Below are 120792 nucleotides of genomic sequence, written 5' to 3'. Positions count from 1 at the left end.
GTGAGGATTCATAAGTGGTCAACAGTATGGGCAGCCTAAGAAAAGGATGCTGAAAGAAAAATCATAATCCCTGGATGAATTTTGGAAGAAGCTTTCACGTGTTCTCTAGTTTATGTCTACTTATGCTTTCGGGCGGGTTACGGGGTTGAGACGGCCATGGTCGCCTTGGTCGATGACCTCCGTCTGGGCATCGACAGGGGAAGCGTGTCCCTGTTGGTGCTCTTGGACATCTCAGCGGCTTTCGATACCATAGACCATGGTATCCTTCTGGGGCGCCTGGCAGAGGTGGAAATCGGGGGCACTGCGCTCCAGTGGTTCCGGTCCTACCTCTCTGGGAGGTCCCAGATGGTGCAGCTGGGAGACGTGTGCTCCGATGAGAGGGCCCTTAAAACTGGGGTCCCTCAAGGAGCCATTCTGTCTCCCATGCTATTTAACATTTACATGAAACCGCTGGGAGAGATCATCCGGGACATGGGGCGCGGGGTTATCAGTACGCTGATGACACCCAAATAATTTTCTCTATGTCTCCGACTGATGCAGTGACTGAGGATGGCGTCTCTCCTCTCGTGGCTTGTCTGGAGTCAGTAATGGGCTGGATGAGGGAAAACCGACTCAAGCTGAATCCAGAGAAAACGGAGGTACTCGTGATAGGTTCCCCTGGTCCAGGAATGGCGGTGATTCCACCTGTCCTGAACGGGGTCACACTCCCTGTGAAGGACTCCGTGCGCAGTCTGGGGGTGCTTCTTGACTCGTCCCTTCACCTGACTGCTCAGGTGAATGCGACGGTCAAGAACACCTGTCATCAGCTTCGGCTTATTCGTCAGCTGCGTCCATACCTGGCCCAGAGGGACCTTGAAACTGTGGTACATGCTCTGATAACCTCGAGACTGGATTTCTGCAACGCACTCTACATGGGGCAACCCTTATACCAAACCCGGAAGCTACAAATGGTACAAAACATGGCAGCCAGGCTGGTCACTGGTACCTCCAGGGCCAGCCACATTACACCGGTGTTAAAAGATCTGCATTGGCTGCCGATTCGCTTCCGGGCGCAATATAAGGTGTTGGTGATGACCTATAAAGCCCTAAATGGCTTGGGCCCAGGATACCTGAAGGACCGCCTCTCCCCATACATTCCATCCCGCACCCTCAGAACATCTGGGCAGCAACTACTTAGGGCCCCCGGGGCTAGGCTTGTCTCCACCACTAGGAAGACATTTTCCATCGCCGCCCCGGCCCTTTGGAATACGCTGCCCATAGAGCCCCGCTCGGCCACCTCCCTGGCCCAATTCAGGAGGGAGTTAAAGACCTTCCTTTTTAGAGTTGCATTCCCCGATTAAAGTCCAACGGGCCTCCCTCCTCTTCACTGGCAAGGGGATTGGCTAACTCGGGGCTTTTCTGTTTTTATTGAATTTGTATTGTACTGATGTTTTTATTGTATTGTTTTAATATGTTGTTAACCGCCCTGATCTGTTGGAAGGGCGGTATATAAATAAAAATTTTATTTATTATTTATTATTATTTTGCATGTGCATAATGTTAGTTTTGAATAAAAAAAAATATTGCTGAAATATGTTGACCTGCTCTTCTTTTCTGTGGTATAGGAGCCTATCCTTCTTTGTTCAATGATATATCTGCCTTTGGTACCAAAGTTCCTATTAAAGAAGGAATGCACAGGAACATTGTTAACTGAGGTATACCTGCAGTACTCACTCCTTGAAAGAATGCGACAGAAATGATTTACTGTATATACTTGACTATAAGTCAACTCCATGTATAAGTCGAGGACAGGTTGTGGGGCTAAAATTAAGGATTTTGACGAGGGTAAAACTTAGGAGCATGCATCAAAGGATCTAAAGCAGGGGTCGGCAATCCCCGGCCCGCGGGCCGCATGCGGCCCGCCAAGGCCAGAGGATTGGCCCGCGCCCGGTGCTGCCGCCGCCGCAGCATCAACAGCAGCACCAGGCCCTTTGGGGGGCCGCCGGCCTCCTCCCTCTCGTGCGAGAGGCCAAAGGCGCCGCTCGCTTGTGCGAGAGGCCAAAGGTCTTTCACACGAGCGGGCGGGGCCTTTGGGGGGGGCCACCGGCCTTCTCCCTCTCGCGCGAGAGGCCAAAGGCGCTGCTTGCTCGTGCGAGAAGCCAAAGGTCTCTCGCGTGAGCGGGTGGGGCCTTTGGGGGGGCGCCGGCCTCCTCCCTGTCGCGCAAGCGGGCGGGGCTTTTGGGGGGGCCGCCGGCCTCCTCCTTCCTGGACCTCTGCCTCCAGCAGGTGAGGGAAGGGACGATAGGAAGGAAGGAGAGAGAGTGGAAGGGAGAGAAAGAAAGAAAGAAAGAAAGGGAGAAAGGGAGAAAGATAGGGAAAGAAGAAGAGATGGAAGGAAGGAAGGAGAGTGGAAAGGAGGGAAGGAAAGAAAGAGGTGTGGAGGGAGAGATGGGGAGAAGGGAGAATGAGAATGAGAAAGGAAGGGTGGGAGGAAAAGGAAGAGAGAGATGGGTGGAAAGAAGGAAAGAGATGAAAGGAAGGAGAGAGAGTGGAAGGGATGGAAAGAAAGAAAGAAAGAAAGAAAGAAAGAAAGAAAGAAAGAAAGTGCTGTGTGGAGGTAGAGATGAAGAGAAGAGAGCCAGGAAGAAAGAAGAAAGGAAGGGGGAAATGAAGGCGAGAGGGATTGAAAGATGTGTGGAGGGAGAGATGGGGGAGGGAGGGAGGAAGACAGACATGAGGGAAAGGGGGATGTGAAGGGAGACATAGGGAAGGAAGGAAGGAGAAAGAGAAGGGGAGATGGGAAGGAAGAAGGGATGGACCTCTGCCTCCAGCAGGAAGGGAAAGAAGGAAGGAAGGAAAGAGGTGTGGAGGGAGAGATGGGGAGAAGGGAAGGGAGCTAGGAAGACAGGAGGGAGGGAAGGAAGAAGGAAAGGGGAAGAGAAAGGGAGAGGGAAATAAAGGAAGAGGTGGAAGGGAGGGAAAGAAGAAAGGGGAAATAAAGGAAAGGGAGGAAGAAAGAGATGAATGGAAGGAAAGAAAGAAAGAGTAAAAGGGAGAGTGAGAGAGGGGGAATAAAGGAAATGGAGGAAGAAAGGCATGGAAGGGTAGTAAGAAGGTGAAAGGGAAATAGAAAGGGAAGAATAAGGAAAAGGGAGGAAGAGAGAGATGGATGGAAGGAAAAAGAGGGAGTGAGGGAAGGAAGTGGGAAAATGAGAAAAGGAGATGGAAGAAGGAAAAGGGAGGATGAAAAGAGAATGAATGTGAGATGGGGGGTGGCAGGTCTGGCAAAGAGGGCCAGGCCTCTAGCGCTGGTGCCCGCCGTTGGCTTTTTTGCGGGCCCCTGACGGGGCCTGGGACCCAGAAAGAGGGAGAGGCCTCCAGCGCTGGCCCCACCCCTGGAGGGTGGAAGCTCCACCCCCAGTGTGTGGCACCACCCCCAGAGGGTGGAAGCTCCACCCCCCGGCTTCAGCCCCCCAGTTGTCTGAGGGACAGAAACCCGCCCCCCGGCTCAAAAAGGTTGTCTACCCCTGATCTAAAGGGTGAAGCAAAGCAAAATAATGCCAAAGAACTTACAAAATTCCAGCAGGCGTGTTTGTGCTCACAGTAAAGGCTGGATGGATGAGAGAATAGAGGGGGGGTCCGTGATTCCATGAGAGATTGTGCTTCTGCCTTTTTCCAGGTGGTGTTTTCTTTTTAGAATAAGAATTAAAGTAGAGTACATACACTGACCCATGGATAAGGCGACTCAGTTTTTTGGGGTCAATTTTTTGACCAAATTTTTTAGACTTATACATGAGTATATAGAGTACATTCATATTCTGTGAAAAGGGTCCACCTCTATTCCAAGCAGGGAAAGGTTAGCTACCTAAATAACTATTGGGGTGGATTACGATCTGAGAATAAGAATTATTTGCAACAAATGGATTAAACTGGGGAGAAGAGATCAAATAATTTCATGAATTTAAGACTGGGATAAAGAAATGGTGGTGTCAATAGCAGTGTTTTACAGTACAATTGGGTCTCCTTATCCCCAGATTCTTTATCCACGGGTTCAACTGTGATCAAGATCTGCCAAAAACTGACCATAGAATTATGATGGAGGACCTACAAATGCTTAAAGAAGTGTTTTCTCTAGGAGCTTCTAGGTCCTCCAGCACAACTCTATGGTCAGCTTCCAGCAGAGTTGCGTTGGAGGACCTAGGGATTCCTAGAGAGAACTTATTAATGAAATCCGCAAATAATAAAACCTGCAAAAGCCAAAGCCGCAAATGTGGAGGGCCAACTGTGTATGGGAGATGAGATAATGGTGTGGCGTATCAAAAAGTTAAGAAAGTACACATTAGGTTAAACTCATGAATATGAGCATGCCATAACTAAGAAAGCTAACAAAGAAAGTACTTTTTACAAAATCGCTATAGGTACACTCTTTTTCTCCTTGCCCTTTGTCTATCTGGACATTTTTTAGCAGCATCAGCATTAGGTTAGTGGAAGAGGGCTAGAGAAACAAAAGTTTTCAGTGCTAAGTTGTAGCACTGTGTCTGGAGGAAACAATTAAGTAAAGTTTGTGCTGGGAAAGAATGGGATTCCACTCCAGCAGATCCTACTGTAGCTCTGATGTGAAGCCAAAGGCTTTCAGGGCCAGCATCCAGAGGTTTTTGTAGGTTTTTTGGGCTATGAGACTGTGTTCCAGAAGTTTATTTCTGACATTTCGCCAGCATCTGTGGCTGGCATCTTCAGAGAATGCTGGCATGGAAGAGAGTGGTGTGTGTGTGTGTGTACAGTGCGCCTGCGTTATACATGGCTTTGAGCTTACGCACAAAGTCATGTAGAGATGCGTGGGAACGTGTGGGGTGCAAGGGTCTGTGCATCCCATTCAAATGAATGAGGTGTGTGCCTGTGGCGCGTGCACACTGCCGCACACACGAGACCCATTCACTTGAATGGGGCTCAAGCAATGTGATATTTGTCTTACATGGGGGGTCTGGAACAGATCCTCCATGTAAGCCAAGGGCACACTGTGTGCGTGTGCGCGTGTTCGTGTGTGTGTGTGTGTGTGTGTGTGTATATATATATATATAGTGTGTGTGTGTGTAAAAATAGCTTCTCTTTGGGTGGTTGTTTGTCTTCCCTCTTCTGGGTTTTTCTGGGTCTGGCAGACTTTCTCATGCCTGAGCTGGAATAACCATTAGCCTGTATAGCCCAGTCTAGGTGCTTCAATTCATTTCCCAAGAAGTGGGGTTCACAGATCCTTTTTGCCTGGTCTATTGGTGTTTTCATTGTGCTTCTTTTTTGTCCTGGGTGACGGTTGGAGTTCTTGTGTAGGTATCTTGCCTGTGTGTAAGTTTTCTGTATACTGTGTGGCCCAAACATTGGTTCCGCATGCGGATGACCAAGACATCCAAGAATGGCAATGCTCGCTCCTTTTCTTTTTCCATCATGAATTGGATGTTTGGGTGGATGTTGTTCAGATGTTTCAGAAACATCTATTCACACAAACGTCAGGAATAAACTCTTCTAGAGCATGTAGCTCTGTCTGCCTGCCTGCAACAGGGGAGATAAACAGCAGCTGCCTCCAGAGGCCCCTTTGCAGCCCATGTGAACAAGAGGAAAGGGGAGCCCAGGTAACCCTTTACTAGCTGTCTCTAACACATCAAAAGGAAAAAAGCATCAGTTTGGTCACCGTGGGCCAAAACACACTGCAGAAATAATCCAGTTTGAGACCGCTTTCGCTGCCCTGGCTCAGTGATAGGGAATCCTGGGATTTGTAGTTTGTTGTGGCACCAGAGCTCTCTGTCAGAGAAGGCAAAATGTCTCATGAGCTACAGTTCCCAGAATTCCCTGGCATTGAGCCAAGGCAGTTAAAGCGCTGTCAAACTGGATTATTTCTGCAGTGGGTTTTCGACCCATGTAGGAATCCTAAGAGAAGCGGAGGCTGGTAAAAGAAAGAATAATAATAATAATAATAATATGTTTTATTTTTATACCGCTTTTCCGAGGTGATCAAAGCGGTTCACAGAATCAATAAAAATTAACACATCATAAAAACAACATGCAATAAGACAAGCAAGATGGTGGTCAGGAGGAGGGCTTGTCTTCTTAGCAGGCCGAGGCCCGTTGTTGCTGGCCTGCTTCTCTCCCCCTCAAGATGGTGGTCGGGAGGAGGGCTTGGAAGAAAGAAAGAAAGAATCAGCCCTGGGTGCATTTTAGAAGTCTTCAAGTGGTCTCTGTCTAGAAGGTCCAGAATAGACCTTTGCTTCCTGGGGCAGGGCTTGTTGTGTGATCTGGGGGCGTTGCATTCCAGAAGCGCATGGTTTTAGTTTTGGGGTCAAAACTTTGCATAAATATCCTGAACTGTTCTTTACTTGTTTGTATTTATTTCTGAGGCGCAGGAACCTGGCTCTAATCATCTTTCCATATTCTTTCCTGCCATGTTCTCTGACAGAGAAGGCTAAGTATCCCACCAGACTACAAATCCCAGGATTCCATAGGATGGAGGCATGGCAGTTAAAGGGGTGTCCAACTGCATTAATCCTGCAGTGCAGATGCAGCCTCAATCTCTGCTTCCCAGAGAGACAGGGATTCTGCCTCCACTCCCAGCTGAGCTCCTCCCGCAGAGTCCTCCAGGAAGGAAGGAGGAGAAGGAGGAGGAGCCAGTTCAGCCTAGAGCGCCCCTCCTGCTTCCTAGGAAGAACATCTGTCTGCACACATGGCCGGAAGGGGCGGGGCCGACGCCTCTGACGATAGAGAATTGGCTTTCTGTTTCCTAGAGCGGCCCTCCTGCCCCAATCCCCCTGAACCCCTGTTTTGTGGAGGGAGAGGAAGGGGGGCTTCTTCTCTTCCTGCCTCTTGAGTTAAAGAAGAGGATCCCCTCCCCAGAACTACAAGACCCCCAGAACCACCCCCAGGATCAAGAGAGAGGCCTCCAAAACTGCAAGACCCCCCCCCCCAGGACCAAGGAGGCTGCCAGACCTCTCCCAAGGACCAAAGGGAGACCTCCCAGAGCTGGAAGACCCTCAGATCCAAGGTGACTACAAGACCCCCCCAGAACCAAGAGAGAGACACCCCCCAAACTGCAAGACCCCCAGGACCAAAGGGCAGACCCTGCCAGGAGACTACAAGACCCCCAGGACTAAGAGAGAGACACCTCTCAAAACTGCAAGACCCCCCCCCCCCCCAGTATCAAAACTGAAATACACTCCCCAGGACCAAGGAGGTTGCAAGTCTCCTAGGACCAAGAGGGAGATCTCCCCCAGAGTTGGAAGATCCTCAGAAGCAAGGAGACTACAAGACCCCCAGGACTGTAACACCACCAAAACCAAAGGGAGACGCCTAAGAGCAAGGAGACTGCAAGACCCTCAGGACCAAGGGGGAGAACCCTCCAGGTCAGAACTGGAAGACCCTCAGAACCAAGGACACTACAAGAACCCAGGATCAACAGGGAGACCCCCCCCCAAAAAAAAAAAAAACCCTGCAAGACCCTCGGAACCAAGGAGACTCCCTTGGCTGCTTTGGAAACTACATGAGAAAACAGATCAAAGATGGAAGAGCAGGACTCAGCCTACCCTGATGGCTTTCACACTGTTCAAGCTAAGTACAGAGGAGATTTCTTTGGGAAAACCATGGAGAAAAGCCTGCGGGAGGATGGCCTTGCTCCAGATGCACAGCGTCAGCATTTCAGAGAGTTTGGCTACCAAGAGTCTGTGGGGCCTCGAGATGTTTGTAACCAGCTCCACGCACTCTGCCGTCTGTGGCTGAAACCAGAGAGACACACCAAGGCACAGATCCTAGACCTGGTGATCCTGGAGCAGTTCCTGGTCGTCCTTCCCCCAGAGATAGAGAGCTGGGTGCGAGAGTGTGGAGCGGAGTCCACCTGCCAAGCAGTGGCCCTGGCAGAGGGTTTCCTTTTGAGTCACACGGAGGAGATGAAACAGGAAAAGCAGCAGGTGAGAGTGTTTCAGTGTGGTCATTTCAAGGCAGGCTGGATGGCCACCTCTGAGGAGTGCTTTGATGGTGTCTTCCTGCATGGCAGAATGGGGTTGGACTGGATTGCCCTTGGGGTCTCTTCCAGCTCTATGATTCTCTGACCAGGGATGGATGAGTAGATAGATATTGCAGGATAATGAACATTCTTGAACAATTTGAGCATTGATACAGACAAGAAAGAGGGACACCTGATTAGCGAAAAGACTGATGAGAAAAATAGGGTTTCGGTCTGTGCTGGGTAGGATGATACTCCGCCTAAAGACAAAGGGGCTATGCACACCGACCATAAAGGCCGGTCTTGGGGTGAAGTCGGGGTGTAGTGTCCACATGATGCACACCCCAACTCTGCCCCCAGGGTGGTGTGCTGCACGCTGCTCCACACGGCGTGCAGCATCACGCTGCTTCTCTGGCACTGCGTCTATACAACGCAGCACCATAGAAGTGCCTTAAAGCCACAGCTATTGCGCCCTGGAAAGGCCAGATCAGAGCTGTGGCATTGTGGTTGCCTCGGCCCCAATCTTGTGCAGCTGGGGGCAGCCTGCACACTCTCTATGTCTTCGTGAACTCCTGCATTTGGCCCTGAGCCTGGATACTCTGGTTTCAATGGTGGCCAGGAGTGCTCTTTTGCAGCTAATAGAGCAGTGACTAAAGTTGCGATCTTACCATCATAATGCATGCCTGAGTCTGCATCTGAACTGCAGAACTGATCCAGTTTGACACCACTTTAACTGCCATGCCTCCTTACTATGGAATTCTGGGAACTGTAGTTAAGTGACATTTAGCCTTCACTGTCAGATTGCCCTGGTGTCACAACGAATTACGATTCCCAGAATTCCATATCATTAAGCCATGGCAGTTAAAGTGGTGTCAAGCTGCTTTTATTACTACAGTGCGGATGCAGCTTAAGTTATATGCTGTTTGGATATCCATGATATGCTGCTGTGCATGGGGCTGCCTTTGAATAATATTCAGAAACTTCAGCAGGTCTGAAAAGCTGCAGCCAGATTGTCAACTATGGGTGGTTGCAGGAATGATTACGCTGCCTTGGTGCTACAGCTAAACTGGTTGCCAGTGCAATTCCAGGCATATCTCAGCTGGTTATGACATACAGTATAAAGCCAGGGGTCGGCAATGTACGGCCCACGGGCCGGATACGGCCCACGGAGATGGTGGGACCCGGCCCTGCCGCCGATTGCTGCTCCCAGGGGCCGCCGGCAATCCTCTGCCTCCTCCTTCGGCCCGGCCCCCAGGCCCGGCGCAGGGCATGGAGGAGGGGGGAGCAGGAGGAGGAGGAGGGGGGAAGAGGAGGAGGAGGTGGTGAGTGGCCAGAGGCCTCTGGCTACAAGGGGTTTTTTAAATGTTTATTTTTGGTGCTTTTAATGCTAACAAGTCTCCCTTGTTTTGACAATGATAGTGTGATGATGATGATGATGGTGATGATGATGATATGAGTCAGCTTCAGAGGCATGCAGGCACTGTTTCAGAAGCCGAGAGAGTGTGACTTTCCAAACTGCCTTTTCTGTGTTTTTGGTTCTTTAATGGTGATATTGATATCAGCAAGCCTCTGAGGCAAGGCCAATGTAAGTTGCTGTGATTTTTACAAACTCATGCGCAGTGAAGAAAAACCAAAGTCCCTTGACCAAGTACACACTTCTGAGAAGTATAGTTGGTGCAAGAAACCTGAAACAGCAAATCCACTTCTTGTGAAACCACTTGGACATGTTCAATATATGCATAGCCATGTTAAACCATGTTCAGTGTGAAACCCAAAGAGTTTGGTTCTGCAATAAGCCTCTGATTAAATATGCAAGAGATTGCCATGTTAAGTAAAGCCATGTGAAATGCCCAAATGTGCTCAGTGTGTGTTTTGGAATTGTGTGTGTGTGTATGGGGGGGGGGGGGTGTTTGGCCAGAAAGGGAAGTCCATTTCTGCCATCTGTGCCCTCATGCCTTCAAGATACAAAGGCTGGGAGGTGTGGTTGTTGTTGTGTGCCTTCAAGTCGTTTTCCTGACTTATTATGAAACGATCCTTTGCAAAGTTTTTTCAGAGGTGGTGGTGGTTTGCCATTGCCTTCCCTTGAGGCTGAGAAAGTGTGACTCCCCCCCCCCCGGGCAAAGTTTGGATTTGTTGCTGTGTGTGCCTTCCAAGTTGTTATGGCTTCTGTGGGGTTTTTCTGGGCAGTTTTCTTCAGAGGGGGTGGGGATGCCATTGCTATCCTCTGAGGCTGAGAGAGTGTGACATGCCCAAGGCAAAAAAAAAAAGGAAAGAAGGAAAGAAGTAGTAGTTAATTTTTCAAACCCTTTCCTTCCTAATAAAGTCTTGTGTGCAGAAGAGGCGGGAGGGGGTTTGCTTTTGCAGAACTGCAAGGCTGCAGAAAAGAGAAAAGAAAAAAAGAGAGAGGTTGCATAACGACTGGTTTGGTTTTTACTTCAAAATATGATGTGCGCAGTGTATGTAGGAATTGTTTTTTTATATTTTATTTATTTAAGTAATTTTTTTAAAAAAAAATTTAATTACTTATTTTTTGGCTCCCCCCCAGTTGTCTGAGGGACAGCAACCCGGCCCCCGGCTCAAAAAGGTTGCCTACCCCTGGTATAAAGCCATACAGGGCTGAAGCCTATGGTAGTCTAATGAGTCCAAATCTTTAGGCCTTCAACTGTTTTGAACTTCAACTCTGAGAAGCCTTGGCCAGCTTGGCCAGCATTCAGGTATTCTGGGAGCTGTTTGAGGGACTGGTCCCAAATGAGGAGCGGTTTAGGGAGCTGTCTGAGGGACCATATTCTCCCATATCAGCGTGTCTGGATCTAGAGATCCTGCTTCTCTCTGTGGCATATCTTCTGAGACTTCATGAGGGCCTTCTCAGTGGCTGCCTCCTGGAGCTCTTTTCCAAGGGAGGTCAGATTTTGTTCTGTCCTTGTCATCTTTCTATCAACATGTGAAAGTTTGTTTTATTCCAGCAGCATTCTGGCTATTGAGTGAAAGGGCTTTTAATAATGGCCTTTTATTTTTGCCTTTAAATCTGCAGTCAGCCCTCTGTATCCCAAGATTCTGAATCCACGGATTCGCCCATCCACAGCTTGAAAATACATATATATTTTTTAATCCAGAAAGCAAATTTTGATTTTGCCATTTTATAAAAAGTACAAAATTTTACTATGCCATTGTATATAATGAGACTTCAGCATCCATGGATTTTAGTATCCAAAGAGAGTCCTGGAACCCAACCCCAGTGGATACCAAAGGCCCACTGCGTACGTTATAAGTGGTTAATTTTAATTTTTTAAAACGTTTTATGGGTTGTTGTTTTTTTTTGGGGGGGTAATACTTTCATCTTTGTGTTTTGGTTTGTACTTGTTCTAATTGCTGTAACCCACCTGGAGTACCAGTTCTGCAGAAAAGTGAGATGTAAGTTAGGGAAATAAATAAATAAGAATATTGTTGTAGAATTCCAGACCGATCCTGTGCCTTGAATGTTGGGCTAGGACTCTGGGAGACCAGGGTCCAAATCCTGATTCAGCCATGAAAGCTCACTCACTGGGTGACCATGGGCAAATCACACTCTCTCAGCTTCAGAGGAAGACAATGGCAAACTTCAGTTGAAGAATACCTTGCTAAGAAAACCTTAGGATAGGGTTGCCATGAGTTGAAGTAGACATGAGGGCATTCAGCAACAACAAAACTCTAGACCAATTACCTCATTTTTTTCTGGGAACCATCCAAAGTAGAGATGGCACAAGTGGACAATTGTCACCTTCCTTTTTTTTTTTTTTTTTTGTCTAATTCTCCTCTTGCTTTCCTATACTTTATTCTGGTGCAGGCATGGCTTGAGGAAGAGATGGTTGAAGTGGAGAAGTCTTCTTCCGTGATCAAGTGGATCAAGCAAGATGGGGACGGAGTACACCGCTCAAAGGGTAAGGGGAAAGGGGGAGGACTTTTCATCTTGGCCTCCTCCTCTTGGGTATACCTAAAATACCTGGTCTGTGTGGTTTGCGGTGTTTTTAACAGTTTTAGGTATCCTCACCAGCACATTGAAATGGCATGTGTTTAAGGGAGAAAAGACCAATGGAAGGGTTGTTTTTGTGGATTGATATCTTGAACATCAAGAGCCAATGGGGTACACTGGTTTGTGTGTTGGACTAGGACTTTGAGAGACCAGGTTCAAATTCTTGCTCTGCCATGGAAACCCACTGGGGGACCTTGGGCAAGTTACACTCTCTCAGCTTTAGAGGAAAGCAGTGGCCAAAAACCCTTCTGATAGGTTTGCCTAAGGGTTGCCATAAGTAAGGAGCTACTTGTAGGGACACAACAAGTCCTGACCACCAGGCAGCCCCAGAATCTACCCACAGCTTCTGCCATCTCTTTGTGCAAAGAGGAGTTGGGAGCCTGTACTGGATTACCAACTGCAAGAGGCAGAAAACCTCACCTCCATCCCCTTGATTCACTGGAAGCACACAAATGGTGTTGCCTTGTGTGGTTTTCAGGAGAAAACTGCTTTGAGCATTGACCTTGGTTAAAAATTGACAATAAATATGAGAAGCTGGCAGGGACCTTCAACAAAATGTGGCAGTGCTGAATGGCTCTGTTAAAGATTCCAGCCTCTCAGAGTGCATCTGCACAGTAGAAATTGATGCAGTTTGACACCACTTTAACATTCATGGCTTCAAATCCCAGGATTCCAAAAGCTACAAATACCAGGATTCAAGAGGATGGAGCTATAGCACTTAAAATGGTGTCAAACTGCATTATTTCTACAGTGTAGATGTACTCTCTGTTTTCTTTCCCCTTTCTCTCCCCCATCCCACCTCCTGCTTCCACTCAGAAGTGTCCATCAGCATCCCCTGCCCACTGAGTACTCCCAGGGCTCAGTCATCTCTTTGAGCCATTATTTTTCTCCATTTCAGACTGAATCCAAGGTTGATATAGGTAACTCATTTCTCTCCCTGGTGACATTTAAAAATAGTTTGTCAGGTTATATAAACATATTTAAAAAAAAGCAGTTTGTCAGGTTGGAAGCAGGAAATGCCCCCAATCCAGACAACACCATGCTTTTTTCTTCCCATACAACTCTCTTCCCCAGTCTTTCTCTTACACTTCCATTCCATTCCCTTCTCACCCAGGTTTTGTTTCTTTTTCCTCAAGTTCAGTTAACTTTCCATTTAGCCATTTAGTTCTCCCTGAAATGCTTGCTTGCTTGCCATACATTGATTCAAATATATTTTGTACCTTTGTCAACCTTGGCGTGAATTTAACTCTGTTGTTGTTTCCAGAGATTTGTCTGTATGTTATGTGACTATAGAAAGACCTGAATCAAAAACAGAGAATGGGAAACAATACTCTATTTTCTGTTTCTCACAGGAGTTGATAGAAAGATATGGCCAGTATGTACAACCACATCTCTCCATTACGATGGACTCAGGGCAGCTTCTTCAAGACTGGATCAGGTAGGGGGCAGGATTCCTGGTGGGTTAAGAAGAAGGAAAGCTGGCTGCCCATGCACATTTCCCTCACCATGACAGTCTTTCTCTCGCTCGCTCGCTTCTTTCAGAGTTTACCATTAAGGAGCTTATGATAGCCATTTTTCAAAACAGTATTTTTATTGCAGGTTGAGTCCCTTGTTGAAAACGTGTGGGATAAGTGTTTTGGAGTCTGGATTTTTAAGGATTTTGAAAACCTGTATTTGCATATGCAGTTGGCCAGCCTCCCATATTTGCAGTTTTCACTTTTGCGGATTTCATTACATGCATTTTTGATTAATATGTTCTCTCTAGGAATCTCTAGGTCCTCCAGTGCAACTGTGCCAGATGTTGACCATAAAGTTGTGCTGGAGAATAGAAGTTCCTAGAGAAAACACTTCTGTGGGCATATGTAAGTCCTCCAACATGATTCTATGATCAACCTCTCGCAGATGCTGACCGTGGAATTGCACTGGAGGACCTGGAGATTCCTAGAGAGGTGTTCTCTTTGGTAAAAAGAATAGCATTTCTTTATTTGTGGTTTTCCCACATTCATTGTTGTCCTTCATCCCTAACCCCAGTGAATGTGGAGGGACCACTGTACGTACAAAATGCCATATCTTGGAGATGGGATCCAAGTCTAAGCACAAAATGCATTTATGTTTCATATACACATTACACACATAACCTGAAGGTAGTTTTATACAATATGTTTAATAATCTTGTACATGAAACAAAGTTTGTGTACACCGAACCACCAGAAAGCAAATGTCAGGAACTATCTCAGCCGCCCATGAAAAAAAGTTCTGGGTTTTGGAGTATTTCAGATTGGGAATGCTGGATAAGGGAGACGCAAACAGTATAAGTTTAAAAAGAAAAACAGTAAAACCTGTAACAATTAAAAAGAAAAAAAGAAAGGAAATACAAAAACATTGTTCAAGGAGCAGGCATGGACATTGGAGTTGATAATTATTGTAAAAATTGATTTAATGTTTGATTTGATTAGAGAAAAGTTGTTGATGACAGTTTTCTCAAGTTTTGGAGGAGAAAGGGGGAAAGTGAGTGATTTTGGATGGTGATAATTAAAGAGGATAGATTATTGGGAGAAGAAAATAGCTGTATCAGTAGTGACAAAGCTACGAATAACCATATGTACTTATAATTTCCATAGGTCTTTGGTTTGTGTGTGTGTTTTGTTCTGTTTTCTTTCACTTTTTTTCTTCATCCTTTCTTGTGATAGTAATTGTGTAAAAATTTAAATTCTTTTGCACATCCCTAGATTGTGGTGTTCTCTTTTCTGATTGGGATTGGCATTTTCTGATCAGTGATAGTATGTTTGTTTCTTTTTCTAAGGTGACCTTCAAAGAGGTGGCTGTGGACTTCACTGAGGAGGAGTGGACCCTTCTCGGTCCAGGCCAAAGAGCTCTTCATTGGAATGTGATGATGGAGAATTTGGAGGTTGTGTCCTCTCTGCGTAAGGATTCCTCTTTTCTTGTGGCTGATCAGATCAATGTGCAAAGGGATCTTCTTGTACTTTTGGGACTAACTGAAAGAAAGAAGCTGGTAGCATGAGCTTTCCTAGACTGAGGAAGTAGACTCTTCCTAAATGTGAGGAAGTAGACTTAAGTCTACGAAAGCTCATGGTGCCAACTTCTTTCTTTTGGTTAGACTAAAAGGTTCTAGAAGATCTCTTGGCGTACTGATCTTCTAGACGAACACGGCTGTGTCTTTGATTTGATCAAATTGTTGTTGTTGTTGTTGTGTGCCTTTAAGTCATTTCTGACTTTTGGCAACCCTAAGGTGACCCTATCAAGGGATTTTCTTGGTAGGTTTCTTCCAAGGAGGTTTGCCATGGCCATCCTGTTGTGGCTGAGAGAGTGTGACTTGCCCAAGGTCACCTAGGAGGTTTTATGGCTGAACTGGGAATTGAACCCTGGTCTCCAGAGTTGCAGTCCAACACTCAAACCACTACACCATGATGGCCTCTGTCAAAACTTACTGTTTGTTTTATAGTGGTTTACTCTGACTGACTGAATTGTTTGAAACTGGAAAAAGAATATTTAAGTAAAATATTTCGGTATTTTAGGTAAAAATATTAAGGTAAACTAATCAAATTAGTTTACCTTAAAAATAAGGTCAGAGCTCTCCTTAATGTATTAAAACAGTCTGGATCATCATCTTCCAGCCTAGTTGGTTGATGGATTTTTTAGGATTAGAACCTTTGTCAGATGGGTTGTTCCAATCCTTTTTATTGTCTAGGACATTTAGTATTTTGCAGGTTCTGGAGACTGTGACAAACAAAAGTGGATCTTGTCTTGTTTTTTTCCCCTGGAGCTGAGAACAAGTATATCTCATTTAACAAAGGGCCAAAACAGACTGCAGAAATAATCCAATTTGAGACCGCTTTAACGGCCCTGGGTCAGTGCTAGGGAATTCTGAGAACTGTAGTTTATTGTAGCTCTCTAACAGAGAAGGCCAAATGTCTCACAAATCTACAGTTCCCAGAATTCCCTAGCATTGAGCCAGGGTAGTTAAAGTTGTCTCAAACTGGATTATTTCTGCAGTCTGTTTTGGACCAAAGTAGCTGAACCCTTAGGCATGAAAATTTGATGCCAGAGGCAGAAATAACATGGAAAAAAGTGGGATAGGGATTTTGTGACAAGACCACCTTTAAGACTTAGGTTGATTCTACCTTCCAATCTCAGGAGGTACCTGACTACTGACACTTTGCCTTACTGTCGCCCTTTTAAGAATATCTTTAAGTGAATAAAGGCCAGATTACCAGGTGTCTCCATAAACCATTTCCAATATTTTAGGTAGTGTTATCTTTCTTTTCCAGCTTCTAACAATTAATTCAGTCAGAGTGATCCCCTATAAAACTCACAGTAACCTTTATTGAAAAACATACAGAAATAAAGTATGTTAACATGTGTTAGCTTTAACCTCAGCATGGTTACATTATAATCAAAGATTTGGGCAAGTTTTAGACACTCTTTATCCAACTCCCTTCTCCTCAGCACACAGTTCTGTGTCAGCTACTCAGCTCCCCAAACTCTTTTACTTCCATCTCTCACACTACAGTTGTCCCTGTGAATTCGTGGCTTTGGAACTCGTGGTTTTGATTATCCACAAACTTGCCCGAGCCATTTAAGATTATCACCACGACTTTGAATTCAGATCAGAAGCATATTGGTAGCCAATGCAGTTCTTTTACAACCTTTGTTATATAGTTCTTTGAAACACTGGCCATTTGTTTCTCTTCTTTTAAGGTGGAGATGGACAAGAAAATGAGAATGAAGGAGAACCATGTGGGATCTTGTTTCAAAGAGCCAGATGTGAACAGATGAAAGAACAGGAAACAAAAACTGACACCGAACAGCTAATCAGGATCAAAGCCTCAGATTTTCACTGCGCTGACATTTGTGGGCTCTCACATCAAGAAACACCACATCAAGGGATGGAAGGATGTAAATATCTTCCTTGTGGGAGTAGTTTCAGGGATACAGCAAACCTTAATCTTAACCAGAGAACTCATACAGAGGAGAAGCCTTTCAGAGGTGACTGTGCAAAGACCACCAATTTTACAAAGTGTGTGAATTCCCATGAAAAAATGCACCCAAAAGCAAAACTGTTTAAGTGCCTGGAGTGTGGAAAGAGATTCAGTTGGAAGATGTGTCTCACTCGTCATCAAGCAACACACACCGGGGAGAAACCATTTAAATGTTCAGAGTGTGGAAAAAGTTTCAGTTGCAAAATAAATCTCACTAGTCATCAAGCAATACATACGGGGGAGAAACCATTTAAATGTTTGGAGTGTGGGAAGAGTTTTAGTCGGAAGACGCACCTCACTTGTCATCAAGTCACTCACACAGGTGAGAGACCGTTTAAATGTTTGGAGTGTGGAAAGAGCTTCATTTGGAAGATAAGCCTCACTAGTCATCAAGCAACACACACAGGGGAGAAACCATTCAAATGCTTGGACTGCGGGAAAAATTTCAGGCAGAAAATAAACCTCATTCATCATCAAGTAGCGCACACAGGAAAGAAACCATTTAAATGCTTGGAGTGTGGGAAGAGCTTCAGCCGGAAGACACACCTCACTCGTCACCAAACCACTCACAGCGGGGAGAAACCGTTTAAATGCCTAGAGTGTGGCAAAAGCTTCAGTCGGAAAACACACCTCACTCGTCACCAAACCACTCACACAGGAGACAGACCTTTTAAATGCTCAGATTGTGACAAAAGCTTCATTTGTAAGATAAGCCTTACTAGTCACCAAGCAACACACACAGGGGAGAAACCGTTCCAATGCTCAGAGTGTGGGAAAAGCTTCATTTGGAAAATAAGCCTCACTAGTCATCAAGCGACACACACGGGGGAGAAGCTATTTAAATGCTTGGAGTGTGGGAAGAGCTTTAGTCGCAAGACACACCTCACTCGCCATCAAGCCATTCACACAGGAGAGAGACCGTTTAAATGTCTGGAGTGTGGAAAGTGCTTCATTTGGAAGACGCACCTCACTCGTCATCAAGCAATGCACACAGGGGGAAAACCATTTAAATGTTCAGAGTGTGACAGGAGCTTCAGTGAGAAGACACAACTCATTTCGCATCAAGCATCACACACAGGGGAGAAACCATTTAAATGCTCAGATTGTGGGAAGAGCTTCAGTTGGAAGGTAAGCCTTACTAATCATCAAGCAACGCACACAGGGGAGAAGCCATATGTATGCTCAGAGTGTGGAAGAAGTTTTATTTGGAAAGTAAGCCTGATTAATCATCAAGCGTCGCACACAGGGGAGAAACCATTTAAATGTTTGGAATGTGGGAAGGGTTTCAGTTGGAAGACGCACCTTACCCGTCATGAAATCACTCACACCGGGGAGAGGCCGTTTAAATGTTTGGAGTGTGGAAAGTGCTACATTTGGAAGACTGACCTCACTCGCCATCAAGCTACTCACACAGGCGAAAGACCATTTAAATGCCTGGAGTGTGGGAAGTGCTTCATTTGGAGGACAGACCTCACTCGCCACCAAGCCACTCACACAGGGGAGAGACCATTTACATGTCTGGAGTGTGGAAAGTCCTTCAGTCGAAAGACAGACCTTACTCGCCATCAAATAACGCACACAGAGGAGATGAGCATGGAAACTCTTCCATTTGGAGCTGACCCCTTATGTGATATCAAGGAGTTCATACACAGGACACGACATTTAAATGCTTGAAATGTGTAAAGTACTTCAGTCATTTCCAACACCTTACAACAGACACAGATGAGTAGGAAGCAGCTTCCCTGACCTCAAGAAAGTCACACAAAGAGAAAACTGTTGAAATGCTTGGGAGTGTGGGAATAGTGTACAGGTTGAGTCTCCTTTATCCAAAATGCTTGGGAGTGTTTGGATTTTGGATTTTTTTAGATTTTTGAATGTTTGCATATGCTCAATAAGATACCTTGGAGATGGGACTCAAGGCTAAACACAAAATTCACTTACGTTTCAGATACACCTTATGGACATAGTCTGAAGGTAATTTTATACATAATATTATTAATTTTTGCATGAAACAAAGTTTGTGTATACTGAAACATCAGAAAGCAAAGATATCACTATCATAGCCACATGAAAAAGTTTTTGGAGTACAGTGGCCCTTGGTATCCGCACAGGTTTGGTTCCAGGACCCCCTCTGGATACTGAAAACCATGGATGCTGAAGTCTCATTAAATACAATGGAATAATAAAATGATATACGTTATATAAAATAGCAAAAGCAACATTTGTTATTTGGAATTTATATTTATTTGGAATATTTTCAAACCATGAATAGTTGAACTGTGATAAAAAAAGTCTTTGAATAAGGAAGGCTGATTGCATTTCTGATTTTGGAATTTGAGATCAGGGAAACCTTTTCTTATTTCAAATGAAAGAATGAAAGACAGAGAGCAGAATGTGTAAATACATGTTATACGAAATAAGTTCCAATTAGTGGTGAATCCTTAGATCGCATTAAAGCATGCAGTTAAAGGAGAAACTAGAATAATGTTTTGGTATGTCTTTCACTGAGGTTTCAGTGCTGTCATCAGGCCATAGAAATTGCACAAAGTAAAATACTGTAAATACTTTGACTATATAAACACTGGTATTAGGAGAGTACCTAATAATAATAATAAAATAATAAAAGTATGGAAGAACTGAACCTAGGGTTGTCATCATCATTGTATTATTTACCACACTGTATTATTATTTTAAAAACCTGTTGTTTTCATTTTACTTGTAAGCTGCCCTTAGATCTTTTTGATATAAGGCAGGATAGAAATAGTCTAATAAAATAAACATTACAGAAGTTACTGAAGAGGACCATAGAAGGCAATGAAAGAGCTGTGAGATTCGTCTCAAGAACTTGTTCTTTGAATTTTAGCAATATTTATGTTGGAACCTAAAATGATTTTGTACTTTTAAAGGCTGCCTCTTGGTTTCTGGAGACATTATATGGTTTTTGTATAATTTTATTTATTTTATTTATATGCTGCTTTTCTCTTGGAGTGGGACCCAAGCCGGCTCACAGAAAAAAAATTGGCTAAATTGGTTACCAGTACAATTTTTAAAAATTAAAGCTAATTTCACTTGAACTTTATTTTATTATAAAATTATGATAAAAACCCAAAAGTTAAAAACAGATTAACACAGCATGGACCCCAATAGGAAGCCTCCTTGAGAGTGATCACATATCCAAAGCCTGCTTAACCCACTGAGTTAAGGGACTGTAAACTACTTTTGTCCTTTTGACTCAGTTTGCAGCAACTGAAGTAAGAAGGAGACAAAGGAAGAGCAGGAGAGAGAAACTGGGACATTTCAAAGGCAGAAGAAAGCCACAGCCCTGAATCTGCAAGACTTGAGCAGGGCTGTCAATGATAGGGTGACTTGGAGGTCTCTCATTCATGGGGAGCCCATAAATTGAAGTCAACTTGACAACAGTTAGCAACATGAAAAAAGAAAAAGCATATAATGTACCTTTTTCCTGCACGTTTCCTCCTCTTGACACGACATTCTGACACCCCAATACAGAAATAATTTTTAGTGATGGGAAGAGACCAATCTTATTCCTGTTGGTTTAAATTTTTGCTGATTTTATAGAAACTGCTGAGTTCAGTCAACTTTGGGATCCATGAGCCTGAGAGGGTTAATATAGGTCCAAAACACACTGCAGAAATAATTCAATTTGATAGTTTTTTGTGGGTTTTTTGGGCTATGTGGCCATGTTCTAGAAGAGTTTATTCCTAAAGTTTTGCCAGCATCTGTGGCTGGCATCTTCAGAGAAATCCAATTTGAGATGGCTTTAACTGCCCTGGCTCAGTGCTAGGGAAACCTGGGAATTGTACTTTTGTGAGACATTTAGCCTCCTCTCTCAGAGAACTCTGGAGCCAGAATAAACTACAGTACAGTTCCCAGGATTCCCTAGCCCTGAGCCAGGACAGTTAAAGCGGTCTCAAAGTGGATTATTTGTTCAGTGTGTTGGACCATAAATCCCTTTCATAGGAAAATCTTGCAGAGATTGGATAGTCAGGACACCCCTGAGCAGTCCAGGAAAAACCTCTTGGAGACTTAAAATTGAAAGAATGATTTATTTCAGGAATACAGCATAACAGGCACACACAACTAGCATACGAGACAATAAGCATCAACATTTAGCACTGCCCTTGGTTGTTACCAGCCAGAGGTGGCAGGGTGTTGGATCTTTTAAGTATAGTTACCCACTTCAAGTCAGAAAACACAGGCAGGCTGCCTGTTGTGCATGCATTTCACAGACAAACCAAACGAAGAATGCTAAGCATTCCTCTAAAATCATTTACTTTTAAGCTGAAGGTATGTCCCTGTGGTGTCACAACTCATGTGGCCTTTGGCCAATTCCAGTTACTTCCCCACCCTCATTAGTTCAATGGCTTTATTAAACATACGAATGAGAGAAAATCTCTTCCAAGAGGAAAAGGTAGGGTGACACTGAGGGTTAAGAAGAATCAATGTAGAGTTCTGTCTTGGATCGGACCTGCCATAATGGAATAATGGAACAGATCATTCTTTTAAGGCTTGGGGAACCAACAGCTGATTCTTTCCAAATTGGTCACCTCTTTTATAAATTGAACTTTACAGCCTTATGTTCAACATAGACAAGATGGCTGCAGTTTGGCCAAGAAGACAACAGAATACAAGCATTGATATCAAAGAAAGAACAGGTCCAATTCCTTGACTATTTCCTTTCTTGGGGAAAAAAAATCCACAATGTTGGTTGCAGTGGGGTTTTCTCCTCCATAACAGTGTACAGTGGGCCCTCTTCATTCGCTGGGGTTAGGGGCACAGGGCCACCATGAAAGTGAGGAAAATGCTAATAAAAAAACCACTATGTTTTCACTTGTCTAGGAATCTCTAGGTCCTCTAGTGCAACTATATGGTCAACATCTGGTGACAGGTGATCACAGAATCATACTTGAGGGTCTAGAAATACCCAGAGAGTGTTTTTACAGGAATCTCTAGGTTCTCCAACATGACTCTATGGTCAATCTTCAGCAGAATCATGCTGGAGGACCTAGAGATTCCTAAAGAGAACATATTAATCAAATCTGAAAAAGTCAAAGCTGCAAATGTGGAGGGCCAACTGTATAAGGGTATTAATTGAATAGGTGAAGCAAAATACTTTATAGGGGCAAACTGCCAAAAAATTACATAGGCAAAAAAGGCTGACAGACTGAACAGATAGATCTAGGGAGGTATCCATGCTTTTTTTGCCCATAAAAGTCTTTTGGATGCCAGGAAACTGTTGAAGGGGGTATTTCTGCAGCATCCTGCTTGCCAATGTTCATATCCCAACGTATATGAGCACAGTTCAAGAGTTTGTGAAGTAAGGCAGGTTTTGAAATAATCATTTTTCACAGTTCTGTGGGGCAAAGCAGGCAGGGATGATGTAAAATTATTTTAAAAAACAACTCCCGTCAGGATGGAGGACTTTTATCTTCTTGAGGACCAGTACCTTTTGTGGACATGTTGTAATGGCTGGAGTAAGGCAAAGAGAGTTCTTTGGCAAAGTCACCACACAGAGAGAGGTGCCGTGGGATGGAGGTGTCGCTACCACGGGCAAAGCTTCCAGAGTTGCATAGCTGCACATTCAGAAACGTGGTTACCTGAATGATATCGTTGACAAGACACACACATTCTATCAAGGCATAGAGAAGTATGCAGAACATATACAGGCATAAAAGCAAAGCATCCCCACCACAAAGACAGCCATTCAAATGATCCATGCATTCTCTCCTCCCCACAAAAAGTATAATCACAAACAGGTTGTGTTTAAACAACACAACACCTTCCTTGTGTCTTCTTCAGTCAGATGTTCCAGCAAACGAAAAGTGTTCAGACGATTTGAAATAACTTCATGGCAACACTGGGATCAGCTCACCTACACACCCACACAGGGTTTACAAGTCCTAAGATTTCCACTGCAAAACCACTACTGTGCGATCCAATTGCTTTTCCCCTTCATCAACAAGGCTGGGAGCAAAGGGCTGCTTTCCACAAAGGCTTTTGAAAGAAGAGCTCTTTGACTCACATGAGAATGAGTCATGTTTTAGATGGGTGCATCTACACTGTAGAAATAATACAGTTTGACACCACTTTAAACTGCCATGGCTCCATCCTACATAATCCTTGGATCTATAGTTTTGTGAGACACTAGCACTCTTTGGCAGAGAAAGCTAGACGCCCTGTAAAACCATGGCAGTTAAACTGGTGTCAGACTGCATTAATTCTAGTGTAGATGCACCCTCAATTGAAGGAACCTCAAGTGATGAGTAGTTCTGGAGACGAAATCACTGGCTCTTCATGCCTTTCTCCATTCAACATGGCAGGGGCCTACCCCTGAATGAAGAACTGCTTCTTAGGCTGCCTCTGTACTGCAGAGATAATCCAATTTGATGCCACTTTAACTGCCATGGCTTAGTTATTATTATTATTATTATTATTATTATTATTATTATTAACCTTTATTTATGAAGCGCTGTAAATTTACACAGCGCTGTACATGCAATCTCTTTAGTTAGACGGTTCCCTGCCCTCCGGCTTACAATCTAAATGTTATGGAATTGTGGGAATTGGCGTTTCTTGTGTCCTCAGAGCTCTCAGACAAAGAAAGCTAAATGTCTCACAAAACTACTGTTCAGTTAAAGCGGTGTCAAACTGGATTATTTCTGCAGTGCGGATGCAGCCCTAGACTCCTGGACTGTGCCACTTCTGATTGCTCTCTTGCATAATGAATTCCCTGCAAGCAGACAGCTAGCAGAGTCAGGCATATATTCAGCTAGAACATATCTTCCTGACATGCTAGTATTCTGCTTGTGGGGGGATTATTATTAATTTTAAAAATGTTGTCTACCTATCTGGAACCTGAAGAAAAAACACAGCCTGTCCTAATTTCACAGGTTTCTACAGCTTTGTTCTACTCTGTGAATAGCCTAGGGTTTACGACTCATTTATAAGAGGAATGACTGACCACCAGATCCGCATCTGCATACAACTGAATGTCAGATTTTTCAGCAACGACAACATTATATCTACAAACACGGGAACAAGTCTACAGACTTGCCATTAGCAGGACTGCAAAGTGGCTTTGTTGTTGTGTACCTTCAAGTCATTAAGTGACCCTAAGGCAACTCTATTATGGCATGACTTGTTTTTGAGAAACCCATGCTGACTTTTAGTAATCATGGTATTCCTTTCTAAATGCTTACAGACTGTCTGCTCTAGAATCTTTCCTGGTTTAAACCAGCCAGCCCTGTTAAGTGATATCTCCTTTTTTGCAATTTGAATCTACTGGTTCATGTTTTAGTCTACAGAGAAAATAAGCTTGCTCCACCTTCAGTATTGGAAATATTTTAAAATCACTGTCATATCACCTCTCGTTTTTCTTTTCTCCAAGCCATGTGCCTAACCTTTAGCATGAACACATCGGATGTATTCTGCTGGATTGAACTCGAAGTTTCACCAAGTCTAGCACTCTCCCCTTTTCCTGCCCACAAATATGCCCACTATGTTTGCTGTTTTTATTCCAACCATCTTCCTATTTAAGGGGGAGAGGGGGAGCATACACAACTTTAGAATCTTATTTACACATGAGCTTGGAAGGAACACATTATATAAATCATGGTGATAGAATGAGTCTCCCTTGTCCAGAATTCTGATATCCAAAATATTCCAAAATCAAAACTTGTCCACACGGGAGACTAAGAGAGTGACATATTAGCTTTCTGGTGGTACCCTGTTCACAAACTTTGTTTCATGCAGTAAATTATTCAAAATATTCTGTATAAAATGAGAACAGGTGTGTATATACAAAACATAAATTAATTTCATTTTTAGTCTTAGGTCTCATCTCCAAGATATTTCATTTTGTATATGCAAATATTTAAGCCCCCACCCCCACTCCCCCAAAAAACCTGAAATCTGATCCCAAGCATTTCGGATAAGGGAGACTCAGAGGAAACAACAACTGACAAAATGCATAAAACAAACAAAAAAACCTGTATTGTGAGATCTCACACTTCTTTGGACCAATCTGGAAGTCCCCATTATTAGAGAGATAAGAAGCAGCCTTATACTGATCAGATTATTTGTCCATTTTATTCAGTACTGTGAGTGCATCAACATGGTGGTCATGCTGCCTGGGGGATGATGGTGTAGTCAAAGATGTCTAGAGAGCATCAAACTGAAGGATGCTGGCCTACTCAAACTGATAGTGACTCTGTAAGGTCTATAGGGAAAGATCTTTCTCATCACCTGCAACCTGGTCCTTTTTAAATTGGAGATGGCAGGGATTGCAACTGGGACCTTCTGAATCCAAAACCTGGCACACTACCACTAAGCTAAACTCCCCTGAGGTCTCATATCTAAGAGATAGAGAAGTGATTCACTGGATGCACTTTTTCTCCCTCTTCATTTTTATAAAATTGGATGACCCAATGCCAATGAAGTTTGTGCTTTTTTGCTTTTTTCAGTCATGCAAATTATGACAGGGCATCTGTTCCCTGCAAAACCAAGGCTCAGCATACTTCCCCACCCCCCTCCTTCTTCACCCAGCCATTGACAAATCTAAACTGGGAAAAAAAATCAATTCTTTACCATTAGCAGCTGGCTTCTACTGTTTCCAACCACAGATAGAAGATTGAATGTCTGATTGCTGCTTTCGCTATTAAAATTCCCTTACATACAGAAATTTAGCACCTCAGGAACACTTCTCCCTAACACACTAGTTTTCTAGGTGCAGGGATTTCTCCCCCAGTATAAAATACAGGGGAAAGCAATGTTCAATTTGCCACCCGCAGCCCGACTTAGTACAATGCGTCAGAAACTGGTCCTGCAGTCCTGCTGGTTGTGTGTTTCTGCTCGAAGGAATCAAGTTTTCCTTCCTTCACAGCATTGGCAAAGGTTCCTGCCCCAAGTGCATCCTCTGGTGCTTCACAAAATACGAGCTGGTGGTGAAGCTTTTCCCACAGAAGTTGCACTTGTATGGTTTCTCTCCTGTGTGGGTCCTCTTGTGGAGCACAAGGTGGGCCTTGCAGCTGAAGCCCTTCCCGCAGGCAGTGCAGGTGTAGGGCTTCTCACCCGTGTGGGTCCGCTCATGGTAGAGGAGGGCTGAGCGCTGCCGGAAACTCTTCTCACAGGTGGAGCACTTGTAGGGTCTCTCCCCGGTGTGGATCCACTTGTGCTTGACCAGATCCGAACTCCGGTGGAAGCTGCCCCCACAGTCGGAGCATTTGTAGGGCTTCTCCCCAGTGTGGATGCGCTCATGCTTCACCAGGTCCGACCGCTGGTGGAAGCTCCGCCCACAATAGGAGCAGGTGTGGGGCTTGTCCCCTGTGTGGAACCGTTCATGGACGATCAGCTTGGACCGCTGGCTGAAACACTTCTCGCAGGTGGTGCACTTGAAGGGCTTCTCCCCCGTGTGGATCCGCTCGTGCCGGGAGACATCGGAGCTCCGGTTGAAGCTTTTTCCGCAGAAGGAACACTTGTAGGGCCAGTCACCTGTGTGGAGCCGCTCGTGAGCGATGAGTTTGGCCACTTGGCCAAAGCTTTTATCACACACAGAGCATTTATAGGGGTTCAGCCCCAGTGGGAAGCCTTCTGGCCCAAGGAGACCTGAAACTGGATTGAAAGCTCCCCCACAGTTAGAGCACAATGACTGCTTCTCTGCCATTGCATTTCCTATACTCCCTTCAGGGCCATTTTCTTGTGGGCCCTTTGGCCTGTTCTGGCCCTCATAGGCCTCTCCTGTGTTCAAGGGCCCACCAATGGCATCCATTCTTTCCAGGGATGATGACCCATGTGGTTCCATCCCTGGGAGATTGTTCCACTTGTTAAGCTCATGTCCGCTCACCGGCCCATTGTCTGCTGAACAGAAAAGAGAAGCCAAATTCTTAAGCCCTTGTTATGAAAGAAAAAAAAGTCAACCCAAGCCAAACTAAGTGGTCTTTGAAGCAGGGGTTGTTTCTATATAAGCAATCGAGGGATCGGCTCTGATTTTAGGCTGAACTTCAAACTTTAAAGCCTGAACTTCAAAGTGAGAAGTCAAAGACGGTGGAGCTTTGAAAGCTGACATCAGTTCGTTTCTATCTGATCTTAACCAACAGAGAAATGAGATAGATATAGTGGGATTCTTGGGCGGCAGCAACCAGATACCATCTTGGGAATTGTTATACAGAGGAAAGGGGAAGCCACTTGTAGACTGTCAACAAATTTCAGAGTCGCCTTAATGGTAACAACTGTCTGACTACACAGTCTAGCATTGCCTATAATTTCATTGGGGACCTTGTCAAAAAGCTTTACTAATCAAGATACACTACACCCACAGTAACCCCCTGATCTACCAGGCTTGTAACTCTATCAAAAAAGTGATAAGTTTAAGTTGGCATGATTTGTTTTTGAGAAACCCATGCTGATTTTTAGAGATCACGATATTTCTTTCTAAGTGCTTATAGACTGTCTGTTTTATGATCTGCTCTAGAACCTTTCCTGATATCAGTGTTAAACTAAATGGTTGGTAGTTGCTTGAGTCCTATTTTTTATTTCTTTTATTTTTATTACACACACACACATATATTGCTCTTTTTGAAGATGGAGACTAACCTATGGAAGGAAATCAAAGACCTAGTCATGTTAGTTTGGAAAATCAGTCTGCAAGTTTTTTGTGGGTTTTTCGAGCTATGTGGCCATGTTCTAGAAGAGTTTCTTCCTGACGTTTCGCCAGTATCTGTGGCTGGCAACTTGATGCTGGTGAAACATCAGGAAGAAACTTTTCTAGAACATGGCCACATAGTCTGAAAAACCCACAAAAAACTATGGATGCCGGCCATGAAAGCCTTCGACTTCACAGTCTGCAAAAGGATTTGTAGCACCTTGGAGACTAACTGAAAGAAAGAAGTTGCTAGCATGAACTTTCATAGACTTGAGCCTACTTTCTATAAACATGTACCTGAGGAAGTAGGCTCCAGTCTGCAAAAGCTCATGATACCAACATCTTTTTTTTTTCCAGTCTGCAAAAGCTCATGATACCAACATCTTTTTTTCAGTGAGCAGAGAGATTTTGTAGCACCTTTGAGACTAACTGAAAGAAAGAAGTTGGCAGCATGAACTTTCGTGGACTTCAGGCTACTTCCACCCAATCTCCATTGGTAGATTTTCTAAAAGCATCTGATGAAAGCTCATACTGATTCTGCAAACTAACACGGTATATTTTTGAATTCTTCCTTTCAGTCTCAAATATTTCTTTGCATACTATTTTGAGAATAAGATTCCACACCACTCATCTGGCTAGCCAGGAGATTTCTGGAATCTCCCTAGGGATTTGGAAGAAAATAAACTTGCCCAGTTGTGAATCCTACCTTTTATTTTACTTATTTAATTTTATATCCTGCCTTCTTCCTAAAATGGCATCCAAAGTAGTTTACAAAAAAGTTAAACTAAGATACAAATTCAGTCTCCTTTAAGCTGAATTCAAAGGGTTGGAAATGACCAATAAAGCCCCATATGGCTTGGATCCAGGCTATTTGAAGGACCATATCTCTTTAAGATCCCATTAGAGCATGGTGATAATCTGGAGAGGCCCATCTCTCTGTCCCACCAACCTCTCAGGCTCATTTGGTGAGAAAAAAAGAGAGGGCCTTTTCGGTGGCTGCTCCCAAGCTCTGGAACTCCCTCCCTGGAGAGGCCAGAAGGGCCCCCTCCTTGCTGTCCTTTTGTCAGCAACTGCAAACATTACTGAATGGGATGAGATTTTAATGAATTTTTGTACTGTTTAATCTTTTAATGAATTTTAATGTTTTTAATGTTGGACAATGATGAGTTGGATAAGAAAGCTGGAGATTCTATATGACAACAGCAGCTACAATTCTATAGGCTCAATCATGGAACAATACCTCTATCCCAGCTACAGAAGACTGGCTACTGAAACTGTATTAAGTGGCAGAGTTGGGATAAATTAACTCACCTGCTGAAAGAAGGAAAAATAGGAAACTTTTTAAAAGAATGGAACAATATAATGAATTATATAAGTGGGCCCTCTACATTCACGGGGGTTAGGGACATATGAGAGTGGAAAAAAGACAAATAAATATCCCACTATTTTTTAACCTGAGAGAATATCTCCCTAGGCATCTCTAGGTCTTCCAATGCAACTCTTATGATCAACATCCACCAGGAGTTTAACACAGAGTCATGCTGGAGGACCCAAATACCCAGAGCAGTTTTTTCTCTAGAAATCTCTAGGTCCTCCAGCTTGACTCTATGGTCAACTTCGGGCACAATCGTGCTGGCAGACCTAGCCATTCCTAGAGAGAACAAATTAATCACAGCGCTGTGTATAATTACAGCGCACTAGAAATAAAGTTTAATAATAATAATAATAATAATAAAATCTGTGAATAATGAAATCTGCAAAAGTCAAGGTTGCAAATGTGGAGGGGTGATTGTAATATATGAGGAGAACTGGGGATAAGTGGATTTACAGGCTGAAAATATAACACTTGTGTAAGTAACAGGTATAAATCTTCATTTCATATGTTTTAGAACTGACATACATTAAAAGAAGATTTGAGGCATCTAAAGTATTTACAATAACTAGTACTGTTAGGAAGGAATATGGGAAAGAATGATTGAATGTGTAATTTATGATATCTTTGATTGTTGGCTTCATTTGTTTTATTGTTGTAAAATTTGTGTGTGTGTGTGTGTGTGTGTGTGTGTGTGTAAGAACTTACCCACGGAATGGCCATCTTCATTGACTTCCTGTTTGATCGGCCTGCCAAGTTGCGTTTGCACGCTGGTTGATGATACCCTCTCTGTTTCAGGGAAATTCACGGTCACCACGTGGAACATTCCTGAGCCCTGAAAACAGTGAGGAGAGGTAATGGCAATTTTCAGACCTTGGAAATGTTGGTGGTTTGGATTACAACATCCAGAATCCCACAGTCAGTATTTAGACTGCTCCCTCCCCCAAAAAATGTAACTTTCTAAGAGCCTCGATAGAGCAGCATATGGGCAGAGTGGAGGCGTGGCATCTGCATGACACATGCCCTGACTCTGCCCCATGCAGGCATGACACCACCCGCCCCACCATACAACCGGTGGCGTCACAGCACTCCTCTGGTGCTGCATCCAGATGATGCAATGCCAAAGGAGCATCACAAAGCCATGGTGTTGGCAGCTATGGCGCTCCTTTTTGCACTGCAGAAAGGCCAGATTGGGACTCTGGTATTTGCCCACATACCATTAAAATGCTGAAGAGATGGTGTGACTGGGGCGAGATTCAGTGGGAGGAAGAAGGAGAGGCCCCAGGATGTTGTAAAAATAAAAAAATTAAATTATTTTAAATTTTTCTTTAAGAAAACCATAATCTTACAAATTTTCACTTTAAAAAGATGAGATGATGTACAGTGCACCCACGCCATATGCGGCTTTCAGCTTATGCTGAAGCCACGTCATGGGGAAAACATGGTGTGCACGCCCGTGATACACACACCACACCGCATGCACATGCCCCATTATTTTCAAAGGAACTCAAGCATATGATATTGTAATTTAAAGCTATAATTTTAATTTTGCCAATTGTTTATGTCACAATTATTGCCATTACATTGAGCCATATATGGGAATTAAGATTTACAATTAACAATACAAAAAACATCACTAAGGATTCCCTATGGTGTGGTATGGTCAATGGGTGAGGGTGACATCATGAGTTACCAACCCTAGTGATGCCACTGAATACTCTCTACCACAAAACTACTGTATCTATTCATTTATAAGTCTATCATTTAATGTAATTTAAAGGTATCATTTTAATTTGGCTCATTGTTTATGCCACAGCTATTATTGTTATATTCAGTGATATACAGGAATTACAATATATGAATAACATTGTTACAAAAAACATTGAAGATTTATGAGTCACATGAGTACAAAAAATACTAAGGATTCTGTATGGTGTGGCAATAGAGGAGAAGGTCAAGGGGAGGGTGACACTATGAGTTACAGTACTGTGTGGCGCCAACCCTAGTGACACCATTGTCTCCAAAACAAAGTAAAAGTATTTGGGAGCAATGCTGATGGGGATGGAGTGGGCCCAGGGGTGGGTAGGAGGCGAGGAGAATTGACCCCTGGCCTCTGTGCAATTTCTCATCCCTGGCCTAACTGGAAGCATCCTCCTCACCTTCTGTTCCTGCCTGCCATCCTCTCGATGCCTTAGTAGGAAATCCTCTGCCAGGGCCACTGCTTGGGCACAGGTGTGGGGGTGACATTCCCGGACCCAGCTCTCCATGCCTTGGGGCAGAACAGCCAGGAACTGCTCCAGGATCACCAGCTCCAGGATCTGTTCTTTTGAGTGCCTTTCAGGTTTCAGCCACTGGTGGCCAAGATCCCAGAGGTGGTTACAAACCTCTCTGGGCCCCTCGGCCTCCTGGTAGAGGAACTGCCGAAAGCGTTGACAGGGCAGTGCTCTGCCAACAGGCTCCTCATTGTCCATCTCCTCTTTTACCTTCCTGTGCTCCCGATCAGCCAGCAGAGTCTCTTGGTTTAAGTTAGGCAGCAGGGGTTGAAGAAACTGTCCTTCCCTAGTCTGTTGGCTGGTTGTAGCCACCCCTTCAAAATGAGCCATGGGCAACTTCATGTCCCCCCACGGCAGGGTCCCTGGTAGTGGCCTGGTCCCCCATGCCAAGTGAGGGGATTGCACGCCCCCCAGGAATTGCTGCCACTGGGCTTCCCAGCGCTGGGACGACAGTCCGTCCTCTGGTTCTTGTTTAATGTATTGTGGTCCCCTCCAGCCCAAGCCTGGTCCATCAGCCCCCCTCTGGATGATTTCATGGCTAGCCCGCGGCCTCTCCAGCTCCATTGCTGGCTTCAGGTCTGCTGGCTCTGCATTCTCCATTTTCATAGTTGAGTTCCCCCTTTGATTTAGCCCAGCACGCAACTGGAGGTCCAGGGCTGACCCGTCGCTCTGCTTAGCAGCCATTTTGTGCCACACAATGGATGGTCTCTCAAGACAAAGGAATGGTTCCTGGAGCAAAGTGTACCCAACCTCTCCCTAGAAACCAAGATGAGGAAATAGAAGCTGTTGTACTTTAGAAGTATCATGAGAAAATGTGGTTTGGTGGGAAAAGCTTGATAAGGTGGAAGGCAGGAGTAAAGAGGAAGACCAAACTATCAGTGGATAGGCGCAATTGAGGAAGCCACAGTCCCAAGTTTGCAAAACCTGAGTAGAGCAATTGATGACTGAGGCTCTTGGAGGGCTCACATTCATAGCGTTGCCATAGCATAGGTTGAAGTCACCTTGACGGTAGAACAATAACACAAAGAACAGCAATGGTCTCTCAGTTCTTGGCTGCACTTGAAAAAACACCCGACAAACTTGGTGTGAGGTTCTGTATTTACATCATGATGAAACGAGCCATTCCACAAGATGGAAAGATGAGGGAACTTTTATGGGGGTTCTTTTTAGAAGTTCCTGGAGAAGTTCAGATTATACATGAATGGATGGTTCTTGCTTGTCCAGACACAGCTTTTCTTCTCCCTGAGGAAAGACCACACAAAGAGATATAAGAGAATTATATTAAGCTAACAGGCATCTCCTGATGAAAACAGGACTATAAAGTTTAATTAATTAATTGGTTAAAGGAAAAGACAGATTCGTGCCTTAGTTTGATTTTTCTCCTTCTCCTCCCCTTATATAGTAAGCTTGAAAGCAGGGACTGGCTTGTTTTTCATTAAGCTAAAGGCCACTCACGGGGTGAGAGACACTTTTTAGCTGGAGGACGATGCAAAACATTTCTTTAAATTAAGTAAAATAACATAGTATTTTTATGAAGAACCTAATTCTCTTTTCCTGTGGTTCCAGTACTTAGGCAGAGGGTCACCGGAAGCTTATGGAATTTTGTAATGATCAATCATAGGAGATAGGGCAGCATTAACTCCTCCAGCAGACATCCCAGAATTCATTGCTCACTTTAATGATTTCTAAGGGAACAGCCAGCAACAGGTTAGAAAAATATACTTTTTAAGAAAATAACTCCAAGAATCCTGAGCATGCTGGGTTGAAATCTCTGGGAGTTGCAATCCAAGAAAGTAAAGTTTCTACATCATGCCTATGATCCTTGCATATAACAAGTTCTCTCTCTGGTTCTTTTTAACAAGCTAATCTCAGGTATATTTTATTATATTATATTAATTATATTATATTATATTATATTTATTCCACCTTTTCCTAGTGTGGATCCCAAGGCAGCACACAACACCTTAAAAACACAATGCAATTAGAAAATTCTTAACATAAAAAAGTTAAAATACAATTAAACTTAGGCTGCATGTGTGTGCCAGAAACATTGCAGTTGGAACCACTTTAACAGCCATGGCTCAATGCTATGGAATCCTGGGATCTGTAGTTTGTTGTGACACCAGAACTCCCTGACAGAAAATGCTAAGTATCTCACAAGACTACAAATCCTAGAATTCCATAGTATAGAGCCATGACAGCTAGAGCAGTGTTAGACTGCATTAAGTCTGCAGTGCAGACTACCTAATTTAAAAGCCCTAGTTAAACACACATACCGCTGGCACTGAACTCCAAAACTCCAGATGATCCCTCCCAATGGTTTAATGTAAATAATAAAAAGAATGAGAGACAAAACTGAGCCATGAGGGATACTACAGGATAATGGCCAGGGTGTGGAACAGTTCAGATTCAATTATTGTACCCTTCCCTCCCAGCTGATATAAGCACATACCTGGACAAAACTTGCCCAGATCCAGTTTTTGGATTTGTGATACCCTACTTTTTTAACTCAGAGTTACTGGGCTGGAGTGGTCCTCAGAGGTCAATCAGACTAACCTAAAATGTAATTACAGCCTCCCCAACCTGGAGGTTCTCCAAAGGTGCATGGACTGTCACTCCTACCATCTCTACATAGTCTGGAGATGATGAGAGCTATAGTCCAACACATGTAGAGGAACAGGTTTGGGAATGCCAGTAGTTGAGACTGTGGTTCTCACTAGTACAGTATGAATATTTTCTGTATCCCAGGCTTGCACACTCTGCTTTGACTTTTCTTTCCCCATCAGTGGAGAGCTCAGATGATGGGCTTCACTGAACCAGAGGACAAGTGGCCAATTTCTGGTGGGACCACCAACGCCAGCCAGTTACTGGACAGACTGATACCAAGGCTAAGGATAAGATTTTATGCAATTTGATATACAGATAAACTTATAGGCATTGCCATTTTACCAGATTACTACAGATTACTACACACGGCTTTTAAACCACAGTTAGACCTGGAAAAAAAGCAACTTTGACAATACTTATCATACAATGACACTTCCAACCATAGATGCTGTAGCCCCCAAGCACAGTTAGGGTGCCCCTTTTCATTGACAGGGGGAAATTACAATGACCTCCTAATTGCACTAGTCCCTGGGTGTGATATGTCACTGCCAGGGCAACTGCAAGATTGGCAATCACATAGTATCAGTGTCTCCTCCTCTCCCCCTGTTCCCTTTCGCATTCCCAAGCAACCTGATTCCCTTTATTATTATTTTTCTATGTCTTTTCTTTTTAAAATACAGTCGGACCTCCTTATCCACGGATTTTTTTATCTACAGATTCAAACATCCACGGCTTGAAAATATTCAGGAAAAAGCACAAATTCCAAATAGCAAACGTGAGTTTCTATTTTATATAACAGACACCACTTTGTTATGCCGTATGATTGAATGGGACTTGAGCATCCACAGATTTTGTTATTCATGGGGGGCCTGGAAGCAAACCCCAACAGATAACAATGGCCCACTGTACTTAACTCACAGTAGCAGATCTCCAGAATTATGTTTAAAAAGTGAATAAAATAAAATAAAATAACCGAAAGGCATGCTGGTCAAATCTTGCCAAGAAAACCCCATGATAGGTTCGCCTTAGTGTTGCCATAAGATCTGAACACAAACTATAACAATATGCTGGCTAGGGCATAGGGCAGGGAGGGCTAGTCAGGAAATGTAGTGTACAATGGCAGAAGCAGCCCCAGAACCTCATTACATGAGAAAACAAAGCAGAAACAGAGCTGGAAATTAGCGGCTTTCCCCATGCCTTGATGTTGTAGTGCTTCAGTTCTTTTCCCACGGGAGACAGTGGTAAAAGCATATCTTTTGTCGAACTGATTTTTCCAGCTAGAAAAAAAGACATGCTCTTACCACTATTTCCTACAGGAAGAGAACTGAAACACTGTGATGTCGTGCAGTGAGGCACAGAGAAAGATACTACTTTCTGCCTCTGTTTCCACTTTGTCTTCTTGTGCATTAAGGTTCCCAGTTGCACGATTCGGAAGATGTGCAATAATGGCTGCTCTGAAACCCATTCTCAGAGCAACTGCATCAGTTAAAAAGAAATGGAAGCATACCGCTTTCAGACACCATGCTACTAGTGGAAAACATCACAGACCTAGAGCAACTACTAAGGACAAAAGTGCAAGGACAGGGGTCTTCCTGAACATAGAAAAAACCCAAAAATGATGACTACCGGGGCCCTAAATAAATTCAGCATAGACAATGAGGAAACTGAAATAGTTAAAGATCTCTTGTACCTTGCATCAAACACTGAGAGAATTATGTGTGTGTAAAATACACACACACACACACACACACATATAAGACTTATTTATAAATAGTAATTAGCAAAGAGCTTTTTGTGAGTGAAAACTGTGGATACAATCCAAGCCCCCTCTTGTTTTCTGTCAGTGTGTGTGTGTATTATAAAAGATATGAATGTGTGTGTGCGTGTGTGTGTGAAAGGATATATATCTATATCTATCTATATAATATTTATTTATAAATAATAATTAGCAAGGAGTTTTTGTGAGGCAAAACTGTGGACACAATCTCACCCCCCCCCCGGTTTCTGTGTGTGTGCATGTATATTATAAAACGTGTGTGTATGTGTATATGAAAGGATATATACACCCACACCCACACACCCATATATTCTGTAAACACAATCTCAAACCCTTCTTGTTTTCTCTGTGTGTATTATAAAATATATGTATATATACATATACATGTGTGTGTATATTTGAAAGGAGATGTCTATATATGTGTGAGTGTATTACAAAATATATTATATTAAGATATAGACAGATAAGACATGAAAGGGCATAAATATATAAAATATTTATTTATAGACAGTTAGCAAGGAGCTTTTTGTGAGGGAAAGCTATGAACACAGTCTCAACCCCCCTTGTTTTCTCTCTGTGTGTGTGTGTGTGTATTGAAAGACTATATATATGGGTGTATGTGTATTTCTGTGAATGTGTATTATAAAATATATTATATCAAAACAGATAGGTAGTTAGATAGCTAGATATGAAAGGATATATATATATGTGTGTGTATGTTTATAATTAGCAAGGAGCTTTTTGTGAGGGGAAAACAACAACGGACAGAATCTCAATCCACCACCACCCCGTTTTCTGCTCTCTAAAGGGGTCTGAGATGAAAGGGGCGACTGTACCATTTGAAAACAAAAATGGGGGGGCAAGAAAGTCAGCGTTCAGGGAAGCGAATGGGGTGGCTGTCAAGCGTCCCTCTTTGCCCCCCCAGAAACCCCCTCCTCAGCCTTTGGACCGTCCCTCCCTTGCAGAGGGGGGACCCCAAGCCAGCCCTTATATACAGATGCAAGGAGATATATATTATATTTCCATATATTTCCATATATTTGTATAGCCCACTCACCTGCCCAGCCAAAGATTGAAGCTAGCTGAGGACTGCATGCAAATAATAATAATAATAATAATAATAGCAGTTAAAGCCCTCAGTTTGCAAGGAGAGGACTGTATACAAATAATAATAATAATAATAATAAATATATATGTATTTATTTAAAAGTCCTCAGTTTCGCAGTCCTCCCAGCCTTGCAGGAAAGAGGGAGCAGGAAGGAGCCTGGAGTATTTACAACCTTCCTTTCACGTAGATATATATATAAATATATATTAAGAAATTTCTTAGCTGCCTCTCTCAGCAGCCATTGAGGGCTCTATCATTTTAACTCTTGGAATGCACTTCCCAAAATGGCTGGGATTGGAAAGGGCCTTGAAGGGCTGCGTCTGCACTGCAGAAATAATCCAGTTTCATACCGCTTTAACTGCCCTGGCTCAGTGCTATGGGGATTCTGGGGCGTGTAGTTTGTTGTGGCCCCAGAGCAACAATAATAAATGTCTCACAAAACTACAATTCCCAGAATCTCATAGCACTGAGCCAGGATGACAGCTAAAGCAGTGTCAAAGTGCGTTGTTTCTGAAGTGTGGATGCAACCAGAGAAGGCTGTATAGCTCTCAAAACTACAAATCCCAAAATCCCATAGCACTGGGCCCTGGCAGTTAAAGTGGTGTCAAACTGAGTTATTTATGCAGTGTGGATGTAGCCCTACAGTAGTTACTTTTTTGGGACTCTTTTCAAAGGCTGCATCTCCACTGCAAAAAAACACTGCTTTACCTGCCATGGCTCAATGCTATAGGTTCTGGGATTTGTAGCTTTGTGAGACATTTATCCTTCTCTGATAGAGAGGTCTGGGGCCCAGGATTCCATAAGATGGAGCCCTGGCAGTTAAAGTGGTGTCAAGCTGCATTATTTCTGCAGTGTGGATGCAACCAAAGGCTAAATAGCTCTCAAAACTACAAATCTCAGAATTCCATAGCAATGAGCCTTTGCAATTAAAGTGGTGTCAAAGTGCATTATTTCTCAAGTGTGGTTGTATTAAAGGAAGGCTAGATAGCTCTCAAAACTACAAATCCCAGAATACCATAGCATTGAGCCCTGGCATTTAAAGTGGTGTCAAAGTGTATTATTTCTGCAGTGTAGATGCAGCCAAAGACATATAATAGTAGTATATGTATTTTATTGTTTAAGTATTTTCCCCCAAAACTATTTCCTCCCATCACAGAATGCCTCCAACCACTCTCTATAGGGCTACATCTACACTGCAGAATTAATTCAGTTTGACACTGCTTGAACTGCCCTGGCTCAATGCTATGGGATTCTGGGAATTACAGTTTTGTGAGACACTGAGCCTTCTCTGTTAGAGAGCTCTGGTGCCACAATAAACTACAATTCCAAGAATCCTATAGCATTGAGCCATGGCAGTGAAAATGGTGTCAAACTGGATTATTTCTGCAGTGTGTATGAGCTCCTAGACATATTCACAGGCTCCCAGGCCATTCTCTGGCATTCCTCTTTCAACCCAGAGTGTTTATACAATCAGCCCTCCATATCCACAGATTTTGCATGTGTTGATTCAACTATTTTAGGCCCAGAGAGACCTAAAATGTGGCAAAGGGCCCCCAAACACCCTAAAATGCCTTTGGAGGCGAATATTGGGGATTTTCTTTGCAGATGTGGCAGGAGTGTGGCCCTTCAAGGTCTCCAAGGTGGGCTAACACAGCATCCAACAGTTGTCCACCTTTCTGTTGCAGTAATAGGAAAATGGGCTATTGTAGTTTGCAAGGATTTTTATTATGATGATTAATTAATATTATTCTTTCACTTAACATTCCACCTTTTCCACCAAACTGGGACTTCGGGCGGCTTCACATAAATGAAAACTAATATGGACAAAAAGCTCATACAAAGAGGAAAAATTACATTTTATAAAAAACACAATTTATCATACAAATGAAAAGGGAATCCAGAGGTTTCTTCCTTTGTTGGATCTCTTTAATATATACCCAAGCATGGGGTTCAACCTGAAATGATTTACACTTGTCCCTCCACATTCGCTGGGGTTAGGAGTACAGGACCCCCGTGAATGTGGAAAAACTGCAAATAACAAAAACACCACTATGTTTTTACCTGAGCGAACACCTCTCTAGGTCCTCCAGGGCAACTCTGTGGTCAACATCTGCCATGCCCAGTGGATTGTTCTCTCTAGGAATATCTAGCTTCTTCGTGCGACTTTTGGTTAAAGTTGACCACAGAGTTGCACTGGAGGACCTAGATATTCCTAGAGAGAACATATTAACAAAATCCATAAATAATCAAATCTGCAAAAGTTGAAGCCGCAAATGTGGAGGGACGAATGTATAGCATACTCTTTGTCTGAAGTGTCATCAATCATCTATGTTTGGGGCTGATAGGAGATGCAGTCCAGCAACCTTTAAAAGGCTTTGGGTTTCCCACCTCGTTTTTGTACAGGAACAATAAAGTAACCAAGCCCCTGCTCCAAGGAGTTTATAAAATATATTTTGAAACAGAGATGTATTTGGACTACATAATTATACCGATGTGATACCATCTTAGTAGCCATCATTGTATCCTATGGAATCCTGGAATTTCTAGTTTGATAAGCCATTATTTTTCTATCCAGCTCCTAATATTCCTCCTTCTCCTGCTGCCCACTTTACTTGTTCCGATTCTCATCCCTGGATCGCTCATTTTCATCTCCCCGTCACTGGGCACCCCTCCTCTATCTTCTTCCCTCATTTTCCTGCAGCAGGACCCCCCTAAAATTACATGAAAATTATCATATTTATTGCTTGTCATTTATCATTTAGTGAGTTGGGCCTCTGCCATCAGACAGATGGGTGTGATGGCCTCATGTTGGCATGATGGCCAAACATCAACAGCTGACTTTATTTATGACATTGTGAATACTTTTTTAACCTGAACTGAAGAGAAGATTAAGAATTGACTTGATGGCCCTGTTTAAATATTTAAAGGGATGTCCTATTGAGGAAGAAGCAAGCTTGTTTTCTGCTGCTCCAGAGAATAGGACATGAAGCAATGACTTCAAATTACAAGAAAAGAGATTCCACCTAAATGTGAGGAAGAACTTTCTGACAGTAAGAGCTGTTCAACAGTGCAATGGACTGCCTCGGAGGATGGCAGACTCTCTTTCTTTGGAAGTCTTTAAACAAAATCTGGATGGCCATCTTTCAGGATTCTTTTCATTGTTTATTCCTGCATAATACTGGGTTGGAATGCATGGGCTATGAGGTCCCGTTCAACTCTTCTTTGAATCTACTCTGGGTTTTCATTCCAGCTTTAAAGGTTGAACCTCGAAACAGCTTCTGCACCTTGGACAGTTCCTTCTAAGTTCAGGACTAGACCTTGCTGTTGTTTCATGGACACACTGATATGAGAGCCATGTCACCAGCTATTCTGAAAGAGGCCTCTGAGCATGGTGTGTGGAGATAAATGTCTTTTTAAGAGCAGGTGTCAATCTCCAGGGAGAGGCCTAAGGCACGGGAGGCTGATAACACCTAGTGTGATGTAATGCTTTGAGTAGTGAGAGATATGAGTTTGAATCACTGCTCCACTGTAGACAGTGGACCAATCACAAGCTCTTAGAAGCATAGAATCATGAAGCTGGAAGAGGTCTCAAGGGGCAATGAGTCCAATCCCTGCTCAATGCAGGATCTTCAACTAAAACACCCCTGGCAGGTAGCTGTCCAGCATCTTTTGGAAGACATTCAGAGAGAAAGACCCAGCACATCTCTAAGTAATTGAAGCCATGGTCAAACTGTTCTTATTCTCAGTGTTGAAATCTACCACCATAGGTCTGGAAACCAAGCCTATGAGGAGCTGGGTATATTTAGCTAAGAGAAGAGAAAGTTAAGAGGTGATATGATAGCCCTGTTTAACTATTTGAAGAGATGTCATATTGAGTAAGCTTGTTTTCTGCTGCTCCAGAGAGTAGGGCCCAGAACCATGGATGCAAGCTACAGGAAAAGAGATTCCACCTAAACTTTAGGAAGGAATTAATGATGATAAAAACTGTTTAAGCTTAACTGGAATGGATGGCCCTTGGGGTCTCTTCCAACTCTATGATTCTATGTTCTGCAATTTTAACCAATAGGCCTGATCCTATCTGCTGGTGCAGCTGAAAACAGGGCTGCACCTTCCTCTCTGAGATAACCCTTGAGTTATTTAAAGAGGTCAATCAATCTTTGTTGATCTCAGCCTGACCTGTCTCACAGGATTATTGTGTGGATAAATGTGGGAAGAGGAGAATCACACACATCCTATTGACTAAATTTAGACACAACCTGTACTACTAAAAAATGTATTCGCAGGTTTTTAGTTGTACAGGTTGAGTCTTCCTTATCTGAAATGCTTGGGATCAGAACTGTTGGGGATTTTGTAGTTTTTTGGATTTTGGAATATTTGCATGTACATAATGAGATATCGTGGAGATGGGACCCAAATCTTAACATATGATTCATTTATGTTTTACATACATTTCTTGAAGGTAATTTACACAATATTTCAAATAATTTTTTGCACGAAACCAAATTTTGTGTACATCAAACCATCAGAAAGCAAAGGTGTCACTATCTTAGTTATTCATATGGACAATTTTGTCTTTTAGAATTTTGGGTAACAGAGACTCAACCCGCATATATAAATCAAGGAGACCAGACTAGTATCCACAACACCCAAGTTAAAATGTTTTTTATTATTCTGAAGCTCACTGGGTGATCATGGCCAACTGTGGTCTCTTTAAACTTAGCTCACAGGGCTTACATTGCAGTTAGATTGCTGTAATACACTATACTTCTTGCCACCCCTGACAAATATTTGAAAACTAAAGCTTTTGTAAGGCATTGTGACCAAAATAATTTCTAGTGTCTGCTTTCATAATTATATGACAACAGTCTCCTCTAAATTCTTTTCTGGTGCCAATTCACCACCCTAGTTGTTCAGATCTAAGTATTTTGGGGCCAGTATATTTTAAGGACCAGTTCCCCCTGAATCTGCTTATATTCACCTTCTGAAACTCTGGTCTGCATTCCCCCATCAAGGCAACTAGTGCAGATGTAGGATGGAATGTTGTTGGCGACAGATCCTCTTTTAGGATTCCTTTCCAACTTGGTTAAGTTTGCACATAACAATAAGTCAGGTTGTGCTTTGTGGCATTCTGGTTGGTTGTGCCTAATCTCCTCCTGGAAAACAAACCATAGCTTGTTTGCCAGCTGCAAACCACAATTAGAAACCATGGTTTGCAACCTGTGAATGCTAGCTTTTTTTAACCATGGTATGGTTGCATATGAACTGAAAACTGTGGCTTGTTTCTTCAGTTCCTCACTCTGAAACAGAAGACGGCAAAAAGGTCATGAGAGGAGAAATGTAGAAATGAGGAAAAGTTACCGATGTGTTCCATGGTCTGCTGGCCAATTCATGTCTAAAACACCAAATAGGGGCTAATATAGCTCACTTAGAACAGAGCTAGGAATTATGTGGCCCTCCAAATGTAGGACTGCAATTCCCCACATTCCTCACCCTTGGCTACATTGGCTAAGGATGACTTGTGCATCCACATCTGGAGGACTGTATCATCCTTAATCCTAGCTTAGACTGATGTGAAAACACAGCCACTGTGTGATCCTTTCAACATCAGCTCAAATACAAATTTTAATTTAAAATAATGCACCATTCTAAAAGCACATCAAAATATTCCTAGTTTGTAATGTGAGGACAACCACAAAGGGAAAAGTGTATCCTGGCTAGACTTTTTTTTAAAATGCTTTTTCTCCAAGGTGTATCCTCATGTGTCTAATAAGGTTCTCCCGCCGATTGAAGCGTTCCCTGCATGCTGAGCAGGGATATGGTTGTTCATCGGTGTGGATCCTCTGATGGCGGAGGAGATCTTGGCTCCAGCTGAAGCTCTTCCCACATTTGGAACATTTATAATGTTTTTCTCCAGTATGGATTCTCCGATGACTAATAAGGTTCTGGCTCAGATTAAAGTTTTTCCCGCACAGGGAGCACGTATATGGTTTCTCTCCAGTGTGGATTCTCTGATGGCTAATAAGGGACTGGCTCAGGCGGAAGCTTTTCCCACACTCATTGCAGCTATACAGTTTATCGCCTGTGTGGCTGCTCAGATGCCGCGTGAGATTCTGGCTGCGGCTGAAACTTTTCCCACATTCTGAACATGTGTGCAGCTTCTCCCCAGTATGGATTCGCTGGTGGCTACGGAGGTTCTGACTCCGGTTGAATGTTTTTCCACACTCCAGACACCCATACGGTCTCTCCCCTGTGTGGATTCTCTGGTGGCTTATCAAGGACTGGCTGAGGTCAAAGCTTTTCCCACACTTGTCGCACTCATATGGCTTCTCCCCGGAATGAGTTCTCTGGTGTCGATTGAGGCTTGACTTGTCACAGAAAGTCTTGCCGCAGACTGAGCACACATACGGTTTCTCGCCAGTGTGGGTTCGATGATGAGCAGCAAGGTTCGTATTCCGGCTGAAGCTCTTCCCACAGTAGCGGCAGTGATAGGGTTTTTCTCCTGTGTGGATTCTTTGATGTCTTTTAAGGTTCGAGTCATCCCTGAATCCCTTCCCACACACGCTGCAGATGATCCTGTTCTCACCAGCATTTAATGTTTGCTGGACTTCTGAGAAGTCTCTGCCTTCAAATGCAAGAGATTCTTTCATCCAGTTCTCATCGAGGCTGCCATCTTGCTTTCCTAGTCCATCCAGATCCCTCCAATTCACCTCCACTACCTGAGATGTGGCCCTTTCTGGAAATAACCCAAATGGTTTCTCTTTATGCTCGTGTTCCTGATTGTAATCTGCGAGAACAGAGCAGATAATATTTTGAGATGGCAAGGGATAATACAGGAACATCAAAGGAGAGAACAAACCAAACTAGAAAACACTGAAGTATAAATTGCTTATTCATTTACTCATTTAAGAACTCTCTGGCTGCATCCATACTGCAGAAATAATTCAGTTTGACATCACTTTATGGCTCAGTATTGTGGAATTCTGGGAACTGTAGTACTGTAAGACATTTAGACTTCTCCATCAGAGAGCTCTGGTGCCCCAACAAACTATACATCCCAGGAAACCACAGTATTGAGACATGGCAGTTAAAGTGGTGTCAAACTGGAGACTGTTAAAGTGGTTAAAGTTAAAGTGTGTCAAACTGGAGACTGTTGGAGTCTTCTTCTTTGGGGGTATTTAAACAGACACTGGATGGCCATCTGGGAGTGCCTTGATGGTGTATGTCAGGGGATTGTGTTGGTTGTCGGGAAAGACTTGAAGGTACATAACAACAACAAAATGGACATCCTCACACACAGAGAGACTGCTATATAGGTCTGTCCCTGGGCTCTCCACCAAATGCATGTCAGAGGCTTGTACTGGTTGTCCCTTGGGGATCTCTTCCAACTCTTATGATTCCATATTAACTCTTTTATCCTAATCTTTGTTAATCAAATTTCATTACAATTCTTACTCACCAGGCTCAGTCAAGAAGGAAATGTTTTCTTGGGATCTTCCTGGTGCTCCCTCTTCTTCTGATGAAGGATTTTCAGGCTGAAGGTCTTCCTTCCTATTCAATCCCACAGTGGCATCATCTTTGGAACAGAAAGAACCCAGCAAACTTAGCCCACCTAAAATTCTTGTTCACTTTGATACTCAAATTTTGCTTTTGTTCAGAGCATCGAAAAAGTTATTCTTTGGACTACTTGCTCACCAAATCCTCCAAAGGCCATGGTAAATGTGGGGCTTCCAAGAGTTCTTAGAATTATTATTATTAATAATTAGTTATTATATATAAATTAAATAATTTATAATTATTGAAAATAATTATAAATTATTTTTATACCCAGTCTTTCCCCCCAAATCAAGACTCAAGGAGGCTTACAAATTAAAACAAGTACAATATGGTGAAAACAACCCCACCTCACCCCCCAAAAAAATGTTAAAGTGGAATTGACTATTGAGAAAACTGTATGAAATGCATGAGCCAGTGTGGTGTAGTGGTTTGAGTGTAACCAGGGTTCGAATCATGGTTCAGCCATGTAAAACCCACTGGGTGACTTTGGGCAAGTCACAGTCTCTCAGCCTCAGAGGATGGCAATCGCAAATCCCCTCTGAACAAACTTCACCAAGAATACCCCGCGATAAGGTTGTCTTAAGTCGGGAAAGACTTGAAGGTACATAACAACAACAAAATGGACATCCTCACACACACACAGACTGCTATATCGGTCTGCCCCTGGGCTCTCCACCAAATGCATCTGAGGAAGGAGGCTGCAGTCTAGCAAAGCTTATGCTACCAACTTCTCTCTCAAAGGGGCTGCAAGATCCCTTTACATATTCTTCTTCTTATTTTTCAAAGATATAGCACTGTTAGTCTGGAAAATCAATATGCAAAGGGACCTTGCAGCACCTCTGAGATTATTATTATTATTATTATTATTATTTGTTTATATAGTGCTGTAGATTTACACAGCGCTGTACATACAATCAGTAAAATCAATAAAAATAAAACCTGCCAATGGCATACATTCTACAGGATAATAACAAAATACATATAAAACAACAGATAACAATACAAGATAAAGTTAGATAAAATAAGCAGGCAACAAATTAAAAACATCAAATATCAAATATTAAAAAAATCAGATAACAATCAGATAAACAATCACACATTGCCTGCGAATGCTTCCCTGAACAATATTGTCTTCAACCCAGCTTCGAAATTGGTCTGAAAGAGGAGTTGGGAGGCTCAAGTCTAGGAAAGCTCAGGCTACCAACTTTTCTCTTTCAGTTGGTCTCAAAGATACTGCAAGAACCCTTTGCTGTATATTCTTCTTATTATTATTATTCTTATTATTATTATGTTATGGCCCTGTTAGTCTGGAAAGACAGTATGCTAAGGCACCTTTTAGGACCTCTGCAACTAATTGTAAGAGGAGTTGAGAGCCTCAAAAAGCTCAATCTACCAACTTCTACTCTTCAATAAGTCTCAAAGGTGCTGCAAGATCCCTTTGCATATTATTATTATTATTATTCAAAGATATGGCCCTGTTAGTCTGGAAAATCAGTCTGCAAGATCTGTTTGCATAAAGGGGTTAGGATGCTGAGCATCCACATTTCCCCCTCCCTGACCTGCTACACTTTTTTATGCAGGGACTGGCTTTTTCATAAATATTGTTCTACATTGGTTTCTTGAATCATATTGATCCCTCTGTGTCATTTGCAGTGGGCTTCCTAGATAATGTCTTTTCATCCCCTCTGCCTCCCCCCCCCCCCAATAAAAACCCTTACAAAACTCACCTCCCCTGTGGAAGAAGCTCATCTTGCATTGATGGGAAATACAAAGGAGACTTTCCCACGGTGTGTATGTGTATATATGTGTGTGTGTATGGGGGATGATGACAGCTTCCTCCTCCTTTCCTTCTGGTCTCTCTAGGAATTTAACCTCATTCAGTTTAACCCTTTCAAGAGAGCAGCACCTGTGTTGTTATTGTGTGCCATCAAGTTATTTTCTGTATGCCACCCTGAGATGAAGTTATCATGAGGTTTTCTTGGCAAGATTTGTTGAGAAGGGGGTTTGCCTTTGCTTCCTTCTGAGGCTGAGAGAGTGTGACTGGCCCAAAGTCACCCAGTGGGGCTCCAGAATCAGAGTCCAACACTCAAACCACTACAGCGCACAAAGAGGCACAATTTATGGGATTGCAAAAGATTTATTCTTGGTTTGTGGTAACTTGGAGAAGGCATTGAACACATGGATGAGCATCATACATGGTTCAGGGATGAAACTGCATGTATCAATTTGTTTCCACTGTGTATCCAAAATCAAAAACGATGGTATTTAAAGCAAATCAGGTTATATGACCCTCATTCCCATTTGAAACTGGTTTCGATCCTACTTTGATTGATTCCTGTTGCAAAAAAGCGAGGCAAACGCAAAAAAAAAAAAAAAAACATTTTTGCCAGACACTAGTTTCCTAGCTGTTCTTTTGGAAAGAATTGATTCCGAAGGGTGTTCAACAAGTGGGAACGATGGATCTGAATCACATCATTCTGGAGGGGAAACACACTCCAGTGTCTCAATTTCCTTTTTGAATTGTGGTGCCCAGAACTGGACACAATATCATTCCAGGTGGGGCCTGACCAGAGCAGAATAGAGTGGCATTATTACTTCTCTTGGTCTAGACACTATACTTCTATTGATACAGCCTAAAATCACATTGGCCTTTTTAGCTGCCGCATCGCACTGTTGACTCATATTCAACTTGTGGTCTACTTGGACTCCTAGATCCCTTTCACTCATAGTCTTGTTCAGCCAGGTGTCACCCATCCTATATCTGTGCATTTCATTTTTCTGCACTAAGTGCATGTGGTGTGACCTATGGGCGCATGGTTTTTTTAAAAAAATGATAGAAGATTCAATTCATTGATTTTGCAACTCCTTGTAATCAGTGAGGCAAGTAGTTGCAAAACCATGAATCAAATCTTCTATCAATTTTAAAAAAGATTCAACTCAGTGGTTTTGCAGCTCATAGTGAGGCAAGTAGTTGCAAAACCACTGAATTGAATCTTCTGTCAATTTTACACACACACACACACACACAGTTATCAAGCTGGGCTGCCTGGGTTGATGATGCACAGATGATTGACATGCATTTTGAAGCAGTGCAAACTATTGGGGACGATATTTGTGCCAAGGTGAAGGTGACAACGTGGCACTGCCAAGATCTCTCAAAACCTTTCACTTCTTTTTAAGGTACCAGCAATTATGTGAAGCTGATGATCACCACCCAATAATTCTTCACGGTGAAACTCGAACTCAGGACTCTTTTAAGTGCCTCCTGCATTATAACTCTCTGTAGATGCCAGCCCTCTGGGTTTCAATCCCCCCCCCCCTTGGCACCAACTATTCTTTGACAGCCACACACCCACTGTCTAGTGTGTCCCAAAGCTAAAAGACTTTTCTCAATGTTGGTAGTATTTTTAATGCATTTCTGAAATTACTACAGACAGCCGCTTTTTGAAGCAAATTAAGAAATGTATTTACAAGTCAGGCTGAATACAGTATCTCTTTTACTGGATGGTGTTCACAAGGGCTATGACGTATAAATACTTTATTAGTTACACAGCTTAACAGTTTCTTTAGCTTGTCTTTGCAACTGGTTCTTTATAGCTTTATATACTGTATATACTCGGCTATAAGTTGACCTCATATATAAGTCGAGGGCAGGTTTTGGTGCCAAAATTATGGATTTTGATATGACCTGTGGATAAGTCAAGGGTAAAATGTAGGGGCATGTAATAAAGAATCTAAAGGATGAAACAATGCTAAAGAACTTAACCAAATTCCAGCAGGCATAACTATTTGTGCTCAAACTAAAGGCTGGATGGATGAGAGAGGAGAAGTGGATCAGTCGAGGGGAGCATAGTGGGATGCTTCTGCCACTATTGCGCAATAACGCAAAGATTATCAAATGATGTCGTGCGACATCACAACAACCATGTCATTATCCTGTGAATAAAGAGGAATTCTAGTGTCACTTTTTAAGTAATGGGAAAATCCTATTAATAAAAAGTGACAGGAAATTTTCTATTTATTCACGGGGTAATGACACGATTATTGCGATGTCACACAACATGATATGATAATCTTCATGTAATTGTGCGATAGTGATGGGCGCATCCCATGTGTGATGGCCCATCACTTTTGCTCATTTGATAATCTCCTAAATTCTCACAGAACCTTTATTAAACTTTTATATCTTTTGTACCTGTGAGTTCACTACTCACCAAACACTATGTCTTCCGTAGGACACTACAATAATTTAATTAAGGACACTCTTTGTCCCTTTCTTGGGCAGCTAAAACCCTTTCTAACTGCTCTCACAGTGGCCTTTCCTAGCCTCAGTGGCTCTTCACCCCTCAGAGCACACGAAACATCAACAAATTTCAAACCTACTCCTCCCATAGTCTCACCTTCACCAATTATGTCACGAAAGACTCACCCACCCAATTACTTTTCTTGGATGGCAGCACAATGGATCTTTTTTATACCACCGCTTCCACCAATTATGTGACAGTGATGTTCACTGTCCCGCCAATTCTTCACTGCGAGATTCAAACTCGGGACTCTCTTAAGTGTCTCCTGCACTATAACTCTTTGTAGCTGCCAGCCCTTTGGGTTTCAGATTTCCCCCCAGCTTGGCATCAACTATCCTTTGACAGCCACCCACCCACCACCTTCTGAATTGGCTCCTTTAAGAAAGGCCAGATCCACTTCATAACAGTGCTCCCAAGTCCTATCTCAGAGAGACAACCCAAAGATACCATGGTTGATGGTATCAAAAGTCTCCAAGAGGTCCAGCAGGACCTCCAGGGACACATTCCCCCGTCCAGTTCCCAGTGTAGGTCATCCACCAAGGCAACCAAATCTGTCTCCATCCCATAGCCAGACCTACATCAGGCAAGGTAAGAAGCAGCTGCCTTGAGGACCCTTACTGATCATGCATACGCAGCCCAACAGAAAGGAGAAAAGCAGATGATTCTGCCTTACTAGCTTCCCACAACATGTTTTGAAAGAAAAAGAATAGAGATCACCCAAAAAGAAATACAGTCGCCCCTTCGTTTTTGTGGGGGATCTGTTCCAGACCCACCCCAACCCCCTATGAAAATGGAAACTTGCCTATATTCAAGGCCCATTAGCTTGAATGGCAGTGCACACCCACAGGCACCTGTGGGCATAGGCCACGGGGGCATGCCCCATTTTGTCCCCTTCTGTTTGCCACCTGCAAATGGGTGAGGGATGCGGATTTCAAGTCCACGAAAATGGAGGGGCAACTGTAATAAGAAAACTGGAAGCAGGAGAAAGAAATAACAAATTGGCCCTGGATACGTTTTGGAAGAAGCTTTCAGATAATCTCTAGGAGGTTCAGAATGCTTATTATTTATATATTTATGCATGCATGCATGCATGCATGCATGCATGCAGCCCTGACTTGATCTGGTTCTTTAATTTCAAACACGCATATTGTTAGTTTTGAATAAAAAGTTTGCTGAAACATATTGAATTGCTCTTTTTTGGTGGCATAGGAACCTGTCCCAGGGTGCATCTACACTGTAAAAATAATGCAGATCTACAGTCCTGTAAGCCCCATATGGCATGCTGGGATTTTTCATTTGACCAAGCCCTTAGCCTTCTCTACCCTGGTGCCTCACCAAACTACAAATCTCAGGATTCTGTAGGCTAGAGCCGTGGCAGTTAAAGTGGTGTCAAACTGTGTTATTTCTACAATGCAGATGCACCTTTTCCACACAATTTCTTTATCTCTCTTGGGTACCAAATGATCTGGTAAAGAAGCCGTGCCCAAGAACATATGGACTTGGTGAACTGCAGATACTATTATTCTTTTTTCTAAAGGGTTAAAACAGACTGAGCTGAGATGCCTAGAAAGGCCCATGAAAGCTTAAGAGGGAGGGATGGATTAAAGAGAGCTTCCTGTATTCTTCTTCTTTTTGTTTTTGCCTTCCTCCCTTTTTTGGAGAGGACTTGGGGAACTGTCTCTTTGGCTTTCTCAGCCCTTCCTTGGTTCACAGAGAGAAATCCCAAAAGGTACCCAAGTGAGGTTTGCAGGGCTGTATGGGATGATGGGATGCATTCAAAGGGAAAGAGGACAAAGGGAAGGCACATCAGCAAAGGATGAATGGGAGGATACCCAAAGGGCTGACCCCTGCGCTTTCAAGTAGAGAGATCCTATATTCTTAGCCTAAGGATTGCAAATAACATGCAACCTGGCCAGGTTATTTCTTTTTATGGGTCTTTTCTAGACATCATCATCATCATCATTTTAAAAAGGGAAGGATGCAAAGAGATTTCCTTACCACCGACCATTTAAATTGTTTTTGCTGTGTTTTGATGGCTGTAGTGTAAGGCTTTGAATTAGTTTTAGAGCTTGCTTTGTGTTCAGAGATGCATTGCTTTGGATGCTTTTTAAAAAATATATTATTATTATTATTATTATTATTATTATTATTATTATTATTACTATTTGGAAAGGCAGAGTGGAAATACTGGACAGAGAAACTATAAAAAGAGCAAAAGGTGCTGATCTTGTGTCCTGGGTCCCAAAGTGCCAGCCCTGATAAAAACAGGGTGGGGGGGAGTGGAAATTAAGCAGCCAAAGTCAGAGCCTTTTCTGCGATCTCTATGTATAAGCCGTACAAGACCACTGGAAATAAATAGAGCAGATAAAGAACATAATCACTATATTATTATGGTTATTATATAGTGTATACTAGTATGTAGAATATAATTATGAATCCATCTGTAGTTGAGACCCTTTTTGTATTTGTTTTGATTTCGAATGCTGCCTGTACATTGCAGAATTAATGCAGTTTGACAACACTTGAACTGCCATGGCTCAATGCAATGAGATTCTAGGATTTGTAGTTTCGCCGGGTGTTTAGCCTTCTCTGTTGGAGAGTTCTGGGGACACCACAAACTATAAATCCCAGGGGTCCATAGGATGGAGCCATGACAGTGAAAGCGGTGTCAAACTGCATTAATTCTCCAGTGTGATGCCAGCCTAACATTCTGCTAGCCATGCTATGTGTGTGTTTGTATTCTGGAAGTTGTAGTCCAAAACAGTAATTTCTCCCTGATCCCTGGTATTAGCGTTGATAACCTGAATGGAACCTTCATGTTGTGGAGCAGTGTATCTTAATTTCAGGTGCTGAGCAGGAAAGCAGAGGGTTTGTTGCCTTCACGGTTATCTTTGTGAGTTCTCTGGAAGAATATGTTCTGGGACTTGTAGGACACAGGGTGTTGGCACTTTGGTAAGATTTAACATAACAAAAAAGTTGCAGGGTAGGGAGTATAGCAGGAAGAGTGGGTCCTCCAAGATCCTGAAGAAATCTACTCTGGATTCCCCAACGCCAGGAGTTGCTGGAGCGTTTGAGACAAAGGTCTTGCAATAGATATTAATCTATTCGGTTTCTTAGGGTTGTCAAAGTGAAGATTTGAGATGGCTTCTGTGTCTTTAATGGTTATGCAGAAAGGGAATTTCAGTCATAACAAGCAAGACCTGCCAAGCAAGACCTGATGAAATTTCCTCTTCTAGGCTGCTGCCACACTGCAGAATTAATGCAGTTTTAACACCGCTCAAATTGACATGGCTCAATGCTATTTAATAATGGGATTTGTCGTTTGTGGTGGCACCAGAGCTCTCTGGCAGAGAAGGCTAAATGCCTCACAAAACTACCGTTTCCAGAATTCCATAGCATTAAGCCATGGCAGTTCAAGGGGTGTCAAACCAGATTATTTCTGCACTGTGGATGCAGCCAAGAAGTGACCTTTTAATCTGTGAAGTTACTAATACTACATTTTACAATTTCCCAAAAATGTCAATTCCACCCCAAAGAAAAACATATTTTTTTTTTGCATGACTTCCAAATTTCCAACAAATTTACATCTCTATTACCAAGTATTGCCTACAAAAAAGACTCTTGGTTTTGTTTTAATTTGTTGTGGTTTGTGTGTTCTTTTTTCCCTTCAGGGAGCCCACTTCCTCCTGATTTAGAAATGAAGCCGACTTCTGCATTGCCTATCATTCCTGCTTACAGTTCATTGTATTACCCATTGTCCACACCTTCAGATCCTAACAACACAATGTCACTGCCTTTCTGAATGACTGAATGACGTACAGGCCTCCAAGCCAGTGCCTGTACTGCTTTCTCTGCAACGTATCTGGTGGGGGGGAAAAAGAAGAAAATTGGGAAACCATCCCTTCTGAGGTCAAACTATGTCTGGAAAAGGAGGTGCTGTGGCAGCACTAGACCTCCAATTTCAGCATTTCTTCGCTCACAGGTTTTCTGCGGGCATTAAAACAGAAGAGGCAGAAGCACCCGATTTGACCTATAGGGATTGGAGACCAAGAAGAGATGGTTGGAAGGGCCACCATTTTGCCGCCACTGGGGCTGCCAAAGGATTCCCAAAATGGCTCCCATTACAGGTTAAGCAGGAGCCGGAGGAAGGGTTAGCCCAACATTGGGAAGTCCAGTGGCAAGAGTTTTTGAGGGCACTGCAACCGTCTCAGATGATCTGGGAAGATCCACAGCCACAGTGGGTTGAAAAGAACGCCAGTGAATTATCTTTAGTCTCCTTTGAAGGAGAAACGGAAAACAGCCACTGGCCTACAGCAGATGGGGTGGTCGCGATATCACCAGGTGCCAATGGAGAAGGTCCCAAAGACTCTAAGAATCTGGACACTGGAGATGAAGAAAATCACAAGACAGCGAAGGAAGATGTTCTAGCAGAAGAGGACATTGGGACTGAGATCCAGCGTAAGCGGTTCCGGGATTTCCGCTACCGTGAGATGGAGGGACCCCGTGGGGTTTGGGATCTACTCCGGGAACTCTGCCGTCAGTGGCTGAAGCCAGAGAGGTCCACCAAGGAGCAGATCCTAGAGATGGTGATCCTGGAGCAGTTCTTGACCATTTTGCCTCAAGAAATGCAGAGTTGGGTCAAAGGAGGAGGACCGGAGACTATGGCCCAAGCAGTGGACCTGGCAGAGGAGTTCCTGCTGAGCCAGGAAGAGTCCAGGGGATGGGAACGGCAGGTGAGGGGGTCAGATACAGCAGGAACTGTTGGAAGATTTTTTGCATTCTCCTCTTTCCCCTCCTTAAATAGATAAATTTTCCTGCATGCAAATTCTGCTGTCTCTCCCTCTTGCAAACATCTCATCTGCTCTTCCTGAATCACAAGGCAATAACTTTGCAAATTGGTAAACAAACCATGTGAGTCAGGTCGCTCACCCTTCTGGGTAGTGCACATGGACTCAGATGGATTTTCTGCTGCCCTGTTGGGTTCCCCATCTTCTTTCTCTCTCAACTTTCTTTGGAAAGATGGTGAGATAAAGATTTCTTCTTTACTTGAACTATTCCTTAGCTTGGTTAGGATATAGTCTTTATGCATATGTAAATTAAAGCCATTAGTAAACTTTTGTTTAAACTGCAAGCTACTTGTGTTGTTTTTGAGTTAGTCTCAGGCGGGATACATACCGCCATTTAGTACGTATAGGATACGTACTAGGGTTAGGAAGGGGAGGTGCTTCCGCACCCCCCAACCCTAGTACGTATCCTATACGTACAAGATGGCGGCGCCCCTTCCACATGGGCGGCGCCATCTTTACGTATCGGACGCTGAGCGTCCGTACGTGTCGCAGCCTTTATGACGTAGCGAGTGCGCCCCTGGTGCCTCGCTACGTCACAAACGCGACTGAAAAAGAAGCTCCATTTTGGAGCTTCTTTTTCGGTCCGCACGGGAGCCGCGCCGTCTGAAGGCTCCGGCTCCCCCACGGATCTACCGGCGGCGGCGGCAGACCGCCGCAAAGCGGCGGTTTGTACCCCGCTAATGTTCCTAGAGAAGCATAGTTAGACAAGGACACATTTCTGCTACTCTACTGATTTAAAGCTAGACCCTAATAGGCTTGGCTTTGATATTTAAATATTTTGTTTTTTTTAACAAAGGCTGAAGCCTTAGGAAACCTGAATTGCCCTATAGGAACTGGTTTCAGGTGGGTTCAAGGTGCCTGTCTGACTATTAGCAGATCTTTAAATCGAGGGGGGCTGGCAACTTAGATGTTAGGAAGAACATTTTAGCTGCAGTAGCTGTTTGGCAGTGGGATACACTGCCCTGGAAAGAGATTAATGGGTTCTCCATCTACTATTTTTACTGTATTATTATTATTGTTATTGTTATTATTATTATTATTTTAGTTACAGTACTACTAATAATAATAATTTGTTTTATTTATATACCGCTATTCCAAAGATCATAGCGGTGAACAGCAAGTAAGCTAATTTGCCCCCAACAGTCTGGGTACTCATTTTAGCGACCTCGGAAGGATGCAAGCCTGAGTCGAGCTTGGGCCCTTTTGCTGGTCTTGAACTCGCAACCTTGTGGTATCGAGTGAATGGCTGCAGTACAGGCATTTAACCACTGCGCCACCAGGGCTCCTAACCTTATATACTTGACTACAGTCCAAAACACACTGCAGAAATAATCCAGTTTGAGACTGCTTTAACTGTCCTGGCTCAATGTGAGGGAATCCTGGAAACTGTAGTTTATTGTGGCACCAGAGCTCTCTGATTGAGAAGGCTAAATGTCTCACAAAACTACAATTCCCAGAATTCCATAGCATGGAACCATGGAATCATAGAATCATAGATTTGGAAGAGATCTCAAGGGCCATCCAGTCCAACCCAATTCTGCGCTGCAGTAACTCTCAATCAAAGCACCCCAAACAGATGGCCATCCAGCCTCTGTTTGAAGACCTCTAAGGAAGGCGACTCCACTACACTCCGAGGAAGGAGTGTGTTCCACTGTCAAACAGGCCTTACTGTCAGGAAGTTCTTCCTAATGTTGAGGTGGAATCTCTTTTCTTGCACTTTGCATCCATTGCTCCGGGTCCTTAGTCTCTGGAGCACCAGAAAACAAGCTAGCTCCCTCCTCAATATGACATCCCTTCAAGTATTTAAACAGGGTTATCATATCGTTGCAGTTAACGTGGTGTCAAACTGGATTATTTCTGCAGTGTGTTTTGTACCTATAAGTCAATTTCATTTTTAATTCGAGGGCAGATTTGGGTTTCGAAATTATGGATTTTGGCTTGGCCCGTGGATAATTTGAGGGTAAAACTTAGAGCCATGAACAAAGGATCTAAAGCATAGCGATCTCCAAACTTTGGTTCTCCAAATGTTTTGGACTTCAGCTTCCAAAAGTCCCAGCCAGCTTGGCCAAAAGTAGGAATTCTGGGAGCTGAAGTCCAAAAGAAAAAGTTTGGTTTATTACCTATGAAGGCATGTGAACAAATGTGACCCTAGGCAATAGAAACAAAAAGACTGCCCACCCCTTGTTTAGGATATATCTATTACTTTTTGGTGCCACCCTTCCTTGTTGTGCCTATCTGTCCACTGTTATTATTAGTATTATGGTGAGATGTGAAATGACCCTCTCTTTTATTCCAGATGCTGTCTGAGGCAGAAAAAGAGGGATCTGCTGGGGGCTTCCTGCTTCCTTATATTATCAAACCAAGACAGCCACTGCGCAAAGGAATGAAAGCGGAAACAGTGGACAACAAAGATTGTGGCTTGCTTGGTAAGGACCAGGATTGCTTCAGGAGGGATGTGGAGAATGACATGAGAGAGTAGAGCTTAGGAACGTCTCTGTTGGACTACAGCTCTCAGAATCCCTACTCGTATGGGCAGGATGTTGTAGTAGGAAAACATCACCTTTCTAAGCAGTATTCTGGGGTAACTGTTTTGGCCAGGCGTCAAAATACAACAAAATACAAAGTCTACAAAACAACGATACCAAAAAAGCACAAAAAAATATCATGCGAACATTTGTTGTCTCACTGCCAGCTTTTGGGCATCTCATTTCAAGAAGTCTGTAGACAGGTTGGAGCAGGTTCAGAGAAGGGCAGCAATGATGTGAAGAGGTATGAAGACAAAACGTAGGAGGAAGGGTTGAGGGAGTTGGGCATGTTTAGCATTGTGGAGAGAAACTTAGGATTGGCATGACTGCACTTTTAAAATATCTAAAGGGCTGTCGCCGAAAGAAGGGTGCAGGTTTGTTCGCTGATGCCCCAGAGAGTAAGACCAGATTACAGGAGGGTAGATTTCAGTTGAACATTAGAAGGAGCGTCTTGCCAGTTGGAGCAGTTCAACCGCGGAACCAGTTATCTAGCAAAGTGCTGGGGTCTTTGTACATCTTCCAAATGAGACTGGACAGCTACCCGCTGGACATGCTGCAGATGGATTTCCGAAATTGAGTGGGGGATTAAAACCGATGGCCTATAGAACCCCTTTCAACTCTATGGTTTACAGCTTTTCTTGATCTAGCTTAGCCAAGCCTGTTGGCATTCTTTACTTTCTCTAGGCATATACTGCATATACTCAACTATAAGTCGACCTCATGTATAAATCAAGGGCATGTTTTGGGGCCAGAATTACGAATTGTGATCTGACTCATGGATAACTTGAGGGTAAAACTTAGTGGTGTGTAACAAAGGATCTAAAGAATGAAGCAGAGGAAAACAATGCCAAAGTACTTTAAAAATTCCAGCAAGCATTACTGTTTGTGATCACACTAAAGGCTAAATGGATGAGAGAATAGAAGAGGGTTAGTGCTTCCAGGACAGATAATGCTCTTGCCTTTCACCTGGGGATGGTTCCCTTTTTTATAAGAATTAAAGTAGAGGACTTACATTACCTGTAGTATAAGTCGATCCAGGTTTTTGAAGTCAATTTTTTGACTAAAATTTCTAGACTTAAAACATGAGTATGTACATTAAATAAACCACCAGTATTTTGGCTCCGGTTTGACCTATGGGGACTATGTGATAATTGAATTTATTCCTATCAAATCTCTTCCCCCTTCCCCCTTTTCTTAAGTAAAAAACCTCAAAGATTATGTTTTGCAATTTCGTATTTCTCTCAGAGCCTAGGAAATTGTTTTAAATTACTATTCTCTGTTTCCACAATCCAGGCTGCAAGATAGTGAGCGATGGAATGGCACCTGTGATGCATTCTGAGTCATCTCTGCCTCATGCTACCCTAGTGCCAACTCAGGTAAGGGATGAGGACTGCAAGGAAGGTTATCAGATGAATGGAGGTAGGATAGCTGACAGCCAGTTTGGTAGAACAGTGAAGAGTATTGAACTGGAATTTGGGAGATCCTATTTTTACTCTTCACACTAACTGAGTTTGGAACAGTCTCTGGCTTAGCCTGATCTAATTCAGGATTGTTATATGGGGATAAATGTGGGAGTATCACATGCTCCACCTTGTAGAGAGATCTTGTAGCACCTTTGAGACTAACTTTCAGTGCTACAAAGGCGCTACAAGACTTCTCTACATACTGATTCTACAGACTAACACGGCTATATCTTTGAATACTCCACCTTGCGTCAATTTTCCTGGGTGGCCAAGAATGTTGCGAAATTAATATTTTCCTTCTTTCGGGTTCAGATTACTTTTGAGGAAGTGGCTGTACATTTCACGGAGGCAGAGCAGACCCTCCTGGATCAAGACCAAAGCTCCTTGTATAGGGAAGTGATGCTAGAAAATTACAGAAACATGGCTGCTTTGGGTAAGACTCTAGGCATTTACACTTTCCTTTGAAAAGGGAAGTTTGGTTTAAAGTTACCCCCAGTTACCCTGACTTTATTTATTTATTTATTTGGCTTTATACCTGCCTTTCTCCCATCATGGGATTACTCTTATGACTTAATTCTTAAATGTACAATATTCTTAGCTGTTCATGGCCCCATTCCCACTACATAATAAGCTGGTTTGCAAACCAGTTTGAAGTGGTTTAAATGGCCCTTACTCATACTTGCACCGAATCCCTGGTGCAGTTTGTCAAGGGCCCCCCAGCGCTAGAACAATTTAAAGTGCTTCTTCTGGATCATCTGAATTCCCCGCATCTTTTACGATAAATTGATTCAGCGCTAGTGTGATTGGGCTGCAAATCAGAATCGGTTCCTGTGGTGCAGTCACCTCTATGAGGCGACTCCATGTTAAATTAATCCATCATTGAATGAGAACATGAAGTGGGTTAAACTGAAATGGGTAGGTAAAGCAAGGGCTCAGATAGTGTGAAGTCTATTCAGTGCTAAATCATGTCATCGATTCAACTCTAAAAACGATGTATTTTTTAGTGGGAATGAGGCCCATGTGTTCCAACCAACTCTCTATTGCAGGGACAGCCCCAGTTTTCTGAATCATTCTTGTTACATTGCCATTCTGGTTTTACCTCACAAGTGGGATCTTCTGTGAAATGTTGCTTTTTGAAATGCAAAGAACAAACAAACAGAAAAACTCCATACCGGATACATAAACAATCTTCAGACATGAATAGTAAGATCTAATAGTGGAAAGCAGTAATAAAACGAAATGACAATAATACCTACAGCCACTACCAAAGAAAGAGATATATAAAAACCCAGGCATGCATTTTTTTTACTAGCTGGAAAGAGAACTGTGACTTCTTGTGATGAAAACAGTCCAAAGTAGCTGGCAGTCTTGTAAAGGCCATTATCACAGATCTGCAAACAGTCATGGGGAGGGGGTTCACATGAACCTTTTTGGATTTGCTGTTAATTTAAGCCTTTGGCTTAATTGGTATCAAGTCTTATGTGTGCCAATGGTCCAAAACACTGCAGGAATAATCCAGTTTTAGACTGCTTTAACTGCCCTGCCTCAGTAGTAGAGAAACCTGGAAATTGCCGTTTATAGTGGCACCAGAGGTATCTCTGACAGAGAAGGTTAAATGTCTCACAAAACTACATTTCCCAGGATTCCCTAACATTGAGCCAGTGCAGTTAAAGCAGTCTCAAACTGGATTATTTCTGCAGTGTGTTTTGGAGCTTTGTCTATTTTGTTCTGACATTGTATGATAGTTTTCCATGTGGTGTTTATATGGTGTTTATCTTCTTGATATATATTGTACATTTGTGTGTGTGTTGGGTTATATCTAGTTTTTAATATATATTTATTGGATTGTAGATATTATTTTCAATGCAATTCCATTACTATATTTTGTTACATCCTATTATTCATGTTTTGAGGATACACACACACACACACACATACACAGTATATGATATGGGGTGGATTTTTTGCTTTGCACATCATAGGTTGAAACCCTTCTCTTTTTATTTTTTTGGTTGGCATTTTGGAGTGCTCCATTTTAAGATTTCACCCACAAATGTTTTTCCTCTGTACTCCATTCTATCCAACACTTCGATAGTCAGTATTCTGTGGCCATCAGACACAATTAAAGACATACATTTACAGGTATTGCAGAACTCAAACTACAGGAAAAGAGATTCCACCCAAACTTTAATAATACTTTCCTGATGCCCCAGAGAGTGGTGGAGTCTTCTTCTTTGGAGGTTTTTAAGGAGAGGTAGAATGGCCATCTGTCGGAGGTACTTTTATTGTGTCTTCCTGCATGGCAGAATGGGGTTGGATTGGATTATTTGGGGGGGGGGTCTCTTCCAACTGTATGATTCTATGATTGTTGTTTTAAAATTCCCATTATGGACTGACTATTTCAGGAGCAAATTTTCTAGCTTGGATGCTGAATATGTTTTTTTAGCACTTGACAGCAGCAGAAATCGTTCCTTAAATCCCTGTCTTTCCATTCCCTTAGGATTTTCGATTCCCAAACCGGATTTGATCTCCTTGTTGGAAGGAGGAGGAGAGCCATTCATCCAGGACACTGAAGAAACAGGAAAAGGGAATAGTGCAGGTAGCTACTCTCCTGGTGTGTTGGGATTATTAGTGTCTGAAAAATCTGGACCCTGTGTCCCTAAGAACTAATGGGGCCCTTAAATTTTATTTCCCTCATGCACTGTAAAGGTGATGGCTGTCAGACACCTATTTCCTTGGTTTTAACCAAAATATAGAAAAATTACTTCCCTGGCTGGGGCCAAGATCCACTATAATACTGATAGAGCACAAAGCTGTGCTGATATATGGTACTTAAAGACCTCATTCCCACTACAAAATAAATCTTTTTTTGAGTTGAATCCATGTTCACACCAGGGACGTAGCCAGGATTTTAGGAAGGGGGGGTCCAGACTAAGTGCCACCATTATAATGGGGCTTGGGCGCGGCGGCGCAGCAGGATGCACCATTCATTTTTCTAATGGAAGGGGGGGTCCGGACCCCAAGAACCCCCCCCCCGGCTACGTCCCTGTTCACACTATTCAAGCCATGATCGAACCCACCCATTTCAATTCAATCCACTTCGCGTTCACATTCAGCAGTGGATCAATTCAACATAGAGTTGCCTCTCAGGGGTGACCGCCCCACAGGAACCAAATCAAATAGACAGCACATTCACACTTGCATTGAATCGATTCATTTCAAAAGAAGCAGGGAATGCCGCAGATCTGGAAGAACTGGTTTTAAGTGAGTTTAGTGCTGCACCCTCCTCAGCAAACTGCACCAGAAATGAACAAGGGCCATTTAAACGAGTCGCGATCAGTTTGAAAAGCAGTTTATTATGTATTGGGAATGAGGCGATACTTTACCTTATGTTCCTGGGAGTGAACGGAGGTGTCCAGCAGTAACATCCCAAATAGTGGTGGGCAGTTCGACATCTGCAGAGCTGGCTGGGAGATCCCAGCATTCCTTGCTGGGCTAATCACTGGTTTTCTCAGCTTGTGAGGGAGCAGAGCTGCATATGAATGAAATGTAAACATACTCCAATGAATTAATTGCCAATACAAGGAGGTAATGAATGACCCACTCCTGCAAGCTTTGAAAAAGCACAACCACTTGTGCAACTACAAGAGTCTAGTTGAGTGCTGTGACTGTGTATTCCTGTATGTCAGGTAGTTGGACTGGATGGCCCTTGTGGTCTCTTCCAGCTCTATGATTTTGTGAATTATGGGCAGTGTCACTGCACTGCTGCTATTCTATCCTGCCCTTGGACTACAGATCCCAGAATCCCCAAGCCAGGATCCAATAGTACTGTTTGATTAGGCCCTTTTTTGTTTTGCCAGGCCTTGGAGGGCTGATAGCTAAGTAGGGAGAGGAGCTTTCACAATGTGCTGCACTGTTTATTTGTAGTTCTCTTTTTGATGGTTGTGTCTTTAATTGCTTTTAATTCTGTTGTTAGGTTAGTTATGCTGTACTTTAAACTTTGCTATGATCTCAATTTTAGCTGTATCTGTTTTAACCTTTGTAACCATCTGGATACTCTGGACTTTATCAGACGGGAAACATTAGGGATTTAAAGAGTCAATGTCCCAGGAAAATTGCAGCTCAACACTACACCTTTTGAAGCCTTACTTTCCGACTCTTCACTCTTTCAGCACTTGCAAATTACAGGCAATTTCTGTTAATTTGACAGGGGTTCCTCTCTTTTGTCAGTTCTTCTTGCCTACAAGGCTCACTTGGGACCACTCAAACATGTGTCTCTGTGTATGTTTGTACTGGGTGTATCCACACTGCAGAAATAAAGCGGTATGACAGCACTTTAATTGCCATGGCTCTATCCTACAGAATCCTGGGATGTGTAGTTTGGTGAGGCACCAGACCTCCCTGACAGACCCATCTCAATACCTCACCAAACTACAAATCCCAGGATTCCACAGAGTGATGCCATGGCAGTAAAAGTGGTGTCAAGCTCCTCTATTTCTGCAGGGTGGAAGAGCCAGTTGTGTGTTAATTTAGCTTTTGCACGCATTCAATAGTGTGTTATTTATGTTTTCAGTGGCCAAAGTGTATTTGCAAGCTAAAAAAATCTGGGCTCCACTTTTCAACCAATTCCACTTTCTGACAATTTCCTAACCCGTCAAATAAGAGGGGGCTTCCTGTATATGTCAAATAATATTCATATGAAAAAGGTATAAAGGTGCAGACGTTTCTCTGCTCTTCTTGTTCATCCTTTCTCTTCCCCGTCTCTTGCTGTGATTCTGAGGTTTTCTTCCTCTATACATCCAGGACCTGTTTCTCTGTTTTCTTTCTTTCTTTAATCTGACAGATGTTGCAGCTACAAGTGACATTACAGAGGAAAACCTGCCACAGCAGAAAAGACTTGGACTGAAAGAGACCACTGAGATAATCCCATGGAGATCCCAGAAAGGGATGTGTTTGACAGCTCAGGACTGTGAGAGTGAGTCCACAAGATGTAAGGGAAACAGAGCTGGGTGGGTAGAGTGCCCCCATTGCATGCAAGACGCCCCAGATTCAGCCATGAGTCTCTCCTGACATAGAGTTGGATTGCTTAACAATCCAGTGATCTGATGTCAGTCAGTGAACACCGGGGTGGACAAAAAACAGGCCACATGCAGCCCTCACCCATTTTGCAGGTTGGCCATATCTGGCAATCAGAACCTCCCCTCCTGCTGCACTCCATGCGAAAACAGGAGAAGCACCATGCTCTACTGTTCTCCTAGGGTGCAGCTACACTGTAGAATTAATGCAGTTTGACACCACTTTAACTGCCATGGCTCTGCCCTACAGAATCTTGGGATCTGTAGTTTGGTGAGGCACCAGAAAAGGCTAAAGACCTTGTGAAACTACAAATGCCAGGAATCCATAGGATGGAGCTACAGCACTTAAAGTCGTGTCAAACTGCATTATTTCTACAGTGTAGATGCACTCTTAGAAAACAATGGACATGGCCCCTGTTGTGTTTGCTTAGCACGCATTAAAAAAACCGGTACAGGTTGAGTCTCCTTTATCTGGAATTCCAAAATTCAAAATACATTCCAAAATCATCCACATGGGTGTCTGTGATGGTGACACCTTTGCTTTTTGATGGTTCATTGTACACAAACTTTGATTCATGCACAAAATTATTTTTAAAAATTGTTTATAAAGTTACCTTCAGGTTATGTGTATAAGGTGTGTACAAAACATAAATGAATTTCATGTTTAGACTTGGGTCCCATCTCCAAGATAATCTCATTATGTATATGCAAATATTCCAAGATCTGAAAAACTCTGAAATCCAAAACACTTCTGGTACCAAGCATTTCAGATAAGGGAGACTCAACCCATATAAATCAGAGAGCTGTAACGAAATGTTACGATGTACAGAACTTCCTGTTCAGGATTCCGTCTATTTGACAGTGTGAGCTATTCGACAATCGAATCAATGATCTAGAGAGGTGGTGGGCTCCCTTTCTCTGGGCCATCTTCACAGTGATGCTAGACAGCTACAGCTACCTGCTGGGGATGCTCTAGTTTTTGCACTGAGCGAGGGGTTGAATTCAGTGGCCTGTGGGGCCCCTTCCAACTCTATGACTCTATTGCATTCCATTTCCCCTCAACCCTTCTCTTCTGTTTTCCCCCAAGAGTCCATATACACATGTGTTTGGAAACACACACTTCCTTAGGGGTGTGCGTGTGTGTGTGTGTGTGTATTCGTACTTTAGATCCCCCCCAAGCCTGCTAGCATCTCTCCTTCATGTGGCTGGTCTCATTTACCTCCATAATCAACAGCACTCACAGCCTGAACATTGGAAATAGAGGGAAATTATATTCTAATATGAAATAACTGAATCCATGCTACTACCTCAAAATGCTGTCATCTAATTTTTCCTCAGTCATCCAGTTTTGTGGCCTGTTTTCCTTCTTGCCTCCCACATGGAGTAATTCCTGTGCATGTCTTCTTGTCCTCCATTTCTTTTTCTGGAAGGTGATAGCACAGCCAGTGAGAATGAGACAGGCGTGACTTCGCAAGAAGTTTCCTCCAAGTCATCAGGAGGAATAACTGGTGGAACATTACCAGAAGTAAAGACACACAACAGCAGCAACACTCAAGAGGATGCTTCCATGAAATCTGAACCCTTTGATCAGGGCTATGAATCCGATAGGCAGATGTGGCAGCAGACTGTGAAGATGTGGGGTATATCGATTCAGAAAGTGGAAAATGTTGCAGCGGATAACATTGGCATCATTCGGGCAGGAGAGGAACATCTCATGTGTCGCAAATGTGGACAATCCTTTGAGCACCAGTCAGGACTTATTGTGCATCAGATGATTCATACAGCAGAGAGGCCCTACGAATGCCTTGAGTGTGGGAAAAGCTTCTGTCAGAGGGAGAACCTGCTTGCACATCAGAGAATCCACTTGGGAGAGAGGCCTTATGAATGTCTTCAGTGTGGGAAGCACTTCAGCACTCGGTCCCATCTTATTACTCACCAGAGAATCCACACAGGTGAGAAGCCATACAAATGCCTTCAGTGTGCCAAAAGCTTCAGCAACAAGTCCTCACTTGTCACACACCAGAGAATCCACACGGGAGAGAAGCCTTATGAATGCCCACAATGTGGGAAAAGTTTTTGTCAGAGTGGGCAGCTGATCCGACACCAGAGGATCCACACTGGTGAGAAGCCGTATGCATGCCCCCAGTGTGGGAAATGTTTCTGCCAGAGAGGACAGTTGATCCGACACCAGCGAATGCACACGGGGGAGAAACCTTATGAATGCCTTCAGTGCGGCAAGAATTTCAGCAGGAAATCGTATCTTGACATTCACTTGAGAATGCACACGGGAGAGAAGCCCTATGAATGTCTGGAGTGTGGGAAAAGCTTCTGCCAGAGTGCCCAGTTAATTCGGCACCAGAGAATCCATACGGGGGAAAAGCGTTTTGGGTGTTCGGAGTGCGGGAAAAGCTTCTACCAGAAAGAAACACTGATAAGGCATCAGGGAACCCACGTGGAATCAAAACCGCATGAATGCTCTGAGTGTAGAAAAACCTTCCCACGGAAAGATAAGCTCCTACGCCATCAGAAAACCCACACGAGACTTGAAATATTATGAACGTTGGGGTTTTTAAAATTGGTATCGTAACAATTTTTTTTAGTGAACACTCATTTTGTTTCTCGTTTGAGACACATGAGAAGATGACTGTTGTCATTCAGGTCCTCTCAAATATTGCAGTAAAGACATATAAGAGAAAGACAGTTGCTTCTTGATCATAACCATGGTGGCCAACCGGAAACGTCTGGAAGGTTGCAAGTGTCCCGTGGAAGATAATTGCCTTTGCCTTTCAATTCCTCCAATTGGCTAGAAAAATATTGTGCTATACATGAGTCAGAACAGGAAATCTTATAACGTACGTTACCTCAACTGGCGTTAGACACAAGGACAGGTGTTTATCTGTGGTGCAGATAAATAATTTTAGATTCTGGACTGAACACTCTTATGAGGGGGAATCTCCTTTGAAGTTGAGCCTTGTTACATTGGGAGATCCTCTTAATTTATTCTCCTGATGGGAGCCTGGACTTGTCCCCTGAAGTCCGGCTCTAAGAACACCGTTGCTTTTCAAGCTAAAACTAAAAACAGGTGAAAGTAAATGTAAAATATCACACAGACTAGTCTAGGTTGGATATGTAGTTGGAGAATTACAGTATGCCCTTGCCATATGCGGATGCGCCATACTCAGCTTTCAGTTTACACTGAAGCTGCGCTGTGGGAAAAACAATGGTGTGTGTGCTCATGGTGCATGTACTGTTCAGCATTGTATGCATATGCCGCTACATAAGGGAAGGGCCCACTGTACTTCCAGTATTTTGCAGTTCGTGGGACTGGTCTGGTGCTGTCCATGTAATATGTATTCACCCTTGACACAATCTTTGCCCCCAGTTTTACATGCAGAAATGGCTTTCTGTAAGCATCCTTTGTCCTGAAATTGTAACCATACACCTGTATGTCAAAAATCTATCTGTCTAGACTGTGAAGTTTTAAGTGTAAATTGTTTCCAAGAAAAGGATTTGCTAGTCTGTTAAAATGTGGAAGCGTTAGGACTACTTCGGTTAACTTTCTGCTACTGTCCCGGCCCCATTCCTGTTAAATGTTCAGTGTATTTCTTCTCACACTGCTGATGCTGATCTCAATACTGCCACCATTTCTTTTTTTCCTGCTACAAGTGGTCCACAAAACACATTGTGAGTTGGCTTACTGTTTGTTTTAATGATATTATACTGTCAGGGCTTCCTTGTATGACAGATATGGGCACAGCCATCCCCCCAGCAAGTCAAACCCCTTTTTCATCTTCAGTCCTTCTCAGAATGGCAGCAGGAAGTGACATTGTGCTACTTCCCATTGCCATTTTGAGAGGGACTGCAGAGGAAAGGGAAAGTATTTGCAAGTAGTACGGGGTTCTGTGTTGTTTGCGTGGAGGGCATTTTTGTGTGTTTTCATGCATTTTGGAGACTATGCATTGTTTTTTGTGGATTTCTCGGGTGATGAGGCCGTGTTCTAGAAGAGTTTATTCCTAACGTTTCAGCAGCATCTGTGGCTGGCATGGAAGAGAGTGGGGTAGGGAGGAGTGTGACCCTGGGTAGGGAGGAGTGATTTCTGTATTGATCTGTGTGTTGTTCTGTTGAATGGCAAGGCTTCAGGGTGGGAGGATATGCAAAGAGAATTTGTGTCTGTTTATTAGTGATTGTTGCCTGCTGGGGAAACCCCTGACCCTGGAGGGTTTTCATTAGCATTTTGCTGGGTCGTGATTTTAGAACTGGTAGCCAAACTTTGCAAGGGTTTCCGCTTTCCTCTTGAAGTTTTCTTGGCCTTTGTGGATTTCAATGGCTTCCCTGTGCATTCTGACATGATAGAATTTCAGTGTTTTTATGCCCAGGATGGTTTATAACATGTTTTGCTACTGCTGATTTTTCTGGCTGACCAGAAATAAAGGTCAGGAATAAACTCTTCCAGAACATGGCCACATAGCCAAAAAGAAAACCCACAAAAAACTATGGATGCCAGTCTTCAACTTCACTTTCTGCATTGTTTGGGGACAAAAATCATCCCAAAATTGTTCCAAGATTATTATTTTTAAATTGGGTGTTAAGGGACTGGTAGGGGTCACAAAAGTGGGATCCAGTGGCTGTATGCAGCCTGTAGGTTGCCCACCCTGGTTATGTACAAACAATAGCCTGGTTTTCAAATATGACAAAGAATTAATGAGCACGCTCGTGGAAGAGGCAGGAATGGAAAGATTCTGTGCTTAGTGTAAAAGCCCTGTATGCTGCCCTCCTATGCTCACAATTTGCCTTGGCCCACTACCTGAAAAACTCTTTTCTGTCTGCCAGTCACATTTGGAATCTATTTCATGGCAACTAAATATCCAAAGTCAACAAGCAGACATTGGGGGGTGAAGGTCTAAGAGTGATACCACCTCCAGAGAAAGTCTGCCCCACATCATTGGTGCAGTTGTGACTCTGCGTCCCTCTGTGTAGGTATTTACCAAGGAATTTGGATTTTCCATGTTCGTTTGGGTTGTGACACCCTGGCCCATAGGTCCATTAGCTCTCACCTTAGGGTGTGTTTTGCTTGTTCCCAAATACTGTGAATCCCTTTCTTCTGCACTGTTGGTGATTAAAAGCCAGGGCTTCTGAGAGCAGGGAGTGAGATCCTGTACTAATTGGTTAAGAAAGGATGATTGTGTGGGTGCATGTCTTTCTCAGCACCAAGCACTCTTTGGCAATGAAGGCTAAAAACCTTGCAAAACTACAAAGCCCAAGATTCCATAGAATGGAGCTAAAGTACTTAAAGTGGTGTCAAACCACACTACAGTGTAGATGCACCCATAGTCTTTTCTTGATTTTTGTTCCTAGATCGGTCTCCGTAAACACGGTTAATGGTTTCCCCTTCCTTGCTACAAGTTCGTCTTTTGAATGGGTGTTGTTGTCTGAGGCTGGTTAAGGTTGGATACCTCATTTTGTGGGAAATATGTTGTTTCAAGTGGCTTCTGTTTATCCTGCCACTTGCCTGTTCCACAAACATGTCTGTCTGTCTGTCGTTGGGAAGCCCTTAGATGAGCAATACCTATTCAAAGTGAGAATATGTCCTCTACTTGGCCCTGTCTTTATCTGTGTGGTGTTTTGTTTGTGTCTATCAGTACGTTGGAGTTTTGCGGCTCACTGCCTAGTCTTCTTCAATAAATGTCTGGTGTTGAATTTGGGATGGGTACTTCCTGACCCTGACACACACACATATACAGATACACAGGAGAAATATTTACCATTTACATTTGTACAGAAGGAAATATCAGATCGTGTCAGCGCAACTGCTGGGGTCCAACAACCACTGTCAGCGACTCCAATGAGTCCTGGGATTAAATCAGACCCTTGGAGCAGAGCTGGCAAATTTCCAGAAGCAGAAGCGTGGCTCCAAAGTCCAAGTTGGGATGACAGCAACTGGATGTCTTCCAGGAACTGCAGCAATGCAGGAACCTCCGGGGACACACAGCAAACCAATGCTATAGCTTCTTCTGATAAACCACCAGAGAAACTAAGTCTCCCAAAGTGCTCTTTATTCACAGTTAGTATTCCTTGTCTAAGAAAACTCAGTGAAATCTATTAAGTTGTCATAAGTCAACAATGACTTCAAAACATGTACAAGTTGAGTCTCCCTAATCTGAATTGCTAGAGACCAGAGATGTTTTGGATTTTTGTGTGTACACACACACACACACACACACATTTTGGAATACCTGTATTTGCATATATGTACACGATAAGATATCCTGGAGATGGGACTGAGGTCTAAACACAAAAGTTCATTTTTGTTTCATGTACACTTTATATACATAGCCTGAAGGTAATTTTATACAATATTTTAAAATAATATGCATGAAACCAAGTTTGTGTACCCTGAACCATCAGAAAGCAAAGGCCTCGCTCTCTCAGCCACCCACTTAAAAAGTTTTGGTTTTTGGAATATTTTGGAATTTCAGATAAGGGAGTCTCGACCTGTATGCTACAAGTTTCTAGCCTTTATGCTGGCAGACGTAAACTAGAAAAAGCTGGGAAAATGAGGTTTGCCTTTCTCTGTATCCTCCAGTCTATTTACATTTCATAACTCTCATCATCACCATCTTTACTTATATTCTCCCTTTCCTTCCAGAATTAGGGCTAAAGGGGAGTTTACAAACTGAACCAGATACAATATAAATAAAAACATACTAAAGATGTTATTAAAGTGTAATTAAACTTTCAGTAACAATAGAAATAAGATGCAGAGATCTTGTAGCACCTTTGAGACTAACTGAAAGAAAAGCTGGCAGCATGAGCTTTTGTAGACTTAAGGCTACTTCCTCTGATGCATTTACTACAAAAGCTCATGCTGCCAACTTCTTTCAGTTAGTCCAAAGGTGCTACAAGCTCTCTCTACATAGCGATTTTATAGAGGTAACACGGCTGTATTTTTGAATAGAAACTATATAAAACATTTTTTAAAAATCTGTACAGTAGTCTGTTCTGAAGAATCCATAACTTAACACTGTATTTCTGTCTATCACACTGCGTTGAATAAAAGAGATGGGAGCAGGACCTAAATTATGAAACCAGTTCCACAAAGAGATGAAGGAGGACTTTCATTCATTAGAAGTCTTCCAGCAAAGACTGGACAGCTATCAGCAATGTGGCAATGATCTGCTCCAGTTTTTAGCTTCATTTAGTTTTTGTTTTTAGTCCATCTCTAAAGGAGGAATCCAAGCCGCTGAACTTCATGGGGACAGGGCTAAAGTTCAGCACCTTGGGCAACTCCTATAGTGTTCAGACTAACATCCAGGAGTGGATTGACCATGCCACTAACACAGAACTATCAGCTGCTGTTTGCTATCAATGAGGGATATTTTATCTCTGGATCCTGGACCTTAAGACTCACCTGGCTGAAATTGGCTGAAGGAGCTTCAAAACTGTTCTTGCTTCCCTGCACGAATCCTGTTTAAGCATTTGAAGGGGTATCACATTGAAGATGGACCAAGCTTGTTTTCTGATGCTCGAGAGACTAGAACACGAAATGATGGATGCAAGCTACAAGAAAAGAATAAAAGAGGAGAGCAAACCCTCATGGATTTCATGCACAGAAGCATAGGATGTTCTTGCCTCTCCATCTCCTCTAACCTTGTCCCTTGTTGTCTTTCATTTATTCATGCCTCTAGTGCTGGTTCTCTCATTCATGCCTCTCCGGTTCTTCCTTTAGACTGTTGGAGGTCTATCTGCAGCTAGATCATAGAATCATAGCATACTTGACCCCAAGGGCCATCCAGGAATACACAATTACTCCTAACAGGTGGCCACCCAGCACTGTTTAAATATATCCAAAGGTGAGTCCACCATGCTCTGAGAAGCTTGTTCCACTCTCTAACCATCAGTAAATTCTTCCTAATGTTGAGGGGGAATCTCTTTTCCTGTAGTTTGAATCCTTTGCTCTGTATCCTATTCTGTGGAGCAGCAGAAAACAAGCTTGCTCCACTCTCAATAGGACATCCCTTCAAATACTTAAACTGGGCTATCATTTCTCCTGTTAACCATCTCTTCCTCAGGCTAAACACACCCAGTTCCCTAAGTTGCTATTCACAGAACATAGTTCTCAAACCTTTCACCATTTTAGTCGCCCTCCTTTGGACATGCTCTCCGTTTTCTACTTGCCCAGCCAAGCCAAAAAGCAAGACAAGTCAGGTATTTGGAGTAAAAACATCTTTATTCCATGTCGTCAAGAATATGCTGCCAAGTGCCTCAGGATGCAATAAAAAGCAGCACCCAACTCAGAGTGTAGTTACATTTTATACCTTTACTGATAACACATTCATTACCACATTCATCATGTGATAGCAGCATACTCATCTTCCATATTTGCGGCTTTGATATTTGCAGTTTGATTATTCATGGAATTGATTAATATGTTCTCTCTAGGAATATCTAGGCCCTCCAGCGCAATTCTATGGTCTGTCTCTCAGACGTTGACCACAGAGCTGCCCTGGAGGACCTAGAGATTCCTAGAGAGGTGTCCTCTCAGGTAAAAACATGGTGTTTTTGTATTTGCGGTTTCCCCACATTCATGGGGGTCTTGTGCCCCTAACCCCAGCGAACGTGGAGGGACACGTGTACTCTTCTACAAGTCACAGCAGACATGATCTCCCCTTGTAGGCCACTCCTCTGGTCAATACACCTTCCAAGCAAACTTTGGCCAAAGATTAAACCAACAGTGTGTAGGTGTCTGAAGACACAATGTGGAGCAGTATATGTGAGCTGTCTTTTTAGAGCTAGACCTCTGCTCATTAACCTCTTTACCTTCTCTTCTCCAGGGTGAATATCCCTAGCTCCCTAACTTGCTCTTCTTAGGCATGGTGCCTTGTCCTCCTTTGCCGTGAGGGGTCAGAGTTACCAAGAGGACAAGCCATCGGAAGGGATGAGAGAGGGAAGGGACCCCTGAGGGCCATACGGTTCAGCCCCTTCTACTGTCCTGAAGGAATACATATTGTTCTAGAGAGGGAACGGAACCTGCCACGGGCCATCCATTCCAGCCCCCTCTTATGCAATGCAGGAATACATAGGGGTCTAGAGAGGGATGGGATCCCAAAGGACCATCCAGTCGAGTTTCTTCATCTGCCATGCAGGAAAACATAGAGATGGAAGGGAACCCCGAGGACCATTCAGTCCAGCCCCTTCTTCTGTCCTGCAGGAATACATAGCATACTAGAGAGGGAAGTGACCCCCAAGGGCCATCCAGTCCAGCCCCTTCTTCTGCCCAGAAGGAATAGATAGGGTCCAACAGAGGGAAGGCACCCTTGAGGGCCATCCATTCCAGCCCCTTCTTCTGCCATGCAGGAATACATAGAGTCATAGAGATGGAAAGGAACCCCAAGGACCATCATGTCCAGCCCCTTCTTCTGCCCTGAAGGAATGCATAGGGTCCAACAGAGGGAAGGCACCCCTGAGGGCCATCCAGTCCAAACCCTTCTTCTGTCTTTAAGGAATACATAGCATCCTAGAGATGGAAGGGACCCCAAGGGCCATCCAGTCCAGCCCCTTCTTCTGCCCTGAAGGAATACATAGAGTCCTATTCCAAATGAGCTGAAGAGCTTAGAAAGCTGGGGCAAAATGACCAAAATGAACTTCACTGTAGTTATGTAGAAAAAGGGAAATGCATAGATCCAGGATGTTGGACCCCTGGCTTCAGGAGAGTTATCATGTCTGTGAAAGGGATCTAGGAATCCCATCTTTCCTGCATTTATTAAATCTTCAAATGACCATATGACCACATCATTTTTTCATTTCATTTCACTTCATTTATTTAAATATCGTTTAAATATAGCAAGAACTGAAGCGCCTTTGGCCAGTGACGTCAGAGACGGTGGAGAGGATAAGGAGGGCAGGAGAAGGCTGGCTAGCGGCGACCCCGCGTGGCGCACCGGCGTATCTGACCAGAAGCGGTTCCCGGTCCGAGCCCCGGATGATGCCACTTTTGCAAAAAGGCTGCTTAAGAAAGACAAAAAAGGAGGATTGCAACTTTTAAAATGTTTTTGACCTTAAAATATGGCGGAAATGAGGATTAAATTAAATGATTATTCTAATTCTTTCATTGATTTCATTTGCATTTTCTATTTTCGGCCTCCGGAGGCTGCAGTGTGCAAATGGAGCCACAGGAGGGGGCCAGAATGCCCTTCCTTGGCATTTCGGGGGGGGGGGGGTCCTTCCTTGGAGGTCCTGAAGCAGAGTCTGGATGGCCAACTGTCGCTTAGGCTTTGATGGAGAGCTCCTGCATGGAAGAAGAAGGCGGTTGGACTGGATCAGGGCCTTCTCTGGGGTCTCTCCCAACTCTAGGACTGGAAGATAACAAAGCCAAGGAGGACATACTGCATTCCAGAGGCTGCAAGGCGGGTTAAGGCTAGTTCTGTCTGCAGAGGTCAAGCTCTCAACTTGGTTTTCATTTCTCAAGATCCAGTCCAGCCCCTTCTTCTGCCCTGAAGGAATACATAGGATATTAAGAGTTGGAAGGGACCCTCAAGGGCCATCCAGTCCAGCCCCTTCTTCTGCCCTGAAGGAATACATAGAGTCCTAAAAAGGGACCCCCAGGGCCATCCAGTCCAGCCGCTTCTTCTGCCCTGAAGGAATACATAGAGTCCTAGAGAGGGAAGGGACCCTCAAGGGGCATCCAGTCCAGCCCCTTCTTCTGCCCTGAAGGAATACATAGAGTCCTAATGATGTAAGGGACTCCCAAGGTCCATCCAGTCCAGCCCCTTCTTATGCCCTAAAGGAATACATAGAGTCCTAGAGATGGAAATGACCCCCAAGGGCCATCCAGTCCAGCCCCTTCTTCTGCCATGCAGGAATACATACAGTCCTAGTGATGGAAGAGACAACCAAGTGCCATCCAGTCCAGCCCCTTCTTCTGCCCTGAAGGAATACATAGGGTCCTAGAGAGGGAAGGGATCCCAAAGGGCCATAACGTCCAACCCCTTCTACTGCCCTGAAGGAATACATAGCATCCTAGAGAGGGAAGGGACCCCTGAGGGCCAAGCAGTCCAGCCCATTCTTCTGCCCTGAAGGAATACATAGGGTCCTAGAGAGGGAAGGGACCCCTGAGGGCCAAGCAGTCCAGCCCCTTCTTCTGCCATGCAGGAATACATAGGATCCTAGAGATGGAAGGGACCCTCAAGGGCCATCCAGTCCAGCCCCTTCTTCTGCCCTGAAGGAATACATAGCATCCTAGAGAGGGAAGGAACCCCCAAGGCCAATCCAGTCCAGCCCCTTCTTCTGCCCTAATGGAATACATAGGGTCCTAGAGAGGGAAGGGACCCCCAAGGAACATCCAGTCCAACCCCTTCTTCTGCCCTGAAAGAATACTAAGAACCCTACAGAGAGAAGGCACCCCCAGGGGCCATCCAGTCCAGCCCTTTCTTCTGCCCTGAAAGATTACATAGATCCTAGAGAGGGAAGGGACCCCTGAGGGCCATACAGTCTAACCCCTTCTTTTGCTCTTAAGGAATACATAAGATCCTAGAGCGGGAAGGGAACCCCCTAGGGCCATTGAGTCCAGCCCCTTCTTCTGCCATGCGGGAATACATAAAGCTCAAGAGATGGAAGGGAACACCAAGGACCATCCAGTCCAGCCCCTTATTCTGCCCTGTATGAATACATAGGTTCCTAGAGAGAGTAGGGGCCCCTGAGGGCCATACAGTCCAGCCCCTTCTACTGCCCTGCAAGAATACATAGAACCCTAAAGAGGGAAGGGACCCCCAAGGGCCATCCAGTCCAGCCCCTACTTCTGCCCTGAAGGAATCCATAGGGTCCTAGAAAAGGAAGGGGCCCCTGAGGGCCATACAGTCCAGCCCCTTCTACTGCCCTGAAGGTATACATATTGTCCTAGAGAGGGAAGGGATCCCAAAGGGCCATCCAGTTGAGCTTCTTCATCTGCCATGCAGGAATACATAGTGTCCTAGAGAAGGAAGGGAACCCCAATGCCCATCCAGTCCAGCCCCTTCTTCTGCCCTGTAGGAATACATAAGGTCCTAGAGAGGGAAGGGATGGCTCATCCACATGTTTGCCATGAGTTGGGGTTGACTCGGTGGCAGTTAACAATAACAATAATAGTAAATCAGTATGCAGAGAGATCTTGTAGCACCTCTGAGACTAACTGAAAGAAAGAAATTGGCAGAATGAGTTTTCATAAACTTCAGTCTACTTCCTCAGATGCATTAGTCTTGAAGGTGCTACAAGATCTCTCTACGTATTGATTCTACAGACTAACATGACTATATCTTTGTACAACAGTAAATGTTCCTAGTGATTTTTTTAAAGGGTAATGTAAGGATAGTTATAGTAGTCTTTTTGGCAGATTTAACCACTCGGGTAGTTATTTTACTTTTAAAATGTTGTAGCTACCTAAGACCCAGGACAGACTGCCTAGAATCAGCGCAGTATGCCACAAAAGGCCGGTGTGTACTGCGCCTTTTTAAAGTTACTTTACCTCCTCCTCCTAGTAAAAAGATGTTTTAAAATTCAGTGGAGGGGGCAAGGGGACAATTGTTTGGTTGGTATAACAGTAAAGGTTCCTGGTTACTATAGTAAGCATTTGGGCAGATCCCCACCCCACCCCCACGTTTTGTGCCATTGTTTTCTCAGTCGTTTAAAAAACCTACAGAAAATAACAGCAAAGTAAAAAGCAACAGTGTAAAGAGTTGTGTGCTGTCATCATCACTGCAAGTAACATGAAGGGTTACAAGTGTGTACAGTCGGCCTTCCATATCCATGGATTGAAGCAACCATGACTTGAAAATATTCAAAAAATATATACATTCCAAAAAGCAAACCTTGATTTTGCCATTATATATAACGGAAAAGAATTTAATATCCATTGCATTTAATGCAAGTACTTGAGCATCCATGGATTTTGTTATCCATTGGGTACTTGGGACTATACCCCAGTGGATACCAAATACCCATTGTATTTGCATTACACTTCTTCCAACAATCTGAGACTAATTTAACTGCCCAGTGGTGTCACTGGGGTTGGGGTCACTCCAGCACAGTAACTCATATCTCCCCCAGGCAGACAGCCACCCCACAACTCTGGTGAGTGGGTGCTGCTGGCAGAGGGAGGGATCCGGTCTTGGTTGCCTGTCTTTGCCCATGGAGGCGGCCTACCAGTCTTCCACAGTTGCCTCCCTCTGGTCTAATCGGCTCTCTCTTGGTTTTGCAGAAGTGGCGCACATCACTACCAATTCATGGGCTGCATCCAGGGTGACTAGACAGCCTCCTTTTCCAGGACATGTTCTACCTTTCAACCTTCTGTCTAGGAGGAATTCCAAAGCACACACACACACACACACCCATTTCGAGCATGACTGAGAAGTATGGATTTATACAGTCAGCCCTCCATATCCAGAGTTTTTATCCATGGATTCAAGCATCCACAGCTTGAAAATGTTCCAAAAAAAGTATATATTCCAAATATCCTTGACACCTTTAACTGCTATGGCTCCATGGTATGGAATTATAGTTTGTAGTTTTGGGAGGTATTCAGGAGACCAGCGTGGCGTAGTGCTTTGAGAGCCGGATTACGACTCTGGAGGCCAGGGTTCGATTCCCTGCTTGGCCATGAAACCCACTGGCTGACCATGGGCAAGTCACACTCTCTTGGCCTCAGAGGAAGGCAATGGCAAATCTCTGAACAAATCTTGCTAACAAAACCCCATGATTGATACGCCTTAGGGTCATCATAAGTTGGAAAGGACTTGAAAGCACACAAGCGGTGTTTAGCCTTCTCTGTCAGAGAGCTCTGGTGCCACCACAAACTACAAATCTCAGGATCCCACAGCATGGAGCCATGGTAGTTAAAGTGGTGTCAAACTGCATTAAATTGCAGAATGGCAGCAGCCTGTGATTCACAGCAGAAGTTGTATTATGTGTACCACCAATGATTCCCAAACTCTGGTCTTCCAGGCGTTTTGGACTTCAGCTCTCAAAATCCAAGACCATTGGCCAAGATGGCTGAGACTTCTGGGAGCTGAAGTCCAAAACACCCGGGGGACCAAAATCACTGATGTATACGATGCAGGACAAAACTACTTCCCCCAGAATCCTCTGAGCCTGGAAAGGGAAGAAGGGAAAAACTACAAGTCCCAGAGTGCAGAGGGTGGCTTCCTGCCCTCTGACACCCCCCCCAAAAAAAAAAAAAAGATCAGGTTGCTTTGTTAGAGGAGATGGCTGTCTCTGGGGTCTCCTGATAACTGCTGGAAGGGGATGAGATTGACCCCCTGCCCAAGACAGAAACAGGATTCTGCTTTTTTGCTCTTCACACCTGAGAAAAAGGTTGGAGTTGCCTCTGAATCTTGCAGCTGGAGTATGTAAAAGATGAGGGAGAGTAGAAATGGGGAGGGGGGGATGATGATGATGATGATTTCTTCTTTAAATAAAGGTTCCCTCTGTGATCAATAGCCTTGGCTTTGCTCAGCTGGTCACTTTTCCTGAGGAATAGAAGAGCTGCAAGCAGAAGGGAAGATAAAATTTTAACAAAATCCACTTAAAGGAATTATGGCACACCTAAAATCTGAGCAAGGTAAGTGAACAAAGCCCCTTTTGTTTTGGTAGAACATGTTAGAAACTGCTGTGTGTTAAAAATAAATTAGGAGAAATATATGGCAACTTGCGTTTACCCTGTCTCAAAGAGATTGGAAAGAATTCTGAGTGAAAAGGATTTTTCTTCAAAAAATGTGTTTTCAAAATGGAAGAATCAAACTTCTTTGCCTTTTTTCCTCCCAGCAAACCTAGGACCTCTGCCAGATGAAACCTAAGACTGCTTCATCACCTGGTGTGCCCCATTAGATGGCATCCCCTTCCTCTTCAGACAAAAGGGAGATCCAAGGATTGTCTGAGGAAGGCTTACATCCAATGGACTGGTCCCTGCTAGAGTAGACCCATTGAATCAGTGGCATTTACCCATATGTTGATTTACTACTCAGCTATTGATTCCCTAGGTGTACTTTACAGAAGGTTCAAGCCTAAGGTCCAAAACACACTGCAGAAATAATTCAATTTGAGATTTAACTGCCCTGGTTCAATGCTAGGGAATTCTAGGCACTCTAGCTTTGTGAGACATTTAACCTTCTCTATGCGAGAGCTCTGGAACCACAATAAACTGCTGTTCCCAGGATTCCCTAGCACTGAGCCAAGGCAGTTAAAGTGGTCTCAAAACGGATTATTTCTGCAGCCTGTTTTGGACCTAAGTTTCACCTCCCTCTCTCCCTTTACCTGGGGCCCATTCACACTATGCAATTGATAGTGCTATGATTCCACTTTAACTGCCCCAGGTTCCATTCTGGGATTTGCAGTTCAAGAGAGAGACCTTAGCATTCTCAGCCAGAGAGCTGTAGTTCCTCCCCAAAGTGCAAACCTTGGGGTTCCCTAGGATGTTAATATGCTAGTAAAAGGGAAATGATAGTGCTATAACTGTGTAGTCTAAACAAGCCCCTATTTTAGGGGTCATTTTACATGATGAAGAAGATCCAAAGATTTTCAAAGTCTGCACACATTGTTGCGTGCTTTTGGGTTAGCCTAATAACCATATTACCACCATCAACACACACAGACACACGTGCACGTGCGCACATGTGTGTGTGTGCATAGAGTCAGCACATCTACCCTGCTTTTAATTAATTTATTTATTTTTTATTGTGTAAGACATATGCAACATATTAACAGCGAACTCAGTCCTTAGCGCATCTGACTTTATGTCACCAAACTGGACCTGTCCATGCAGAAGAAGGAGATACAGTGGTGTCCATGAATCCAGATTTTAGTCTGCATTTCTTAGCCTATTTCATTCTAATCTCACCCCCTCACAAATAGGAATGAGTGGTAGGTTATTGAGGTTGTGAATCAGCTCCAGGTTTCTATCCAAGTGTCCAAGGACTGATCCAAGGGGCTGATTCAGATTCTTGGATAGCTGAGTTCAGACTAGATCCCAGAGCAGATTCACTGCCCCAATGACCTGGAAGCCACCTACCACCATAGGCTATGGAAGTGTGTTTATAAAATGCAGAAAAATGGCAGTTTAGTATTGGTCCTCCTTAACCCTCAAAGGGCTGTTTTCAAAGAGATAGCTGTGTTGACCTAGAAAAAAAAAGAGGGAAGTGAGAAAGAATCCCGTTTTGGGAAAACGGTGGGATATAAATCCGAGGGGTTTTGTGGCACTTTTAAGACTATGATCCAAAACACACTGCAGAAATAATCTAGTCTGAGACCACGTTAACTGCCCTGGCTCAGTATTAGGGAATCTTGGGGATTATAGTTTATTGTGGCACCAGAGCTCTCTGACAGAGAAGGTGAAATGTCTCGCTAAACTACAGTTTCAAGAATTCCCTAGCATTGAGCCAGGACAGATAAAGTGGTCTCAAACTGGATTATTTCCGCAGTGTGTTTTGGAGCTAGGGCTGTATCTGTACTGCAGAATTAATGGTCTCTGACTCCGCTTTGACCACTCAATAGAATTGCCAGAGTGAAACCTGGCAATGCCTCCTGTACCTTTAATGGTTATGTAGAAGAGGGGATTTCAACAGGTGTTGCTTGTTACATGGTTGCATTACCAGCAACCCCTGCTGAAATTCCTTCTTCTAGACAACTATTAAAGGCATAGGAGCCCTCTCCAGTTTGTTCTCTGGCAACCCCACCACCAAATATTAGTCTGCATTACATGGCTATTAAGCAGTGGTTCCCAGCCTTTGGTCTTCCATTTGTTTCTGACTTAAGATCTCCAGGCAATTTGGCCAACAGTCAAAGATTTTGGGAGTTGAAGTCCAAAATATAAGGGTGCTGATACCTGGTTTTAGTATGAATTTTAACAGAGACTCTTTTGAGGTGCTGAACTCTATTGCCCCAAAGAGATTCAGCACCTTGGACAGCAGAACATTGGTTAAATTTGCTAAAATACAGTAAATCTCTTTGGCTGCTTGAAACCATTTTAACTGTCAAGGTACCATCCTATGGAATCCTGGGATTTGTAGTTTGTTGTGGCACCGGAGCTCTCTGTGAGAGAAGGCTAAACATCTTATAGAACTACAAATCCCAAATAACATGGAGCCATAGCAGTTTAAGCAGTTGTTGTTGTTGCTGTTGAGTGCCTTCATGTCATTTCCAACTTATGGTGACCCTAATGCAAATCTACCTTGGGGTTTTCTTGGCAAAATATGTTCAGAGGTTTACCATTGCCTTCCTTTGAGGTTGAGAGCAAGTGACGTGCCTAAGGTTGCCCAGTGGGTTCCCACGGCTGAGCTGGGAATCGAACCCTGGTCTCCAGAGTCATAGCCAATACTCAAACCACTAGGCCACTGCCTCTCAGATGTTAAAGTGGTGTCTACTTGCATTAATTCTGCAGTGCAGATGCAACCTAAGCTTCAGGAAGCAGGAGTGACAAAAATCTCTTGAGGGCCATATTTGGCTCACATGCACTATGGCTTATCCCCAGTCTGTGACAGTGACTGGCAACACTTCTCCAAGGTTTCAGGTAGTGGCCAGAAGTGGAAATGCCAAGGACTTAATTTTGAATCTATTGGATATAAAGCAACTGATTTTCTGAAATGTTTTGTTTCTTGTACACCCTCAGAGAGCAGAATTATGTCACTGGTTCAATCTGAAATGTCCCCTGCTCCTCCGAGAAGGCATATGGATGCAACTGATCATATACAGGTATGAGATTTATGTGTAATGGAAAATGTCTTCTGGGGCTATAAAAATGCTGTACAGAGCCTGGGAACAATAACTCTATGACTCCCAAGGCATTTTTAAATCATGCTTGTGGGTCCAAATGGATACACCCAGTGGAAATAATGCACAATTTGATCAATGAACTATGTGATTCCCACCCCTGTGTTCAACACCTTTTGGCAGTTGCTGCAAATAAAATAATAATAATAATTCCCAAATCGTTAGCTTTTATAATTCCACGTCAGCTGTGTTTCTGAACCAGTTTTTCTAAGTTTGATAAGGGTTCTGGGGATTTTCTTTTCTTTTTAAATCCAGGTATTTTCTGCTGTGGGCAAAATAATTAAAATGATATATAAAATGTATTTGCAGCTTCCTCCTTAAAAAAAAAAAAGATTACTTTCAGTGCAATCTGAATGTCAAGATTGACTGTAGTAGAGAAACATCCACTAATGTAAAATGTAAATAACACACTATCAGGTCTCCCACATTGCAGAAATAAGCAGTGACACAGCTTAACTGTCATGGTTCCATCCTATGGAATCTTGGGAGTTGTAGTTTGTTATGATACCAGGGCCTCACTGACAGAGAAGGCAAAATGGCTCACAAAAATACAAATCCCAGAATTTAATAGCATGGACCCAGGACAGTCAAAATGGTGTCAAACCACATTAATTCTGCAGTATAGATGCTGCCTAAGACTTGGATTATGAGTTCATTTTCATTTTTCAAGACTTGGATTATGATTCCCAGAATTCTGCCAGTCAAGCAGCTATATTCAAATAATTAACTTTTCCAAGTCATAATCACGACATTAGGAATGGGAATACACAAAAGCCAGCTCCAGAACACTTCTTGGACATTCCATCTTGGATCTGAAAAGAGTGGTGCTTGAACAAAAAAACTTCAAAGGGAGATTGAAAGAAAAACAACAGAACTGCAATATATCCGTAAACTCCAATCCATCAACAGTGGATTGAACAGAGATAATAGCTTTCTGGCAAACTACACACATTATAACACTAGTTAACACCCTAATTTCATGGGGGCTCTCTTGGCCAGCTCATCACAACTTCTTTCTAGTTCCTAGCTAGCGTCACACTATATTCCAATAACTCCCTCCACCACACGCATCTTGGCCTTAGTCCATCCATCTTACATGTATTTGTTAATGCATAATACCTTATGACATCACTGGGGGCCATTCCTAAGTCTCAGGCTTTGGCCGGAAAACCCCAAGGCTGGCAACAGTCCTGAACTGGCAACCCTAGTCCTGAGGCCTGGCCTAGTGAAATCCTCCTCACTCAATCGCCAGCTCAAGAGGGATGCACAAGACAAGCCTATACTGTATAAGGTTTGCCTCAAGTGATGCAAGAAGAGGGTCCCTTGCAAGATCTCCAACTCCTACAAGACCTCATTTCTCATGGGAACCCCAAAACCAAGGAAAATCTCATGATGACAGTCCAGCAGCTACAGCAATAGTAGCAATTTAGTGCTGTAAGCACACTGCTAAGAGCCAGAGGAGGGAAAGTGGGCAGGTTGCCCTCTTAACAATGGACACCACACATACACACCTAGCATTTGTCACATAAATGTGAGGCCATTTTTGCTACATACCTAATGCTCAGGGGTCCAACTGTTGCAAGCATGGCTGTCAGTCAAAATGTGGGATTTGGGGAATCCTGTATTACAGCAATACAGGATAGGATTTTCAGCTCTTTAAATAAGGGACATTCTATATAAAATGGGAAATCCTAGCCAAGATTAGGATTGCCAGGTCAGGAGAATAATAGTACAGGTTGCATCTCCCTTATCCAAAATGCATGAGGCCAGATGTGTTTTGGATTTTGGAGTTTTTTGGATTTTGGAATATTTGCTTATACATAATAAGATAATTTGGAGATGGAACCAAAGTCTAAATATGAAATTCATTTATGTTTCATATGCACCTTATAAACATAGCCTGAAGGAAATTTTATACAGGTAATGTTTTAATATTTTTTTGCATGAAACAAAGTTCATGTACACTGAACCATCAGAAAGCAAAGGGGTCCTGATCTCAAACACCCATGTGGACTGGGGGGGGGGGGGAGGAGGTTAAGAGGTGACATGATGACCATGTTTAAATATTTGAATGGATGTCATATTGAAGATGAAACAAGCTTGTTTTCTGCTGCTCCAGAGAATAGGATACAAAGCAATGGATTCAAACTACAGGGAAAAAAAGATTCCACTTAAACATTAAGAAGAACTTCCTGCACCCAAGTTATAAAGGATCTAATTACAAATTTATTAACAGCGGCGAGATTAATGATAGCAAAAAAGTGGAAAGACCAGGGAGATTTACAAATACAAGATTGGTATAGAGAGATTTGGCAAATAGCAATTAATGATAAGTTAACTAGTGAAATTAAGTTTAGAAGAGGAATAATCAAGAGAAATGATTTCGAAGCAATATGGAAAACATTTGTACAAAAAGTTTTAGGAAAAGAAGGCGGTGTTTTACCACCAGAGGAAGAGTTACAATTCTGGAGACAGAGTAATAAGAAGACAGGCTCGGGTGATGGGGAGCACTTGGGGGAAGGGGGGAATTATGAAAAATATATGATGAAAAGAAATATGAATTAAAGTTAGATAAAGTAGTAAAGAATGGAATATAAAGGGATATATTTTATGTATGGGGAATATAATGTAAAAGTCTTTTTTATATATTATTGTAAGGTGAATTTAATCAATATTTTATCAATTTATTATAATAACATGTATCAATTTCATTCTACCAATAAAATAATTTAAAAAAAAAAAGAAGAACTTCCTGACAGTAAGAGCTGTCCAACAGTGGAACACGCTCCCTCGAACTGGTGGAGTCTCTTTTTTTGGAGGTTTTTAAACAGAGGCTGGATGACCATCTGTCAGGATTGCTTTGATTGTGTGTTCCTGCATGGCAGAACAGGGTTGGAATGGATAGCCTTTGGGGGTCTCTTCCAACTCTTATGATTCTATGCTTTTGGAATATTTTGGAAATTCGGAAGTCTGGATAAGGGAGAGTCAGCCTGTAATACTAATAACAACAGCAGCAGTAACAAGAAAGGCAGCACATCAAGTATTATCATTAACGGTTCTTACCCACTTGTCCCTATTGATTGAGGTGAGGAAGTGTGACAGCTTAAAATACTTATATACAAGTCGACCTCATGTATAAGTCGAGGGAAGGTTTCAGGGTCAAAATCATGGATTTTGATATGACCCATGGATAAGTTGGGGGTAAAACATAGGGGGCTATAACAACGGATGGAAAGGGGGGAAACACCCTGGACCTCTCCTGACCACATGACATCACTTCCCAGGTGCTGGAGAAGAGGTTTTAACATTGGGTTGGAAGGGAAGCAAAGGCTTTCAAATCAGACTGGGAACCTCTTTCACACACACACACACACACACACACACACACACACACGCACAACCTCCTGCCTCAAGGCATAAAGAGTGGGGAAGAGTGGGGAGTGTATTGACCCTTGTATAAATCAACCCAGGATTTTAGGGTGAGTTTTGGGGCATAACTATCTCGATTTATATACAGTAACACCAGATAAATGAGCATATAAAACCAATTCACATTCAAAAAGAAGCAATTCAAACTTTAAAACTCATAATCTAAAAATCCTCTTTCTAGGCCTGGCAGAGGATGATCCCCAGGCCCTGGAATTCCAATGAGACCGAGGGATAACCTGACAGTATACTGTTATTCGAAAAATACAGTATACTCTTATTCGAAAAATACTAAATCCAACAAATGAGGAAAATGTATACAGAAATACTTTTCAAGGAGACAGAGTCATCCTCTTCCATGCCCTGAGGACTGAAGGAGAGGGATCAAACCCTGAGATCTGGGAACCCTCACCTAGTGTAGACACAGTTCAAAGACCTATCTGTGTTAGTTTGAAAAATCAGTATACAAAGGGATCTTGTAGCACCTTGGAAACTAATGGAAAGAAAGAAGCTGGTAGCATGAGCTTTCACAGACTGCTTTGAATCTGCTTTCTGTTGGCTTAAGTCTACAAAAGCTCATGCTACCAGCTTTCTTTTCGTTAGTCTCAAAGGTGTTACAAGATCCCATTCCATACTAGCTAGACACAGGGCATGTTCCCTGTGGGGAAAAGGCAGGGCAGCCAAATTTCCTAACTGCAAAGGCAGTCATGAAAAAATAAAAGCTCAAAGCACTTACACTGCTTCTTGGGCATGCTAAAAATTGAGGACATTTTGAAAGTCCTCCTGGACAGAAGTTTTAAAAGTAAGGCGTGTAATGAAAAAGGAGGACATCAAGTCACCCTGAGAAATGGCAAACTTTGCTGTCCTTTTATCTCTTTGACTTTGCCACTGAGGACAAGGGTGGAGGGGAGCAAAGTTTGGTTTGCTGCCTGTTGCTTGGCCACTGAGAGGATTTTTGAGACACTGGAGATATGCTAAGGACCGTTTGTTCTTTTAGCAGACTATATCCTTTGAAGATGTTGCCGTCTACTTCTCCAAGGTGGAATGGGCCCTCCTGAATCCCTACCAAAGAGCCTTTTATAGGGAAGTCATGATGGAGAATTACAGGAGCGTAGTCTCCTTGGGTAAGCAGCTCTCCCCCTTTCTTTATTCACAGGATGAGGACTGAGGAGTTCTTGAAGAAGCATCAAAATTATTTTAACATTTACATCCTCCATTTTCACTAGCATAGGTGGCTCTTCACTCTCCACCTTTACTCCCACAAAAACCCTGTACGGTGGGTCAGTTTGGGAGGAAGGGGAATGGCATTACGGATGGAACATGTGTCTCTGGTTTAGCTGTATTTTATTTTAACCTATTTTATAAACTGCCTTGAGTCCATATTGAACTTACTTTGCCCTTCCTATGCACACAGAGAGGGGAATGACGCCGCTGGTCCAGTCAGAATTGTCTCCTCTTCATCTAAGCAGACAAATGGATGCTGTGAATCCTGCTCAGGTATGAAATTTTCCAGACAAAGACTAATTCATAGAATCATAGAGTTAGAAGGGTCCACAAGGGCTATCCTATCCATCTCCCTTCTTTTTCTTAAGGCACACTTAAGAGTTACAGTTACAGAAAGCATCTGGGGTAGCTGTGTTGGCCATATAGCAAATACAATAATATCCAAACAATGATACTTATGGGTCCTACCAAAATGCACAATTACATGTTGCAAGTATTTGAAGTCACACTGGCTTCTTCATCAGGCAAGAGTAAAAAATTGAAGATGTTAGTCATAGGCCTGCATTTTCTATTTCTGGTTTTAGTTCAGATAGTAGGGAGGGCTATCTGCAGGCTGGCACCTTCCCCCTTTGGCCATGTGGTCACTGGTAGATTCTCAAATTCAAGGAAATTTAATTTCCAAGGAAAAACATCTGGATTCCAAGGAAACATCTTCTTTGAATTGCAAATGGACATTACATTTCCTTGACTGCTACGAGGGATCCAGAAAGTTTGTGCTTGTGTCCAACTGGTCATTTCATTGAGCAATTGCTCTCTGATGCTGAGCATCATTAAAATGTGTCATAGCTTAAGGTTATCTGTGCTCAAATAATGGGATAAAACCCATGATCATGGGAGCTGTTGGAGAAACACAGCAAGGTTTGAGGCTGGTGACAAAGGAGCCAGGGTGGATTTCTGTAGCCGAAACGCTTATGCTCCATGTGGTCATGTAGGATTGTGGCCCTTGTAGCCACGGGACAAGCACAGCCCCATGCTCTGTCAGTCTTCCTTGCCAAAGCGTTACATGGAACTGAACGTGCGCAACCACCCGCATAAGTTAGTATTCCCTGTAGGGAAGACAAACTTAAGAGCCTTATCGTATTATTAAACAAACTTGGCAAGCAAATGAAAAGATGCATGTTTTTTTTTCTCTTCCTCCAAACGACTTACATTTTCTTCAGGTTGTAAAAGCATAGGAGAGCATTGTAAAAGCATCATTTTTGCCAAACGGATTATTTCAGCTTGGCAAATAGGACACTTTTATGACACTTATACGATCCTCTCCCACAGTTTTACAAATGGAAGAGAACAACATCATGCAAAGGGAATTTTAAAAGCACGCATCTTTTCGTTTGCCTGCCAAGTTCATTTCATAATGCAATAAGGCTCTAAGTTATATACCTGTGGCTTTGCTTCTGAGTGGACACTGACGGAAGACTTGTTGTCCTAGCTGAAACCAGTGAATTTTGAAGACGTGGCCGTGTATTTCACAGAAGGTGAATGGGCCCTCCTGGATCAAGACCAAAGAGCCTTCTACAGGGATGTCATGCTAGAGAATTACGGGAATGTAGCCTCTTTAGGTAAGGAGACTTTTTCATCACTTGGGTGGTGAACTGTGAGAGTTTGAAGCAATCGTAGTGTTGTGTCGGTGAGGTGGAGAGACCACTTTGGCTTCTACTGGTAACTTTATAAAGATATCTAAGCTGCTCGACCTATTTGTGGAGGTAGAGCCAGCTTGGTGAATTGGTTTGAGCCTTGGACTGCCAACTCTGGAGGCCAGGGTTCAAATCCTTGTTTGTCGGTGGAAACTGACTGTGTGACCTTGGGCAAGCCACACTCTCTCAGCCTCAGAGGAAGGCAAAGGCAAACCCCCTCTGAACAAATCTTGCCTGTGATAGGGTTGGAAACAACTGAAAGGCACACAACAACAACAAAGAGTTCAGCACTTTGGATAACACTTGTAATATTCAGCCTGAAACCCAGATTGGTTAGCCTAACTTAACCAAGTAAGTACAATAACATCCAAAATCTACAAAACAGTGATACCTTTATTGGGACAACCAAAATGCATAAAATACTTCAATACTTTTGAAGCTCCACTGGCTTCTTCATCTGACAAAGGTGATAAGAATCATACAGGAGAAAAACATTATAAAATGGCAATGTTAGTCATAGGCTAGCATTTTCTCAAGGTAGTGTTGGTGTTGTTGTTGGTGGTGTTGGTGTTAGAGGAATGATTATCTGTGCAAGCGGGTCCCTCTTCCTCCTGGCCCTGTAGCACTGGGAACAAAGCCATCCAAGGTCCTGGAGATAAAATTTGAATTCCATTAGCAATGCAAATGGTATTTGTTCTGAGATCCCAGCTGTGAAGTCATAGCCCCTTTTGTTAGGCAGAAAACATTCAACCAAGATGCCAGAATCTGTCCCCTTGGAAAGCTCCTTTCAAGTTCAAATCCACCGCCCATTTTGGCATGAAAGAAGCAAGTTGGTGCTTGTTTCCAATAAATATATGTTGGGGTTGGTTTGTACTGCTACACTGCATTCCTCCTGACTTTTTCTTGTTCTCTCCTCTTTGCCCTGTGGAAACAACCAGTCCTGGAGTCTGATCTAGCTTTCCAGAGGGAACAAGAGGAAGACCTGCGGCACACCCACCTTGAAGACTCAGACGACACAGGGGTAGCCCAGTCAGACAGCCACTCAGGTAAATGGATCAGGGTGTTATTTAGACTGAATCTGCATTGCAGAATTAATGCAGTTTGACATAGGATGGAGCTATGGTAGCTTTTTGTGCTCCCTAGAGGCCGGATTGGTGCTGCAGCATGCAGTTGCTGCGGTACCGATCTAACCATTAAAGGGGCGGCTAAATGCCGCCCATCTGTCGAGTCCCTGTGTCCCCCAATGGAGATTCTTAAAACTGAACTTGTCACCTCATCACCATGCCCACATGTTTTGCATTTCGACTTGTTCATTCATAGCTTCCAAGGCCTGTTCCTAGGCACTTCATTCCATGCATCTGATGAAGCAGACCTAAGCCTATAAAAGCTTATACTACCAACTTATTTTTCTCAGTTAGTCTCAAAGGTGCTACAAGACCCCTTTGCATAACCAGTGGAGGACAAAATGTGGCCCAAAGGCTGTATGTGGCTCACAGAGCTGTTTTGTAGTCTCAAGAGATCTCAGGACAATATTTAAAAAAATGTTTTGGCCCCCAAATGCCTTCAGACTCCCCTCTAAAGGGGTCGGGCACCCTGAGCCATTTTAGACCTAGGAGAGGGTTTTCTTTAAAAGAAAGAAAGAGGAAAGGAAAGGATAGGATAGGAAAATGAGTCAGGAAAAGCTTTTGGGTCATTTCCTGCTGTAAAAAAAAGCTTTTTTTCTGAGCCTCAAATGACCTAGAGGAAAAGGGACCCCCCCCTCAAATATGTAAACATGTCCCTCATGATCTCTAGAGGATATTGGGAGCATTTGGGGGCAATTGTTTTGGCAGGGGGTTATAGTGCAGTCCTTCAAGGTCTTCTGGGGGAGCAATGCAGCCCCCTAACTCCTAAAAGTTGCCTACTCCTGAACTAGACTAACATGGGGAAAAATACTGTCCATGTGTTTGTGAGATGCATATTGGAGGGAAATCCACATCTCGTATAATTTCTAGTCTAATTATCATTAGGTTCTGCTTTCTAGGGTTCTTTCTCTCTCAGATTTAGGAGCCAATCCTATTTGTATTTCTACCATCAGGGAACCCTAGGAAAACACAGGTTTGTCCAGAGTGTGCTCGATGCTTCACCCTAAAATTGGCTCTTGCCAGACATCAGAGGATCCATACAAGAGAGAAGATCCAAGACATCTCAAAGGGTGGTGAATACTTCAGTCAACATTTGGAACATGTGAACCATCATCAAACCACACCTAGTGAAAAAACACATCATCAGTACTCAAAGTGTGGGGAGTTGTTTGCTGATCAGTTTGGCCTTTTGGCCCATGAAAAGGCCCACACTGGAAAGAATCCATATAAATGTTCAGAATGTGGGAAGTGTTTTGCTAAAAATTCAGAGCTTCAGATTCACTGGAAATCTCATGTCGGCATGAAACTCTTTAAATGCTTAGAGTGTGGAAAACATTTTGCTGTCCAGTCATCGCTGGTGTGCCATCAGAGAGTCCATAAGAAAGAAAGGCCCCATAAGTGCTTGGAATGTGGGAAATGTTTTCTCCACAGAACAAAACTTATGCGACATCAGAGAATCCACACAGGGGAAAGACCCTATGAATGTTTCAAATGTGGAAAATGTTTTTCTGAGAAATCCATTCTTTTAAGACATCAGGCAATTCACAATACAGAGAGACCGCATAAATGTGTGGAGTGTGGAAAATGTTTTGCTTTATCATCACAACTTGTAATTCATCAGAAGATCCATACACAAAAGAGTTCTTATAAATGCACAGAATGTGGGCGATGCTTTTCCCAAAAGCAACACCTTCACAGACATCAAAAAGTCCACACAGGAGAAAAACCATACAAATGCTTAGAATGTGGGAAATGTTTTTCTGAGAAGTCACATGTTACCATCCACCAGAGAACCCATACAGGAGAGAGACCTTATAAATGTGTGGAGTGTGGAAAATGTTTTCCCCAAAATTCGCACCTTCGTATACATATGAGAGTCCATGCTGTAGAGAAGCCCTACAAATGCCTGGAGTGTGGCAAATGTTTTCTCAAAAAACCGTATCTGAACAGACATCAGAAAGTCCACACAGGTGAGAAAGCACATAAATGCTTGGAGTGCGGGAAATATTTTTCACAGATAGCAAACCTTCACAAACACCAGAGAATCCACACAAGAAAGAAAATATATCAATGCTGGGAATGTGGGGAATGTTTTGGTCACCAGTCAGCTGTTGTAACACACCAGAGTGTTCATGCTGGAGTGAGGATGTACAAATGTACAGAGTGTGGGAAATGTTTTGTAGAGAAATCAAATCTTGAAAAACATCAGAAAGTCCACATAGAAGAAAAACCATATGAATGCTTGGATGGTGAGACCCTCTTCACTCACCAATCAGACCTTGGCAGCCAAACAATACACACAAAAAAGAGACCCCATGTATGCTTAGAGTGTGGGAAAGGTTTTCCCCGGAAACAGAACCTCGAGGTGCACCAGAGTATCCACACGGGAGAAAAACCCCATAAATGCTTGGAATGTGGCAAATGTTTTTCTCATACATCACAGCTTCGTAAACACCAGGGAGTTCACACAGGGGAGAAACGCCATAAATGTTCAGAGTGTGGCAAATGTTTTCGTGAGAAATCCTACCTTCATATACACCAGAGACTCCACACAGGAGAGAAACCTCATAAATGCTTGGAATGTGGCAAGTGTTTTCGTGATAAATCGTATCTTCGTGTACATCAGAGACGCCACACAGGAGAGAAACCCCATAGATGCCCAGAGTGTGGGAAATGTTTTCTTTTGAAATCAAGCCTTGACGAACATTGGAAGACACACACAGGAGAGGAGCCAAGTAAATGTTCGGAGTGCGGAAAATCTTTTTCCAAGAAATCACTGCTTCGGCGACACCAGACAGTCCACACAGGAGAGAAACCCCATCAATGCTTGGAGTGCGGCAAATGTTTCCGTGAGAAATCATATCTTCACATACATCAGAGAGTGCACACAGGGGAGAAACCACATCAGTGTTTGGAATGTGGAAAATCTTTTTTCATGAAATCATACCTTCATGTCCATCAGAGGGTCCACACAGGAGAAAAACCATATCAATGCTTGGAGTGTGGCAAATGTTTTTCCCAAAAATCAAGCCTTGTGACTCACCAGAGAGTTCATATAAAGAGAGACCCCGTAAATGCTTGGAGTGTGGGCATTGGAGAGTCCACTGAAGGGAAGAACCAGGCTAATGGTTGGTGTATGGAAGATGTTTCCCGCAGCAACTACTGTTTTGTAGATACCAGCTTCGCAGATACCAGAGAAGCTGCACATGAGGAAAGTCCCATCAATGCCTGGAGTGTAGCAAATATTTTCTTTGGAAGTCATGCTTTTGTGTATAACATAGAGTCTACATCCAAAAACTCTCCCTAAATTCTTAGAATGTGTGAAATTCATGAGAAGTATTGAAGCCTCCGCACAAGAGAAAAAGTCTCATTTTACTTATATGTACTTCACCTTTTCGCCCAAACAAGGTGCTCAAGAGGGCAGTGTGGACAATGTTTTTCTTGGAAATGTCCCCATTCTAGACACCAGCGATCCCACACAGAAGAGAATCCATTTAAATGCTCGAGTGTGGCAGATGCTTTTTGCCTAAAATCATATTTCAGGATTCTGTATTTCAGGATTCAAACAAAGCAAAGCCCTGTCAATACGAGTGTAGGAAATGTTTTCTTTCGAAATCAAGCCTTAAAAACATTGGAAAAGAGGCCAGTATTAAATTCTATATAAACTTGTGATTTTATGTTGTTTTATATGGTTTGGTTAGCACATCTGTAATCTGCTTTGAGAATCTTAGGATAAAGGGCAGGTTAATACATTGGCAACCAATCCACCAACCAAAGTGCTTTCCCTCAGAAATCAGTTCCCTAAATGCCACAGAATCTGCAGATGATAGAAAGCCATAGTTTATGCTGACTTACCAGACATTCTCCAGAAGAGGAAAACTTCCTGAAATGCTTGGAAAATGAGAATTTCAGCTGCTGAGTACAAACATTAGCAGTCTGTGGAATATGGGGGAATTGTTTTCCAGAGAAGGCTTTCAAGCTTTGTTGCACACTGGGCAGGATGTTATCAATTTTACATAATCTTTTCCAATCTCAAAGTTTGTAAAACGCTTCTCTCGAAAAAGTTGCATCCCTTTGGGTGAGAAGATACACAGCATAAACTGGATGGGATGAACACATGAACCTTTCTTTTTTAAAAAAATCCTTAAACCTTGAATTATATGGCAAGAGGCAGACTCAAAACATGAAAGGTGAGTGGACTACATTAATATCTAAAGTGGTGATGAGAACCAGAAACTGTAACTCATGGGCAGAGAACTTGCTGGTCTGGTAGAAAGCCTCCATAGACTAGTGTAGGTGAGAGGCTTCTTGGTCACTGCTGAACTAGCTCCTCAGTTGCTGCTCCCAAGGGAAGGAAGGACTCTCAATCCAAGAAAGGTGAAGAATCTACCCTAGATCATCATCATCATTCTCCTCCTCTCCCAGATCTGTGCCTTCCCCACACAGCTTCAAGTCATCCCCTGGTGCAAACATTATTTCTTCTGTTGCATCTACTCTCAGCCTGTTACATGAAAGTAAACAGGAGCAGCAGCACAGCTCTGACCTGCCAGCCAGGTCCTGGCAAAAGTTTCAAAGCTTAAGCAGGGTCCTAAATGTGAAAGCTCATTTTTTTGCCCCCGCATGTTCTAATTCTTCATCTTCACCACAATCCTAAAAGGGTGATCTTTCGCTTGTCTTTCTTGTATGCTAATACCACTGTTGCCCCCTTTCCCTCACCATCCGTCTGGATCTTTTCACTGCCCCCAGGGGCCTAAAGGAGGAGAACCAAATTGTTGCTGTGTGCCTTTGAGTCGTTTCCAACTTACAGTGATGCTAACACAGTGATTTCCAAAGTGGATGACATGCCTTGTATCACCCACTTTAGAAATCACTGCCTTAGGGTTACCATAAGTTGGAAATGAATCAAAGGCGCCCAGTGACCACAATTTAGTGCATGGTTGTCCTCCTTTGGACCTTCAGATGTCTTGGATGTCAACTTCCAGAAGCCTCAGCCACTATGACTAATTCTCAGGCACTCAGAAGTCTAAACTATCTGGAGAAACAAAAGTTGAGAATAGGATGAGGGGGTGACAAGAGGTCCAACAGAAGGAACATGTACACTTCTGTACACTTTTGGAAAGACACATTAAAGAGCCAGTTTGTGGGAGAGCTGTGTTGTGTAGCGATTAGAGTACTAGGTTAGCAGCATCTAGTTCAGTGATTCCCAAATTTTGGTCCTCCAGGTGTTTTGGACTTAACTCCAGCCAATTTGACCAACAGTCAGGAATTCTGGGAACTGAAGCCCAAAACGCCTGGAGGACCAAAGTTTGGGAACCATTAGCCTAGTTGCTACTAAACCATGAAACTCTTCCAGGGAGGCCTCAAATCTCTTATCTTTCTTACCCTGACCTATCTCACAGGGTTCTGTTGTTAAAGTGAGTAGAAGGAAGACGGGGAGAGCCGTGTACTCCATTTTGAGTTTGACGGAGGGAAAGCAAGATAGGCATTCAATGTACTTGTTAAATGAATAACTATATACTTGGCCAATATGTTGTAAGCTACTTTTCTAACCCTTTGGGACCATGGGGAAAAGCCAGTGTTACCTGAATGGGCATCTCCTCATACAGAGATGTTTTTCTGTTGCCTTTTTTGCTTACCCTGGAGAGTCCCCTAAACCTGTGGGGTAAATCTGGGGACAGACAAGGGGGCTTCTGAATGGAAAATTTAACCTATCCCTGTTGTGCCTGTTCAGATGACGGAAGGAGACCTTTGCCTACAACCCACTGGCTATCCTTGTTTGTTGCATCCTGTCCCCATTTCTTTTTCGTAGAGATTTTGTGATGTTGCAATGTACGTAGTCGTACTTCAATAAAATTAAATTTTAAAGAAGGAGTCAGAAGGGGGAAGGAAACTCCTTTCACAAATACTGAGCTTTACTGCCCTTTTAGTGTGTAATGTCACTGTATTTACATCTGATTTTTTTTTAAAAATGTAAACTCTGATGGAAATGTGACTGAAGGACGGTATTTAAAATGCCCTGTAATAAATAACCAGTGAGCCAAAAGACTCCCTTGTCACCACTGCCTTTTTTCTTTTTCTTTCTCTCTCTTTTTAAGCTAAGTTGGGTTTAGTGTCTGGAAAAAGTTTCTTTTTTGGATGACAACTCCCAGAGTCTCCCAGGCAGCAAGGCTAATGGCCCTCCATAACCCTGGGAGTTTATCACACTGGGGCTAATTTCGGCATTAAAGAGAGATTAAAGCACATTGAAAACAACCCGCAAATAAAGCAGTTGCGCAAATAGTGATGTTGGAAATGCACTGTCACTGAAATCCTGAAAGTAAAAAGATGCGTGTTCATGCTTCTTTGTGACTACTTTAATGCCAGGCTTTGTGTGACATCGTGTGAAATCGTTTTGTGTAGTTCCATGTGATAAACCTCCTGGGAACTTTAGCCCAAAACATAACGTTTCCAAGCTCTGTTTGGGTCATGCCCTACTGCTACCTTGTTGGTAGAAGCACTGAGATGACAGAGCTGGATCTATTTGGGAGAGGAAGGGGGAGATTGGGGTGTCCAGGAGCCCAGTCACACTATAGAATTATAGCACTATGATTCCACATTAACTGCCATGGTTCCGTCATATGAAATCCTGGGATTTGCAGTTTAGGGAGGGAGGCATTTGGGATTCTCAGCCAGAAAAATGTGGTGGATCCCTAAACTGCCAATCTCAGGATTCCATAAAATGGAAGTATGGCAATTAAAATGGGATGATAGGGGTTGCTTTGATTGCGAGTTCCTGCATGGCAGGAGGTTGGATTGGATTACTCTTGGGGTCTCTTCCAACTCTAGGATTCTATGACTATAATTCTGTAGTATGAATGAGACCCAGGGATACAGAAAAGGGAAAGGGGATGATACTTTTCTTTCCTCTTCTCATATGTGATGCAAGAATGGGGGTGGTGGTCACCGAATCAAACAGATTCCTGAAAACCTTAGAGCTGAAAGTGACATCCAAAGGCCACTTTTGTTGAATAGCTCTTACTGTCAGGAAGTTCTTCCTAATATTGAGGTGAAACCTCTTTTCCTGTAGCTTGCGTCCATTGCTCTAGGTCTTGTTCTCTGGATCAGCAGGAAACAAGCTTGCTCCATCCTAAATGTGACATCCCTTCAAATACTTACACAGTTAACATACCACCTTTTAACTGTGTCTTCTCCAGGCTAAACATACTAAGCTCCGCAATCTGCTTCTCATAAGACAAAGTTTACAGACCCTTCATCATTTTGGTCCCCCTCCTTTGGATATGTTCCAGTTTCTCAATGTCCTTTTTTAATTGTGGTGCCCAGAACTGGACACAATATTGCAGGTGAGGCCTGACCAAAATAGAATAGAGTGTCACTATTACTTCCCTTGATCTGGACACAATACTCCTATGGATGCAGTCTAAAATCGCATTGACTTTCTAGCTGCTGCATTGCACTGTTGACTTATGTTCAACTTGTGGTCTACTAGGACTCCAAATCCTTTTCACATGTAGTCTCCTTAAGCCAGGTATCGCCCATCCTATATCTATGCATTTCAATTTTTTGCCCTAACTGCAGTATCTTACATTTCCTTTGGGACCCCACTGATCACTTCTCTCCAGGATGAAGAGGAGCCATTGCTGGGCACCCTTTGGGTTTGGTCGATCACACAATTACAGATCTACCTAATGGCCGCACTGAAGGCAAAGCATACTGAATGGTTCAACAGGATGAAATATCTGCTTGTTAAACAATTCTCAGAATCTGCCAGACAGTCAGCCTGCTTCCTTGAAAAGTCCAAAATACATCCCCACCATGCTCTAAGGATGAATGTATGTGATGCATTATGCATTCATACTGAAGAGGACAATATGCATATCTGACCCTTGTAGGAGAAAAAAAATCATTTTGGTAGCCATTGTTTTCATGCAAGAATACAGAGCCATCCAAGACAGTTTGCTGCCTGAGGCAGAGCACTTTTGGGACAGAATGCCTTTCCATCCCAAAGTCAAGGCACATAATACACAAGGCCAGTGATTTTATTTTGGCACTCCATGCAGAAAATCTGACAAACCCTCTTTTCAGACAGTAAAAATGCAGTTTGTGGTCCAGGACCGCTTAATTAATACTATGTAAAAACGCAGACTTGGTAAATGAAATAAATAATGCCTTGCACCCCTTTTTATTAGGTTCAGCATTAGTTGCCTAGCTTGGCAACTTCACTCACTCTACAGACACCATTGGTATGTGTTCCATTTTGGAATCAGTCCCGGATTGCATCTGCACTACAGAAATAAAGCAGTGTGATACTGCTTTAACTGCCATGACTCACTGACATGCTTTGTGAGACATTTAGCCTTCCCTGTCAGAAAGCTCTAGTGCCCCATCAAAATACAAATTCCAGAATTTCATAGCACTGAGCCGTGGGAGCTAAAGTGGTGTCAAACTGCATTATTTCTGCAATGTGGCAGCAGCCCTGGATAGTTCTGTATTATTGATTGATTTCATTTCTATGCCACTTTTTTCCTAGACAGGGAACAAAAGAATTTAACAAAAGCCTTTGATGCTTAAATAAATACAGTCATACTTCAGTTAAAGCCTCTGGCAAAGAAGCATCATTTTACAAAATCTTTTTACACATAGCCAAACCTGATCCTCTTGTCCTTTGTCCAACTGAAAGCTTTTAGCAGCATCAGCCTTTAGCATTAGGAAGGAGAAGAAGGCTTGGACAAGCACAGGCCTTTGGTTTTGGATGTCAGTAGCATATCTGCAGTAAATGATAAACTAAAGTACGTAGACCATGGTATCCTTCTGGAACGCCTGGCAGAGGTGGGAATCGGGGGCACTGCGCTCCAGTGGTTCCGGTCCTACCTCTCTGGGAGGTTCCAGATGGTGCAGCTGGGAGACGTGTGCTCCGATAAGAGGGCCCTCACAACTGGGGTCCCTCAAGGAGCCATTCTGTCTCCCATGCTATTTAACATTTACATGAAACCGCTGGGAGAGATCATCCGGAGACATGGGGTGCGGGGTTATCGGTACGCTGATGACACCCAGATAGTCTTCTCTATGTCTCCGACTGATGCAGTGACCGAGGATGGCGTCTCTCCTCTCGTGGCATGCCTGGAGTCAGTAATGGGCTGGATGAGGAAAAACCGACTCAGCCTGAATCCAGAGAAAACAGAGGTACTCGTGATAGGTTCCCCTGGTCCAGGAATGGCGGTGGTTCCACCTGTCCTGAACGGGATCACGCTTCCTGTGAAGGACTCCGTGCGCAGTCTGGGGGTGCTTCTTGATTCGTCGCTTCACCTAACATCTCAGGTGAATGCGACGGTCAGGAACACCTGTTATCAGCTTCGGCTCATTCGCCAGCTGCGCCCATACCTGGCCCAGAGGGACCTTGAAACGGTGGTACATGCTCTGGTAACCTCTAGATTGGATTTCTGCAATGCGCTCTACATGGGGCAACCCTTGTATCACACTCGGAAGCTACAGTTGGTACAGAATATGGCAGCCAGGCTGGTCACTGGTACTTCCAGGACCAGCCATATTACACCAGTGCTTAAAGAGCTGCACTGGCTGCCTATTCGCTTCCGGGCACAGTACAAGGTGTTGGTGATTACCTATAAAGCCCTACATGGCTTGGGCCCAGGATACCTGAAGGACCGCCTCTCCCCATACATTCTGCCCCGCACCCTCAGAACTTCTGGGCAGCAATTACTTAGGGTCCCTGGGGCTAAACTCTCCTCTACTGTGAGGAGGACATACTCCATCGTTGCCCTGACCCTTTGGAACACGCTGCCCACAGAGCTCCGCTCGGCCACCTCCCTGGCCCAGTTTAGAAGGGATTTAAAAACCCTTCTATTTCAAACTGCATTCCCCGAGTGAAGTCCTAGATGGCCTCCCTCTCTCCGCTGACGGCAAGACGGATGGCTGACCGGGGTTTTTTATATTGTTTTTAATTGTCTTATGTATGTATTGTTTTTCACCATGTTGTTCACCGCCCTGATCAATGGAAGGGCGGTATATAAATAAAAGTTTTATTTTTTATTTTTTTGTAGATAGATCTTGTAGCACCTTTGAGACTGACTGAAAGAAAGAAGTTGGCGGCATGAGCTTTCCTAGACTTCAGTCTAGTTCCTCAGATGCCTTTGGATGCATAAGTCTACTTCCTCCAAATGCATCTGAGGAAGTAAACTGAAGTTTACGAAAGCTCATGCTGCCAACTTCTTTATTACAGTTTAGTTTCAAAGGTGATACAAAGGTGCTACAAAGATATAGAGACTAACATGGCTATATCTTTGGATTCTACCAATAAAATAAAGTTTGAGCTGGGAGAATGGGATCCTACCTAACCGATCCCACTGTAGCTGTGTGTGCCTGCCTACAACAAGCAAGGTAAACAGCAGCTACCTCTAGAATCTCTTACTATGAGCATGCATGGACAGCAAAATGGAGAGAAAAGGGGAAGACAGGTAAGACTACCCCATCAGCTATGTCCAGCATGTTCAAAGATAATAGATCTACAGGTTTGGCCACCAAAATGGAGATCATAAGAAGAGTGGAGAGTGGTGAAAGAAAAATTCATCCCTGGGAGCCTTTTGGAAGAAGCTTTCCAGTGGACTCTACAAGGTGAAAGAAATGCTTTAGTTATTTAAGCAAGGCTTACTTAATTTGGTTGAGTTCTGAGATAGAGCGGTGTTAGTCTGCTGTATCAATATCCTATATCACCTTTGAGACTAATTCTGTTGAAGAAGTTGAAATTTTAATGGTTTATATTTTAATATATTATATTTTAATTCATAGCCATTTTAATCCTTAAAATTGTTTAGTTGTTTTTTAATTTTATATTTATGTATTTTAATACTTTGTATTGTTTTTAAATTGTATTGTTTTATACTTGTTCGTTGCCTTGAGTCCCTATATTGGGAGATAGGCAGGATATAAGATGATAATAATTATAATAATTGTATCATAAGCTTTCATAGACTTGGTCTACGGACCGCCTTAAAGCATTAACTTTTTAATTTGGGGCTCCAGTTCTATAGGCTTACTATAGTTGTGTGCCTTCAAGTAATTTTTGACTTATGGCGACACTAAGGCAAACCTAACATGGGGTTTTCTTGGCAAGGTTTCTTCAGAGGGGTTTGCCATTGCCATCCTCTGAGGCTGAGAGAGTGTGACTTGCCTAGGATCACCCAATGGGTGCCATGGCTGAGCTTGGATTCGAACCCCAGTCTCCAGATTCATACTCCAACCCTCAAACCACTGCTATACTATGGTGTGTATAGTATGGCAACCATGCATCTAAGGAAGTAATCCAAAACACACTGCAGAAATAATCCAGTTTGAGACTGCTTTAACTTATGCTACAACATCTTGTACACAGTCTCAAAGGTGGTACAAGATCTCTTTGCATATTAAGCTGGTTGTTTCATTTCACTTCTACTTTTTGTTAGCTTTTAATTTTAAAAAGTCTGCTGAAGCGTGTTGAGCTGTTCCTTTCTTTTGGGATACAGCAATCTGTCCCTATTCTTTCCATGTTATTTCAACCTCTGGTGCCAAATTTTCCATTAAAGAGGCTGTGCTCATGAACACATCTACTTTGCCAACTGAGATGCACCTTATATTGTATGATAATTATTGAAATTTCTAACTTTCATCAGAACTACAGTGGGTCCTTGCTATCCACCGGCATTTGGTTCCAGGATTCCCCTCGGATACCAAAATCTGTGGATGCTCAAGTCCTATTAAATACAATCGCATAGTAAAATGATGCCCCTTATAGAAAACAGCAAAATCAAGGTTTGCTTTTGGGATGTGTGTGTGTGTGTGTGTGTGTGTGTAGTAATATTTTGAAGCTGCGGTGAGTTGAATCTGTGGATAAAAAAATCTGTGGATAACAATGGACAACTGTATCAGTATTTTTCAATAGCTTTTACTAGCTTGTAAAATTGAATTTTCACCTGGCATTTAGTATTTGTATCCTTTCTGCTTTTATTATGATTTTTGCTGGTCTTGGTGTTTCCTCTTATCCAACACTGCCATCCTCTGGGCATTTTGGAGTACTGTACCAAAGTTGCCGCTGTGGAATGAATAGGCGTCCTAACAAGTACAAAACCAAAAGGTTCAGGGTTTCAATGTACACATGTACAAAAATTGTTAGAAGCTGGAGCATTTTCTGCCTCTAGGATAGGAGTCTTGAACAGATCATGAATAACAGGATGTGTTTCCCCTTTATTAGAAATTCAGGTTAAAAAGTGCTACCTTAGAGCATGAACTTTTTTCGTTCAGTGTTCCAGTTCCATGGGTTTACTCCGTGGAATGGCTGGTATCTCTCTGGCTTTTCTTCGCGAGCGAAGATTCAGGAAAGACTCATCCCGCACTTTCTACAAGTGCGCTGATGACTAAAAAGGCCAATCCGAGATAAACAGGTCCAGTTGCAGAAAGCACAGCAGAAAGTCTCCTTGGGTGATGTTTCCGGGTTGTGGTTCTTTCTGCGTTGTCGTTCCCCTTCGAGACCCGTTCGCCGTGAGCTTTCGAAAAAGGCTGCAGCATCGTGGATAGTGCGTCTCCGTGCCTCCCGATGTGAGGCCAGGGCAGACCATTGTTGGTGATCAATTTGGCCGAGCCTGAGATGTTGTTCAGGGAGTCCTTGTATCTCTTCTTTGGGGCGCCCCTCTTACGCTGACCCATGGCGAGTTCACCATAGAATATTATTTTAGGGAGGCGATGGTCCTTCATCCTAGAAACATGTCCTGCCCAGCGCAGCTGCGTTCTCAGTAGCATGGCCTCAATGCTGGTGATCCCTGCTTACTCAAGGACAGCAACATTTGTCACATAGTTGGTCCTGTGTATATTTAGAATTGTGTGTAAACAGCGCTGATGAAAGCATTCGAGGAGTCGTAGGTATTGGCGATAGGTGACCCATGTTTCAGGCCCATAGAGGAGAATAGACAGTACAATGGCTCTATACACACTGTTGGCAGTCTTGGTCAGACCCTTCGGTTGTGACCTGTCTGGCATGGGAGGCCCTACCGGTGGCTATTATATCACCGCCAGCATAGCTCACAATTTTATTAGGGTACGCAAGGCTCTCCCCCACGACAAGGGGGCATCAGTGGAGAGGAATGGCATGTATAATATGGCAACAATGCCCCAAAAGTGGAAGTCTATACACTCAGCCCTACTTATCCACAGATTTTTTATCCACGGATTCAAGCATCCATGGTTTGAAAATGTTTTTAAAAAAGTATAAATTCCTGATAGCAAACTTTGATTTTCCATTTTATATAAGGGGCACCATTTTGCTATGTCATTATATTTAATGGGATTTGAGCATCCACAGATTTTGTTATCCATGGGGGATCCTGGAACCCAGCGGATGACAAGGGCCCACTCTTCCTATCTACTCAGAAGAACATCACTTTCTGTTTACTGTTTATTATACAGTTTCTGTATAATCTAGATCGAAAGAAGTAATAGTGCCACTCTATTCTGTTTTAGTCAGATCTTGCCTAGAATCACAATTCAAGAGGTATATGGACAAACTGTAACATGTCCAAAGGAAGGCAACCAAATGATGAATAGTCTGGTAATCCAGCCTTATGAAGTTTTGGGAGTTGGGTAGGTTTAACTTGGAGAAGGGAAGACTGAGAGGTGACCTGATAGCATCTTTACATATCTGAAGGTATGTCATGTAGTAGATGGAGCAGCTAGTTTTCTGCTGCTCCAGAGAACAGAACACAATCCCCAAAGGATTCAAATTACAAGAAAAAAGATTTCATCTAAACATAGCAATAGCAAGTACATTTCTATACCGCTTATCAATGTACTAAGCGATTTGCAAAGTGTAAGCCAAACATCAGGAAGAACTGTTTAACTGAAAAGAGCTAGAGCATCAGATTGTATGTTCATCCCATGAAATGTACAGTGGGCCCTTGGTTTGTGGAATGACCTGCTGGAAGAGATACAACAGCTGAAAAGAAAAGAAAAATCTGCATTTAAAACTGCACTAAAGACATACCTTTTCCGGCAGGTCTGAGTCAATTTTAAATAATGACTTTTTAATTGGTATATTCTAAAGAATGTGTTCTTCTGAGTGTGTTTTAATGATTTTATAGCATCGTGTTTTAACTATTGGTTTTGTGTGTTTTTAATTGCATTTTAATGTCACTGAATAAATCAGTAATCCTGGAAATTGGAGTCCAAAACAATTTTTTCCTCCTAAGATCGGAGGAAGAGTGGGATGCCCCACTCACTTTGGCCTCTGGGTCTCTTGCTACTAGAAAATGATGCTGGCCAAGCTGGCCTGCCCTTAGGACTGGTGAGAGCTTCTCTTTGCCAGGAATCTCTTACCTCAGCCAACTCCACTGCAGCGCTTTCCCTCCTTTTGGAAGAAGGAGACAATCCAGATTTGACAGAGGGCTGCATTCTGCTCTCAGTGGTTTGGGCAAAGCACACAGGGAAGGTGTAGTCCAGGGCCACATGTGGCCCCTAGGACGCTTTTATGGTCCCAACACTTCCAGATTCCTAGGACTGCCCTTTCTGTGTCTGAAAAAGAAAAGAAAAATGGGTAAACCACTTCTCCAGAAAAAAAAAATCCAATACTGGCAATTAAAAGGGGAATAATAGTATTATATTACTAGTATAACAACAACAGCAACAGTAATATGGACTGCAATTCTGGGATTAAGGTTTGATTCCCTGCTCAATCATGAAACCCACTGGATGACCTTGGTCAAGTCACACTCTCTCAGCCGCAGGGGAAGGCCATGGCAAACCTGCTCTGAACAAATCTTGACAATCAGCAATGATGGGAGTTGCATTCCTTCAATTTGAAGGCACACATCAAAATGACCTCAAAGAATCTAGTCTGAATTTCATGCTACCCTCCAGATGCTCTTGTACTTTAGATTATAGATGTAAACCGCTTAGACACTGTTAGTTCAGTATGAAGTGGTATGTAAATGAAGCTGTTTGTTTGTTTGTTTGTACTGCAACTCCCAGCAGTCCTAGCCCACCTAGCATGTGAGCAATGATGGGATTTGCATTCACTGGAGGTCTGTATGTTGGAAATGATTTCAAAGCACACAACAACAACAAATACCTTACACACACAGACAGACACACAAATCCCAGCTCAAGCGTCTTCTGTTAAAGGCAGAGGATGAACAACTGACCAAAGAAGTTGGCAACCCTGGACCAGATCCAGATCCAAGATCCCTTGCTGGCTTTATCTTAACCACTAGACTCTACAGCCTCCCTGCATAGCCCTCCAGATCTTCTGTGACCCATGAAAAAGCACCATCACCTATCCCATCATCCAGGCTGCATTTTGCATCTCCCAGGAATTATGTGGGTTCAAAGGTAACTCAAAAAAAGCTTTTTTATTCAAACATTTTCACAAATTGGCTGGGTCTAAAAATCTTGCAGACCTCCAGTGTTGTTGTGGGAATGCAAGTCCCATCATTGCTCATTGTAGGCTAAAACTGCTGGGAGTTGCAGTACAACAACATATTTTGGGAGGGTAGCATAGAATTCACATTAAGATTCTTTGGGATAGTGTTGATGTGTGTCTTCAAGCTATGGGAATGCAACTGCCATCATTGCTTATGCTGGGACCTGCAGTACAGCAACATCTGGAGGGCAGCATGGGATCAAAACTAGATTATTTTGAGATCATTTTGGTTGATGTATATTTTATTTTATTTCTATGCCGCCCTTCTCCCAGAAAGGGACCCAAGGCAGCGCACAAAGAAATATTCTAACAAACATAAATTACAACAAAACAAGTAAAAAGAGCAGCTAAAAACAATATAAAATTACAAACATTAAAACCACAACAAAACCACAGAAAAACCACAATACCCACCCCTATATAATAATAATAATAATAATAATAATAATAATAATAATAATAATTTCTTTATTTCTATACCGCTTTTCCTGGGATCAAAGGGTTTACAAATTCAAAGCATCTATACAGCACAGGGTTTACAATATAAAATACAACCAGAAGTACATTAGGTTAAAACATCATATAAAAACAGTTAAAATCTCAAAATATATAACAAACACCCCGTATAAAAACTATCCCATGCTAACACATTCATCCCATGCCTGAATAAAAAAGTATTTTAATAAAGTATTTTTATATTTTAATAGTATTTTATTTTTTCAATATGTTACTTGCTTGAATATGGTGATAATTTAATTTTATTTGAATGTACTCTTTTTTGTTTACTTTTCATTGCACGGTTTTGTTTTGTTTTTAATGCGCTGAGCTGCTGCCCTGAGTCCCAGTTTTGGAAAAAGAGGGGGATATAAATAAATATAATTGTTGTTTTGTTGTTGATGATGATAATAAAAATAATTCTAAACACCTCAAAAGGCAAGCTAATTGAGTAAAAATAATTTATCCCAAAAAAAGTCTAAAAACACTCACACATTATCATTTAGATTTTATTTTGGAATATGCTCCAATTTTGTATTGAATTATCTTGATTTCGAGGTGTTTAGATTTTGAAATAGCCTTCTTTTATTTTTATTGAATTATCTTGTATTTTGAGGTGTCTTGTCTTCCTTTGCAGTTAGGACATCTCTGGTCCCCCTGCACTGGGTTCAAGTCATGCATGGCTCTAGGCTGCTGCTCTAGGCTTTGGCACATGATGCATTTTCTCTTGCTTTTCCTCCATGCACTGAGCAGCACATGAAGGGTTACTCTGAGTGTGCTTTGCTTTTGCTTCCTAGAGAGGCCTAAGAAAGAGGGCGGGATAGGACTGAAGACTTGCCCCTTCCTGTTCTGCCTTTTGCCTCTTGCTTTTGCAGGAAATTGCCAGAACAACAAGAAGGCAGCCAGCCAGAGCCATGGGAGACCCATATTAAATCTGCAAAGCTTGCAGGAGGGTGAGTTGCACCTTGCAAAGAAGGAAAGGCAATCCATGCACCAGGGATTACACAGAAAAGTGGGGGCATGAGAGGAAGGATGGTGTCAACACTGTGCAATGGACAAGGGGGTCCCATGCATAGCATCCAAAGGTTTTGCTTGAGTTCCACTCACTTCTAGTCTCTTTTAGGGTCCAGAAAAGGTTGATGCAACTCTATGTACATTTCTAGCTTTGGGGGGGATATAGGCACATGTTGTGCATTTTTTTAATGCATGCATTTCTTCCACACCCCATTGATAAGGAGGCCCCATGCTTAGGATCCAGAGGTTTCCTTTTTGAGCTTTTTGAGAGCTATAGGCACATGTTGTGCATTTTTAAAAAAACATCCCATTGATAAGGGGGTCCCATGCGTAGCATCCAAAGATTTTATTCTTGAGGTCCACTCACTTGTGATCTCTTTTAGGGTCCAGAAATGTTGATGCACCTCTATGCACATTTCTAGCTTTTGGGGGTTGCTTTTTCTTTGAGTGCCACTCCTCAGAGAATCATAGAACCCTAGAGTTGGAAGAGATCCCCCAAAGGTCATCCAACCCAACCCCCTTCTGCCATGCAGGAATTCACAATCAAAGCACCCCAACACATGGGTCATCCAGCCTCTGTTTCAAAAGCTCCTAAGAAGGAGACTCCACATGATCTCTTTTGGGGTCTTTGCACATTTACAGCTTTTGGGGGATATAGGTGCATGCTGTGCATTTTTTAAAAAGCATACATTTCTTCTGCATTCCTCCCTTGAAGGGGATCCCTAGGCAGGTGATAAATGATGAAGGAGACATTTTTGCAAGAGAGGAGCACTGACAATGTGGCCAGGCTGTTGTTGCTCTTGTCTTGGCTTCCACAGATTTTGCACATGTGGAAATGTTTAAAATGGGGCTGTGGCATGGAAGGTGATGGGGCTCATCCTGCAAGAAATGGGAACCAAGGGGAAATGGGAAGTTATTTATTTGCTTGGGCAGCCAGTGTGGTGGAATCCCTGCTTGGCCATGAAAGCTGACTTTGGGCAAGTCACACTCTCTCAGCCTCAGAGGAAGGCAAGGGCAAACCCCCTAGGAACAAACCTTGCTAAGAAAAAACCTACTGTAGATTCTCCTTGGTGTCACCATAAGTCAGAAATGACTTGAAGGTACACAACAACAACAAATTTATATATTGCATGGTGTAGTGGCTGGAGTGTTAGATTGTGATGGGTGCATCTACTTTGTAGAAATAATGCAGTTTAACACTACTTTTAAGTATTCAGAGATATAGCCATGTTGGTCTTGGATATCAGTATGAAAAGGGACCTTGCAGCACCTTTGAGCCGGTTCAAAAGAATTTGTAGTACAAGAGGTTATAGTACAAGTTTTCACAGGGTGCATCTGCACTGCAGAAAGCATGCAGTTTGGCACCACTGTAAGTGCTATGGCTGCATCCTATGGAACCCTGGGATTTCTAACTTTGCAAGGTGTTTAGCTGCCTCTACCAAAAAGTGCCAATGCCTCACCACACTACAAATCTCAGGATTCTGTAGGTTGCAGCCATAGCAGTTAAAGTGGTGTCAGACTGTATTATTTCTACTGTGCAGATGCACGACTCTGGGAGACCTGGGTTCCAGTTCAGCCATGGAGATGCATGGTCTGGTCCTGAGCAGTATACCTTGCAAAAAACAAATCAAAACTGTGTTAGGGTCACCTTGAGTTGGAAAAGACATGAAGGTACACAACAACAACAACAACTTTATGTTGTGCCTCTTAGAGTGCATTCTAAAAGTCACAGATTTTGTTCGTGTCCTTCCTTTAATTTTAGGAGAGCCATACAAGTTTTGTTCATCCCAGAATATTGTCCAGCTATGAACAGAGACTTTTTAATATCAGCTTCCAAGGTCAGTTTATAAGACAGTGTGGTACAGTAGGTAGAGCACTGGACTAGGACTCTGGCGACCAGGGTTCGAATCCACACGCAGCCATAAAAACTAATTGGGTGACTAGGGTAAGTAAGTCACGTTCTCTCAGCCTCAGAAGATGGCAAAGGCAAGCCCCCTGTGAACATATCTTGCTAAGAAAACCCTGTGATAGGTTCACCTTAGGATCACCAGAACTTGGAAACTACTTGAAGGCACACAACAATAACAACAACAACAACATTACAAAGAGCAGGCACAAAACCTGGAACTTTCCCATCAGTCTCAGCCCACCAAGGTCCCTAAAGCCATGCCCAACAGATGCCAATAATAATAATAATAATAATAGTGGTGGTGATACATCAAGATTGCTGTGAAGTTGCGAGGCTGTTTTGAAATCCCGCTCCTTGGTAAAGGCCAAAGCTTGGGGAAATTTGCTTTTTTGGACTAAAGCTCCCATAATCCTGCAGCTAGCCCGGCCTTTTGGCATATAGAGCCTAATGCTCTTTATGGGGAGACTGGGAAGGGGAATCAAGATAGACATGGTTGTGATGAAGTTTTCTTTTTGTGCCATCCAATTATGTGAAGGCCCCGTCTAGTCAACCTTCACCCTAACGCTGCCACCAAATTATGTGACGCACAACCTTTCTATTGTGGCAGGCGCTTGGGACTTTTGTTATCCCTCCGCTGCCACCCGTGTTTTGTAATGTGAGTAGCGTGGTATTAACACAAGTCCAGGTGGGTCCTTCTTGAATCAAACAAATAAATCTTTATTTACAAGAAGGTTTAACCGTGTTGGTCTTAATATGATATCTTATGTAATTGTTACTGTCTATTTTGTTACAGTTACCGTTGGTGTTATAACTCTTTAGCTAAATCACCAGTTCCTTATTAAGTTCCTCTCTTAAACTTAGACCTAACAGTCCCCAAAGCTATCACTATCCCGCAGGATATCACACTCCAGCCACTCCCTTTCCTAGAGTCCTGGAAATATAACAGTAGGGAGCCCTTTCCCACTCAGACTCTACCTTCACCGTCCTTCTCTAACCCTGGAACCCTCACTCTCAGGATCCCAAGCCCTAACTGACTCAACCCAGTCCTCTCTTGGACTTAACTGTTCCCTCAACTGTCAAATCCCAACTGTCCACCAACTGTCAAAACCAACGGACACATGGAATGTTCAAAATCAATCAAATTTTATTGCTTTTGACCAAAGGTCATTGCACAGCACAACAGTACAACAATACATATAACAATATAACAGTATAACAATACATGTAAATTATATCTATAATGCGAGTACCTCGTATCTGGTACAGAATTTCTAAACAAACAACAATTGTCATTATGCCTATTAAAATTTTTGTCAAATATAGTCATCGCCTTTACAGTTTATGGCTATCCCTGTTATATACTTGTTCATGATTTTTTTAGCTGCTAATGCAAACAAAGCTACTTTCCAGGATACATATTTATTCAGGTCCAGTAGAAGGTGAAAGATCATATCCTGTGGGTTCTGACTGGGGCTGGTTTCTATTATAGGTGTGATGAACCTTTCTCTTGGTTCTTGGTAGAGAGGACAAAATAACATGTAATGAACAAGGTCCTCTACTTCTTGACAACCATATACACAAGTACGTTCTTTTGCTGGAATACCTCTATATCTTCCGTCTCTGTATGCTGTATCCATCATATTTAATCTTAATTCGGTAAAAGCTTTCCATAAGTTTGCAAATGTTAAGCTAACAAAATAGTCTGGAAAAATACAGTTTATAGTATAGGGGGGCACATGAGGACAGATAAGCAGTATGGAAATCTTTTTGGCTCGATGTTTCACTTATAGACTTGATAGACTTTATCTGCACTTCCAGTTGAAGTTCATTAATTTCAGCTAATGAAATTCCATATTTGATCATCAATTGCATGGCCTGATGTACCCAGTTCTTGTTGGGCATGCTGTTATTCAGTTCTATCAAACATTTTTTTGGAAGTCTGTTATTATCCATCCTCTGAACTTTAAGCCAGTAGCATAAAATTCTCTTATCTATTAGGCTTTCTATACTAAGCATGTTGGTTTCCAATCTAAGTATGGCAGTTGGTGTGTCTTTAGGGAGGCCCAGCAACGACCTCAAGAAGTAATTCTGAGGGGGTTCCAGGTTTATGTTTGGTTTAGGAATGTTCTAATGTCCCAGCCCACATCCTATTGTCTGGACCTCAGCTGCCTTCTGATTGGTCAGCCGGGTGTTCTATGCACCACACAGTTTTTTTAAAAAGTATTATTATTATTATTATTATTTAAAAAACATAAAACATTCAACATATGCCCCACACAACTGTCATGCGTTCTTCATCATTGTCTTTATACATTCTTTCTGGGCTTCCATGCTAATAATACTTAGTGCATTATCAGACTTCTCAAACTGTCCTCAAGTTGTATAGCTATCTTGAGCAAATCCTATCTCATGCCACTGGATTATTGCTGCATAGCTGCCCCCCCAAAAAAAACCTATATTTCCATTATTTCTTAATTAATTAATCCCTAAGTCACCTAATTACTATTATACCCCAGTGTTTACTTATATATTCCATAACCTGTTCCCAACTTTGCACAAATTTTGCTAGTTTGTCATATTTCATAAGACGTGTCGTTTTATCTAATTCTGCCGGTTCTACTCACTTTATCAACCAGTCTTGAACCACCGATGTTGAACTTTCTTTCCACTTTTGTGCAAATAGCATTCTGGCTGCTGCAATCATGTAATATAATATTCTGACTTTTTGTTTATCCAATCCTTCCTCAATCATACTTAATAAAGTAGTTTCTGGTTTCAATTAGAATTTTATATCTAATATTTCTTCGATTATCTGATGTATGGAGATCAAGTATTTTTCAGCCTTTTTTCATGTCCACCATGGATGGAATAAGGTTCCTTTTTCTCACCTTCATTTCCAACATTTATCCTCTAGTTGTTTATACATTTTTGTTATTGAAAATGTATTTTGTATACCTTTTCTATTATATTTTGAGCTAAAGAGATTTTTACTGTCTTTTTCCGTATTTTTTCCCCATTTATCTATTTCAATGTTGTGACTGAAGAAAGGCATGTAATTTTTAAACTACCCCTCAGAAGGAGAGCAGATGAAATGAGGAAAGTGGCAGGGGAATGGATGCAAAGCTAATTGCTGGTAACACTGCCACCGGAGTTGTGTAATGCCATTTATTTATAGAGACCAATGTATTCAGATTACAAGAAAGGAGACTCCAAATAAACATTAGGAAGAACTCTTTGACACTAAGAGGGGTCAGACAGTGGAACAGAAAGTGGTAGACTCTCCTACATTAGAGAGTTTTAAACAGATGTTGGATGGCCATCTCTCAGAGGCATAAACACAATGGATTCCTGGGTTGTGTTGGGTTGGTTCATCTTTAGAGTCCCTTCCAACTCTGTGATTTTATGTATGCCATGGACCTTGGTATCTGCTGCATTTTGGTTCCAGGACCCCCCAGTGGATACCCAAATCCGTGGATACTCAGGTCCCATTAAATGCAGTGGTGTAGTAAAATGGTGTCCCTATATGAAATGGCAAAATCAAGGTTTGCTTTCTGGAATTAAAATAGGTTCAAACTGTGGATGCGTGAATCCATGGATATGGAGGGCTGACTAGACATGAAACTTTTTTTGCTCGACGTAGGTTGCAATTTGTTCTCAAGATGACCAACATTCTTGAATTCTGGAAGGTGAAGTCCAAAACATGTGGAGAACCAAAGCTTAGGAACGACTGGGTTAAAATATGGTTTTCCTTTCATACTGTATCATCAACATGTATGTCTTCGCTTGAACATTTATTCTCATTTGTTTCTCTTTCTTTCAGCGAAATGAATATTTTCTTTTGCTGGTCACACAATTTGCAATTCAGGTATGAATAATCTCTTTTAACTGGAGCACTTCTCATTTTTTGAGCATCACGAAGATACCTTCATGTGAAATCCAGCGGAATACAACCCACAAAGATGTGCATTTCTCATACAATGGATAAGAGTAGCCTCTTTTGTCACGATCTTTTCTGCTTAGATATCCTTTGAAAGGGTGGTAGCAAATATTTGGTTTGTTATTTTTACTCAACAGACTTGCTTTTGAGGAGTAATTGTACAGTTGAAAACTTCCAAGAGTCCTTTGCGACTGCTGTATGGGGACATTGCCTCTGTTTAAACATTGGCGGACAAAATGGCTACCGAACTGAGGTCTGGGGGAGTTGTGAACTTCTCCATCCAGAATGTTCCACAACATGGTGTCAATGTGGATCGAAATATGGCGGAGGAAGCCCATGCAAAGACCGTAGATGCTGAAGGGGAAAGGATTACCCCCCGGGTCATCCAAGTAGGGACTATTGGAGAGTTTCTAGGTTGGGTGGCTCCCCAAGATTTGGTCCAAGGATCTGAGGAAGGCTTGGCTCAACGCTGGGAAGCCCAATGGCAGGAGGTCTTGAAGGCCGTGCAGCCCGTTCCCATTGAGTGTGGGATCCAACAACCGTCAAAAACATTGCCCTGGGACTTGAGCGGGGTAGTCACGGACGGCAAACAGTGGCCGAACGGAGAAGTGGTGGCCCAGCTCTTGGTGGACAATGGTGCAACTTTTCAGGGTCCAGATTTTGGAGGAAACAGGGTGGTGGCGAAGGAAGGGGCCACGGGAGAAGACCCTGTCAAAACTGAGGCCCAGCGGCGACATTTCCGGCAATTTCGCTACCTGGAGTCTGTAGGTCCTCGGGAGGTTTGCAAGAGGCTCCGGGAATGTTGTCGGCGATGGCTGATGCCGGATAGACGCACCAAGGAGCAGATCTTGGAGTTGATGATCCTGGAGCAGTTCCTGACCATCCTACCTCAAGAAATGCAAAGCTGGGTCAGAAGCCACTATCCCCAAGTCTGCTCTCAAGCGGTGGCCCTGGCAGAGCATTTTCTCAGAGAACAGCAGCAACAAGTCAAGGTAAGAGGCAGGAAGCCTTTCTATCGAGGATTGGATTAAATCTTGGTTTAAACCAAGGCTACACTGCAGAATGACTGCGGATTGATGCTGCTTTAACTGCCGTGGCTCGATGCTCTGGGATTCTGGTAGTTTTGCACGTTTAGCCTTCTTGCTGAGAGAGCTCCGGTGCAACAGCAAGCTACAAATCCCAGGATTCCATAGAATGGAGCCAAAGCAGTTGTAGCTGTGCATCGTTTCTCCAGTGCAGATGCAACCTAAATGACCTTAAAAGAAAATCTCCTGTTTTTAAAAATTGATTATTCATATATACAGTGGCCCCTTGGTATCTCCTGGGGTGTGGTTCCAGGACACACGCGTGCGCACACACCCCAGTGGATAACAAAATCTGGATGCTCAAGTCCCATCGTATACAATGGCATAGTAAAATGATGTCCCTTATATAAAATGACCAAAATCAGGGTTTGCTTTTTGGAATTTATATATTTTTAATGTTTTCAAACCATGAATGGTTGAAGCTGTGGATAAAGATAAAGAGAATATTGCCAGTCCAAAAGAGGGCACCTGTACAGCCTCAACATCCAGGTTGTAAAAGCAAATAAATCCAACTGTAGGATTCAGCCATCCACTGTTTGTGGCTACAGACACACACACAAATATGTATGTACCGTATGTTGTTGTGCGCATTCAAGTTGTTTCAGACTTCTGACAAACCTAAGGCAATCCTATCATGGGGTTTTCTTTCAAGATTTGTTCAGAAGATGCTTGTCATTGCCTTCCCCTGAGGCTGAGAGAGTGTGGCTTGCCCATGGTCACCCAGTAGTTTTCATACATAATGCAGCCTAGGATCGCATTGGCCTTTTTAACTGCTTCATCACACTGCTGACTTGTGTTCAACCTGTGGTCTACTAAGACTCTTAGATCTCTTTCGCATGTACAGTACTGTTGTCAAGCCAGGTGTCCCCAATCCGTGCACTTCATTTTTATTTTATTTTTTTGCCCTAAAAGCAGAATGTGGATGCGACCTGGAATATTTTTCTCCCATTTTCACCATAAGACATAATGGCATTCCCCCCCCCACACACACACACACACACCAACATACACACCCAGGCTAAAGGGCAAAGTTGGTAAAGCCAGCTGAGTTGTTCCAACATATGTGTTAGAAAATTCCCTCAAACACCTCTTCTTAACTTTTAGGGTGCTCTTTCATGACACCCTTCATCTGCTACCTGAGATGGCTGCCTCAGTCTCCCTCATGATAAGGATGGAAGGGCTGGCTTGATGGGTATCGTTTCTGCTTTTTTCAAGGTGCTGGCGCCATGTGAGGAGGTGGTTGTAGTCTCTCCTGAGACAGACTGGACTCCATTGGGCTCAGGACTAAGCAGACCAGTCCACAGGGAAGCTCAGCTTTTCAATGGTCAGGAACTCAGATCATCAGGTATGGTGGAAGATGCTTTTCTCTGGGCTTGGAAGTAACAATGGTCATAGAATCATAGAGTTGGAAGAGACCACAAGGGCCATTCAGCTCAACGCCATTCTGCCATGCAGGAACTCACAATCAAAGCATCCTTGACAGATTGCCATCCAGCCTCTATTTAAAGACCTCGAAAAATGGAGACTCCACCACTGGTCCTTAACAGTGGGCAAAGTGTGGCCTAGGGAGGGTTATGAGGTTGTTTTTTGAGAAGGCCAAAGGGTCTCTAGTACACCCAGATTTTTTTAAACCAACTACAGTGGGACCCTAGTATCTGCTGCAGTTTGGTTCCAGGACCCCACCATGGATACCAAAATCCATGGATGCTGAAGTCCATGGATTACAATGGCATAATAAAATTGTATACCTTATATAAAATGGCAAAATCAAGCTTTGCATTTTTGAATGTAAATATTTTTCAACTATTTTTCAAACTACGGATGCTTGAATCTGCAGATAAAAATCTGTGGATACGGAGGGCTGACTGCACAGTTATGCTTTCATTTATAAAGTTGATATATTCCTGGGCACTGATCCTTTAACAAAACATTTGGTACCAGAGGCAGAAATAACATGGAAAGAACAGAAATAGAATCTTTCACCAAAGAAAAAGAAGAGCAGTTCAACATGTTTTAGCAAACTTTAGCAAACTTTTTATTGAGTACTAAAAAATGTGTATGTGTAAAATGAAGCAGCCAGTAAGCATTCTTACAGTACCAACAGTACCTTTATTGAACTGTGGATAAGCTGGCTCAGGGTTTTTTTGGTCACGTTTTTGATTGAAATTTCTAGACCAAGACAGGAGACTGGTCTCTACTAACTCTCAGCCAAGGCTTTTCATCTGTTTTTTGTTTCTTAAATCTTGTCTATCCAAAACCCAATCTCACTTTCTCTCTTCTGATCCAGGGAGCATCAGATGCCCAGATGCGTACGCTCTTTCTTCCAGCAAGAGAACCATGAATGAGAATAAGGTGGACACATCTCATCACCAAGGCGTTTCCGAACTGCCCGTGCTCCTCGGGACTTTATCAGGACAATCTGACCTGCTTGAGATCAGCCATGGGCTGGAGGTGAACGAGAATGGGATGGAGCCGCTTGAGGGGTGGGAGGAAGCCACCCTATGCAGCGAAGGCGTATATGAGACAGTAGTTCGCCTGGAGGAACATGGGCACTGGTGCCTTGAATGTGGCGAAAGCTTTCTGGACGCCTTGCAACTGGAGAGGCACCAAAAGACACAGCATTCGGGGCGTAAGCGTCCCGAGTGTCCAGAGTGTGGGAAGAGTTTCCGGGACCTTTCGCACGTCCTTCGGCATCAGACGGTTCACACAGGCGAGAAACCGTATGCCTGTTCCGAGTGTGGGCAGAGCTTCACCCAAAAACCAGCTCTGAATAGACACCTGAGAAAACATTCAGAAGACAAGGACTTCCCAGGTACAGAGCGAAACCTGTGGTTTTCATCTAATTGAGTCTGCAAATGTTACTTTTTTGGACTACAGCTCCTAGAATCTCCCCAGCTTCTTCTCAGTACTTGCCATTCTAAGACAGCAGGGTATACTTAGCTGTCACATGGGGCAGTTTTGGGTTGTTTTGGATTCTTTCCATTGTAATTTTTGAATATGTTTAGTGTTTCTTTGGTTGTCCTGAAGCCTACTAATATTTCCCTTTCGTACATGAATGGTAGGCTCTGTTTTGACTGCTAAAGATCTAGATTCAAAGGATGATTTTACTATTAGTATCATGACACGTAAAAATGAGATCCTCCATATTAGGGCTATTTAAAAAATGAATTGCAGCCCCTGAAGACTTCCAGGAGAGATAATTCTTTCCTTTGTAGGGGAGGGAGAGGCAGAACATGGGTGATCCAGAGAGTCAAGAGGGATGCCGAAATAGCTGCTAAGTTCTGCAGGTTGCCAAAGGCCGCAGGTGGGCCAAGAGCTGCTCTTTGTCTACCTCTGATAAAAATGGTGGTTCTTCTCAATCTATAAAGGTGTAAATCATGTGCTGGCATTTGTGGGGGCTTTTCAAATGAGCCAGAAGTGGGATTCCTTTTCAAACATGCAATCATTCCATGCACCTAAAGATTACAGTTGGCCCTCTGTATCTACAGATTCCTTATGTACAGGTTCCTCTTTATTCAGGCCATGGATAGTAGAACCCAAAAGCAAACATTGATTTTGCCATTCTATACAAGAGACACCATTTTATTATGCCATTATATTTAATAGGACGTGAGCATTCACAGATTTTGGTATCCACTGGGAGGTCCTGGAACCAGACCCAAGCAGATACCAAGGGCCCAGTGTACCACATGTCTGTCTGTACCTACTTCTCAAATTAAACACTTCATATGGTTTTATATATACATTCAGACTGCTCTTGTTTCTGGCTGTACAGGTTTTGAAATCACCATCAGGCCTCCAAGGAACCACATAGGAGGTCGCAAACGTCCCGAATGCCTGGAGTGTGGGAAGAGCTTCCGGGACGTTTCTCAAGTCCTTCGGCACCAGACGGTCCACACAGGAGAGCGGCCTTATAGCTGCCTCGAGTGTGGCCAAAGCTTCACACAGAAACCTGCTCTCAACAGGCACAAGAGAAAACATCTGGAAGGCAAACGCTACACAGGTAGGGACAGAGCAAGTCCTTGTGGGGAGGAGGGATCAGATCCTGCCGATCTGAGAGAACCCACTTCAGACCTGGTGGATTTTTCCAGATTTCCATATCCACATCACATCACCATTGTTTGGTGGCTTTTGTATAGGCTCCTCCCATTATAAAAGGTGGTGTGCTGGTGGTGGTTATATTTAAATATAACTTGCCATTTTCCTAGTTTGGAGGTACATCACACTTTAGAAATAATGCAGTTTGACACCACTTTAGCTGCTGTGGCTCCACCCTAGTGATTCCTGGGATATGTAGTTTTGTGAGGCACCAGCAGTCTTTGACAGTGAAGGCTAAAGATCTTGTCAAACTACATATCTCAGGAGTTCACAGGATGGATGGAGCTCCATCGCTTAAAGTGACCAGAAATGCTTCTGGTCATTCACAAGGCAGATCAGTAAATAATGATTCATCATCCCTACTCCTGCTGAAGACAAAGTTTCACAGTTTGAGTGTGGATTTGTTCAGGTCCTGAACTAGTTTGTTCTGGTGGCAAGGGGTACATCTACAGTTAAAGTTTGCATGCCAGTTGAACCTATTCCTAGAGATGTCTGATCTTGCCATGATAACACATGCCATACTTACATCCTGTCTGAATTATTATAACATACTCTATATTATTTTTACAGTGTAAATAAAGCCTGGGACGCAAGGCAGCTTGCAGCAGTTCAAAGAGACACAGCTAAAAATCCACTGAGCACAAAAGTTAATGATTTAATTGAACTATCAAAGAATAATTAAAACTTATTTTTTAAATTTATAAGCCATTTAAATAAAGCAGCAAGCAAAAAAATCCAGCATATTTTGGCCCATTCCTCTTAAACAACTAGTCTGCCAAAGTGAAAAGAGTTTAATCCTGACATAATTTTTTGTGGTTTTTTTCAGGCTATGTGGCCATGTTCTAGAAGAGTTTCTTCCTGACGTTTTGCCAGCATCTGGCTGGTACCTTCTTTGAAGATGCCAGCCACAGATGCTGGTGAAACGTCAGGAATAAACTCTTCCAGAACACTGTCACATAGCCCAAAAAACCCACAAAAAACTATGAAAAGGTCTTTACCTGCTTGTGGATAGATAGCAAGGAGAGTGCCAGTGTAGCCTATCTGGGAAGGTAGATCCAGAGCCTGGGAGCAGCCACTAAGAAGGCCCTCTCTTGTTTTCCCACTAGAGAAACCTGTGAGGCTGGTAGGACAAAGAGAAGGGCCTCCTCAGAAGATTTTCAGATAACCTGGGCAGTAGTTAAAAAGCTTCTGCAGCAGGAATGTACCTATGGAGGTGGAGCATGAATTGTGTCCCGCAATGGAAAATTTGTTTCAGTTCTGAAAAAAAGAATTCTGTCCCTCCTCAAACTGAAAATTCCCATGCTATCAAGGCAGCCCAAACTGATATTGAAAGTTGCACCAGAACCACACACACACAAGCCCCATCTAGTTCCCAGCACAGGTCATCCACCAAGGCTGTCAAAGCTATCTCTGTCCCATTGCCAGGCCTGAATCAGATTGAAATGGATCTAGATGATCCTGTTTCATCCAGAAACTCCTAGAGCTGTGAGGCCATCACACACTCCAGAACCCTGCCCCAAACTGGAATGTTAAAATGGTGGGTTCCAAGGACAGCTTTTTTAGTAATGGTTATATAATAGATTCTTTCAAAGAAGTTGAAACTCTACCTTGTTTTGGAGAAGCATTGACCACTCTGTGAAGCTGAAGACTTTCATGGCTGGCATCCATAGTTTTTTGTTGGGGGGGGGGGGTTGTGGGGTATGTGGCCATGTTGTAGAAGAGTTTACTCCTGACATTTCGCTAGTATCTGGCTGGCATCTTCTCTGAAGATGCTGGCTAGACATCAGGAATAAACTCTTCTACAACATGACCACATAGCCTAAATTGACCACTCTCTTTCTGCTCAACTGTTCCCCCCCCCCCCCCCCCCATAGCTTTTTAATAAGCCAGGTAGGACAAGGATCTAACACATACGTGGCTCTGATCTCTCCAAGAATCCTGTCCACAAATGGAAAAGTATCCATAGTAACTGGACAAACAGGAGCCAAAGCTACATGCACGAGATGTGCATCAATTATAGCATCCAAGTCAGAGTGTATCTAACATAACAAGAACATCTCTTCTGAGACATAGCTGTGTGAGTCTAGAAAATTGGTATGCAAAAGATCGCTTTGTATACTGAACAATGTCTGTTATAGCTGAATCCTATATGAGAGATACGTAAGCGCAAGCACTGTAGTTCTCAAAAGCAACATACTCCTCCAAAGCCTGTTGCCATAAAATAAAGGTGAATGAAATGATATTTTAATTAATTTTGCTTTCCTTAGATTCTCTTTTTCTGGCTTTCCCCCCGCAGGTGATGAGGAAGTAGGTGTGAACCTAGGAAACAGCCACACGGCACCGATAACATCACAAGAGGACATCGCCAGTGTCTTCAGCAATAGAGGCACCTTGGACAACTGGCCGACCAAGAATGAGCATCTCAGACCTGTGGCAAGCGTAGCTGGAGGATTGAAAGACATGAGGAGAAGCCTGAGCCGCAGGGGGCAAAAGAAGCACTGGTGCTTTGTCTGCATGAAAGGGTTTCGGGACAAAGCGGACTTGGTTCGGCATGAGAGGATCCACACGGGAGAAAAACCTTACACGTGTCTGGAGTGCGGAAAAAGATTCAGCTACACATCGAGTTTGTACAAGCATCAGGCGACCCATCGGCAATCCAACAATTCCCAGAGGAACCTATCCAAGGAAGACGACTGCAGCAAAAACATTCTTTCAAATGTAGAAGTTCCTGAAAATGGGGCTGGTGGAACGTCAAAGGATAGGATAAAAGTGAAGGTAGAGGACTGTGATGACAAATCTCACACAGGCCCAAGGCTCCTCTCTGTAGGAAATTTAGCTGAGAGGTGAAAAGGGAGGGATGCTGTTTACTATTTTGAACATAGCCTATTAAACAGTTGTCTTTAGTTTTCACCCTAGGGTTGTCAGAGTGAAAACTGGAGAGGGCTCCTATTCTTTTAACGGTTGTGTAGAAGAGGGAATTTCAACAGGGGCTGCTTATCACACACAGGTAGCAAGCCATACCTGCTGAAATTCCCTCTTCTACATAAATATTCACAAACTGGAGCCCTCTTCAGTTTTCAGTCTGGCAATGCTGGTTCAGGCCAACAGCTTGTGTGTACATATGTATATGAATGATTTTTCCTATGTTCAACTGTAATTACAATATAGTATTAATATTAATAATAATTATTATTATTTACGATAGCACTGGGTTTTGTTGACCTGTGTCACAAATACTATCTCCTTTCTCCGTTTCAATAAAATGTTAAACTGATTCTAGTTCGCACACGTGCATTGCTTGCCACGCTAAGGACATAAAACCAGCTGTGGTGGATGAGCCCAAAGGTGCATCTTGGGAGACAGTGAAGTCCAGCAATACCAAAATTGCAGTTGGTTTCATCTCCCTTCCGTGGGTAGTTTTTAATTTGCATTTGCTGAGTCCTGATTTTGTTGTTTTTCAGGACTGGTAGCCAAACTCTGTTACTTTAATTATTTCTTCTTTCCTGTTGAAATTGTCCAGGTATTTGTGGATATCAGTGGCTTCCCTGTGTATTCTGACCTGATAGTTGTTGGCATAGTCCACCCAGGGTCAGGGGTTTTCCCAGCAGACATTGATCACTAATTAAACAGACACTAATCCCCTTTGCATATCCTCCCACTCTGAGGCCCTTCCATCAACAACAGAACAATACACAGATTAACATGGAAATCACTCCTCCCTACCTAGGATCACACAGTATACATAGATACCCCAGTCACTTCCATGCCAGCATTCTCTGAAGATGCCAGCCACAGATGCTGACAAAACATCAGGAATAAACTCTTCTAGAACACGGACACATCCCACAAAAAATTATGGATGTTGGAGATAAAAGCCTTCGACTTCATATTCCTTTTTTCTTAGGGAAAGATAGGAAAACAAGATAAGGAACATTTAATCTAGCCTGACCTTGCTCCTAGGCTAAAGGTGGATGCAGAGCAAATTGGAGGGTGAGCCCTGGCACAGCAACATCTGGGAGGGAAGGAAGGAAGCTAATTAGATAAATCCACAGACCTCCTGGGGAGTCTTTGTATGTTGCAAAAATGAATGAATCTTAGGAAATTATGGGAAGCTGGTGGTTTCCTAAGTGAGCACAATCCTTTCTTCTTGCCTATGGTGAAACCCAGCAAAATTGGAGAATGTGCAGTTTGATTTCCTGCATGGAGATGACTTATGAAAACTGGAGACTCAAGGCCAGGTCCTTAGATTTGGCAATACTACTCTTTAGTTCCATGGCAGATGCTTTGACTAACACTCCAGCCACTTCCCAGACTCTAAAAAGGGAGAAGATGTTAAGAGGAGTTTAATATCAGATGTTTTTACATACGGAATGAGAAGCCCCCAGACTTTTGGCGTGCAGCACCTAGCATCCCTCATCTTTTGACTATCCTGTCTGGGGCTGCTGGGATATGTGAATCCAGCATCTGAAGGACTAAATAATTCCCTTGTACGTATTTCCTGTTCTCTCTTAGGTCTGCTTTCTCAGATGCAGGTGTAAAGAGAACCTGCACTCCAGAAATAATGCAGTTTTATAGCACTTTAACTGTCGTGGCTCCATGCTATGGAATTTTGGGAACACTTGTTTTGTGAGACACTGAGCCTTCTATGTCAGAGCTCAAGTGCCACAACAAACTACAATTCCCAGAATTCTATAGCATTGAGCCATGCCAGTAGAAATGTTGTCAAACTGGGTTATTTCTGCAGTGTGGATGCAGCCTATGACTCGAGTTCAGCAATGAAACCCACTCTCTCAGCCTCAGAGGAATATTGCCAAGAAAACTCCATGATAGGGTCGCCATAAGTCAGAAACAACTTGAAGAAACACAACAAGTTATTTTAATCATTTTAATGTTTAATATTTATATTATTATATTTATCTGTATCCCACTCTCTTCCCTGAACTGGGACTCATTAAAAGAACAATACAATTAAAGACATAGAAAAGAGGTGCATTAAAAAAGAATGAAATTA

At 43.0% G+C, this 120792-nt stretch overlaps 6 protein-coding genes and 1 long non-coding RNA gene across 12 annotated transcripts; 4 read left to right on the top strand and 3 right to left on the bottom strand.

The window, feature by feature from the left end:
- The first annotated feature begins 6936 nt into the window (after positions 1–6936).
- LOC149320710 (uncharacterized) lies at positions 6937–19607 on the top strand. The gene is made up of 5 exons (XM_089503249.1): positions 6937–7922; positions 11781–11874; positions 13319–13404; positions 14770–14890; positions 16686–19607. The coding sequence occupies exons 1-5, from the start codon at positions 7518–7520 to the stop codon at positions 18638–18640; spliced, it is 2661 nt and encodes an 886-aa protein (XP_089359375.1). The 5' UTR covers positions 6937–7517; the 3' UTR covers positions 18641–19607.
- Positions 19608–21042: 1435 nt separating this feature from the next.
- Positions 21043–37135, bottom strand: LOC149320709 (uncharacterized). 3 transcript variants are annotated; one of them, XM_089504690.1, is made up of 4 exons: positions 37114–37135; positions 31158–32513; positions 29707–29833; positions 21043–26842 (listed from the first exon to the last, which is right to left on the bottom strand). In XM_089504690.1, the coding sequence occupies exons 2-4, from the start codon at positions 31953–31955 to the stop codon at positions 25863–25865; spliced, it is 1905 nt and encodes a 634-aa protein (XP_089360816.1). In that variant the 5' UTR covers positions 31956–32513; positions 37114–37135; the 3' UTR covers positions 21043–25862. The 3 variants fall into 3 exon arrangements, with proteins under 3 accessions (XP_089360816.1, XP_089360808.1, XP_089360822.1); XM_089504682.1 differs by lacking the exon at positions 37114–37135 and adding an exon at positions 36713–36926; XM_089504696.1 differs by lacking the exon at positions 37114–37135 and adding an exon at positions 36713–36926 and having other exon boundaries at positions 21043–26839.
- A 4125-nt stretch (positions 37136–41260) lies between these two features.
- On the bottom strand, positions 41261–46123 carry LOC149320708 (uncharacterized). The gene is made up of 3 exons (XM_089506024.1): positions 46045–46123; positions 44220–44336; positions 41261–43547 (listed from the first exon to the last, which is right to left on the bottom strand). The coding sequence occupies exons 1-3, from the start codon at positions 46064–46066 to the stop codon at positions 42490–42492; spliced, it is 1197 nt and encodes a 398-aa protein (XP_089362150.1). The 5' UTR covers positions 46067–46123; the 3' UTR covers positions 41261–42489.
- A 4148-nt stretch (positions 46124–50271) lies between these two features.
- On the top strand, positions 50272–66354 carry LOC149320707 (uncharacterized). Its single transcript, XM_089503363.1, has 8 exons — positions 50272–50350; positions 52293–53354; positions 55765–55894; positions 57287–57369; positions 57769–57889; positions 59957–60055; positions 62300–62431; positions 63962–66354. Exons 2-8 carry the CDS (start codon positions 52539–52541, stop codon positions 65086–65088), a joined length of 2508 nt encoding a protein of 835 aa, XP_089359489.1. The 5' UTR covers positions 50272–50350; positions 52293–52538; the 3' UTR covers positions 65089–66354.
- A 10483-nt stretch (positions 66355–76837) lies between these two features.
- LOC149320706 (uncharacterized) lies at positions 76838–93820 on the top strand. Of its 3 annotated transcripts, none has more exons than XM_089503120.1 (7): positions 76838–77118; positions 80161–80243; positions 84748–84871; positions 85162–85244; positions 86461–86590; positions 87604–87711; positions 88743–93820. In XM_089503120.1, exons 1-7 carry the CDS (start codon positions 77094–77096, stop codon positions 91094–91096), a joined length of 2907 nt encoding a protein of 968 aa, XP_089359246.1. In that variant the 5' UTR covers positions 76838–77093; the 3' UTR covers positions 91097–93820. The 3 variants fall into 3 exon arrangements, with proteins under 3 accessions (XP_089359246.1, XP_089359245.1, XP_089359247.1); XM_089503119.1 differs by having other exon boundaries at positions 84745–84871; XM_089503121.1 differs by lacking the exons at positions 76838–77118; positions 84748–84871 and having other exon boundaries at positions 80172–80243.
- On the bottom strand, positions 76855–107676 carry LOC149320705 (uncharacterized). The gene is made up of 3 exons (XR_016279491.1): positions 107637–107676; positions 102142–102336; positions 76855–77042 (listed from the first exon to the last, which is right to left on the bottom strand). It is a non-coding gene; the product is annotated as an uncharacterized LOC149320705 (long non-coding RNA).
- On the top strand, positions 104613–119055 carry LOC149320704 (uncharacterized). Of its 2 annotated transcripts, none has more exons than XM_089503857.1 (6): positions 104613–104691; positions 110482–111590; positions 112899–113028; positions 113971–114495; positions 115459–115686; positions 118078–119055. In XM_089503857.1, exons 2-6 carry the CDS (start codon positions 110835–110837, stop codon positions 118626–118628), a joined length of 2190 nt encoding a protein of 729 aa, XP_089359983.1. In that variant the 5' UTR covers positions 104613–104691; positions 110482–110834; the 3' UTR covers positions 118629–119055. The 2 variants fall into 2 exon arrangements, with proteins under 2 accessions (XP_089359983.1, XP_089359984.1); XM_089503858.1 differs by lacking the exon at positions 104613–104691 and adding an exon at positions 109323–109365.
- Positions 119056–120792: the final 1737 nt, after the last annotated feature.

This window comes from Sceloporus occidentalis, unplaced genomic scaffold (assembly GCF_023333645.1).
Source record: "Sceloporus occidentalis isolate IW3139 unplaced genomic scaffold, rSceOcc1.0.p SCAF_1, whole genome shotgun sequence".
NCBI classification, from domain to species: domain Eukaryota; kingdom Metazoa; phylum Chordata; class Lepidosauria; order Squamata; family Phrynosomatidae; genus Sceloporus; species Sceloporus occidentalis.
The sequence above is the reverse complement of the archived record's forward strand: the minus strand, read 5'-3'. Positions and strand labels throughout refer to the sequence as shown.

What these genes read in the sequence shown, in the direction of transcription:
- LOC149320708 (XM_089506024.1), bottom strand. Translation starts at nt 46,066, where the DNA reads ATGAGCTTCTTCCACAGGGGAG. An exon ending in GAGCTTCTTCCACAGGGGAG is followed by an intron (nt 44,337 to 46,044) that starts GTGAGTTTTGTA and finishes TCTGTTCCAAAG; the next exon opens with ATGATGCCACTGTGGGATTG. An exon ending in TTCCTTCTTGACTGAGCCTG is followed by an intron (nt 43,548 to 44,219) that starts GTGAGTAAGAAT and finishes CTGTTCTCGCAG; the next exon opens with ATTACAATCAGGAACACGAG.
- LOC149320707 (XM_089503363.1), top strand. Translation starts at nt 52,539, where the DNA reads ATGTCTGGAAAAGGAGGTGCTGTGGCAGCACTAGACCTCCAATTTCAG. An exon ending in AGGAAAAGGGAATAGTGCAG is followed by an intron (nt 60,056 to 62,299) that starts GTAGCTACTCTC and finishes TTAATCTGACAG; the next exon opens with ATGTTGCAGCTACAAGTGAC. An exon ending in GACAGCTCAGGACTGTGAGA is followed by an intron (nt 62,432 to 63,961) that starts GTGAGTCCACAA and finishes TTTTTCTGGAAG; the next exon opens with GTGATAGCACAGCCAGTGAG.
- LOC149320709 (XM_089504690.1), bottom strand. Translation starts at nt 31,955, where the DNA reads ATGGCTGCTAAGCAGAGCGACGGGTCAGCCCTGGACCTCCAGTTGCGT. An exon ending in ATGGCAGGCAGGAACAGAAG is followed by an intron (nt 29,834 to 31,157) that starts GTGAGGAGGATG and finishes CACTGTTTTCAG; the next exon opens with GGCTCAGGAATGTTCCACGT. An exon ending in TGAAGATGGCCATTCCGTGG is followed by an intron (nt 26,843 to 29,706) that starts GTAAGTTCTTAC and finishes TTTTCTGTTCAG; the next exon opens with CAGACAATGGGCCGGTGAGC.
- LOC149320706 (XM_089503119.1), top strand. Translation starts at nt 77,094, where the DNA reads ATGGCACACCTAAAATCTGAGCAAG. An exon ending in CAGGAGCGTAGTCTCCTTGG is followed by an intron (nt 84,872 to 85,161) that starts GTAAGCAGCTCT and finishes CTATGCACACAG; the next exon opens with AGAGGGGAATGACGCCGCTG. An exon ending in ATGCTGTGAATCCTGCTCAG is followed by an intron (nt 85,245 to 86,460) that starts GTATGAAATTTT and finishes TTGTTGTCCTAG; the next exon opens with CTGAAACCAGTGAATTTTGA.
- LOC149320710 (XM_089503249.1), top strand. Translation starts at nt 7,518, where the DNA reads ATGGAAGAGCAGGACTCAGCCTACCCTGATGGCTTTCACACTGTTCAA. An exon ending in CGGAGTACACCGCTCAAAGG is followed by an intron (nt 11,875 to 13,318) that starts GTAAGGGGAAAG and finishes TGTTTCTCACAG; the next exon opens with GAGTTGATAGAAAGATATGG. An exon ending in CTTCTTCAAGACTGGATCAG is followed by an intron (nt 13,405 to 14,769) that starts GTAGGGGGCAGG and finishes TCTTTTTCTAAG; the next exon opens with GTGACCTTCAAAGAGGTGGC.
- LOC149320704 (XM_089503857.1), top strand. Translation starts at nt 110,835, where the DNA reads ATGGCTACCGAACTGAGGTCTGGGGGAGTTGTGAACTTCTCCATCCAG. An exon ending in AGAAGACAAGGACTTCCCAG is followed by an intron (nt 114,496 to 115,458) that starts GTACAGAGCGAA and finishes CTGGCTGTACAG; the next exon opens with GTTTTGAAATCACCATCAGG. An exon ending in GGAAGGCAAACGCTACACAG is followed by an intron (nt 115,687 to 118,077) that starts GTAGGGACAGAG and finishes TTCCCCCCGCAG; the next exon opens with GTGATGAGGAAGTAGGTGTG.